This window comes from Sander vitreus, chromosome 5 (genome assembly GCF_031162955.1).
Source record: "Sander vitreus isolate 19-12246 chromosome 5, sanVit1, whole genome shotgun sequence".
NCBI classification, from domain to species: domain Eukaryota; kingdom Metazoa; phylum Chordata; class Actinopteri; order Perciformes; family Percidae; genus Sander; species Sander vitreus.
In genome coordinates, this window is record NC_135859.1 from 1302233 (window position 1) to 1426568 (window position 124336).

The window sequence follows — 124336 nt, forward strand, 5'->3', positions numbered from 1 at the left end:
GCTTGTTATGCACTCAAACATGCAGAAGATTAAAAATAAAAATATTACAATGTTAAATAGTATCATGGAGTTTTGGTGGCATAGTGCTCGTGCCATATACGATCAGCAGATCAGTTTCTTCTCCTGAAATTCTCTCCTTCCTGCTCAGCAAATCCTCCATCATAACAGCAATGCTCCAAGGTCCAAACGTGCCTGGCTTTTAAAGGGAATGGGAGATGATCTCTGATTGGTTCATTGCATGTTACGCCCAAAACACACCTATGATTAATGAAGACACTAATACAACCCTTTTGAACCATGCGCCCGGTGCACGGACCCTTTTTTCTGCCGTCAAACTAGCAAAAGTGGATTCATACACGCCCTAAACACACCAGCGCCAGGCGCTTCACGCAGTGTGCTTAAATTGTTAAAATAGGGCTCCTCCTGTCAGAGTGTGTTACTAATTCATAAATCAGAAGTCGCACAGCTCTAAGGCTGCACAATATGCAAAATCACATACTGAAATTGATGATGTCATTTGGTACTAGAGATGGTCCGATACCATTTTTTCCTTCCTGATACCAATTCCGATACCTGAACTTGTGTTTCGGCCGATACATGCGTTAAAAATTACATGTATTTTATTTTGTTTTAACAGCAGTATACTACCATCCCTTCATGGATGTGATATGGTTTCTATCTTTGTTGTAGGCTCAGGTTAAACTTTTTGTGAAACATGAACTTTCTTTTATTATCTAGTTTGACACTCAGTCATAATGGAAAAAGAACATAAATAAATTAAAGTAGATTTTCTTCAGGTCTAAATTATGTGGTATAAAAATCAGTACATGCACTCTAGTAGTTTCCGGTGCCGATACCAGCATTTTAAGCAGTATCGGAGAATTTTCCAATACTGGTATCAGTACCGGAACATCTTTATTTGGTACTAAATTTAATCTGGCAAGAGACGTGTTGGTAAGAATGTGCTTTACATTGTAAAAATACAACTAAAAACATCTGTTGCATAAATACTGTTGTGAAAACAAATACTCTACTGGAAAGTGTAGTACAGCACTTAACAGCTCAGATATGTTTTAAATAAATAAAAAATTTCAATAAATTTAATTGATGCAGCTTATATTTTCGCTTCGGGTTTGACAGTTGTTAACACTGTAAGACTGTCAGAACTGTATGCCGGCATAAATACACGTTCAGCCTAATTTCTAGACAGCAATAACAATGGGCTGATGTGAATATCTTCTAAAAGTTTTCAAGATTTATACAACAACATATATTTTGAGGAACTATTCATAAAAGACAATGAGATGTAAAGGAAACTGAATTGGGCATTATTGAGATAATATTCATGACTAAAAACTTCAATCTTTTCTTAACTTGACAAACTTGAAAAAGAAAAGAAGAATTCTGGATTTTGAACATTCAGAACATGTTTTCTGTTGTTGAAATAATGTTCTATTACATTCATTTAGCAGATGTTTTTGTCCAATGTGACTCATAAGGTACAAAGTTAGCATTGTCAATTTGTTTAATAGGCAGATGTACATAAGTGGAGAGATTTCACTACATGTTGACTTTGTACAAAAATCACCTCAGCACACTCAAACGTGCACATCCCGCTGCCACCAGCTGACAGCTTTCATGTAAACAACGCTTCTCTCCTCTCACACAAAACACTGTTTGCCCTTTTGGCAGGGAGCATGGACTTGATAATGAGAGCTATTTACACTCTTCTCAAAACTTCCTTTTTTATCTGTCGCAGCTTCTAAAGGGCTCTTGAGCTCTCACAGTATTTGCTGAGATGAAAAATGGCACAGAGTGCTCTGCCATGTTCGAGGCCTTCCTCAAGGTCTGCACTGGCTGTTGTCTCCATTTGTCAATCTTGGCATCTTTATACACTATCCGAGCCCAAAACGTCAAATGTTGCTTGAAAAGTTACTTCCTCTGTTTGACCGTCATAAATCGTGTACCTTTTAGAGGGGAAGCAACTCGAGCATAAAGGACAAGGACACCCCCCCCCCCAGCTTGTTTGAGGGGTTTAATTTATGCCTGCTTCCATGGTAACTATCTCCTTGGTCTTTGCGTAGGCAGTCACCTGACAGAGGTCCATTAATAAGTGTGTCTTCGGCCTGTTAAGGAAATGTGTATCAGTGCATACAGGCCGGTAGTCTAAACAGGGCATCTGTCAGATTGTCATTTTGCCACCTTTAAGTGATGACTTCAAGTTTCCTCAGGCAGAGGCTTAGTGCTCGTGAAGAATGGCTTCTCTTTAGGCTGGGGGAAACCCTGGAGTAAGTGATCACAAGTCTGTTTAGTGTCAAAACTAGATGGAGTCTTGAAAGCTAGGGTTAGGGTCTGCACATGGGCATTGTGGGATGTTTAAGGTTAGGGAAAGATTGTGGTTATGGCCAATACAGATTGCTGTAAATAAGCTTTGGTTGAGGTTAGGCAACTCAAAGAATATGTCTTGGTATAATATAGACTAAATGAAAAGTTACAGTTTTCAGTATTATAAATTACACTAAGGCTGTCATTAACAGCATAGTACTAATTAATATTACTATTATTACTAAAATGAATTACAGACTCTGGCTAAAGGTACGTGTCCACTGGCAGCTTCATTTCCACGCTTCCCATTCATTGTCGTGTAAGCAGCCAGGCAATGCATTCTGGTAGCATCGCAGCTCCTTTCAAGGGACGGGGTGTCAAGTTGCCCGGGCCTCATTTGCATGAAGTTGAAATCCAGGCTGGCTCAAACTGCCGTGACCTAACGCGACACACACACAGAACGTGGAAGGTGTGTTGTTTTTGATTCTCATCATGTTGCCACAGCCAGAAGACACATTTAGTTTCTAAAGAAGCTGGAGGCAGCAAAAAAAAACGCCGCTGGTTAAACTTTTTAAAAATGGTGGGTTTGTTCAGGACACCCCCGTCTGTCGCTAGCAACGATGACGCAGTGATTAGTGATGATTATCTCTGACCAATCAGTAGTCTGCAGGTCATGTCACCTTTTGGTATCGCCTCAGCTCGCTTGGAACCTCGACGGAGGTGATACTAAAAGAAGTACCTGTTAGCAGGTACCAGGGACTTTTTTCATAATGGAAAACCAAAAAAGGAGAGTAGAGTCGAGTCGAGCAGGTACCATGTAATGGAAAAAACGCCATAAGCTACTAACGTTACCATGGCAACTACCAGCAGTGGGCAGAGTCTCCACGCTGCCTCCTGTTTATGTCCAGTATACCAGAATGTTTATTTATTCGGCACATTATTATATATTATTATGCACAATAATGAACAATCTAACATTTCTGTACAGACTGTAAATGAGCCTGGTTATAGCACAAATGCTAATTTTCACCTGTAACAACATACAAGATAATACAACACAAAAGAATATGACAATATACAATATCAAGCAAGAAAAACATTAGCTCACATTCAGGCAGATTACGTTACATCAATAAAATTAGTCAAAATGATGACATAACTGGGAACTTTTAAGAAGTTGTTTAAGATGCTTTTTAAATGTGCAGTAAGTTGGACATTCTCTAATGTTTGTTGGGATGCTGTTCCAAAAATGTCTTAAAATGTCTCCTCTGATAGACAGAACAGTTTGTCCAAAGGTAGTTTTTCTATGTGGGATCTCTATATCTCCTCTAAATGAAGCTCTGTCTGGTTTAATGTATGTAGAACGTGAAGGTGGGGCCAGTCCATGAAAAACTTTATAAATTAAACAGCATTTTTAAAATTAATACAATTTTCAAAGTTGAGCATTTTCCCAAAATATTACACTGATGGAATGACAAAGGTTTTTGATCAAGTATTTTTATAGATGTTTTGAATAACATTTCTGAGGGTTTTAAAATTGTATTTCCAGTGAGTGACCAGGTTGTGATGCAGTAATCTATATGTGAAAATATCATTGAATGTAGGAACATTTTAGCAGAAGTAGTTGTCATTGATGGTCTGAGTCTAATTTGTTTAAAATTTTGTAAATTGAATTGGATTCTATTCGCTGTAAGTTTGATGTGTTTTTTAAATGAAAGTGTCGGGTCCAGTGTGACACCGAGGTACTTGAACTCCTCTACAATGTCAAGTTCCACTCCCCCACAGGAACACATTGGACCGCTCCAGTTTTATGGTTTTTTTGTGAAAGTCATAGCAACAGTTTTCTTTTTGTTCAATAATAGGCAGGATTTAAGCAGCCAGTGCTGTATATTCTCCAGTGCTGATGTAAGGATGGATGATGCTTCCTGTGTGCTTTTAGCAGGTGTAAAAATAACCGCGTCATCAGCATACATTTGAAAATGACTTTTTGACAAACATTTGGCAAATCATTTATATATACAGAGAACAATACTGGTCCCAAAATAGTGGGACCCCAGCTGAACATTCAAGGTAAGACGACTTAGTGCCACTAACACTCACAGATTGTCTTCTGTTGGACAAGTAAGATTGAACCCAAACTAGTACATCTTCTGCAAAGTTGAAGACCATACACATCTTTGGCCTTTGAGGGTTTCATAGAATTAATAATGTTAGCCACGTCCAGATCAGTTATTTGCTCTAACCTGAAAACCGGCTGTCCAGGATTAATAGGCTTACGAGCTATCTCTGAGGGACTAAAGATTTGTGTTATTTCATTGACAGAGTTAATAAAGAAATTATTGAATTCAGTTGCTAATTATTTGGGATTATTTATCAGGTCGTTGTTAACTTTTATTTCCAATCTATCATTGTCCATTTTATTTTGCTTTCCAATTAGTTTATTCATATTTTGCCATATTAGTTTGCCATTTCCATTTGCACTTGTAATGACATCCAAGAAAACATTTGCCTTGGCTTTACGTAGGGTTTGAGTTGTTTTATTTCTCATGGAAGTAAATCTTTGCCTATCAATGGTAAGACCAGATTTTAAAAACACTTAACAACATCAAGTAAGATGTCTCTTTCTTTCATAACTATTTTGCAGTGATTATTCAGCCAGGGTAGATGATTTCCCCTTTTTTTACCTTTTCCTCTTTTTATGAAAGGTTCCATAACATCTCTAATTTTAGCGTTAAGTATCTGGGAATTGGTTTCAATATCATTATCAGAAAACAATTCAGACCAATTTACTTCATTTAGAATAATATCAAGATGTTGATGTAGATGTTTTGGAATAAAATTGTAATGGTTATGAAATGTAGATGAATTAGATCGCTTTTTACTTAATTTTCGGGCAACAAATACAATATTATGATCAGAAAGCCCTGTAATGAGATTGTATGTTTTACCAATCCTTTCAGCATGGTTTGTGAATAACAAATCTATTAGAGTTTCCAAGTGGTTTGTTATTCTGGTTGGTGTTTTTATCATTTGTGTTAAATTAAAATAGTCAGTAATTTGTTTAAGAGTTGTTCGTTCCCTCTTCACATTCCAATTAATATTAAAATCACCCATTCAAATAATTAAGGAGAAGTTTAAGTTGTTCATAAAAATAATTTTTTGCAGTGGGCTTTCTATATATACACACTATAACAAAAGACATTGTTGCAGAAAGTGATATGTTAACACCTACACATTCCAACACAATTTCACTTGGCCATTCAATCATTGTGCACTTTAGAGTATTTCTAACATACATTATTACTCCCCCACCCCTCCCATTATTTCTGTCCCTTCTAAATACATTATACCCAGGCATATTTACAACAGCCTCAGAGGAAGAATGGGTTAACCACGTCTCTGAAAGTCCTAAAAAGTCAATATTGGAACTGCACAGTAGATGTTCCAATTGTTCACGTTTTGGTTTCATACTGCATATATTTAAGTGTCCGCCAAATAGTCCCTTTACTTTTGACCACGGATCCCAACTACCCTTGCCTGATTTAATGTGCGAAATGTTTTGTTGGTTCTGTGCCGTTTGAAAACTGGATTCCTGTGTTTTATTCGAAGAGTCTGTTGATTAGCATTGCAAAAGTCAGAAACAGTTGTTTGTGTTAGCGGAGTCAACCGCTCACCAGTGGACGCTCCCGTGTCCCTCCTGCAGTGCTGCCTCTCCGGTTGAGTGTGCCGCCACTGGCACGATCCCCGCCGAGTCCACAGAGAGTCCCAGTCCAACAAATCCAGCAAGGTGCTCCACACACGGCGAAACAGCCCCTCCAAGGCCGCCCACGTCCCCGCACGCCGCACCACCAGCCATCGACACGCCCGAGCCGAACCAGGGAGGAGCGCCGGCAGGGCCACAAGCACGCAACAGCCCAAGATGCGGCAGCCCCACAGGCCACAGCTCAGAATGCGGGAGCTCCACAGGGCCCACAGCCCCCAGAGGTGGGTCAAACAGGCGATTTGACAGTGACCAGATGGTAGTATATTGAGGGCCGCTATTCGTTGGCTCTGTCGTTTCTTCTGTAGCGCCAATAATGTTGTCCGCTGGCGGTGGGCCCGGATTAACTTCGATGTCTCCAGCCAGAAGTAGCACAATCACCAATTGAGTAGAGATCACATTAATGTTGTTTGATTGTGATCTCGCACACGCCTTAGATGAAGTTTTAGGAGGAACATTATTGAGGAATTTGGAATATAGAAGGTGATAGCTCTTGTCGGTTTGTGTGTACACGCAGTTTTGGTTCTCTTGCAGACAACAATGCTTGACAGACACAATTAATAGTGTCACAATATACAAAATTATTTATATTATATGCGTTATTATGCATTAGATGCTGATCCTGCCAAACTGTGCATGCCCCCAGCCGCCATCTTGATGAGATATGAGTTAGTTTAAACAGAGATTAGTTCTTCTACTGGAGATAAAAACACTTGGTGCACCGAGATCACTTTTGGCTCAAAACTCAAACGCTTAGAAACCAAAACGTAGCGGTGGAAATGTAGCCTTAGTTGTCTTAACCTGACCGAATGCTGACCATAGAGGTGGCAGATCAGAAAACAGCCATAGATCCTTCTTCTAACAGTTTTGGAAGGCACTGAAAACTGATTTCATCCTGTTGGAAGGAAATGTTAAACTACCTGTTTTGTCATTTAGTTTGGAGGACTTGTCTTCTTCAGACTAGCTGAGTAGTTTGCTACAGAGCCCCAATGTCATTTAAAACGTCATGAGATCAAACAAAATTCTTTCCATTCATTAACGGTATTCACATTATTCATGAAAGCCGAGTAGTGTCTGATTCATATCATGATGGATGACACACACTGACCAAATCAGACTGTGTCAATCTGAAAGGGCTATAAACCAATTGAGAAATTATGATTTTAACACATGTCCGCTGGGATTGATTCCAGTCCCGGGTGAAGCTAATGGATTAATGGATGCTAAATTTAAAAACAAAATGTAAAGTGTACATGAATATTCTTCATTGTTGTTCATTTGTGTAATCCCTACTTTGAACATTTTTCAATTCTATGGCGCAGTTTTAAAAAACGGTTTATATTCATTTTTTTCTTTGCTATCTAGATATTATTTACTGCTGCATTTCCCCACAAGTCATACATCTCTTTGAATAGCACTACATCTCTCACAGTGTTGCATTCAGTGCACCATGAATATTCTACAACGCAGTGCAGTGGTTGAAATGCTGCTGTTCCACAGGTAAGACCTGCTGTACCTGCTGAAGTCAGTTGTGTGATTTGTTTGTGTAGACAGAGTAATAACTGGTTTGCTTCATTAGAAGAACAACCAGCCAGACAGATTTCTGCCTGACAATGTTGATACAGTGTTAATTAACACCATGTTGATTCATTACCAAGACGAGAGACAATCTCTTAGTTTCCAACTGTCAGTGGAACTCCAACAAGCCAAATGAGTTCAACCCAACTGGTCCGCCCACTTCCACTGAAGCTGCTGACTTCAGTACTCCACTTCCTGCTGCAGAGTTCTGCGTAATAAAGAAATAAAACTCCATCAACTTAGATCTCAGCCCAATGAAAATTCAGCAGATGCCTCAGGTCACACTGTTGGTTAGTTTAGAAATCCAATGTTTATGGGACAGTACTGGCCTAGTCTATAATGACAACGTTTCATTTCCGGGATTGTTCAGGTGCCACCGGAACGTCCGCCGGATGTCCCTCCCCCACATCACACCATTCTCATTGATCTTTGATGGGAATGTGTGTTCCTACAGGTGGGAGACGTCTGGTGACCTGGTGCAGTCAGAACACCTTGGAGCTAAACACCCTGAAGAGAGTGGAGATGGTTCTCTTAGAGGTCAGTGAAACAAAGCTTTTCAGCTGAGTTTTGAGTGACTCTTTAACTGGTAACACATAGAGATTCATGGGAACTAGATTTTACACCCCGACCCTGTGCAGGTGCTCTGACCAACAACTTGGATACGTTCATTTACAGGGTTGCTCCGGTGCCACCCGAGGAAACACCGGATGTCCCTCATTTCGGCCGGATGTCCGTCACCTTCCTCTGTCTCTGTGTTGGCGTTCTAACCTCTGGTGGATTTGTGAGGACTATGGTTAACTGCTCCTCAGATCTCTGCAGGGTAGGGCTGTCAAAATAAGGCGTTAATTTCGATTAATTAATCTGAGAAAAAATAACATGTTAAAAAAAATAACACAGATTAATTCCATTTTTGACGTTTGACCCGGAGCCGTTCTAGCACCATTGGACTGTAAAATGAAGGAGGGAGACGAGAATGTTCTGTCTGGATCATTGATTGGAACATTTACTTGTAAAAATCTTCTTCCTGCCAACCCTGGCTACCGAAATCTGGTGCCACTGATATGTCTGCTCTTCTCTCTGATGCTCTGAAACAGACGTTACAGGAAACCCAAACACCGCTGCATGTGACGCTAGTTAACACTATACTCAACAGCAGCTAACGTTAGCCTACCGCTAGCTAGTTAACACTATACTCAACAGCAGCTAACGTTAGCCTACCGTTAGCTAGTAGCTGGATTAAACACGGTTAAAATGCTGACAGCTAACGCTAAACGGTGTAAAGTGTGACTGTTTTACTGTAGAGGATTCAACACCGGGATGTAACAATCTGCAGCTGCTGTTGGAGAAACAACACAGACGGGGCGTTCAATGAAACTGGTAAACTACAGCGTCGTGGTGCATTTGAAGTTATTGTAAATGTCCTTTTCCCATCTGGTTGTTGTTTTTGTCGTTCAACAGCAATTTACTAGTGAAATAAGTTATTGTTATTGTTATACATTATTATTAAATCATTTAATGTTGACCATATGGCCTTAGCAATAAACAAGCCGTTCTTTAATGTCACCAACTGTTGTTTAGTACCTTTTTTTTTCTTTTCTTTTTTTACTTTCTTAAAAAGTATCGGTTCAGGCACCGTTAATTATGTATGCAATTCATTTTGATTAATTAATCACAGAGTATGTAATTAATTAGATTACATTTTTTAATCGATTGACAGCCCTACTGCAGGGTAAATCCAGACAGCTAGCTAGACTATCTGTCCAATCGGAGTTTTCTGTTGCACGACTAAAACTACTTCTGAACGTCCACATGTTCCACCAAAACAAGTTCCTTCCCGAGACTATTTAGCAGAGGCACCGTGGCTCCGTCCGGCGCTTAGCACCGCCCAAGATGATTGTGATTGCAAGCTCCATCACTTTGTTTCTTCCTTCCCTGCCGGGGCTCAGCCTGCCAGCTGCTGTCAGTCAAACTCAGACACTGCCACGCCCCTCTGGCTGCTGAGAGGAAAATGAGCATTTCTCATATTTTCCCCAACACCTTTTTTCTTCACTTTAATAGTAAAATAATATTACCAATACATTTAAAATAGCACTGACATTATGTTTGACAGCAAATATGGGATGACTACTAAATATAAATGTGAGTTCAATTGGACAATAAACAAGAGATATTCTGATACCGATACCAGTATCAGAAAAACCTCAGATTCTGCCGTAAATGCTGGTATTGGTATCGGTGAGTACTGGCGTTTATGCACCGATTCCCATAACACGTATTTTAGACCTAAGGAAAATCTTCCTTAAAGTAGTTCATTTATGTTCTTTTCTGTTATGACTGAGTGTCAAACTGGATAATAAAATAAAGTTCTATGGTATTCATTGTTTCTGTTTATTCATGTTTCACAAAGAGTTTAATAGAAATCATATCACATCCATTCGGGGATAGTAGTATACAGCTGTTAAAACATAATAAATTACATGGATTTTTTAACAGGCTGGTATTGGATCGGTACTCAGTACGTGCCGATGCACGTTGAAGTTGAGGTATCGGAATCTGTATCATGAAGGAGAAAATTTTTATCTACTTTAAACCCAGTACATGTCCTAAACCATTGCAGCACTGGCATCAGTTTAGCATGGAGGAGATAAAACAAGTTAAGGATTATATCTCTCTACAAGGACAGATGCTCCATTTGTTCAGCACATGCGGGCCTTTCAGTGTTTCTGTCACCTCACACAGCACATCTGGCGTCAGCCTCTGTCACAAACGTGTTATCTTCTGATTTGTGATCCGAGCACTGTTATGTGGTCTGGTGGGAGGGCACCAAGTTTGAAAAGCATGTACCGTACATGTGGCCCACACTGCAAACAAATACCCATACAACAGCAATTAGTGCTCTATGAATATGAGTTAATGAGCCGCTCTGAGTGAAAGAGCACAGCCACACTTGAGAATAATGGCTGCTGCCTGCAGCCTGTTAGTCACCCTGTCTCTGTTACTGACCAAAAATGAAAGAAAACTATTGTTACATAATTGCTAAAATGACAGTGGCATTTGCAATAAAGAATAGTGTTATATACATCATTCTCTCTTATGAAACAGCAGCATGTTTGAGTTGGACATATACAGCGATGACATGTGGACATATTCTTCTTGCTGATACTGGAAAAGTCTTGTTTAGATCTAATGCAAGAAGTAAAACAGGCCAAAACATTGAGAAATATATAACCTACAAACCTAAAGAATGTAGAATTTCTTTGGTAAAAAATGTCACAGCTCGCACTGCTTCTATACTGTTATAACACTTTGAAACCTGCTGTGAATATGACAGTGTGTGTGTGTGTGTGTGTGTGTGTGTGTGTGTGTGTGTGTGTGTGTGTGTGTGTGTGTGTGTGTGTGTGTGTGTCGCCACTGAGCCCTGATCATAATGAGGAAGGTCCAATAATAATACAGAGCGACTACAACATGGTCAAATTACAAGACAAAAGAAAAATGGCTATGCAGAGAAATCCGCAGAGCAAATAACTGGCGAATTTTGAAAAAATGAAACGACGTCAGGGATGAATTGATGATTAGTTAAATAGGTTTGCATTAAATTCCACTCCTCCAAGAGCCATCTGAGGTATAATAAGGAGGATGAAAATAGTAAATAATAAACCATTATTATAAACTACTAAACATCATTTGGAGCTCCTGAACACAGTTCAGAAAGCTGACAGAGGCCTGACAAACACCAGTTTAGGCTTTATTCCATTCAGTGGGCGAAATGGATAAAATGAATACTAGGCCTACTAATAATTATCAATGCATTATCTCTCATAATCGATATTAAGCTCAAATACTCAGAATCATCAGGTAAACTCATATTTGGCTTAAATAGTCCAACAGTAGCCCATTTGTGTTTGACTAAAACAAAAAAAAGATCTTATCACACACTGACGAATCTGGTTAAATGGACTTCATTATTTATTTCCTACCCAGAAATAAATACATCTTATACATCTGCATGTAGGCCTATCCAAATGTTTAATGACTTCGTGATGATCTGTAGAGTCTTTATGGAGCACTCAACAGTTCAGCTGATTCTGCTTCTACATGGCGGAAATGAACAAGACAACTCCCACAATGAAATGTCTTCTCTTTTTTGTTAGACTTGATGTTTGTGATTTTAACAGAAAATCCTGGGCTTCGTGAACCTGACAGAGCTTAAAGTTAAAGCCTCAGCTGTTAACTGCATGTTTACATCCGACAGCTGTAATCTACAACTGACCTGAAAACCGAAAGAAAAGGAGAAAAAAATACCGAAGCTAGACAGAGGCCTTTCACGGGACAGCAGAGACACGCGCACGCGCTTCAGATCCGAGGATGATGATGTCTGACAGTGTCAACCAACAGCTGACAGAAAGGCCGGCAACCGCACTATAATTCAGCGCATTTGAATTCAAATTTGACTCAAATAAAATCAGATAAAAAATGGGTTCCCGCTCCTTAAATCGCGAGTGTGAAAAAGCGTCACACGCGCGGGTCTGCCCCGTTCTATGTGGCGCTATGGAGGCGGTGTTTCTGCTTCCATCTGACTTGTGGGATCAGATTATAAACTGGATTTAATCTCCGCTGCCCCGCTGCGCGTTTTCCAATATTACTAATGTAGGCCTATATTATTCTATTGGCTGATTTTCTGACAGATGTCTAACCCTCGTCCAGCCGAGCCGCCTGATACTTCCACTGCTGTTCAAGCTCACTATTAGCCAGGAAACGGGCTGATACACGGCGATAGATCCGTGTCATAGTCTCCGCCGGCTGGTAATGTAAAAAAATCTACAGTAGAACTCAATTCGACTACAATAAAAAAGGGTGAAATTCTGATTAATAAGCTGCATATTAAGACATTTTCCAAATGACATAATATTAATTTATTTCAATCCTATTTTATCATTGATTGTTGATTTTTTTTTAACAAATTACAAAGCCTTTTTATTTTAGCCTTTAATGTATTTAAATAGCCGACCCGTTGCTACAATAGTACCAGGCTCGCGCTCGTTTCTCACAGTAGGTCGAATAAAACAGTAAACCAACAGAGCATTATATAGCCTAGCATATGCAACAATTAACAAAGTGTATACAAAATAAAAATGTATTTCATGCACCACCTGTCTATATTTGATAGTCACATTGCACTTTTCTGATTTTTGCACTTCTGGTTAGATGAAAACTGCATTTCGTTGTCTTTGTACTTGTACTCTGCACAATAAAAAATACCGTTGAATCTAATCTAATCTAATTTCAATTTGCATAGGCTATTAATCTAAGAACTATAGGCTACTGTATTCTACACCAGATTGGCCAGTAGGCTACTGTCCAAAAATCTCAGACGACAGAACAGAAGCAGGCCTATATAAACAGCAGGAGATGCAAATTACAACAATTGTTGAGCCAACCATCTGTTAGGCTATATGATGATGGGATGGCTGTCCTATGTCCGTCTACATACTGTGCTGAGACCGGGACGCCCGAGAGTCTGTAGGCTACCGGCTGGGCTGAAACCGGGGAGGAAAGTCGCGGAGAGACAGCAACAGGAGTAGGCTACAGGAGCCAGCCAGCTCGCTCCCTGCAGGCCAGCACTATGTTCTGCCAGCTGAGAGCCGAATGAAGGAAAAGACGCTGCGTGACAATGAGCGAAGGCACAGTGTTTCCAAAGCCAGCTGTTGGTGTGTCGGGACGGACGGTCACGTGGTGGCTGTGGCGTCAGCGCGCCGCTGTGTGGAGCTGCACTGACATCTGCTGGACAAACACTGGCACTGCAACACGAGCGGGGATGCTGCATTCACGTGCCGCTCGGAATCAGAACCAGAAACTGAATACTTTATTGATCCCCTCAAGGGAAATTGTTCAGTTGCAGTCTCTCACAGCCAGATGTAAGGTAGAATCAATCAATCACATTTAATTTAAAGTGTAAAATCACCATTAAACATGGTCTCAGTGCACTTCACAATTAAAAGAACACAGAAATAACAGTGAGCAACAAACCAATTGAACAGCATTAAAGCAGTAATAATAAACATCACAAAACCAGCAACATAAGACAATAAGTGAAAAAGGTTTGTTTGTGAAGGACGCAGAAAGGATGTTGTGTTATGGTTGGGTGTAGTATAAGGAGTAGAGGTGGGTTTTCAGTCTAGATTTGAAAATGTCAACTGAGTGAGCGTCTTTAACATGTAGTGGGAGGCCAGAGAAAACTATAACAGAAAACCATAAGCATGACAGGGAGGAGTTGTGTAGTTTGATTGATCTCCTGTGGTGCTATGTGGTGCATCAGGGAATTTTCCCCTTTGCAGTTTTTCTTCTCAACATCTATACCACGTCCTGTGGCGTCATACGGATGATGCCGTTATAACCATTTAGAATACATTGCCATGACTGTTTAAGTTACAGTTTTTCTCAGTCGCTTTGGTACATTTCTCGAATCCTCCTCGACATTTGCAAAACAGTAAGTGCATTTCTCCAAACAATTCGTACAAATAGCAAAACACCATGGATTACCTGCAAAACCCCCATCTCTTGCTCAAAAGCCTTAGTTCATCTTTCAAAAGTAAATATCTGAGTCAATGAACATGTCAGTGCTTCAGAATGACAAGTCCTTGTCTCATTGTGTACGGATAAGACCGTCAAATTGCTTAGTCATGGTGTCAGTAGAACAGGGTACTCTGGAGGGATGTTTCTGATGGAAACTATGGCTAAAGTTTTGATGACAATTATTGTAAATTGTAGGTTACACCTTAGTGAATGTGGGAGTTTGATTGCAAGAGACTGGACAAGATTCACATTTACGCTTTTACTGTTTGTACTGTCATTAGTTGACAGACCATGTCATTGTGATACAGAAAGGAAAAGACAGCACTGCATAGCACAAAGAAACAAAACAAAAGAAATGTGAACATAGGACATCTCCTTAGGGAAAACTGTACATGTGCTGTAGGAAGTACAGTGCAGTCTTCCTACACCTCCTGACGTTCATTGTAACTTTGTGTTGTGCTCCGGCTATATATATATATATATATATATATATATATATATATATATATATATATATATATATATATATATATATATATATATACACTTGCCAGTTGATGAGTTAGTTAGAGAAAGTCAAGATTCACCTGGGAGCAATTTACTAATTCAGGACAGATTTAGAAAAAAAGTCTAATGGAAATGTATAGAAATATGCTTGACATATTATGACAACTTGTTCAACCATTTTGCATGTAAAGACTTGCATGATGCAATGCTATGAAGTAATGCCTAAAAGTTGTGGGGGTGAGACTATTCAACAGAGACTCATTTTTTATCAACATGACATAAGCAACTGATAATGTAGGAAACAGCAGATAATTGTACATAATCATTTGCAGGGATGTACCAAAGCATTTGCAACTTGTTCAAAGAAATGAGAAACTGCTTTTTTGATGTCCACAAGTGACTCAATGATGTGAAGATTCAACAGGTAGTTTTGAGAATTTCAATTCTGATCTGAGAAATGTACCAAAACGACTGAGAAAAACTGTAATGCAATTTGTGTCTTATAGACACAAGTTAAACATTCATTCTGAGAACTTTACTCCAGAATAATTGGCTATAAGAAAAATAGGTTTCAAGATAAGTAATGCTGTTTAAGCCAAATTCCTAACTACCTATGTTATGTAACTTAAAAAATAGTAATATCAGATAAGTTTGCCTCTCTTTAGGTGGCAGGAGTGAAAATAAGTCATCCTCAGCATTTGTTGTGGGGTTTCAGAATGATGAAGACACTTTTGGGTAGATATAAAACAATTACCGGTGGATATGAAAAAGGATGTAGGATGATTTTTTTCCTTGGCAACTATCATGTTTTTTCTGCAATGATGAAGGCCTAAAGGTATTTAGGCATTCTGTTATCTCAAACAGCTTGAAATAGTTTATATAGCTGCCGTAAATGGGAAATAAATCTCCCCGGGGGAGCATGCCCCCCAGTTTGAGCCTTGAAGGTAGAACATCTGGCTCCACACCTGGAGACAGGTCTGGCTATTTGAGACTAATATTTCTATAACAGCATTGGGATAGGCTATATGAATCTCATGCTTTTAAAACACCAAATGACAGACAGACAGACAGATAGATAGATAGATGGATGGATAGACGGATGGATGGATGGATAGATAGATGGATAGATGGACGGATAGATAGATAGATAGACAGACAGACAGACAGACAGACAGACAGACAGATAGACAGACAGACAGATAGACAGATAGATAGATATATAGATGGATGGATAGATAGATGGATAGATAGATAGATAGATAGATAGATAGATAGATAGATAGATAGATAGATAGATAGATAGATAGATAGATAGGTAGATAGATGGATAGATAGATGGATGGATAGATATATAGATGGATGGATAGATAGATGGATAGATAGATAGATAGATAGATAGATAGATAGATAGATAGATAGATAGATAGATAGATAGATAGGTAGATAGATGGATAGATAGATGGATGGATAGACGGATGGATGGATGGATAGATAGATGGATAGATGGACGGATAGATGGATGGATGGATAGATGGATAGATAGATAGATAGATAGATAGATAGATAGATAGATAGATAGGTGGATAGATAGATAGATAGATAGATAGATAGATAGATAGATAGATAGATAGATAGATAGATAGATAGATAGATAGATAGATAGATAGATGGATAGATAGATGGATGGATAGAGCCGGATGGATAGACGGATGGATAGACAGATGGATAGACAGATGGATGGATAGATGGATGGATGGATAGATAGATAGATAGATAGATAGATAGATAGATAGATAGATAGATAGATAGATAGATAGATAGATAGATGGATAGATAGATGGATGGATAGAGCGGATGGATAGACGGATGGATAGACAGATGGATAGACAGATGGATGGATAGATGGATGGATGGATAGATAGATAGATAGATAGATAGATAGATAGATAGATAGATAGATAGATAGATAGATAGATAGATAGATAGATGGATGGATAGACGGATGGATGGATGGATAGATAGATGGATAGATGGACGGATAGATAGATAGATAGACAGATAGATAGACAGACAGACAGATAGATAGACTTTATTGATCCCAAACCGAGAAATTGCTGCACCAAGGCACACAGCACCATACAGAACATACAAGAAACACCAATAAGTCATCACCAAGACCAGAGTGCATCGAGACTGAGACAAGACCAAGACTTTGAGGGGGGGTACACATTTCAAATTAGATATGAGTCAAGTTATTGGTTGTAGCAATTTAAATGCACAGGAGAATGGGAAACAACCGAAGTTCTCACATGCTTTAAACGCAGCACTGTTGACGTACGGGATGTGGGCGGGGCTGGAGCGGAGGAACTGTGACCACGTGGATGGGGCCGCAGCCATTACTGGTGTTGTCTACTCGGTCACCGACAGGGCTCGCTAACAGACAGCCGGAGAACACGGCAGACAACCTGAACGTGAAAGTGAAAGCAAAAAGCAGCCGCAGGTCAGCACTTTTCAGAGACAACACGGCGCTGCTACAGTTTCACAAGAGCTCTGCAACATGGAGGTAGGTCCCATATTTACATTTAGTTAGCTTAAGCAGGCTAAAGGGAGGTGAGATGTGAAAGCAGAAACAGATTTTATAGTGGGTGAAGGTTTGGTTGTACCCATGTTGTTTTTCTGAAAAAGACGTAGACATTTCCTGTCTCGCCCTTTTTTATTTCAGTCGAAAAACAAACCAACATGTTTGATTTTCTACCGGGAGAAGTGTTTTAAAAGTTGGCCAGAAAACTATGAAATAAGGTTAACCGTTCCTTGTTGTCGGCGTCTGACTTTCAAAATAAAAGCTCGCAAATTCAAATGAATACGTCAGTAACGTTAACCTTTACCCTCGCATGTTGCCCACTGCCCACAATGTTGTAAAATCAAGCTGTGCTATGCAAATAGGTCCTCATTTACTGTTATTGTTATTAATAATAAATGGTAAACCAACTGTCAGAGTTCTTCTCAGGTTGTTATGATATGATAGCTGTTCGAGGGAAAATTCTTGGTGGTAAAATTTTGACTTCATGAGATGACAAAACAAGACCCACTTGAACACATCATTGGTAATTGATCAATGTGAGACTAGACCGTCTACAGTCAATCAATCAATCACATTTATTCAAAGTGTAAAATCACCATAAGACATGGTCTCAGTACACTTTACAATTAAAGGAAGACTTAAATAACAGACAGGTGGAGAAGTTGGCCCCAGCTTCAAGGCACAGCAGTATCAAAGCTCTGATGCAGAGGGTTTGACTCTTCCTAAAAATATTTCTTATCATTCTTGAGTTGTTTCACCCTGTTTATAATGTAATGCTCCGTATCACATTGTTGCATCACCATCAGAGAAAAATGTCATCCAAATGTCTGAGTAGAACGATGCACACTGCATTCAGATGTATGTACACTCACCTAAAGGATTATTAGGAACACCTGTTAAATTTCTCGTTAATGAAATGATCTAATCAACCAATCACATGGCAGCTGCTTCAATGCATTTAGGGGTGTGGTCCTGGTCAAGACAATCTCCTGAACTCCAAACTGAATGTCAGAATGGGAATGAAAGGTGATCTAAGCAACTTTGAGCGTGGCGTGGTTGTTGGTGCCAGACGGGCTGATCTGAGTATTTCACTATCTGCTGAGTCACTGCAGCAAAGCATTTGTGAAGCCACAACACGAACAACCTTGAGGCGGATGGGCTACACCAGCAGAAGACCCCACCGGGTACCACTCATCTCTACTAAAAATAGGAAAATTAGGCTACAATTTGCACAAGCTCACCAAAATTGGACAGTTGAAGACTGGAAAAATGTTGCCTGGTCTGATGAGTCCTGATTTCTGTTGAGACATTCAGATGGTAGAATCAGAATTTAGGGTAAACAGAATGAGAAGATTGATCCGTCATTCCTGGTTACCACTGGGCAGGCTGGTGGTGGTGGTGGTGTAATGGTGTGGGGGATGCTATCCTATCAATATGGGCCAACCTTTCTAAAGGATGCTTCCAGCACCTTGTTAAATCAATGCTAGGCAAGGTAAGGCAGCTTTATTTGTAGAGCACATTTCAGCAACAGGGCAATTCAAAGTGCTTTACATGAAAACAGATAAAATACGAGAAAAAAAGTTACAGTGCAATATAAGAAATTAAACATTGAAGAGCAGTTAAAACAGTTAAATATATAAAAGCATACAAACACGGGGGTCAAACACGGTATTAGTATGGTGTTCCTAATAATCCTTTAGGTGATTGTATGTATGTGGCTAATGGCTTAATTCAGCTGTCTTTTTGCAGTTTATCACAGATATCCATCTCATCATTGATAAAACCGCTTATGAATACTCTGGAAGCTTAATGAGGATCCTTCAACCGTACAGTCTTGAGAAAAAAGCTTCCTGCTACATAGTGAGAGGAACCTATGAGGAGCTGGAGCAGCTGGCAACCAAACTGTCGCAGAGACATAGCTTCAGTCCCGTCACACACGGATCAACCCGTCAGCAGGATGAGCATGCTTCACCTCATGTCAAACCTGTGGAAGTATCGGGGGTTGTTATGGACTACATTGAGCTAAAATGTGCAAAAGAACTTGAGAAAATTCAAGGGAACAGCATTGCCATTCAAACACAGCCTGACCCCAGAACCGTACACAATAAACCCAGCGGCACAGTACGGGTGACTTTCAGATCACACCATGGCTCCTCACACCGTGTCCGTGCTGACTTTGTCAGACAGCGATTCATCACATTTTACCAGCGGACTGCCTCTGACCTGCAGGTCACATCTGTTCCTGTGGGTCCGCATGACCACAAAGAACTGCAGAGGAGATTTCCACGCCTCCTCTTGAAGCCCAGCTTCAGAAGATCTGAGGTAACTGTGACTGGGCCTTTTGTGCACATTGCTAACTTAAAAGAGTTCCTTTCACAAAACAGGCCGAGCTCCAGCAAGAGTCCAGTGAACAAAGGTCCAGCAGAGGCTCCAAGCAGCAGAACCTCGGGTCCTTCATCTACACGCAGCAAAGATCCCAAAGAAGAACCATGTCCGATCTGTATGGAACCGATAGCAACCGCCGAGAAAAAGACTCTGCGGTGCAAGCACTCGTTCTGCAGAAACTGTCTGAAAACAGCCTTCGACTACAAGCCTGTGTGCCCGACGTGTGGAGAGTTGTACGGCACTTTGACAGGGACACAACCTGATGGAGGCGAGATGAGGTCCACCACAAGCTCCGCATCTCTGCCTGGATATGAGAAATATGGAACAATAACCATCCATTATTACATTCCAAGTGGCATCCAAAAGGTAGGACTACCGAAAAACTTTTAATTAAAATGTTCACTTTTCACCAACAAAAACAAAAACAACATATCTTAACTCAAGGTACTTACTAGCTTTTCCAGGAGCTTTCAGCTCTTCTCACAGTGTTTGAGTGGAGTTGTCTCAGTCGTCATCACTGAACAAAGGAGCTTTGGTCTCAAAAGAACAGGACCACCAGAAGCATCCCAGTGAGACTCTTAGATCGTTGAACTGTCCGAGTATCAAGTAGGGCTAGGCAATATATCGATATTATATCAACATCAATATATGAGGCTAGATATCGTCTGACATTTTGGATATGGTAATATCGTGATATGACAAGTGTTAAGTGCTGTCTTTTCCTGGTTTTAAAGGCTGTATTACAGTAAAGTGATGTCATTTTCTGAACTTACCAGACTGTTCTATCTTTTCTATTATTTGCCTTTACCCACTTAGTCATTATATCCACTATTATTGGTGATTATTTATCAAAACTCTCATTGTGTAATATTTTGTGAAAGCACCAATAGTCAACCCTACAATATCACCGCAAATATCGACATCGATATGTTTTTTGATGTTATGTCTGTCTTTTAAAATCAAACCAACTGGTCCTAAAAAAAGCTGTGGACCCTTAGTCACTTGAAAACCAACTTCCATCGTTAAGCAGAGCGAGCTCTCCTGTGTGTCTGCAGGAGGAGCATCCTAACCCCGGGCAGCCATATGAAGGTGCGTCCCGTACAGCCTATCTCCCAGACTCCTCAGAGGGCCAACGGATCCTGAAACTGCTGAGGCGGGCCTTTGATCAAAGACTGGTCTTCACTGTGGGTCGCTCCACCACCAGCGGCAGGAACAACATGGTCACATGGAACGATATTCACCACAAAACCTCCACACATGGGGGGCCGACTCAGTAAGAACTCTTTTTGGGCAACATGACATTTTATTTATGTGCATTACATTAGGGCTGCACAATTAATCTTATATTATTAATCTATAATATATATATTTATATTTTACTATTGTTAATCGCAACTATTTCTGAGACAATGAATTGTGAAGCAACATTTGGAACAGCTCTAACTACTGCACACGACTAGTCCGTATGAGGTCACTGAGTTTCTGTTGTTGTGTTGGCAGCTATGGATACCCAGACCCTGATTATCTCAGCCGAGTGGGCGATGAACTCAGAGTCAAGGGAATTGAATGAGTCACTTTAAGGTTTGTCAACACACCCTGTACATGTAGAGCTAAGGTGACATATTACATTACACAGATTATGGCTCTGGGATAATGAATGCTATTTTAATGTACTTTGTTGTTCCCTAAATACTGATACCAACTTACCTTAGCCATAACTTCCACTGTCTTTTTTGACTGTTTTTATTTTTGTTTTATTTATGTTTAAAATGATCTTGTTTGAAGCACTAAATATGGAACAACTAATATTTGGAAACTAACAGTCAATTGTATTGTTCTGTTGGTCAATATGTGTAAGCAGTAGGGGTGCCATGATTTGATATCATCACGATGCTTTTGTAACGATACGATATTATTGCGATTTGAAACCTATTGCGATATTCTGCAATATATTGCAATTTATTACCTTGTTTCCAACTCCAAAGGAAAACGTTGTCAACATCTGTTTCATCTCAAAAACATACATTTCTCTGTTTATTCATCTCACTTCAATTTTCCATCTAGTGGGCTGAAAATGCAATTTATTTATTATTCTAGTAGCAAAACATTATTCTCTTGTGCAATTTATATAATAAAAGATCCATACTTGGCGTATGTGCATTGATACGGTATTGCCACGGAAAATATTGCGACACTATGCTGTATAGATTTCCCCCCCAGCCCTAGTCTAATTTGGTGGTGAGGCAAACTGTTATAGTATCGTATTTAGAGTTTTACATACCCAGTAGATAGCGTATCCGATTTTTCTTAATTCATCAGGATCATATTAGATAAGACTCACCTTTTTGAAGCATGGACAGTTTACAAACTTTTAGTTTTTAGTGTCATTGAAAAGTAATTCACGCCTTCATTACATTCAGACTCAGAAAACACACCGGAAGCCGCTAATAGCCGCAAAGCAGGCTGCAGAGCGACTCGTCTATTTCTTCTGCAAGCGAATGTGTCAATCCAGGCAGGTAATCACATACAGGAAGGCCTCAGCGCAGCCGGATACTTTACAAAATAAAACAAATTTCAAAATAAAACACAGAGGTTTATGGTGATTTTGTCTGTCTTGACTTCTCAGCTGGTCTACAGTGAGACACGCTATCACGCATCTACACTACTACGTTTTGGTTTGAAAAAGAATATCTTTTGCTACGTTTGCGCCCTAATACTGCTGTGTTTCCGAGCCCCTAATACAAGAGACATTTGGAAACTCTGCTGCTCCCGTTTTGGTTTGAAAACTCTGGGGTTGCTTTGTAGTCTGGATGACCACAAACGGAGACCTTTTGGAAACGAGGACGTACGTCGGTCAGTCTTATCAGTTAGGTAGCTTACAGACCTTTCAGTAACAGTTCCAACTCGTCGTCGCTCCAAGATAATATATCCCTGCTCTTACTTTTCACCATCATTGTTATTGCTCCAAAGGATTTTCTGTATTTTCAACTCATGCATCCATGATATTCAACTGCAGAGTAACGTCAGACAATCTGCTTTCTGTTTATACTGGCTCTTGCATGCCGGTCATGTGATATGTGTTGTCAGACGTGTTAATATGGACGCAGATTAGTTCTGCTACTGGAGCTAAAACTCCTGTGTGGACGGAGGTCATTTTGTCTCAAAACGCAGCTTAAAAATGAAAAACGTAGTCGTGTAGATGTAGCCTGAGGACAAATCTCTCCTGTATGTCCCACGATCATGACTCAAACTAAAAAAGGGTACCGAGCCTCTGCTTTTTCTAAACTGCACTTTCTGTCCTTGTAGACTCATAAAAAACAGCTCATACCTCAGGAATGGTACGACGGAAACTTGTAGTGGTTTTGAAACCGTGACTTTTTCAAACCGCAGTATACCTTGAAACCGGTAAACGGCCCATGTCTGTAGTCAACCCTACAACATCGATGTATTTGGTTAAAAAAATATCCTGATATTTGATTTTGTTTTTGTTTTTTTCAAACACAGACCGAGACAAGACCGACCCTTTGAGGTTTGAGACCACGTCAAGACCAAGACCAGATTTGTGTTAGACAGCCAGAGCTTCCTCTCCTGTCTCCTGTATTCACTTTCTTGGGAGTGTGTGTAAAGTGGGCAGGGAGAGGGGGGTTTACGGTAACACATTTCATATTAGATATGAGTCAAGTTATTGGTTGCATTGGCGAGTTTTAACACATAGGCGAAATCCCTGCAGGTGTGGTCTTGAAATAAAATCACGAATCCTCTTTATCTGAGACTGAGACAAGACCCAGTAAAAATGTGGTCCATTCTGAGACGAGACCTTCAAAAATTGGTCTTAAGATCGATCTTGAGTACTACAACACTGCTCCGGGCACGGACAATGTACTTCAATTTACTTAACGTCTGTTCGAGGAGGAGCTTTCAACTCTAATGTGATGCTGGATAAATGAACGAATAATAATGCATTGTATTTTAATTGGGATATTTTGTGAGTAAAACCTGAATCTGCAATGTAACCAGTAACATTTCTGTCAGGTAAATGTAGTAGTACAATGTTTTCCTCTCAAGTACAAGTACACAGTAAGTCAGTAGTGTAGTTGAGTTGCTTAAAGGGCCTTCTGTAAGTTATTTCCAGGTTCAATGAGTTAGAATATTAACATATTCAATAGTATTTTTCATATTTAAACATAATAAATCAGACAGTTGTATACCTTGGTAATGTGGTAAAGTAAATCTGCTCTTGGTGTTTTTGTTCCATGAACAGTGTATTCACCAGTGTTTCTGACCGGGTGTGTGACACAAGTCTGTCCTTTGCTCAGGACTTAAAGAACAGGGGTCTGTCTTAAATATATTTGAAAAATAAGGCCTTAAAATACACTTGTATTGTCCTTATATAAAATAACTGTTTTGTCACAAAGCATGTATGTATTGAGTACTACAATAACATTTTGTATTAAGTTGAAGTACTTGGTAAACAATTATTTTTACAGCCTAAAATTCTGATATTCCATACAAGTACTTGAGTAAATGTAATTTAGTTACATTCCACCACTGCTGGTCGAGGTCTAAGATGACCACGTTGGATAGGGGTTTACATAGGCACACACACAAGCCGTGATTGACAGTCCTGGGCTCTGATTGGTTGTTTTCCTCTAGGCGCGGTGGAAGTCGCAGAGCACATATATTTTTTTTAAGAGTTGTCTACCTGACCTTCAAAGGAACACGCCGACTTATTGGGACTTTGTCTTATTGACCGTATCCCCCAGAGTTAGACAAGTCCATACATACCCTTCTCATCTCTGTGAATTGTACACGCTGTGACTATACAAATCACAACATGTAAATAGGAACATGTTGGTGTTATTTTGTCACTTATTGGGAGCAGTAAGCTAGTTGGATCCGTGCTAGGCTAAGCTACCGGTGGAGCCGTCGGAAAGAGCTACAACAAGCAGGGAGATGAGAAGGGTATGTCTGGACTTCTCTAACTCTGGGGGATACGGTCAATAAGACAAAGTCCCAATAAGTCGGCGTGTTCCTTTAAGTGAACATTCAGAATAGTTTGGGATGTTTAGTTCACAAATCAGCTGTTAGACCTTCCACACACACAACTGTCTACTTAAAATGACTTGTCACAACTTAACATGAACTCCATTTAACTTAATATGTCACAGTCACATGGGCGGATATGCAATCACTTGTCTTGCTATATACCTGTAATATATGAATAAATGGTCAATTTGTAAAGATTTTTCGTAAATTTAAATTACATCTGCTGGATTCAATGGGTTATTAAAAAAAAAAAAAGATAAAGGAAGATTGTAGTGGCAGGAAACCCATGACATGTGGCAGAGTGAGCGTGGCTTCTTTCTCTCAGAGTAAAGCCTGGTTGATTTGCATTTCACAATGAAATAAATGTCCAACTGGTAAATATGTTGCCAAGAAAGAAAGACGGACAGATGAGCTAAACCAGAATCCTACCATGGGACAAAGAAGTGGTGTTCACAAGCTTCAAATAAAACTTAAAATCAGTTGTGTGATTAGGCACTTCCAAGCTCTTGGTTTATTATCTAGGGTGAAAGAAAGTACACAGACTACAGGTCCCTTTATTTAGATAACATATATAATCTCTCATATTCACTCTGCAGTTTGAGGTGTTTTCTGATGCATAAACCTCTTTCTTCTCCCAGCCCTTTGCTACATACGATACCAGAGGGAGGCTGTCCGTCTTAAAGCAATGTCTTTCACCAGATCCATGAGGCGGAGTAGCAAAAGTTGTGTTAAAACAGAACAGCTAAACAAGTGTGAAAACAAAATTCATAAAATTGAGGCAATATGAAAATAAGAGCAAGGTATGGTTCATGGTGAAAAGGCTTTGATGAATGTTTTAGAGCACGACCAGCATCTGAACCGTGAAAGATACTGTGACAAATACAATTGCGCACATCTGGAATGTGAACCCATCTTTTGAGTATTCGGATTAGACTTTGGTAAAGTTGTTAGATAATCCAGCAGATTGTTTTCAAAGTTAAGTGAGTACAATGGATTTATTTTACAAGTTGCTGCAACGTAAAGCAAACTGTCTGGACATTTAAGCATCGCTGACAAGTTTAAGAAGATGAGAAGATCAAGATCTATTTCAGCTCTTTGCATCCAAGACAACGATAGGTCTGGAATATGTTTAGCCAAGCTTAAAGTCCGGAGGCAGGGGGAAACTGCTAGCATAGCTCCATTAAGTGAAAAATACACCTTCCAACAACTCTAAAGCGGTCTGGTTTCCATATGATAGGTTGTGTGCTGGCTGGTCCACTAGTTGACTCAAAGATTGGATTTGTTATCTGCAGTAGACCGAGCTCTAACATCTACAATAGCTCCCAACTTCCCTAAAAACAGGTCTTGTTTTCTGTTTAAATACAGACAATATATCATGAAACCATGTACACGTACTAGACCTATCCATGTGCTGGAGAAAAGTTGAAATTCACATTTATCTTCACATTCATGAGCGTAGTTTTCACAAAATGTCTCAAGTGAATGGCTTGAAGGTGTTTTTTTTCTGAAATCAAGTCCGGGTAGCAAACACAAACCCAAAAGCTGAGGAGGAGATCATCATAAATGCATTTCTTCTGCATTAAGACCCGTGAATTATTTCATTTGTGATTATTATTATATTGGCATTCACTAATAAGTGAAAATGATGTCTATTTGAATTTAGCCACCAAAGGCAGCTGGCATTGATTGGGTCTGCTTTCCTGAGTTTCTGCCACTAAAATATTTCAATTTGATCCTCAACAGCCACTAATGCAAAAAGGTGTCTTACCCCGCTGTGTTAGCTGATACTAACAAATCCTATCAATTACACATTTTTAGAGCCATTTGTTTTTAATCAAGGAGATGATTTTGCACCTAGATGCATTTGCTTTCAACCGTTATTACATTACATACTGGAATTCTGAATGTAACCTGGGTTATCTTCGACATGCACACATTTCGACGGTGCATCTAGATGAGATACAAACCAAAAATCATGTTTCACTGCGAATAAAACACTACTGGCCAGAAGATATGTTTAAGAGCATCATCCATCATCACACACTGTACTTTTATCAGCCCCATCCATTCTACGTTAATTTTAGGATTTACAGTATATTATTTCAGCACTATTTTTACCAAATGCACTAAACAAGTCTGTCTAATGATGTTCTCCATATTTTTGATTTTCATTTGAAAGGTTTTTACCCAAAATATTCAACAGGGTAGAGGTCTAAGTAAACTGATAAGTCCCACTCCATATTGCAGGGAACGTACTGTATGCGTTCATGCATGTGCAGGCTTATTGTCCTGTTGTACATTAAAAAAAAAAAAAAAAAGATCTTCCGCACAACTTTAGGCCAGAAGGGATGGAATGTAAGCCAGCACGGTGGCTCAGCGGTTGGCGCTGTTGCCTCGCACCATGGAAATCTTCAATCCGAATCCAGCAGGCAGTTGTGTGGAGCTAGGATATTTTTATTCCCCCCCAAGTGCCTGCATGGGCTTTCCTCGCACAGTCCAAAGACATGCAGGTCAGGTGAACTGGAAACTGAATGGCCGTCGTCTCCGTGTCAGGCCTGTGATATACTGGCGATGTGTCCAGGGTGTACACCCTCCCCCCCTCCCCTGGCCAGTGAGAGCTGGGACAGTCTTCAGCCCCCTGGCATCCCTGCACAGGATAAGCAAGTATATATATATATATATATATATATATATATAAAAATGGATGGATTAAGAGGCATCAATCGACTCAGACTTTCAGATCTGATAGCATTAGTTTACCAGTACTTGATTTGAAGTCAAAGAATGCGGTGACACCATACACTTGAATCACAAGTGGTGGATGGGATCCTTGGACTTGAAGAGACTTGACATGAGCATCAGTTTACCTTTCATTCCTATACGGCATCACTGCCCTGTACATGGATCCGTACATGTACATCACGATTGGTTATTTTATTCTCTGGCGTGTCAGGATGCTACCTTGAGTAACCTGTGCCGTACATACCATACCGCTAAGAAAACAGTTCCATAGAAAGATATACCCGATAGAAAATAAAAGAGGATATGAACCAACGTCGTCATTTGGCCTCACCCATATCATCCCCAACTACTTAATTCCAAGTTCTATGAGAGTTATTTTTTTTTAGCAAAAGTTAACACAAACGACATATTTTGGGGGCGCAGTTATCTGGAAGGAAAAGAAAACGATGGGAGGGAGAGGGATGAGAAGAAAAGAGGGCAGCCCATTCCAAAAGTCCAGGCAGGGGGTAAACTGGAATTCAGTCAAGTCACCACGTTGGGGTCAGTACTACGGATTCCTGCACCAGAGCACAATGCCACTTGAATGCCACGACTGCTCGCTGTCCCCGCTGTGGCGGGCTTATTTGGTGAAGGCGGCCACCACGGCCCATAGCAGCTCGTTGGCGTTGGCCTTCAGGCTCTCCCCCTCGGGCTCCAGTTCCAGCAGCTGCCGCACTCTCTTCATGGCCAGGTCGTACTGGTCGTCCAGCAGCGGGGCGAAGGCGTTCTCCAGGACGTCCGAGGAGTGAGCCAGGAAGATGAGCGCCAGCAGACGCTTGTCCATACGCTGGGGGTCGTTCACCCACTTGTCCAGCACGGCCTCCTGCACCCTTTTGATGAGGCGCTGCTTGATGTTGTTGTTGGTGAGAGGATGCGTGGTCATGTCAAAAAGCAGGAAGTTCTGCTTCTCGGTGGTGAGGACGCCTTTCTCCACAAGGTTTTTGGCCAGCCGTTCGCGGACGTTCCGCAGCTGGTAATGGAGCTTCAGGGGGTTCCACGTCTCTCCTAAACACCAGCCGATAAAACATAGGACAGTTAATGCTCTGACAAAAAAGGGGACGTGCTAATCTACTAGGGCTGCACGATATGACGATGACAATATGACTTGCGATAAATAAACAGATATTAAAGAGTACTCAGTTCAGCTGATTTCAGTATTCTGCTAACACTTTCATTGAACAAATTGAACATTGAATTGAATATAAAAGGCATCACTAAAAAAAAGTGACAGTTACATTTAAAAAAAGTGCAGCTTTCTGCTGATATTTTCTTTTAACAAAAAATCTTTTGCGATATGTTTATTGCGCAAGTTGATATCGCAAGGACGATAAAAAAGCGATATATTGTGCAGCCCTATTATCTGTGACGAGGTGTCATGAAAACAAAAAGAACAGAAGCAGTACCGAAATCTCAGACACTGCACACACTAGGAAAGGCTTCGAGTTACAGGTTGTCTTCTATAGAGTACACACTAGGGCTGTTCCGAAAGTCAAATATGATTCTACAGTAGCAAACTCCTAGTGCATAGGCTCTGTGCAGAGCGAAGAGCCTTCTGTGAGTGAGTGAGTGAATATGACGTCAAGCATGAAGTTAGCAGTAAGGTTATAGCCGTGAATGTATCGGTGTGTGTGTCTTGCCATCTGCTGGTTAAAGTGAAGCGGGTTAGCCCCGAAGTTAGCGACAACTTTCGGCACAGGCTCACTTAAGGTGGACTGACTTTTAAGGTGGACCAGCTATTCTAATTTTAGTGACATGCCACTCCACTAAATTTTGCTTAGAACGACCGTAAAGAGCTCTCTTAAGGTGGGCTGACGTTTAAGGTGGACCAGCTATTTTCATTTAATGACAAGCAGCTCCTCTGAGTTTTTCATGGCAGCTAACCCACACCAGTGGCCAGTTATTTTAAGTCTTATTTTTAAATAGATTTGTTAGTTAGTACAAATGTAGCACAACGTGATTTCTTTACTTTAATTTGGGGTACATTGTCTTTTGGTACAATTGTATTTCTATGTTGCTTCTAGGAGATGCACTAAATTCAGGTGAAGAAGAATCTTATTTTAAGTCTTACTGCTTAAAGTCCTGTTAAGGACAAAAGCAGAAATAAATAACCATAAAAGACTCAGCAGATCATTTCTTTTCTCAGCATCTTCACGTCTTTGAAGTCTGAAGTCTGCTTTGTCGTGATTAAACGTAAGGGTTTTGAGCCTTTATCAGTGAGGTATTATTTAGCCACAGGAGGGTTTCATTGTTGTTGCCTCAAGTTGAAAATCGCCACAAAGTCCTACACCATTGTTGTAGATCTCTGTCCACGCATACAACCAGTGTGGTGCGGGGGGGCCAACGAAGCAGCTTAACTCACCGCTGAGCAGTTCGATCCAGCTCTGCACGCTCTCCGGCGGCTGGGTGTCTTTGATGTGTTTTAGGGCTTCATCCAGGAGCACGTCACCTGTTGGAGCGTCCGACTTACAAATCACCTGCAAAATCATTCAGAATGATGACAGCCAGTTACACGGTGTAGTTATCAGAGGACTTTTCTTTTAGTTCCTCAAGGCTCTGCGTATATCGCTGAGTGACGTTCACTTGTTGTCAATTGATCTATTGATAAGATGACTGGTTATGAAAATAAATTGAAAACAACACTACCGGTCAAAAGTTTGGGGTCCATCAAAAGCGCAGGTCTTTCCATTCATTTCGAATGGAGGTAGTGCGTTTAGGCTGCGGCGGGGGTTTCCGCGGGGGGGGCCTACGTGAAAAGTTGAGACTGACTCAACTTTTGGAGAAATGCAACCCTACGTCACGCTGCTGTGGCCAATCATGGAAATGGAGATCAGACTTGTCGTGTGTTTTGAGCTCTGGTTTGAGGCGGTGTGAGAGTCCCGTACAGGATACATCACTGCCTCCATCTCTGCCACAAGAACGTTTTTAAAACACCAAACAAGCACTGAACTGCCTGGGAGTTTGTGTAATAGCTGAATGTTTCCTGCAACAACAAAGCACTCGCTATGTCTCGCTCGTCTCTTTTCCTTCTCTCTCCCCTGTGAAATAAAGCTGCCTTCAAGTGCGGTCGGAAATGTCGAAATCTATAAACGATCTGACGGAAAACTGTAATTGAGAAATATAAAGTCTATTTATATTTACAACAGTTTCATTGACACCCCCGCCGCACCACCCTGCGCAAAATCACCGGATCACTTTTCTTGGTGTGAATGTCCACTTAGCCAATGTGTGGTAGAGAGAGAGGAAAACGAGAAATGGGGGTACGTTTGTCGGTGAGAATTAAGTCAGCAGGAACGTTATAGCTGTGAACGCAGCAGTGCAGTCTGTGTACAGTTTATCTGTCAGTGAATAAATGCTACAAGTCCTCAACACCAAGCCAACTTCCCGTGTCTTGCTTGCTACCTGATGGTTAGAGTGAAGTTATTTAGCCACGGAGCTAGCGACACCTTCAGCACAGGCTCACTAAATTAAGGTGGACTGACCTTTAAGATGGACCAGCTATTCTCATTTTATTGACAAGCCGATCCTTGTCAATAAACAATGATTAGCTTACAACGCTAGCATTAGTAGGGGCAGAGGGAAAGTAAAAACAATTTAGACCACTAAAAAGGCTCAAAATATCACCAAACTTCAACGGTAGCAGAATGAGGGTCCCTAAATGTTAACCGAAGCACATTGAGAACTTTGTAAGTGTACAGACAGTTTATTGAACGAAGAGCTGCGGGAGCTCCGTGAAAGGGCTACGAGAGAGAGAGAGAGAGCTACCGGTAGTCAATAATGCAACACAGCCTTGTACTTGGGGAAACTGGTGGTGATCCTGTGGACATTGTGAAGCTATGGCCACCCAACAGGAGTGTCTGTGTTGCATGGAGTGGGACCTGTTGCGTCGCGATGCCCAAGAGACGCAGTGTTTTGTACAGTCTGAAGATTTCCCCTCTCTGATAAACAGGGCTGGACTTGAAACTTTTTTCCATGTCCCGAAAATAAATTGGAGACGGCGAACCAGACCGGAGGGACCAGATGGATGGTTATCCACTGAGTAAGTACACTAGACAAGTTATGCAGAGTGCGATTATTTTAGATATATTGAGGAAATTACTTTTGATTTTAGTTTGCATCGCCAGCTTTAAGTCATGACTGGTTTCCAAGACGGCGGCGGCATGTAAACATGAATGCGAGTGTCTTTATAATCTATCTTTTCAATAAACTGTCTGTACACTTACAAAGTTCTCAATGCTTCTGTTAACATTTAGGGACCCTCATTATGCTACCGTTGAAGTTTGGTGATATTTTGAGTCTTTTTAGTGGTGTGTATGTATGTATATATATAGCGATTTGTTTTTACTTTCCCTGTGCCCCGAATACTAGCATTGTCAGCTAATCAGCGGTCCGTGCTAGCTTGTTTCAAGCTACAAACACATTGGATTAGCATGAAATCATGTCCCAGAGAGCAACAGGGTGGGTACACATCTGTTATTACCCTAGGTTTGTTTCACACCGGAATTGTCTTTTAACAAGTTGTAAACTATGTACTTTGCTTTCGGTTACTATCTGCTGGGTAACTGAAATATAAAAAATATAAAATGTGTTCGCTCCAGTAATATAATCAAAACCTCCCGGAGAGCATGTGTTCCTTTGGCTCAGACAGTGCAGTAGTGTGGGCTGCACATGTGATGGGAGAACGCACTGTGCATGCAGAGGGTTTGTAATCTTGCCAAATTCCTATTTAATGGGATGCTAAATGATCTATAAATGTGAGGGAGGAGTGCTGCTAAATGCAGGTTACAATTCATTTAAATGGGCAGACGTTTAACCAAAACACGCCTTAAGGCCTAGTATTGCTTTTTGCAATGCAAAATTCCCAGAGTAAACTTTCCTTGGAATTGGTCATGCCTTTTTACAAATAACTGTGCCGGTTGATGCTACACGCAAATCAGTTAAGACAAGGCAAAAAAGGGTACCTGCAGATCCATTTTTTGTAGTCAAAGTGCAGGCACGGACACATTTCCTACCTTTCTGGCCAGCAGACCTTTCCTCCGCATGCCACAAGCCTCTAGCTGAAGCCGTCCTCGCAGAGCCAGTTCTATCAGCATGCAGCCTCGCAGCCCCGATGAAATGCAGTCATTCCAGAACGAGGTGTAGCCCTACATCATGGAAACACACACCAGAGTACTGGTTAGTCGAAAGGTTACTATGCAATCACAACAGTCCAGTACAAAGGACAAGAGGGCTCACTCAGGGCAGTTCCTGGCTCCGAATAGGCCTGGGGGGGGGGGAGGGGGGGGAGAGACTATGCACGGCAGCAAGCATGATCAGTCCGTGTATTTGTATTTTCGGGTTTACATGACAGACAGTTGAATTCCTGAATAAAAACAATAAATAATTAATGGTATGGAGTTTTGAAATTCATGTCTCCCCCATGGTCACCCTATTTAACAATAAGATGCCGACTTTAGCCTGAGATTTATATTTTAGCCTCAGCATGTTCCTAACCTCCTAGCATCGATTTTACTGATAATCGATCACATTGCAGTTCAATAAAAAATTTATTAAGCATTGGTTGAATAAGTATCGCGACGCCGTTTTGTGAAAACTCGTATGTATAAATTTAGATTTATGGTTGTATGTATAGATAGATGGATAGATAGACAGTGGTTTTCACTGGACAAGAAGTAAGTGGTAACTTACTTATAGATGAATTAATAAAAGGCTTCACTGCTACAGCTCAGCTGTTTTTAATAGTATTTATACTGCACTGTATACTTGATAGAAAATATACCTATACCCTATTGTCCATAAATGTATCAAAAAAATTTTTTTGTATCTTTACAGGCAATCTTGCAGCTGAAGGCAAGGCGGAGGTCACCTGTAATGTGGGCATACCCACGATCTGACCACTGGTGGGACACAATTGTTCCGGATTTCACCCAGTTATAATTCATGCAGAATTTCCACGTATCCCCAGAATCGTTTGAGTACATCTGCTGTCACGTCAAGCATGCAATGGGGAGAAGGAACACAATCTACTGTTTGTGTGTCCCAATCCGAAAGCGTGTGGCAATTGCCATCTGGAAACTGGCCACGGGTGGTGAATACAGGACAATCAGCCATCTTTTTGGAGTAGGCCTCAGCACTGTATTTAATTGTGTTCAGGAATTCTGCAACACAGTCATCACAGTGCTCCTTCCCGTCCACATAAAATTTCCTGATGCTGAAAAGTTGTTAGAAATGGCCTTTCTTTAATAATCATTGGAGAGTTCCACAGTGTGTGGGTGAAATTGATGGCAGCCACTAGGGCTGAAACGATTCCTCGAATAATTTGATTACAAAAAATCCTAGATGCAAAATGATTTGCCTCGAAGCTTCGTTAAATCAATGTTACCAACGTTGTATTGCTGACGGACGGTGATCATTATTATTGTCGCACACCAGACGCTGCTCAGTCTGCTGGCGACACATGCCAGAGCGTAAATAGTGAGGGGCTAAGAGAAGAGACAGGCTGGAGGAAACCACAGGAAGTGTCCAAAGTTTGGAATCAGTTCAAACGTAGTTAAAACGAGAACTCTGTACAGTGGGTCTACTGAAAAACCAAACCAGCTTAGCAAAAATAATAGCACGACGTCAATGCTTCAGCATCTCAACAGAAAACATTTCTCATCCATTCCACGAAGAGGACCCGACTAAAGTAACTCACAGAGTCGTATGGACGACGAAACTACACCAAACACAACAACTAGCTAAAACAAAGACAAGAAAATACGTAGCAGTGACCACAGTTTGCTCTAAAGAGCCGACTTGTTGACTATCCTGTTGGAGAAACAGCTGACTGTTGAGCACAATTTTCTCTCTCTCTTCACGGAGAAACAGCTGATCAACGATCTACTAGCATAAGTGTAACAGAGCTCAATCTATCTATCTATCTATCTATCTATCTATCTATCCAACTTCTGAAGAGGACCATAGTGCAAGAAAGTAGCTTGTTTCCTCCTCTGACCACAGCTGTTTCTGTTTATTCGCGTCCATCGTGTCTGCAAAAATGGCAATCACAAGTTTGTGTTCGTCTTGTTGGTCACGGTAACCCGGCCCCCCAGCCACTGACCACTAGACCAGCAATGATTTGGTGCTACTTAAGAACCACTTTTACTGGTTCGGAGCTGGTGCTTTGGTGGTCGAAAAACAAAGAACCGATTTGAAACTAGGCTCTGGCTCCGAACCAGCTCCAGCTCTGCCTTGGTGGAAAAGGGGTACGATTGCTTCATAAGGCGGGTCTTGCCTGCAGTGGGTTCCATCATTGCGCGACTGAGACGCATATTCTGAATGCTTCTAAAACCCGAACAATACCGGCATTTCCCACGCCTTAATCGGAAAATGCTATATTAGAAAAAGGCCTATTTCGGAATATCAAAACAATCATCAAACTGTCATATTCACAATAATAGTGGAATATTAGTGTGCATGTAAACATACTCACTGTTGGTTTTAAGATTAAAATGTGTCAGTCAAAATGTTATACAGATGATGGATACATCACATTATTTCTACATCGATCAAAACATTTAAAATTTGCAGTTAACTTTTAACAGATTCTGAGTGTTTATTTATCTTCATGATGTAGTTGTTATTTTATTTTTACAGTTTTGGAAAGGAAGTGGACTAGCCACCTGTTGAAACCTCCAGACACATATCTTAAACTCACTTGGTTAGACACAGGTGATAAAGAACTGGGTGCACTCGTGATGATTAAGATGCGTTTTAGATGAATTTGTAAACGCTGGTTTTCACTTGGGCTTTAAAACTTTTTTTTCTGTTGATCAGTGTCAACACATTCTGGTTAACTCCACTGGGATACGACGTGGTAAAAAACAAGACCGGAAATAGTACAAGGGGATGCCAATACTTTTTAATTAGCACCGACTGTACCTCCTCCTCCTCCTCCTCCTCAGTAGTCTAACGTTACTGTTTAATCAGTGATAAAGTGGCATTACAGAATAACCCCATAGCAGTAGATTAATAGTTCTACTGTGCGACATTCAGCATTCCTGGAATATTTATATTGAAATATACCAACAGATCATTAACCCATCCGTTTAAATTCTAAGGAACTCTGTTAGTGATCTTGTAACGTTACTGTGTATCCCGTTAAGCTAACTCGCTAGCGTTAGTGTACCAATAGGCACAAACGTCACAACAAAGACTAGCTATCGGTCATAAGACAATGTCCAAATCACTAACCACCACTTTTGACTAAATGTAAAAGATCGCTTCTCGACATAACCGTGTTTTGCCAAATCCCATTGACCAGCTCTGTCGGCAACTCTGAGGCCCATTATTGTTGTTAGCTATAGCTAGCGTTAACTAAACTACGTCGGGTAGGAACATATAGCTAACGTTGGCTTCGTTTAACGTTAAGATTTACCTTCATTTTATAGCGTTAGAGACCAGGGTGTATCTGCTATTACCTCTCGGTCCTTCAGCCCTAACAACAGCACTTCTTCCATCAATGTGAGACGTGTTTCTTTGGAGTCTCCGGTATCGTCCTCGTCCTGCTCGTCTCCCCGTCGAGGCTCATGGTCCTCCTCGCCGGACGGACGGTCTTTGTCAGCGGCGTTGCGCGAGGCTTCGGTCCGCCTCTGCACGAGGCCCGAGCTCCGCTGAACCAAGGAAGTCATGTCTGCCCGGCAACTTAGCTAGCTAAACAACAACGAAAACAACACGCCTCGGACTACGCTGCCCGAGATGCTTGTCTCAATTACTCGTTGTCAACCATATAGCAGTTACCTCGAGTGTTTTGCGAATAGACTACTGCGGCCTGTGTACCCTTGTCATCTGGAGTACCGTTCCCTTTCCTTGGCTTGGTCCGTATTCCGCAGCAGTACAATGTCTGTCTAATATGGCGCCGTGTGGTGATGTGGTACCGAACTTATCCAGCAGGTAGAGGCCGAGATAACCTGAATCGCCCAACCAGGATCCAAGTAACTTTAAGTTAGGTTTGATGTCACGTCAGCTAAATTAGTAAATAAATACTACAAAAAAAACTACAGTCACATGACTGTAGTCGTTTGTACAATAAGTGTAACGTTACACTGTAGCCTAGTACTTTTATTCTGCATGTTACCCATCAGCACAGTCGCACTTTATCCTTACTAGATAGCCATTCCTTCTTCTCCTACTTCCTTCTTCCTACTTCAACAATAAACTCCATCTTAGAATTTTGCAATAGGCTACAGTCAAATAACTTGGTATTCACACTTCAACTATAGGCCAGCTGATCATGTCATTGGCTATTATCATTCCCTGCTTTATCCTAAAAAGTTTTTTGAGAATCTCTCTCTAAGAGTTTTGCCAACCATCACTCACCCCTGGAATTTCTTTCGGAATTTGAAAACTACATTTAAAATAAACATAGTCTCTTTAGAAATGTCCTGTAGTACTCTAAGAAGACCAATACTTGGCGCCCTTGCACCTTATGAGTGAGTGTAGGTTACATCTATTGTGCCATAACCAGATTGTGATTCTCTGAGACCACATAGGCAGGCCTGCCATCAGGCAGGTTCAAAGGGTACAGAAGACCCCCGCTTTTTATTAATCCCCATGGGGAAATTACATTTTACACTCTGTTGTAACACCTTACACACAGCCCTGAAATACACACACACATACACATTCACAAACAGGACCTATACATGGGCTAACTGGAGAGATGTCAGAGTGAGGGGGCTGCCCATTAAAGGAGCCTGAGCCATTGGGGGTTTGTTGCCTTTTTTAAGGGCACCTTTGCAGGGCCCAGGAGGTGAACTGGCACCTCTCCAGCTACCAGTCGACACTTTGTACTTCTGTCTATACGGGGACTTGAATCTGCGACCCTCTGGTTTCCAAGCCAAGTCCCTAAGGACTAAACTACTGCCAGCCCCCAAGGTCTATGGTGCTGGAGTGGGTTGGATGAGGGGCTCAATTTGGAAATGTGTGTCCCCCTGTCCATAATTCCTGACACCAGGCCTGCATATAGGGACTGGTAGGCTACTGCACAACCTGTTGGAAGGTCTAGGTCCTAGATCTCCGTATAATCCTAGCATCCTTGACTCTAGGACACGTGTCAAACTCAAGGCCCCCAGGCATAATCCAGCCCCTCGCAAATAGGGATCTGGCCCGCATGTTAATTTAGTTCACAATCAATTTAGGCCCGCTTTTTCAGCGTTTTGAATACATTTTGCAACGTTTTTTGTCGCTTTTTTCTATGATGGCTAAGGACCTTTTTTGCTGACTTTTTTAGGGCTTTATTGTCAACCAAACTTGAAGTGAGAAAGCTATATGGGACATGCAACAATACAGTCAAAGATATTTGACTTTTTTCACGAAATAAAAGCATGTCAATTATAAACTAAACATGTCTGGCCCTTGATGTGATTCTTTTTTTCCAACACCCCTGCTCTGTAACCAGCTAAACACGTTCTAAAGTGTTTTGAAGTGAGAAACTATCACCTTTGGATTTGTCTTCCTAGGCCCTCCAATGTCAGTATATCATCGGTTGGACTGCCAAATGCTTCTTCTCATCATCCGTCTGACTGTGGCCAGTCTAATTTCTATGTAAACTTAACTAGCTGATACATCCACAATACTGGGGACTGTGTATCTACAGGAGACATCCACTTCCACCTGCATCTTGTGAAACATTAGCTTGTACTTTTGGAAAAGTGCATTGCATTCACTAAAGAAGAAAAAAACTTCTGTTCTGTGACTTCTGTATGTCATAATTAACGAGATTTGGGTCAGGTTTTACTTCCATCTTAATAAATACTATTTAAGTAGTTGTACATTTCTATTCCCAACTTGTATATACATTTGTACATTCTTTCCTTTGAATTTTTTAATCTTTATTTTGGAATATTTGTTCTTGTATTCTATCCTATTTATTATTTCTTGTATATTCTGTATGTGTGCTGTGTGTCTGATATTTTGCTGCTGTAGCACTGAAATTTCCCAATCATGGGATCAATAAAAGTCTATCTATCTAGCTATCTATTTTTCTATCTATCTATTTTTCTATATATCTATTTTTCTATCTATCTATCTATAAATTACAAATGGTCTTAAACCTTCACAGTCTTATACACACACACACGCAACAGTTGCCTGCTTAGCAAGTAGTGAAGCAAAGTCTTAACTGAGCTTACTGTAAGACTACCAGACCTGATGGGCAATCCCCATATCCTTAACTGGATCCTAAACATATTTCCAGACTCTGTGGCTTCAGTGTCATTCGCACACTCCCGGCCAAAGGACCACCAAGTAAAACAGGTCAGAACACAATGTTCCCAGTGGAATCCAGATCTATTCTAGACCAGAGATCTTCAACTGGGGGTTAAAAACACTATTAAAAGGATATGAGGAGTAAGAGAGGTGATTGTGAGGGTGGGTTAGTATACTGACTGTACTGGGGGGGGGGGGCTAATGGGTTGTTTGGTGCAAAATGTAAATAAATGTTTTGGTAGGTGTTTAACATTATATATATGTTATGTATTTTTGTTATCTTGCTATGAATATATACTATAAAAATATATGATACATACATATACAAAATCTATAATATGTACTGGGAGTATTTACAGTTGAATGGGGGGGGGGATAACAAAATTCGGCTTCGCTCCTTTTTGGACAGATTGAACATATTGACATATAACACTTCATAGATATTGTTTTTCCGTTTGGTGTGTTGCTACGCACTTATTGTGTATTTTATTTTATTGTTATTTTTTGTTCGAAATAAAACAAAGAAAGATATTCTGATATTACGATATCCAAAATTGAAGATGATATTTAGCTTCATATATCGATATAATATCGATATATTGCCCAGCCCTTAAATATCTACTAGGGCTGAATGATCATTTTCAAATCCAAATGTGATTTGAAAGAATGTGATTAGCTAATGGTGAAGACCGCGATGAATCAAATGTTAATGTTTAGTTAAGTTTTTTGTCACTATTTGACATTTTTGTTGATTTCTTTCAGCAATTTTTTTTCTGTTTGTCGGTTTTTTCTCAGTTTCTTGGTCACTATTTCCAACATTTTTGTCACTTTTTTCAACGTTCTTTTGTCACTTGTTTTCCCAAATGCTATACAATTAAATAAATAAAATTCAATAACATTAGTGAACTAATCATTGATTTGACCTGTGAAGAGTAATGGTTGTATGGAACCATCCATGTTAGTTTCTTTGACAATTTGGTTAAAACAAACCCAAATTTCTGATATGGAAACTTTTAAATAATGGGTCAAATTTGACTCGAGGACAACAGGAGGGTTAAATGTGTAATGCTCATGAAATTGTCACCACTGTTAGGTTGTTGATGCCAGAGCGTGCATGTGTAGTGGACCAGAGTAAGTGGGGATGGGGATCCTCTCTGGTCCACTACAGCAGCATGCAGTGGCCTCCACTGTGGCAGGAAGTGGTGCCTGGGAGGCGGAGTTTTCAGGCCAAAACAGCCGTCTCAACAAAATGTGGACATTTAGACTCCGCCCTCCCGCCTGCATCCGAGACTGGGCGGCCGAATGAAAGCTCATCAATCCCCTAAAGCATATAATACCCATACCTGCTGAGAAAGAGAAACGCAGTGCGTTAATAACTGTTAGTCAACACATTTCATATTTTTCCCGCTTCTCGGATGGTTTTCCTACAGTGGATATCTGTTGAATGGAGTTTCGGACTCTGAAGCCACTTTTTTTTCCCTTATTTTTTTCAAGCTGAGCGCAGCTACTTTATTCTTGCTCGGATTTAACCGTTAAGACGCTTTTTTATACAAACTATGAACGTCTCATCGTCAGTGTTTGGACCGGGGATCGGGAGCCTTTGAAGTGCACGGCCATGTAGCCCGAAGGTACAGTGGACCCTGCTTCATATTTCAATAAATGTACTGATACTTTATTATGCGGGCTGACCATATTGGGTTAACAGTGAAGCTAGTGAAGCTTAGTTACTGTTCTTCCTACCAGAGTGTGTTAAAAGTGCGCGCCTTGCACAGAGAACACAGATATGGATAATAGAATATGAGTAGAAGAGCCGAACTATCGCAGCTATCAAGCCCGGGAGTTGTTCCATTCAGCTTTAGTAAACTACTGCTGGCTCCAAATCGTCTGGGTTCAAATGTGAATTAAAATGTATTTTGGGGGAGACTAGGCTATAGCCTATATATATTCCATATACTTTATAGCTTGAAATCCCTATTCGAACTAAAATAAGTTGCGTTGTATTAAGAGCTGCATAGATTAATCGATTCATTGATTAGTTGTCAACTAGCCTATTCATTAGATCGGTTTGAGGGATGAACGATAAACGATTAATGAACGATTAATCATTTTCAAATCGAGATTTGAAAGAATGTGATTAATCGTGAAGACCGCGATTAATCTAATGTGAATATTTAGTTGAATTTTTGGTGTAACATTTTTTTCTTCTTCTTTTTATTATTATATTTACAGTTTTTTCACAAGATGAATGCTGGAATAATGGTAGGCTACATTTCACAGATTGTTTCCAGAAACGTCCTATTATCAGTGGATTTATTTTGAATAACTTTATTTAACGTGATTGTAGAATTTGTAATATGTAGATGCTGCTGTTGAAATGAGTCATATCACACATTTCAGTTTACATACAGGATAGAACTGATATTTTTATTGGAATTGGTTTTTGTCATTATTATAACTTTAACTTTTGTGATAAATATTCTGTGTTATAATGCTCCACGGTATTCTTTATCTGTAACACAGGCAATATTGAACTTCAGCTAAACTTTTTAAATCACACATTGAATTATAATCGCAATATCTGGCAGAAAAATTTGATTTTTTCCGCCAAATTGATGTCAGCTTGTTAAATGTGAATATGTTCAAGTCTCTTCTCTCCTCTGTGACAGTAAACGGAATATCTTTGAGTTGTGGACAAAACAAAACATTTGAGGACGTCATCTTGGTCCTTTTGGGAAACACTGATCCACATTTTTCACCACTTTCTGACATTTTAGAGACCAAACAACTAATCCATTCATCCAGAAAATAATCGACAATGAAAATACTCATTAGATGCAGCCCTAGAGTTGTATTGTCAGCCTTCAGCCAGGAGCCACATCTGTGTTTCTCTTGTGTAATATACTCAAGATAAGCTGCTTTGTATTAATACATGAATTTAGATATTCCGATTATGGTGTAAGTAGATAGATAAAGGCAAATAACAGAAGGTAAAATGAGGTATAGCACATAACAACAACAACAACAATAAATGAAAAGGCTAAACTAAGTTGTGTGTGCTGTGCAGTGTTGGCATTGTTTTTTTTGTAGAAATGGAATAATTGTGCACCAATTTGTTAGACATTTAAAGATAGAAAAATAATTTCATTTTTCTCCCTCTTCTCTGGTGCCTACAAAGGTATGGTGCCCACTTCAGCAGTTTGATTTTCCCTCAGTGTCTGTGTCATGATTCAAATAGGTGAATATAGCTGTTAGGCCCTCTGCATTCCTGCTGAGGAAACTCTCTGCTCTCTCTAACTCCATTCATTGTTTTTCTCAAGCTCTTTTGGCTACGGCTTCAAAATGACTTCACTGTGAAATAATGTGATAGCTTTTACATCTAGAGGCTGCCATCCAGGCTGCACTGATCATTCCCAGCCTACCACCTTCAGGAAGCAGACAGTTTAACAGAACTTCTGGATATACGGTATGTCGCTTAACGTAGTGAATAGGGAATCACTGAGGCCTGGAGCACATTCATACATACAGTAGAGCTTTAAGCCTGTCTCTCATGTTTCCTGTCACCAGTTTGGGCAAATCATGGGCTCCAATAGGAAATAAAGAAAAGAAAAGATGTGCATACTGTTCGATCATTGTAGATCAGGGGTCTTCAAGGTTTTTTAAGCCAAGGATCCCATTAACTGAGCAAGATGGAGCAGGGACCCCCTACTGCGTATATTGTATAAAATGAACTTGCATAATAAACTGGGCCTACAATAACGTCCTAAAACCTTTATACATACCTTTTAGTGCATAGAATACTAAGCTATTCAAATAATTTTATAAATCAACTTTTTATATTAAACATATGGCACAGTGAATCCTCTGGAAGAAGTATATCAGTGGATGGCTACCTTAGTGACTACCTTACCTATAGGCCAGTCAGCCTATCATCACTGGGTTTTTTCTCAAATAGGCTGATTTATATTTGCTAACAATTTCTTGGATTCATGTTAAGAAATTTAAATTTTAGAATTTTTTTGTTTTAACAAAACTCCCTTCATTAATTTTGCCTGATGATACCAAAACGTTGTCTACTATTACATTTATTTTTTGCACGTTAGACAGCGTGTGGGAGTTTCTCTGCAACTTTTGTCTTTCTTAGCCCCCTCATAATTTGGTAAAAAACAGTAAATAAAATATCATCACGATTAGCTAATCGCAATCTTTCAAATCTTGATTTCCATTTGAAAATGATTCATCGTTCAGCCCTAATAGTTACTTTACAAAATAAAAAATTTTTCTGATGTTTTATTCTAAAGTAAACTAGCCAACAATATAACGTCCTACAAGTCCAGCTGAGATGATCAGACCATTAAACACACAACTGGTTGGTCCTTTACACTTTCTACAATGGGAGGAGAGTTCTTTACTTTTAATACTTTAAGTGTACTCTCCTGATGTTACTTACATACTTTTACTGAAGTAACATTTTCAATGCAGGACTTTTACTTTAACAGAGTATTTTTACAGTGTGGTATTAGTACTTTTACTGAAGTAAAGGATCTGAATACTTCTCCCACCCCTGGTTTGGTCTCCACCAATGCCAGAGAAAAATCTGTTTAGCTGCTAAATCAGTGTTTCCTCTATGTTGATATTACGCCACGGTAAAATTTCTGCTGCCACAGTATCAGAAATAGGGCAGACGCACAACAGTGTTTCCGCTATGTACACCGCGCATCGCTGCTCCTTCAGCTGTTTATGAAAAGTCATAAAGTCGTAATTACAGCCGTCTGCTCTACTGAACTCAAGCGAACTGTCATCCGCTCTCTTTCCCCTTTAGGGTGAGCAACTGGAACAGTGACAGGACGTCATCACTTGCGAAGTCATGGCAACCAAATAAACAACAGGGCGAGTACTACTTGTCACTCAATCTTAGGCAAAGTGACAAACAGCGACGAAAGCCGCGACATGAAATCTGCACTTACATGGGTCCCGTGAATTACAGCTAAAGTTGGAAAATAGCATTGTGGACACTGAATTTGATGAATTTACTGTTTATCAGACCCCAGATGAGACAAGAAGCTAATGTTAGCGAACGCTGCGGTGACGGTCCCTCTGCCTCTGCCTCCCCGCTGCAGGAGACACTGTATTCCTCCGACACGCTGTATTAATGTTACTGTTTTAAAACCGTTATCCAGGTTAGTGGGGTTCATACCGCTCAAAACCAACATGAAAAACGTAGTAATGTTCCCTCAACATTTTGTTTGTTGTTAAACTGTGTGTAACATGAGCAGTGACATTAAATCACCCTATGGTACCGTCTATTTGCTGGATGGTTTCAAGGTAACGGTCGGTAGCTAACATTAGCAAATAAGCCTGTACTTTTTGACGTTCAACAATAACAATTAATGTTCATACTGTTTCCTTTCAATTGAATTGAGAGAGAGAGAGAGGCTGGACCTAAATGACTTGGGCTGGTGGCTTAAAGGATTTTATGTATTTTATCATGTCTGTCTAAAACCAACAGTCAGGTGTCCTTTTACAGTAAACACTGAAAGTGGTTTTGCTTGCATGCTGTAGTCATCCCTCCTGTTCATGCTGATCATTAGGATATCCCTTCCTAATATGTTTCCATTGGAAGACATGGAGAACAATATCCACAGTCCTCATTTTGTGCAAAAATGCATTCTAAAGTTCAACTGAACTGAGTTTAGACAAATCCAGTGAGTATCTTTCAAAGTTACAGTTGCATTTGCTTTGCTTTACTTACACTGAAGCATCATATTGTCTTCAGAATAAACTTTGGAAAACATATTTTGCAAAGAACAACAACTCTTGATTTTGTCCCCCATTACCAACTCTGAAATTGCATTAGCAACCAGTGTGAACAACAAGAGGAATGATACAGCAAACAAAACCTGTTTCAACACGCATATCGCATGTGAGTGTTTTTTTAAGTCAGACGTGAGAAAATGTGAACCTATTCTTTAAGTCTGAGGCTTGTGCAGTACTCTTGTTCAGATAGGGACAGTAGGGCTTAGAGGGAGGGACACTGGTTCATGCTAGCTTACTGTCAGAATGCAAGTTCTTACAAGTACACAGTGATTTAAGGGTAATCATGTCTGAGCAGATTATATGTTTCACATCAACATGAGTACAGGCCCCAATCCTTTTCCCAGCAGATATTAGCATATTCTTTACATTATTCTTCATCAATTTATAAACAATGAATCATATTAGTTAGTATGGAGCATTCTGTTGTGTTAACACTAAAGAGGATCCTGCATTTCCAACTCTGGCCTCCAGGGTTTTCCCCCAGTGTATTGCAAGCCCGGTGGCCCACTGGGCCTAAGTTGCCCCCCACCAGGCCAAAGCCATTGGGGGAAAAATTTATTTTTAAGATGTTTTAAACTACAGTTACAGTGGGCGGCTCTGTTGGAAACTTAGATATAGTCATATTTTCAAATCTCCAGTTAGCGTTTAGCACTGACTTAATGTAGGGCTTTATGGAGTCTTATAGCTTTATTTAAATTCAGAATTTCGCGATTCCGTCCATTATTTGGTATCTTAGAAACTATGTGGCTCTACATTAATGCTGCCATCAGTCACCTTCCGCTTTCTTTGTGTTGGCGTTCTAAACTCCCGGTCGATTCGGGAAACATCCTCCGAGCTAAAACTGACAATCAAATTATATTTGTATTCTTTTTGAGTAAAATTCTCATCACACACTCGACAGCCATTTTAATTCCAGAGCTTTTGGTACACATGGTCCACCAAAACAAGTTCCTTCCTGAGGCTATTTTGCAGAGCCACTGCTGCTGGTTCCGCGCTTAGTGCTGCCCAAGACGATAGTTATTGGTTAAAAGAAATGCCAATAAACCAGAGCACGTTTTCCTCTTTTCCCGGAATTTTGTGTGGACTAGCCAGATGATTCAACTTGTTTCAACTCCCAAGCTGATGGACACCTTGGGCCTGTTGGACAAAAGTAGAATGAAGAAATCCAGGATAACTGAAAAAGCGCAGCTTGACTTAGTGTGGTCCGCTCATCGCGGCTTAATCGGTTGCACGTTTGCCGAGCCAGGATGAGAAGGTGAAGCTGTGTCAGCCAGGTGTAGATAGCTGGGATAAGTGCACGTTCACGGCTTTCTTAAACAGACCACGGTATCCATCACAGATTTACTGATGCAGAAATGGAGAAGACGCGTGCGGCATATCTTTAACCCGCTGAGCAGCAGCTGTTAATGGAAAATTACGAGGAGGTGAAACATATAATATGCAAAAAGGGAAATATGGCTGTTGTTATCAGACAGAGAGAAAAAGTCCAACAGACAAAACAATGCGTAAGGATTTAAAAAGATCTACTTAGGGCCTACTAGTCACTCCACATTTTTACAAAGTTTTAATTGCTTTTAATATGCTTGTTTTGTGTTGGTTGTATTGCTGTATCTGTTTTGATGTGCTAAATGTGCTGGTTTTACTGTAAAGTGTCTTTGAGTAGCCTGTAAAGCACTATATAAATAAAATGTTTTATTATTTAGCCTACTTTACCTTAAAAGTGAGCAGAGGGAATTAATGTTCCTCGGGACATTTACCCTAAGGACTAGGCTTAATTTCAAACCTTTATTCATAATGAGAGAATATGTTTTACAATCATATCCACCAATCTCTATAAGCTATAATTCTAAATATCTTTCTACAATTAATGTTCATACAGAACAAACATGACTGGACAAAAACTAGAAAAAGAAGTAAGTAACTTCAATACACACTGTAAGCATATCTGTAAAACAATATAGCCTATTATTCATGTTTTTTTTCTCACTCCCAAGCTCCAGATGCGTGACAGCACCTAAATTAAAAGATTAAGAAGCTTTGTGGCATTCCAACACATTCTCACTCCCATCTCGTACAATACGGACGTTTGGTCAGGTGCCATTGTCGTCGTTATTGACGCTAAAAGTCTCCTTTAGAGTCCGCTGCACAGTGTAGGAGGACCCCCCTGCCCCCCCCCGCCTCTCCACGTTGCACGGGGCATATTCACGGGGAGAGCAGCGGAGGAAAAGCCCCTTTCCTCCGCATTGTCCCACTTTATCTCCGGTGCCAGTGCAACAATTTCTTACCATCCAAACAACTGCAATAGTAGGATTTACATCAAACTTGTGACAGCAATAGTGACGAGTAATGCATGTTAATAAAAAATAAAGCAGAACACATTCAGAAGACAACGGAATAACTGTTAAACACGTTTATTTCGGATCAGAGCAGCAGCTGATTTAACACATTAGACTCCAGGATTAATCTTAGCCTGGCCGTTAGCCCGGCCGTTAGCCCTGCCGTTAGCCCGGCCGTTAGCCCGGCCGTTAGCCCGCTCTGGAGCAGGCTAGCTGCAAAGAATAAATCTCCATGGTTACTTGGCTGGGTTTAATTCAACCTGCTTTTGTGCAACCAAATCAAAGCTAAATTCATCCAGGATAACTTGAATATCCCGGCTTAATCCCTGATCCTGGTTTTGTGCAACAGGCCCCGGATGAACACAGTAGGGAGCAAAACAAGAAGGACTGGAGGAAAACAATGAAAACCTGGGCATGCTAGTTTTGAAATGATACTGTCTGCCTGACACCGATGTCGGAACCCATCGGCTACCAGTCTGGCAATGATTTAGCCTCTGGTGGCAAAGGAGAATATTTCGAGGGTTCTGGCGTAGTGTGTGTGTCTGGGTTAATAGTTGAACAGCTGCTTGTGGAACAAGACTCCGCACACACATGTAGCCTCAGACACACACACACACACACACACACACACACACACACACACACACACACATATACACATACATACATACATACATACACACACACTTAAGTCATTTTTGATTGAACATTTATTTAAACATCCACATCAATTAAAAACAACATAAATTCAAAGAAAACACATGCATTCACATAGGGTTGGTTGGCGATGGCCACAGCCATCGTGATGTCAAGACTGACATTGTGATGAACACACACACAGTTGGCGTGTGCAAGATGCACACTACAGAAAAACTGATGTGGTCATATTTACATGAATACAGCGAGGTCCACCCCAGTCCAAGACAGAATCAGCCTGCTCTGCTGTATCTGCACACCGCTCACATAAACTGCTGACAGCAGCTCACCACAGCCTGAAACAATAAATATCTCTAAGCCCTGGCATGTTCCAGTTCCCCTGTCCAGCCTCAGAGCCCTGAATCAGTTTCACCCCCAGACAAACCTATTGTACATGGTTTTTAACACAGTTGACAACTTGTTAAACAGAATAAAGGAATTGCTGATTAATGCATTTAAACAAACTAATTCAAACTAACTTCATCTTGCTGCATCTGACTTACTCCAGCCTGTTTGACCTGCAGGGCTGACTGCTCTTGTCTGCTTGTGTGTTCTCAGTCATTTGATTTTAATTGATTTGAGCTGTTACCTTCTTTTCTTATTAGTCCCTGACATTGCGATGTGCTGCCTTTTAATAATCCCATAAAGTGTACGTAAAATGTGATTGATCAATCGCTGTCACCTGTTGAGCTGATTCAGACAGATCCTGATGCGCCTCAGTAGTGATGGTAGTGTCTATTTCAGGAGAGGTAGAGAAAAGTGTGTTTTTTGAGGCAGACAGAGCGTATGAACTGTGAAGGGCTGGACAATGTGCATGTATTGTTGGATCACAGCTGCTTGGTAATTGATGGAGCATCATGCTGTGAAAGGAAACAGCAGCTTCCTTTCTGTTTTGGTCTGTTCAGGTCCACTACATTTGGATCACTACCATGGGTATATTCGAATTAAGTCTGACTGTCATTGTGTCTAGTTTGTATCGAGCATGTTAGATTTGTGTAGGTATTACACAGGTCCATTTTGGATCAGTTCCACAGTTATGATTGTGTGCCTGGTAAAACTGTGGTGGTGCACCACAGATGGCTCTTTGTAGAGGTTCATAGAATGAACCAACCATCAGCCATCATCAGGTGGTTGGCATTGATATGGTCCCAATAGTTAGGGCAGTATTGTAAGGCCTGACTAAGGTACTTCCTAATCTTTGTTTATAGTCTTCTCTCTTCTCATCTAATCAAAATTACTTCCATTTACTAGTTGGGTCTATAGCCCTTGGACGTGTGAATTCAAATTAGCCATTTTTATTTCATCTATTGGTAACCTAGCCTATTCACAAGCACCTCAGAATCATCCAACGTCCTGGTTGTCAACTGAACTGACTGCTCACCAACAAATAAACAAACTATTCTGTGCTAAAACTAAATGATATATAGTGATTTATGCAGTCAATTATCTTTTACTTAATAGCAATTTTTGGGAATTACCACATTTTATTGCAAAATAACCCAATCAAAGCCTGATTACTTTACATTTTGGACAGACTATAGTGCAAAGTCTTTGTGTTAGTAAAGGGTTTCTAACATTTCATAAGGCAGCTAGAGAGTCTTTCAATACCAATTTAGTCTTTAGTTAAGAAGTTAAGATAAACAACTGTTTGATATCATAAAAAATGTGTTACGGGGCCAACTATTGTTGGTTTTGCCCAGATTTTGGATGGAAAAACTGGGGGACATACCAATAGAATGGATAGACCAGTGTTTGGTAGCACTAATAAGCCATTAATGAGCCTAATGCATTGCAACAATTTGATTTATGGCCTCAAATGAAACACTACCTTCATTTACATCTAACTTCCTGGCTATCACCTGGACAGACTGTCCATCTATCTGTTTTCCGCAGCTTATCCAGGGCTGGGTCACGGTGGCAGCAGGCTAAGCAAGGTAGTCCAGACATCCCTCTCCCCAGCAATGTTTTCCAGCTCCTTCTGGGCGATCGTGAGGCGTTACCAAGACAGATGAGATCTATGTATCTCCAGCATGTTCTGGGTCTACCCCAGGGTCTCCTACTGGTTGGACCCACCTGAACAAACATTCCAAAGGAAAGCGCCCATAAGGCATCCTGTTCAGATGCCTGAACCACCTGAAATGGCTCATTTTGACACAAAGGAGAAGCCCCTCTACTGGGCCCAGAAGTGATACTCCCCACAAGACTGCTTGGGAGACTCTGTCGTAAGCCTTCTCCAAGTCCACAAAACACATTTAGACTGGATGGGCGAACTCCCATGACCCCTCTAATATCACTGCAAGGGTAAAGAGCTGGTCCAGTGCTCCTCCTAGAGCTGAGGTTTGACAATCCGTTAGAGCCTTCTTTCCAGCACCCTAGCATAGGCTTTTCCCAGGGAGTCTGAGCAGTGTCATACCCTGATGATTTGAGCACACCCTCTGGTCCCTCTTTTTCTAAATGGTAACCACCACCCAGATCTGCCATTCCACAGGTACTGTCCTAGACCTCCACACGACAATGAAGAGTTGTGTCAGTCAAGACAGCCCAACAATGTCCAGAGCCTTTAGCATCTCAGGGCGAATCTCCTTCACACTTGTTGCCTTGCTGCCCAGGAGCTTCTTAACTACCTCAGAGACCTCTGCTGGGAATATGGGCAAGCCCTCCCCAGATATTTCAAACTTTGCCTTCTCCTCGGAGCATGTGTTGGTTATATTCAGGATTTTCTCAAAGTGACAACATCCCCAGTCCGGGTCAACAGTTCTCCTCCCCTGCTGAACACAGCATGAGCCTAACCCTGCTTTCTCCTTCTGAATTGTGAAGCGGTTTGCCAAAACCTCCTCGAGGTCAACTGAAAGTCCTTCTCCATAGGCTCCATGTGGACCACCCACACCCGGGTTTTTGCTTCTTTGACTGCCACATTTCCTTCGTAGACCCTACCAGGAGCTGTTGCCCCCAACAACCCCCGACTACTGAATATTAAAGAAGTGCCAACCTACTGCTCACATTTACTTAATAAGTATTTGTTATTTTACTTGCATGGTAAAACTAAAATAAGGTCAATTTATTGGAAAATAACACAAAACAGCTCCGGAAAGAAGAGCCGCTAAATCAGTCATTCATTGCAATAATTACAGGAAAAACAGTCTTTGAAGGAAATTATGATTTATTTATTTTTTATAAAGGAGACAATCCTGTTATGGTGGGTTTATGATGGTTCAAAACATGTTTTGAAAGTCAGTTTTACCAGCTGATTGAAGCGTCTGGACTATAGTTGTTTCCTTTATTCTGGAACAATGTGACATTTCGGATATCCTGAAAATGGGCTTTTTGTAATCCTTGGCCATATGGCCCCTTGGAGAAGAGCAGGGTAGGGGGAGGGGTGGGATGAGACATTTAGGTCAGCCTAAAACACAGAACAATAAGTAGGGAACTAATCCTTGTTGTCAAACTGTAAAGTAGAGGAATTTGTTTACCAAACAGTAAAACACTGTGTGCACACCCTGGGAAACACACAGTGAGACTCCGTAGATGGCTTTCCATTAGTGAATATATAGAGGTGCAGCATGGTGTAAGAAATGTAGGGAGTTCTGGTGGTGAATGTTATTGTGATTAGATAAAACTCTAGTGCTGCTCTGTTTAGCCACTGTCATCGCCGCATGCCGCTCACTTTTTCTGGCTAAACTCCACTACCACGGCCCCTGAAAGGAGCGTCATCTAACGGTGCCTGTAGCCGGCTCACAGTCACCTGTTGGCAGCTAAACACCTGCCGCTTGTAGCCGGTGTCCCGGCACTCTGTAGCAGCTAATTACAACCAGCAACTGCTGCTCACATTTTATTGTTCTATGGCACTATAGACTGCTCACATTACAGTGCTTTACTTTGTTTAAAATTCTTCTATTGTAGGTATATAATGGTGTATTGGTGAAGTAGCATTGATCACTTTGAGGGGGGGAGGAGATACATTTTGTCCCCACCGTGGATAAAAATTATTCAGCAGATGCAGGGATATGTAGACCAGAAAGGGGGGAAATCCCACGCATCCCCCCTGAAAATCGCACCCTGGATAGATGAATAACACTATCGGCGATGAGAAGAGACCTGCTGCTGTAAACCTGTATCACTGTAGCCTGTAGGTCTTTAATTCTGCTGGAAGTGTTGAGCAATGGGCTGGAGATTACGTGCAGAGGGGGTAGTGCTCCATTTCGAGGGATTTAGGTCATTACTGGAAATGTTATGTTAATACTGTTGTTATTTAGCTGATGTGTGTCAACAGTTGAACTGATTCTACTTCTGTCTGTCTGTCTGTCTGTCTGTCTGTGTAAAGATTACAATTTAAAGCCTTTATGAAAAGGCCTCATTTACACACTTTGATTTCAAGTGTGTCATATCTTGACAGAATTCCAGATGTGATTTAAGACACTTTCATTCACACTTAGCCACAAATATACACCTCTCTTGGCCAGATCTCACATCTGATTGCCTCAGTCTTGGTTGTCCCAGGCCTTATCTAAACCAGGGTCCACTCTACTTGAGTCTGTTTCGGTTACTGCCAAAAACCCTAAACCTTGTGCAATTTAGCAGTTTAGTTACAGCAATAACAGTTTTGTTAGCTAGCTATCAACTATTTAGTTAACAAAAACACAAGAATGACTCACATGAATGGACTATGAGTGAGAGAAAGAGAACGATTGGCTTGTCTTCACAGGCTCTCACTCCCGCTGTTCCCTTACCCCTACAGATTGCTGCTCATCATTAAGTTATGTCTTCTATATGACTGAATGTGTTGTTGATCTTCCCGTTTGTAGGGAGAAATATAATTACTTTCAATGTAATTTAGCTGCCATTATCAGAGGAGACAGACCGGAGGCTGTTTCCACAGACCACTTACTGGTGGTTACAAACAGGATGAGCAAAGCTCACGTTTGCCTCTTGTGTTTACAATTCTTCGAAAGAATGTGTCTCATTCAGTGCACTCAAATTTCAGTATGTCCCAAATGTGTCCTGGTTGCAGTAACACTTGGACTTTTTGGTGTGGCTGTGCTCATGTGATGCTGAGCAAGCATGACACAGACTGGCCCTCACAAACCTCCTTTTTTATCCCTGTTGGGGACAAAATGCATCCCCCTTAAAAGTAATCAATGCTACTTCAACAATAGACCATATATCATACACCTAAAATGGAAGTATTTAAAACTAAGTAACACGCTGTAACGTGAACAGTCTATTCTGTGAAAGAACGTTAAAATCCTTGCAGCAGTTGCTAGATGTGTTTATGGTGTTAAGCCGCTACAGAGCTCGGTCGTATCAGCGGCTGTTTGTAGTTGTGTTTAGCCGCCAACAGGTGACTGTGAGCCGGCTACAGGCGCCGCCAGGTGACGGTCCTTTCAGGGGCCATGGTAGTTGAATTTTGCAGACAAAAAGTGAGCGTCATGTGGCTATGACAGTTAAGTTTAGGCACCAAAACGATTAGATAAGTTTAGAAATAAAAGATCTGGGTTTGGATTAAAACAACTCTGCTCTCCGGCTTGAAAGCGCTGTGTTTTATGTTGACACCGCGTTGTGCTATTTCATTTTGATCTTTTCCATTGAATATTGAAGTCTGAGTGGTTGAATGGATTACATTCTTGCATGTTTTTTTGTGCATGATCAAAACACATCCCACAAATCGCATCCTGACTGTAGTAATGAAACTAATCTAAATGGAGTGCTAGTCGAGAGGACTAGAGCAAACCATAACCCTATGAAATTCTAATGAGAAACATGTTGCATGAGCTCATCAGTCGCTCAACTGACTTGAAATGGACATCAGGCAAGATGCACTGCTGTTGAACCGTGATACCAATGGATTTAAATTAGAGACTATAAGTGAATTTGCAGTAAGTAGGAGTGGAAATTATGAGTGGCGATTAGGGCTGAATATCGCTCAAAAATGGTGATACCAGTACCGATGCCAATACCCTGACTACAATAGACGTTCCTGAACGATTCCTTTTTTCACTACCAATTTTTAAAAAAATCCCTTTTGACAAATAGAAATTACGACATTAAACATTACAGCACAAATGTTACTATTTATGTACGACATGTAACGTTAGACAGCCAATCACAGACATTATTAGATCTTGGTAGAAGCATGCTGCGTGCTGACTGTCTCACTGACGCTGATGAGATTTACTCCTTAGGTATTGAAATTTGGTTTTGAATGACGAGCCATTTTTTCGATACTCATACTAAGGAGGTAATTCGGTAGGTTGCTTTCTTTGCAAGCTTGCATGACTTTCACATCTGGACTCGGAGAGATTAGCAGGCATGCTGAATGCAGCCAAAGGAACATCTGGCAAGATACTCAGTGTGCTTGCAGTATCTTGATATGAAGGAATTATACTATGTGAGATATAAGACTTTGTGTAGAGATTACCATGTCACATTTCCTATGAATTCATGCAAGCATTGTCTTTTCATCAGGAAAGATTTAGATGCCGAATCCTGATTCAAAGGAAATATACTGCCTTAATGGGAGTTAATGGTGAGAACATATACTCCTGAAACAGTGGTCAAAAAGATTTAGAGGTTCTTGAATGAACAACCCTGGGTTTTTCAGCTGAATATTTGCATCGTTGTTACTATCACAGAAGCAGTAGGCCTTTAAGCAGAAAACAACAACCAATTCAAAAGAATAGTTTTATTGTGCTTCGACAGAAACAATAATGATTGTATATTTGGCATTAATGTTGAATTTAAATGTTTAAATGTATTTATTTCCAAGTCCAACGTTTGCTTTGTATTCTAGAGGATCCTTCTACTTGGTGAGAAAAGAGAAGTACATTTGCAAAGCTGAGCTGTTGAATGGAGTGTGTTTGCTGATTCAATTGTTGAGTAAATGTAACAGTCCTCTAACAGTTGGAGTCAAAGTTTAGTGCACCAAACTACAGTAGATAACATTTCTAGTGAGATTTGAGATTTATTTATTTAAAATAGGGACAGTATTATTTGAAGAGAGAAGGGGAATGACATCAAACGAACCCGCAACCGCTGCGTTGACTAGTAAACCTCTATATATGTGCGCCTGCTCTACCAACTGAGCTAACCCAGCCACACGCTGTTTTGAATTGAAGTTACCAAAACCAATAACCTGAACCAACACGTCCGCATCAAGATTTCCGTAGCTCAGAAAGGGGGATTTATATTCAATGTCCCAGAGGGAGATTTGTTTTCACAGCCAGTACAACATTAAAAAAGATACAGATATAGACACAGAAACATGCAAAGACAGCACATCAAATCTTAAAGTGTACATTCAGTAACTAGGCAGACCAATGCAAGATGGCCAAAGCAGGCCCATCACTCAGATGTAATATAACGTAATGTTGAATGAAAGAAGTGAAAGCATGCAGCTTTAAAAACGACCAACAACAGCCAAATTAACTGCACAGTAACGCCTAAATTAAAAAATGACTAGAGAAAACAGACTGCCTTGCTATAGAAGAGAAGTTGCAATAGCAAGGCCAAGACAGTGATGAGCTAGACTACTTGACAAAATCTATTAGAGATGACATTAGTGACAGTGCACATTGACACAGATGTAAACATAATTGGTCACAGCGCACATTGAAAACATTATTCATGTCTGCACATTTCTGCCTCATAAGCACAACACACAAATGTGTAGGTTGATAATTAGTCAAATAAATAATAAATCAGTTCTACTTACATCATAGGTGCACTCTCTGGTGATGTTGTCCATGGTTGCAATGACAGGCTAAGCTAAACGCTAAAGAGGGTAGGTTGATGATTTTTCAACCCAGTTTATGGTGTTTAAGTTGGCTAGTATAACAGCCATGTTGTGTCAACACATTCTCACTCCCATCGTGCCAAAAAGCGACGCTTGGTCTTGAGCCTTTGGTGTTGTTATTGACGCTACAAGTCTCCTTTAGCATCAAACGCGCTTTATCTAAACGCACTTGGTTGGGACTATTGGCGCCACTTTTGACGCAGTTGGGTTAAGGAAAAAATCGTGGGTGGTCTTATAAAAGGTACGTTTCCGTGACACGCAGTACAAGAACAGGAAAAGAAGAACGGGACAGTTGGGTTTAGGAAAAGTGACACGCAGGTCACGAACCCCGGTCTCTGGGGTGAAGTCTTGGATGTAGTCTCCCATTGCCAGACCTTCCTCCACAGCGGAGGAAGGTCTTGCTAGTTCACACAGCATTCCTGGATGGGAGAAAAAACGTGCTCTGATTTATTGGCATTTCTTTAAACCAATCATAATCGTCTTGGGCGGTGCTAAGCGCCGGAGGGAGCCACGGTGCCTCTGCTAAATAGTCTCAGGAAGGAACTTGTTTTGGTGGAACATGTGTACGTTCAAAAGTAGTTTTAGTCGTGCAACAGAAAACTCAGATTGGACAGATAGTCCAGATAGCTGTCTGGATTTACCCTGCAGAGATCTGAGGAGCAGTTAACCATAGTCCTCACAAATCAGCCGGAGGTTAGAACGCCAACACAGAGAAAGAGGAAGGTGACGGACATCCGGCCGAAAATTAGAGATTTGGGTAGAATTTCTGGCAGAACCTGAAAAATCCCGGAAATGAAACCTCGACAACGTTATTAACAACCAATTATGCAACTGCTTTCTTTGCCTCCTGATATCACATTTTGAAAGCTTCATCTCCTTGAGGTTCTACGATACTGTCAGCTCCACTACTTCCTTGTAAATGTACACCTCCTATTCCAGTCGGTGGTTCAGCTCAGGCCAGAAAAGGGCAGGCCCTGTTTGCCTTCAGTTGGAGTGTACAGGAATAGTAGAGGCAGATGGTACCACAAAGCCCAACAGTTTATTTGAAGCCCGAGCTCTGCATAGTCATTAAAGTGTGGTCTCATGGTAGCCTGCGTTTTTGTCTATATCTGCCACAGATGTGGCTGCACTCAGCTCTCTGTCTGTAGTTAAGCGTGTAGATGGAGGGTCAACCCAGATTCCTCACTTCACATAGGAGCCCTGCGTTGTGAATGGGGCCCCTGAAGGACTCTGCTGGTTTAGTGTGTTTCAGACCATTTACAACAAACTTAACGTCACTGTCAGCCATTTACAAAAGCATAACTTTAGAAGTTATAGAAGTGACGCATATATTTATAGATAGGTTTTTATCATCCAGGCAGTTGTTGGTTTTCATTTATTTCAGTAGAGGAAATGGGGTGAGACTTTGTTTTATACTCTCTATGGGTGAGACTAGCCATTTTTTAGTTTTTGGGAGACAAACAGTTTAAAAAATAACAATTAAAAAGTTGTGTCATGGCTCATCCTTCCTCAGATAAAGTTAACATCCATCTAGGATACTCAGTGTTAAAATGTTTTCAGAAAGCCAGCTGAACCTAGAAAAATAAGCAGCAAGAGGTGTTCACTGGCACTCAACCAAAGAGAACGGTTTTGTCATAGGCATCCAATTAGTTACACTTAGTAACACTAAAAGTTCTACAAAATGTAAATTGTAAGATATGCTGTGTGTAAATAAACATACTGGAAAATTATGGCTGACATTTATTATTGTGAATCATTATTTGGCTTTACATTATAGTATGGGATTTATTCTACAAAATCTAGTTTTTCTATTTGTTTTATTCTATGCTGTTATTATGAGGCGCCAAAACAAGGTTTGACTATACTTAATTTGGACTTAATTTCTTGTTTGCGCAACATCAGTTTCTAAGGTGCCATACTTATTGATGTCTTAGTATTATTTGTGTTTGAATGAGGAAATACATTATAAGCCCTTCATAAAAAACTTTATGTAGTGAACATATTGCTGACTGCATCATTCCTTATCATTCTAATTATGCAGGATAACAGTAACCCCAAACTGCCCAATAAATCAACGTATTGTCATGAATGGGTTTGTGTGATATTGTACGAAAACTTATGAAGAAAAATGTGTATGATATCTAACGAAATTCTGTGCCTACGTGACAGATAAGTTTAGCCACCAAAAGGTGACTGTGAAACAGAGACTTGACAGTTAAGTTTGATAAAAGGTTAGTCTTTTTGGGGTTAAAACACCGCTCCCCTTACTGGCAAGCCTGGCCATGACATTATCAAAAGTGCTCAGGGCACACCTTTCGCACTAAACGGAGCCCTTTAAACCCTTAAGCAGCTCAAATATACTCCCAAGAGCAGATTATGCCTCTTTTATTTCAGTTGAGTTCACTTTTTTGGAGATGTTGAAGATCCTGCTGTCAACATGTTCTCTGTGCGTAATAGTACATGATTCTATCTATCCCCATAGTGCCATCTATAAATGAAATAATTTAAAATGTGGTCAAATCTTTTGAAATGTGAATTGGTTCCATGAATCTTTTAATCTTTTAAATTAAACTTAGCCTTAGTTCATACAGGGCACAGAAGTCATTTGCCTGCTGATTGAGTTATCATTCCTATCAGACACACACCAATCACAGCCATTCTCACATCAAGGCGGTCCTTTTAAATATGACCCCCTCCTCACTGATCCCTGCTACACTGACGCTGCTTCACTCACTGCTGCTGCTGCTGGCAACGCTTTGCCTCCATCTCCCCAGCCTCCACCTTCCTAGTTCAGAGTCCTAACATGAATCAAAGTTTAAAATGGTTTTCAATGTCTTTCTTTTGGCTCACTCTTGTATACAGGGGGGTTTCTGCATAGCGCTCCCTGTTTCAGCTTAGCATGCTACTTGGCTGGTTCAGGGAGCATTATCAAGAGTGGAGCCATCAGCTCAAAGCATAACTATTTCCATGTGTTGCAATCAATGGTTAAATATGACGAGAGTGTTCCTGACTGAATTTACATTTTATCTACAATGTGACATGTTATTGTTTTCTCTTTAGGACATGGCCTGATGCTGCAGACACCACAGCGGACATATCCTGCCAGTAATCCAATACTTTCCACCTGGCTCGTCTAGAAATCTCTGTCTAGAGTTTGATCAGTTTTTCTGCAGCCCCCCTCTCTCAGAGATGGATTTTGGGCTGTCAGCCCACACTGGTTCCTGTGCCTGCACTAACTGTTGGAAGCATCAGAGTGGCGGTTGGTGAGGGACCCCCAACAGGCCCAGGATGCCAGGATGCCCATCACTCAGGACAACGCCCTCAGCATCCTCCCACTGCTGGAGAACTGGCACGGGGCTCAGACCACAAGATCACAGCAGGACCACAACCTGAATCAAGACAATTCTGGCTACAAGGTACTTCATGCCCTTGTCCCATGCCCCCCCCCCCCCCTCCATGTCTTTACATAAATATGGAATATCAAATACAACATTACTGCAACGTATATTGCTGGAGTCAACTCATAGCCTTTAGAAAATGAGAGAGAAAGAGAGGTAGAGAAGGTGCACCATCACACTGGTCCTAGTTAAATCTATAATGATTCATTTTGTATCTAAAATCTTATTCTGTACATGTAGTATAAGTAGAAATATAAAGTACTGTAAAAGTAAAATGTTCAAGTAAAGTATAAGAACCCCAATCAGTTACTTTTCACTGGCTGTTCCTGTTCATATCATGAAGAAGAAGGAAAAACTCAGGTTATACCGGCCTTAGTCTTGCATTGCCAGACCTTCCTTCACGGCGCTGTGGAGGAGGGTCTGTCTAGTCCACACAGCATTCCGGGATGAGAGAAAAACGTGCTCTGGTTTATTGCCATTTCTTTAAACCAATCACAAAACGTTCAAAAGTAGTTTTAGTCGTGCAACAGAAAACTCCGATTGGACAGATAGTCTAGCTAGCTGTCTGGATTTACCCTGCAGAGATCTGAGGAGCAGTTAACCATAGTCCTCACAAATCCACTGGCGTTTATAATTCCATCACAAAGAAAGAGGAAGGTAACGGACATCCAGCCGAAAAAGAGGGACATCCGATGGAATTTCCGGCAGCACCTGAACGATCCCGGAAATAAAACGTCGCCGATATAGACTAACAGCCTTGACAGTCAGCAGCAACAGTGGTGGAAAGTAATTTAAGGTACATTCAAGTAATATGCTTAATTACAGTTATGAGGTGCATATTACTATATGTACACTTCTACTGGGAGGGATTCAGTCCCTTCTGTGCTAGAGGAAAACATTGTACCACATGTATCTGACTGCATGCTACTGGTTACTGTGCAGTCTGATTTACCTACACAACATACCATCAATAAATACATATTATATATTAAACATGTAGGGTTCGTTGTTGATAATACTAATGTACTTTTAAGTAAATTTTTTAAATGCATGACTTTTAACCAATTATTTTAACAGTGCGGTATCAATTTTACTAAATCAAAAGATATGTTTCTTCCACTGCCACTATCACCATTCTGTTAAAGAAAGGGTGAAATATGGCCAGATGAAGGCCCCATATCTAAGTGTACTTAGGGCCCCCACATCATTAAATCCGCCGCTATATAGAGCTCAGAAGTGTAAACAGGAAGTGTCATTGTCCATGAGTTCTATTTATGGAAAACTGACCTGCGGACAAATGCTGTCGGAAACAGGTGTCAGCCGATGTGTCAGTGGTGATGGCTACGTGGTTGTCTGAAGGACAGTTTCTACACTCTACCGCATTAGAAAAAATATTTGCCTTACTTCATAAAAGTATGCTTATCCTCTAGTCAGTAGTTTTGAGTGTTGAAATACTGTAAACCTAGTCTCACATTGCCAGACCTTCTTCTACAGTCCTGTGGAGGAGGGTCTGTTAGTCCACACAGCATTCCAGGATAGGAGAAAAACGTGCTCTGGTTTATTGGCATTTATTTAAACCAATCACAGTCGTCTTGGGCGGTGCTAAGCGCCAGATGGAGCCACGGTGCCTCTGCTAAATAGCTTCGGGAAGGAACTTGTTTTGGTGGAACATGTGCACGTAGGGAGGCAAGCTCTTGAAAAAAAATGGCTTTTACTCAGTAAAAAGATGAATATAATTTGATTGTTGGTTCTAGAGGAGTTTAAAATGCACACAAACCATCGCTGACGGCCAAAAGTGAGGGACATCTGGCAGAACCTCCAGCGGCACTGGAAAACCCCATAAATGAAACGTCATCGATATGTACTACTGTGTACAAAATTAATTCTCCACAACAATACTACTACTACTGCCACTAAAATCTGTTTTTAGGTATCAGACACTCCTGTAGACAAGAACTGTAGGCTTGAAGGGGCTCAAGCTGTAGTTAGCTTGGATGCCTAGCAGTTATGGATTCCAAAGGCCACTGTATCTATACTTTTTATGGTACTTTTGGTGGAGAAGGAATACATGATGACTGTGGGAAAGTGGCACAGTGAAATTCATTTGTGTGTCCTGGTGAAGTAAGTGTTGCTGGAAGCTTGGTGACGTAATGAGATCTGACAGGGCAGTAAGTCAACACAGTTAATTCAAGCGAATGTATTTGTGCCACCCATTCCCGTCTGATGACTGATTGCAGATCAAATTGCAGTTGATCCATCAGCAGAGCAGGGTTATATAAAGCTACTAATGTGATAGCTTCCGCCCCGTTGGACTCTGTGGCTCTCCACCCCCTCAACACTGCTTAGATGGTTTGTTGTAGCTTGCAAATTCGCATATGAAAGTTCACAGAATATGAACTCAAAGCGAAAGAAAGAAACCCTTTCTTGGTGAACTTGGTGTAACTGGGCTCCAAGACATTTGTGTAAATGTAAATGTAATCTTTGTTCAATTGTATATGTATATTGTGAGCTGTTTCTAAAGATGTAGGAACCAACGGGCTTGGGGCTGAGAACCACATAGTAGGGAAAACAGGAAGTATCGTGAGATGAACACTGGTTTTGGTCTTTTCTTAGGATTTTGATGATAAGAGAAATATAGAATATCACCAGCCTTATCCTTTAAGTTAAAGCATATCAATGCTGTCAGGCAAAAACCTTGTATGTCCAAAACCATTGCTTTTCAGAAAATAAAAATCATTTGAAAGACATTTTAATGAGGTATTTTTCTCAGACATAAAGGGAGACCAAAAACATTGATTTAAGGAGAAAATATGAAGATAATATGGAGATACAAGGTTTCTGCCTGACAGCGATGATATGTTTTTTTATCCCTTCACTCAGCTGTGTCGAATATAATTTGTTGGTGACAACTTGTTTTGTCAGATTGTGTTGTGTGCCGGTGTGCAAGTAAACAGTTTTTCTGGTCATATATAACCATGCAGCGTTTCAGCGTTAAAGGCTTTTCCTCAGATGTTGTCATCCAGCTTCATTCACTGATTGGTTTCTCGTCTTCTTCCTCCAGCAGGTGGATCAGGACTCCTACCAGAATGGGGAAGGGGATAGTGTGTGCAGTAGCAGCAGTGTTAACAGTGTTAATGTGGAGGACATGTCCCTGTGTCTGGCTGCCATTCACAAGTTGATGGAGTACATTAGGTTCAACTTCATGGAGGGTGACACAGCTCCGTCAGCCAGCCCTTCCTCCTGCAGGGAGGGGCTAGACGTCGAGGTTCATGCCGTTTCTCTCAGTAAGGACGAGGGGGATAGTACCGAGTTTGGCCTCAGCTTCGGGAACATCCCTATTTTCGGGGACCCTGATGGGAGAAAGAAGGGAGGCCCGAGGAGAAGGAGGGATCAGGGCCCCATCATGGATGTGGGCTGCATCTGGGTGACAGAGGTGAGGAAGAAGAGCCCAGCAGCCCGCTGTGGGGGGATCAAACTGAGAGACGAACTGCTGTCACTGAACGGACAGCTGATGGTGGGAGTAGACGTCAGTGGAGCCAGGTAAGACAATTTCTTTTTTTTTCTCCATTTTTTTTAAATGTTATTGATTTTTCATTGCTATTATAACTTTTAACAACCCAATGCAATGTAACCCTGTGGGGCAAATGTGAATCGTCAATTCCACTAAAGGTGCTGTCTTTGCCCCTGACAGGCTCAGATAATTATTCTAAGTATCTGACAACATTATGGAATAGATCTCTACATAGAAACGCCTTTCAAAACCTCCACCAGACTCCATTTAAAAAACAATACTTTTAGCGTGTATAGAGCCAACAGTAATGTAAATCGGTAAACTGTGTTTAATACACATTACACATTAAATAGACATAGGAAAAATATACCAAAAGTATTATAAGAAATATAATAGATAGACGGATGGTTCATCCAATCCAATCAGGCATTGTAGCCAACCTTGTAAAAACATCCACACCTGTTGTTTTCTGTGTAAAATCTAACACACCAGCGGCATCTTGACATACATCAACTCTACAGAGAAGCACCACTTTTATCATATTCGCTTGCCGGATCGACAAACGATGGCTACTTTACTACTTTTTCTGTCTGTACCGTGCACCCATGCGTGGGAACATATTTTATAAATGTTCCGGCAGGACTGTATGTGCACGCCCTTACACACTTTCATCAGCAAGGCCAATCACCGTTTCCTAAACGACCTGTGTCCTCTGGTGCTCCAAAACGGACATTACAGGCAACAGCAGCGTCACTGCACATGACGCTAGATAACATTACATTTGGCAGCAGGTAACGTTAGCCTACCGTTAGCTAGTAGTGTGCTTTAACAAGAGAGTTGTCGGAGAAACAACACCTACGGGACTTCTTGGTGCGTTCAATTGCACCTGGCATGCTCATGGTGCATTCATCAGCTGTTGTTGTAAAGTACCCTTCTTGCATCTAGTGGTTCTTCTCTTTGTAGTTTGTTGTTAGAGCAACTGACTGGTGAAATAAGTAGTATCAGTTCAGGCACCTTTTGGGCACCGGCACTGTTTTGCACCGGTATCGGAAAGAACCCAAACGATACCCAACCCTATGTATAATACATCCATGGTGAGATTTGTGCTGCTGTTCCGAGAGATGCCACACCCTTTCGAAGGATGCTACTGTAAAATACTGACCTAAATGACTGTGACATGTTGCCTATTTTTGGCACTTCTGGTGGCATTTTGGTTATTTGAAATTCATAAATTTTGAAATATTATACAACATCATAAAACTCGTACCATAATGCTCCACTTCAATGGCTATGCCCCTGCAGCTGAAGTCCTTTGTGTAGAAGGAATTGTATGGCTCCAAAACCTTCGCAATGAAGAAACAGATGAGGAAATTTCTAGGAGCAGATTGTTGAGCCAACAACTCATTAAGTTACACATTTCTGATTTTCATGTATCACCCAAGTCCACTTTCCACTTCTTTTTTAAACAAAATGGAATTTAGTAGAAAGGTGGAAATATATGACATTTTTCCTTATGATATTTGAACCTGGATCCCGTCAATGCTTTTTTACAGTTACCTGGCTGACCAGTGCTGGAATGGAGGCTATATCTACCTGATCATGCTGCGGCGAGTAAAGCGAAAGGCTCCTCCCCCTCCCGGTAACGTGAATGGCAGCGGCAGCACCCCTGTCAGCAGTGACAGCTGTGAAGACCAGCAGCAGGCCAGAGCTACTTCTGAGTCCTCTGACAACTCTGACAACTCTGCAAACTGCAAACGCACACGCAAGTTTGGTGTCATATCCCGATCGTCCTTTAACCGAGACAAAATGGACACTACTGACTCAGGACTCCAGAGCTGTTACAATGGCTACAATGGCTCTTCTCTCCCCACTGATGCAGCTGTCAGTCCTCCGGGAGAGGACTCCGGCTGCATCCTGTCCACATCCACATCCACAGAGGAAAGCCCAGACGCCTTTCCTAAGGCCAGAACTCTTCCCCAGTGTCTACACGGTGGAGGCACTGCCACCCTGCCTGCAAGGTGTCACAGTCAGCTGTTAGAATGCAAAATGGATTCGTTCAGCAGTGAACCTTCAAGCCAGGTAAGACACGCTGCTGACATACAGAGCTCTGATTTAATGCTCAGTCACAGGGCACGCTCACACCTCACTCACAGACAGCGGATTTTATTCTGAATTTGTTATTCTATACTAAAATAAAAATGTTGAATCAAGTTGATCAATAAAATACACTCGGTTAGGGAAGGTAATGTTTAACCGTTTACTGCCAGTAACAGTTTTGACCGATTAATACTATCAGTTTAACAGTTAAACAATATTATTAAAACAATAGTTAAAAAAGTGTTTTGCGTTTATTTGGACTTTGAACTTTATTTGGAAGTCATGCAAGGTAATTAACAGACTTTACTTGGTCATTGCCACCTTTTTTTTTAACAAAAAAGTTACATCCAGTCCCTAGATTTATGCTGACGGCAGGGGAACCATTCACAGAGGTTTTTGGTCAGGAAAATTAGTAATGTTTCCAGGGGTGGCTGGCTGGACTGAGAGGCTGAACTGAATGTTCATGTAGCGCACCATCATTCCTTTTGTCTGGGCCACGTTCAGCCCTGACAAAACGTAGCAAACCATTTTTTTTTAAACTGAAAAAACTGGGTGCGTTGAAAACCCTGCTGTGTGCGCAGGCGTACTGCCTTTTTATTGTTTATAGTTTAATGAACATGGTTCAAGATAGGTTGATATGTTAGAGTCTTTGGCGATGATACTCCATCGCAATGTTAAATAATAATGGGTATAGAGGCCGTAGATGTATAGGAACATCCCCCCGCTGGTTGAGGTGATGAAGGGATAAAGGAAGCGGGGAATGATAAGACCTGGAGGTGAATGGGGGTGCAGGAGGGTCACATCGATTTTGCCTGAAATGACAACTGACAGCAGCAAAGAGTAGAACAGATTTAAAGTTTGAATGCAACAACACGATAGCTCACAGAGATTGTTGGTTTAACTGAAAGAGTAAACGCCCACATTCAGCTGATGACAATGTTTGGTTAGGTTGGGAGAGAGAGAAATGTGAAGCATGGTAGTCTTCCTGAATGAACTTACGACTTTTAAAATGAATGTGGTTGACCACATTTTGGCATTCTGGAGGCATTTCTGTTTGTAAATGAGTCTGTACGTCCACGAGATGGAACAGGTGAGATCTTTGGCCACTGTGTGAAGGTGTGTGAATGTTCTTGTTTGTGCGGACGAGTTTTACACAGGCTTTCATTAATGAAGCCTTATGAATTATTTTCATAGAGTAATAAAACAAAATTAGTAACTCAAAACCTCAACCTGAAGTAGTTTTTAGGGGAATGGTTAGTCTATATCAATGATGTTTCATTTACAGCATTGCTCCGTTGCCGCCGGAAGATTAGCCAGATGTCCCTCATTTTCGGCCGGATGTCCGTCCCCTTCCTCTTTCTTTGTGTTGGCGTTCTAACCTCCGGTGGATTTGTGAGGACTATGGTTAACTGCTCCTCAGATCTCTGCAGGGTAAATCCAGACAGCTAGCTAGACTATCTGTCCAATCGGAGTTTTCTGTTGCACGACTAAAACTACTTTTGAACGTCCACATGTTCCACCAAAACAAGTTCCTTCCCGAGACAATTGTGATTGGTTGCCAATAAACCACAGCACGTTTTTCTCCCATCCCAGAATGCTGTGTGGACTAGCCAGACCTTCCCCCGCAGTGCTGTAGAGGAAGGTCTGGCTATGCGAGACTAGGAGTTGGTATAACAATGAGGAGTGTTTGTTGTCTTTTCAGCATTATCAGAGGGGCATACAGGTCACGTCTAGTGGTGAACCAAACAATTGTTGTGTATTTCTACTGCTCTGTCGAGCCTTTTTTGCCTCTCAGAATAATATTTTCACCAATCCAGGAGGCGAGTCCAGCTTCTCGCATGCAGTTATATTTGGGCTACTAAAACACTTGATTAAGTTTAAGGGGTAAAGATGGTGTTGTTGGGTCTTGGCTTGTCCAAACAGAACACTGAAAGCATTAATTATACTTTAGTTGTCAGGGGCAGAGTTAGTTAGTTGTGTATGAATATAATTTTCAGGAGACAATAAATTGAATGTTTTTCTGCCCCATAGTGGCCAAAAATATTCAATACAGTTCTAAACAAATTTACAATATTTTATTGAAAAGAAATCTAACATTGTGTTCTTTTAACATCTTCTCATGTTATACTATCTCCACTACCTTCAAGGCAAATTGGTAATGAAGCTGATCGAGAGAGAATGAGACAAGGCATCAAAGCTTTCTCAGTCTTGTTTGACACTTGGAATTGATTAGCATCAGAAAAGAGTGTTGCTCTTTGGTTTCTTTTAAGGACGAACAGTTGTGTGCTGAGTGGCCAGTAGCATTGTGGATGTAGGCGTGCAGTAGGAGGTGGAGTGGGATTATTAGTATGACTATATTTGCAGCGAGACTCACAGGGACAGACACTAGTCATGGACTGTTTACCACACTGAAAACAACTTCCTGTTGTGGTACCAAGATCCACATAATCAATAACAATGGATTTATTTTAAGACACATTTGAAACCATGTTTTTTTTGGAACATTTTATGTATTGAGTGTGGTCAGTCTTTTAGTAAACTGACTGGAACGCAACACTTCATATATCACATCTAATGCCAAGAAAAATAAAATGAGCTTCACAGAAAAGAAAGAACATAAAAGGTATGCACAGTGCTACAACAAGCAATTACCATGCAACTGCCACTAAACTGCAAATAAGAACCAAACCACAAAACAAAGCTAATCAAATAAAAAGATTCAAACATTTTGCATCAATGGGAATGTTGGAGTACATCCAATATGACCTGGCAGACTAATAATGCGTTCCATTTGTACTCGGAAGTCGGATTTTCCGAGGTCAAAGTGGGAAACACTGACCTCTGACCTCGGACTTCCGATCTCGGAACTTGGGCAACCACAGAGCACCCAGAGCTCAAAATCCAACATGGCTGCCGCGTGCACCAACAGTTGTGAGAGCTGTAGTAATATACAGTTATAAGCACTTCTGTCTTATTGTGTCTCACTAAATCAGTCGTACACCCAGTCCTGTCCACATGTTGTTACGCTGTTTGTATGCCCAAAAAACAGCGTAATGCGTTGTTATAAACTGGCATTGCTAACAATGGCTAACCTGGCTAGAGCTAAGGAAAGCAATGAAAATCTGACTTGTAACTGGAACGCATTCAACTCGTGACGTCATTCCCAGTTTCGGCTTCTGAGTTCCGAGGTAAATGGAACGCACTATAATGGCGGATTTATGGTTGTACGGTTGCTCTACACAGAGTGTGGCCTGCGCCTCTGTAAAGGTTTTATACTTATAATGCGTCGATCTCTTTAAAAGAATAGCAGAGCCGGTATGTGTGTATGCTGGGGAGTGTGTGGTAGAGTGAGTGAGAGAGTGATGGCGTCATGGGCGGCGCTAAGCGCTGCAAAATAGTCATGTGAGAGAAAACTCCGATTGGACAGATAGTCTAGCTAGCTGTCTGGATTTACCCTGCAGAGATCTGAGGAGCAGTTAACCATAGTCCTCACAAATCCACCGGATTTAAAATTCCAACACAAAGAAAGTGGAAGGAAACGGTAAATACCTCCACCAGAGCAATCCCAGAAGTGGAACGCAAAGGATATAGACAAGCCCGACCTTAACCTTGCTTACCTTATCCCTTATCCCTTCTTTCTTACCTCTTCAGCTGCAGAACCCTGACTAACAGTTGAACTCTTTTGCGTCCACATATTGATTTTCTATTCATGGAGCTGTGCGCCCCACTCTCGCTCTCTGGTAGTAAATAGTCACTATAGTTAGAGCGCACTCTGTCACAAACTGGACCGATAATTTGGAGCGTTGTTGGAATATATTGTTATTCACCTCACTCTCGGAGTCCAAAGCGTACTCTGAGCGGCAAGCACAGTGAAAGTGGTACGTTCATTAATTGTCAGGCGGCCCACTGGGAAAACTCCCGGTGGCCAGTCCATCGTTGCCATAGAGCAAACACTTTAAGATGAAGGAACACACTTAAATATAGCTTCTAGGCCCTGGGAATGTTGTACAATTATTAAATTGCCATGGTTTAAAATAATTGCAATAACATGAGGAAACCCTTTTTTATATCCTCGTCTTTTATAAAGTCGATCCTTGACTGGTCACAACGTATCCAGCTCAGTTAATACATGTATGGTATAGAAGAAGAAACTCAACTTTTATTTGGTCATTATTGAATGTACAAAGTAATTCAGAATGGCAGATTGGAGTCTCTGCCAACAATGCCAACCAGTGATTAACCTGAGACAGCTGTTTGAACACACGACTGTTTTGTAAAAGGGGTAGTAGTTTTAGTTGTGGTATGTCAAGCTTGCATGAGTTGCAAAACAGCAATCCAATCAGTGTCGTGAATGATGAATATTGTGTTGATGAACCCAAAACAACCCGTTTCAGTCCTGAGATCAGATCGCTGTAGAGCTCTGGAAACCAAATGACTTCTGGTGGGGGAAAAAATCATCCCTAATGGTCACAGTTGTCATACCACTTTGTCACAAAAATAGGAAATGCTCGCAATTTTTTCCCAAAATAATGAGTTTTCAAACTTGGGGTCCGTAGTGCAGGTCCAGCAGCCAGGTGTTCAGTGGTCCACACATCTGTGTACAGATGTCTGAGAGAATAAATAGGATCACCACCCTGCACCATCTGGTTAGAGGAAACCAGAGTGATGGGAGAGTGGTTTACCATACATCAGTGGATTGAGATGGACAGATGGCGTATCATCCCACCACATCAGGGGGATTGTAAATGAAGTATAATGTACATGTGTTTGCCCTAGATGCATGTGACCTCTTTTATATAAATCCTTTTAGGTCCACATGTCGTGTAAATGGCTGATTAAGCCGGGAACAGTGGCAGTGCAGAGGTTAAGCAAGACTATGGGCCATATTTCAATCGTGCAAGCGCAATGACTATCGCAACATGGTAGGTCGAGGGTGAAAAGACTGTGTGGGCATCTCCAAGCACAGCTGCTATATTGTAGAAATGGTTCCATACCATTTTTTCTGTCGTGATACCGATTCCGATACCTGAACTTGCGTATCGGCTGATACCGAGTACTGATCTGATACAATTCAATTCTACTTTATTTATAGTCTGAAATCATCACAAGAGTTATCTCAAGACACTTTACAGATAGAGTAGGTGTAGACCCCACTCTATAATTTACAAAGACCCAACAATTCCAGTAATTCCCCCGGGAGCAAGCATTTAATGCAACAGTGGCGAGGAAAAACTTCCTTTTAACAGGCAGAAACCTCGGACAGACCCAGGCTCTTGGTGGGCGGTGTCTGCTGCTGCTGGTTGGGACACAGAGACACATATACAGAAACAGGATTTATAATATTTATAGCAGTTGGTATGATGAACAGTGGCAATTATAGTAACAGTAAAGATAATGGAACTATGACTAGAAATTGTAGTTGTAGTAGTTTATGGTGTAGCAGGGCATCGAGCAGGACCACGGCAGCAGCTGCGACCATGATTTAGGTGCCACCCCAATCCAAGTGTGTCGTATATTTTATTTATTATGTTTTAACAGCTGTATACTACTATCCCTGTATGGATGTGATATGATTGCTATCATTGTTGTACGGCCTGGCTCAGGTTAAACTCTTTGTGAAACATGAAGAAACAGAAACAGTGAACACCATAGAACTTTCTTTTATTATCCAGTTTGACAGTCAGTCATAACAGAAAAGAACATAAATGAACTACTTTAAAGAAGATTTTCTTCTGGGCTAAATTACGTGGTATCGGATTGGAGCATAAACTCCAGTACTCACCGATACTGATACCAGCATTTCAGGCAGAATCAGAGGTTTTTCTGATACTGGTATCGATACTGGAACATCTCTACTATATTGCAGGAGGCAGTGTGAAAAAGTGCTGTCTGAAGTGGAACATAAATTGGGTATGGTGATTAATAAATGCACATGATAACGTGTGTATTAAGGGTCAGCCTTGTGGTGGAGGTGAAAGGAAAGTCGGGGGATACCAGAGTTAGTAGGATTAATCCTGTGGGGACCATAAATAACAAAATGTTGCAAATGTAGTTATTGAGATGAGGATGGACCGACCAACATTTGCAAAATACAGAGTAAGCCAAGGTTCAGTAGTTATAAAGTGATACAGGCATTAGGGCTGCAGGATTATGCAAAATGATAATCACGATTATTTTGATCAATATTGAGATCACGATTAATTATCACGATTATTTGTTGATTTTAACCAAAACAAATTTTATTGTCATTTGTTGTGTTATAACTGCTTTCACATCCATATTGTGCTACATTCCTCCTTTTGTTGAAGGATACTATGAAGGAGCCATTTCAGCTGTTTTGCAGCCGCTTTCCACACATGCACGTCTGCCATGAAAAGACACAGGCAACGCAATTTTCTGTTCACGTTAGCGGCGCATGGTATCTACCGGACGAAATAGCAAGATTACGGTGCCACTTAAATGTCTGCGTTGCGCTCTGATGTTCCAAAACAGACATTAGAGGCAACAGAAACATCGCTGCATGTCACGCTAGTTAACACTAATAACACGTTACACAGCAGCTAACGTTAGCCTACCATTAGCTACAGTAGTAACTGGATTAAAATGCTGACAGTTACAGCGTAAAAGTGTGACTGTATTCACTGTAGAGGATTCCAACAGCGCGACGTACAACAGTCTGCTGCTAAAGCTGTGAGCTAAAAGACTCTAACTAGCTCTGGTCACTGCTGTTGTCTGAGAAACAACACAGACGGGACTAAATGTTGCGTTTACTGGTAAACTGGTAAACCTCGTGACGATTTATGACTGTCTGCTATCTGTTGTGGAGTTTTCCTCACGTTACTCTGTCCTCTGAGACTGTCTACATCTAAACTAAGCTGGCGGTGCAGGGAACCACTCTGATTGGCTCATGGAGGCACGTGATCAGAGAGTGGTTTACGGAGCTTTGGAGAAAAAAACTTTGATAGAGAGCGTTCTATGAACGGAATGACGCATTTTAAATATCGCTCGAACACGTGAGTTTGATCGTGGTAAGCCAAAATCGTGATTAAAATTTGATTAATTGTGCAGCCCTAACAGGCATTTTCTGTTTCATAAGTATTTCATAGGTACCACATAAGAAGATTTAAGCACATTTATAAACAATAATATGATAATAATAATCTTTATTTATAGAGCACTTTTTTTTTAAAGTCCACGGTACAAAGTGGTTCACAAAGCAGCAAAAATATAACAGGCAAGTCATACAATCATCAGGTTTTTAAAAGACAAAAAAACTACTTGGTGTATGAAAACCTGTAACAAGTAGGAAAAGGTAAGAATAAGAAAACATTTTTTAAGGAAATACAAGACAGTTCAAAGGAGGTTAAAACTCAAATAAAATCAGGGAAGGCTGTTTAAAGAAGGGACTTAAAGGAGAACATGACTCAGCTGACCTGATTTTTTCGGACGGACCGTCCCAGAGCCTCGGGGCTCTGACTGCAAATGCTGTCAAATTCAGTTTTCCACATGAGGATCTCAAAGTACGTACCGGCATCAGAAAGGAGGTCAGAGTCATGTAAGGGTGCAAGGCCATGAAGAGCCTACAAAGTGATCAGTCAAATCCTAAAATCTATTCTAAAACATACAGGGTGCATACTTATAATTAAACATTAATATGAAATAGACAAACAATAAATACAGAAACAACTATATACATATAACTGTTTAACATAAGAGAAAAGAGGCTGTATGGATTAGTGCAGCATGTGCAAAAAGGTTGAGGGATGTGCAACAGTTGAGGATATGTAGAATATAGGTATATAGTCCAGGATGTAGGATTAGAGTCTGTCAGTGGGGGTCCGGGGCCTTGTTAATGAGGCTGACTGCAGAGGGGAAGAAGGGAGGGGTTCAAACTGTTTGAGTCCAGGGTAGAGCTTAGATCGGGGCCAAAAAATCAAGCCCGACCCTACCTGAGCCCGTACACGTTGTGTCCGAGCGGCCCGGCCCGACACTAACTGTAATTATGAGCCCGAGCCCGATTTAAAACCGACATTTTTATTAATACGTGGCCGTTATAACTGACGTTCTCAACTACAATTCAGAGTTGTTTGAACTACAGAAATCTGTTTAGAATTATCTTAATAAATACCGGTAATGCAACAAGGACGAAGCATGTAAATTGTTTGTTAATTCAGAATGGAACGGATCGCAACATAATCAAAGCCCAGGAACCATATAGGAGACTTTCTTGTCTCGATCACCTAATTAATACTGTCCCTCACCACGGTCTGCATGCTGACGCACTGGCCGACAACAGTGCTGCAGAGGGGGGACACACGATGTAGCACAGTTTACCTCACACTCAAGTCAGTGCAGGACACCCAGAGCTACGGGAGAAGCTGGAGAGGCAGAGCTTTCTCCACCACCGAATAAGGCTAATAAAGTAATGATTAAAAAAACACAAATGCTTGATCAAGGCCCGGCCCGAGGATAGTGGCGGAAAATATCGGCCCGGCCCATGGGTTGGGTCAGGTCTGGTTCGGGCTCGGGCTCGAGCAGAGAATCTAAACTAGTCCAGGGTGAGAGGGCTTGGCTACAATATTTCCTGCCTGCCTCAGCGCCCTGGAGGCGTACAGGTCCTGGAGCAACCTGATATCATGACTTTGCATAAACATACACGCCACTTTCCTAAAGCCAAGTGGCGTGTTATCTGTACGCATTCTGAGCTATCCGTGTGTATGTCTACGCTGTATACAGCGGATAGCAGTCTGCAACGTCACAGCATAAACATACATGCTACGTGGCACTTTCTAAAGCCACTTGGCGTGTTATCGCGAGGCTACGTGTCATCGCGAGACTACGTCACACATGGGTTTAAGGAAAACAAGAAACGGACAAATAATTGGGATTAGGAAAAGAAGAAAGCGACGGTTGAGTTTAGGAAAAGAAGACCAGGGTTGACTTTAGACACACCACACACGGGACATGAACCCCGCTCTGCTGGGTGAAAGTCTTGTGTTTTATCAATCCACCACCCCAACCAATGTTCCTGCACGGCGATTCGCCCTTTCATACTACTCCCTACGGCGTCAATACACACGCAATCGCAAGGTAATGTAAGTCAATGGAGTTGGAGTTGATAAACACGCTAAAAAGCGAGTATGCATTTTGATAACACGCCAATAATGGCATACGGATTGGCGTGTCATACATACGCCACTTCATGAGATCAGTCTGCCTGGAGAGACGGCAGATTGAGTTCTGTACACCCTGAAGTCTATCAAGAGCCATAATTACAGCCCTCTGAATCAAATCAAATCGTGAGGTACCTAGACATTCACTACCTAATCATATTCACATATTAACATATTCACAGAAAGAGTCCTGCTCAAAGCCTCTTGCCTGCTCTCAAATGCCATAATCACATAAAAAAACTTGAAATTTGCACATGATTTTGATTTCAAGTTTTCTAACAATCTATCGGTTCTTTTCAGCTTCATGATCCACGTATCTTATTTGTATCTCTACTCTGAAGTGATACATCGTTTGATGTGTGTTTGTTTTGTGCTCCTTTGCAGCCCAGAGAGGGCAGCCACATCTGGAAGATGCACATGGTGAAGGGCGAGGAGGGCCTGGGCATACAGATAACAGGGGGGCGTGGCTCCAAGCGCTCTCCGCATGGCATCATCATAACTCATGTAGAGAAGGCGGGCGCCATTCACAGGTACAGCTACTACTAACGTAGGCAGGGGAAATGTTCTTGCTCTGGCATTTTTTTGTAGGTGTAGCTCATATTCCAGCGTCTCTATCTGAACTCCCCAATGAATCTTTAGTACTATACTATACTATCGAGGTTTACATTTTATGAGGACCTCCCTACAGCACAATAATAATAATCTGTGCTATTGGTTTAGTTATGAAGTGTTTTAAAATTTGCTATGATGTTTTTTTTTTCTCAAAGCTTTTATAATGTCAAACCTTTATCCCAACCCCTCACCAAGTAGCTTATGTGTTCAGTCAGGTTATTAAGTTTGTTTTTTGGATAGCCGAATTTCTCAAAATGTGTTAACAGACATTTGGTCATTTTGTGTCAGTTTTGGATGTTTTTTTGCAATATTTGTAGTACTACACAACAAATCTGGAATATGTATCCCATGATTGTCTCTCACTATGTATTTGGTTTTTAATGCTAGTCCAGATCCAGATGCAGGTACCATTTTTTTATTTGGGAATTTTGAAAGAAGTGCCGGATACAATATGTGATATCTCACATGACTGAAGTGGTGAAGAATAGTTGTCTGTGTGTGTGTTGTGTGTGTGTGTGTGTGTGTGTGTGTGTGTGTGTGTGTGTGTGTGTGTGTGTGTGTGTGTGTGTGTGTGTATACAGTATGAGTAAATCTTAATGTGTATGTGTGTGTTGCAGGGACGGTCGTCTTCAGGCTGGGGATGAGTTGCTGATGATTAACGGTCAGTCTCTGGTGGGTCTCACTCATCAGGAGGCTGTTAATATCCTCCGCTCCACTTCTGGTCTGGTCCAGCTGGTGGTGGCCAGCAGGGTCAGTACACACACACACACACACACACACACACACACACACACACACACACACACACACACACACACACACACACACACAGCTGCCTTTTGAAAACAAATGTGGCTTCTTCAAACTAAATATTACCATAGCCCTAAGGTGCAAAGTTCAGAACAGTGGACACAACACATACAGGGGGGTTTCAGTGGTACACTCCAGACAGCTCCAGAATCAGCACCCTGGACAGCAGTCAGGACGACACAAACACATATCCTTATCTCTTAAAGGTGCAGTAAGTGATTTTGGGCAAAGATTGTTGATATTTGAACTCAACTGCCACTGACACTTTCAAATGCTGACTCCATTTGTTTTCCATTTACACAGCTGTGTATTATTAACACCGGATTTTGTTCTCAGTGCACACAGAGAGCTAGGTGACCGTGAGGAGATATTCACTGAATCACTTACTATACCTGTAAAATCATACTCATCAATCATTTGACTTTCGCATTCTACAAAGTGTTGCATGTCTTCCTGCTACACAAGGCTTAAAACTCTATAAAAAAGTTTTTTTGTCCTCACTGTGGGATGAAATCTGAGTCACAATTTTCATTCTTCTCCCCCCCCCCCCCCCAATGCATGTGGGAAGCCAACAAAAGTATGAACATATAGAGGCTCCTGCTGTAACATGATGCAGTGTAAATGCTAACCATGTCTTTTTACAGAACATCACATACCAAATACACATAACTGAAAATAACGTCCACACACTAATTCACAGTAACTCTCTGTCTGTACCCTGCAGGAGGAGTCAGATGTGGGTTTTGAGCGCTTCCCATCCACCAGTTTGCCGGACCTGGTCAGCACCTGCAACTCCTTGTCCTCCCTATCCCAGGCCCCCTCTCGCTCCCCCCAGACCTCCAACTGCAGCAACCCCTACCTGGTACACACAGATAATATGGTAACACTTTATAATAATGGTACATGAATGCATGCATGAAAAAGCATGAAATAATTCATGTACTACTTCATGAACTATCAGTAATGTAGACATGGACATCATTAATAAATCAGAAATCATGATTATTCAAATACCTTAATTGATGCATTAATTAACATATTGTTCCTGCATTAAGTCATGCATGAGATACTATTAACCCTTGTACATTACAGATGAATTCATGCTTTTTCATGCATGAATGATAACTCATGTACCATTATAATAAAGTGTTACCGATGATATATACTATATGCTTGTGTGTGTGTGTGTGTGTGTGTGTGTGTGTGTGTGTGTGTGTGTCTTGGTATCACTTCAGTTAGTCTGCTCCCTATAGCAGCATGTCTCACAAAGCAGAGTTAGTGGCCAACTGGAGGGCAGTTAGTTATTTGGTCAAAGGTTTCAGCTCCTCCTGCTAGAGTCTGAGGTGTTCCCGGGCCAGATGGGATGTATAATCCCTCCAGTGTGTTGGCTCTAGCCTGGGCTCTTCTCCCATTTACAGTACGGCAGAGCACCGACAGAGTGCTCATTTGACATTGGTACAGGATAGGTCTATACAGTATACATATATTCAGTGTGTACACCACAGAAGTAGAATGGCATTAAACAAAGGTAATGTATTCATGAAAATGCTTTACGAACTGAAAAATAAAATAAATATTGTGGTGTGGTTTAAATGTGGAAGTACAGATATCAGACAGTCGATAGGTGTTTAGAGAGTGATGAACTGAACATCCCTGTATGTTTTCGTCCTTACAGTTGACTAACTTGGAGAAACTAGAAGGACAAAGTCCGGGAGAGGCCCCCAAAGGATCCTGCTCCAGCCCCTCGCCTATGAAGAACTGCAGTCGATCCCAGGGTTGGTATTACATTAACAGAAGATTTTTTATTTGCAGACTTTTTAGAACAAGCTTGGGCTAAAAAGAAAGATGGCTTGATTGTTGTTGAACTTGATTGTTGTTGAATTTGATGTAGGACTGCAGCTATCGATTATTTTAGTAATCGAGTATTCTACCGATTATTCCATTGATTAATCGAGTAATCGGATAAGAAATACTTAGTAAACAGCAATAGTAAATATTTATTATTGCTGTGTACTAAAAAAAAGGAAACCTGTCTTTTGTATATATAACAAATAAAAACATTTTTTATTGCCAAATTCCAAGTACATTTTTGGTGGCCCAAATGTTAATATTTTTCACCCCCTTCCCCTTCTTGCCTCTGGCTCTTTGCACTGGATATGTAAAGAGCTGTTCACTAACCAGAGGGTAGATGTGACGGTACAAAGCTTACAGCAGGGCTGTTCAACTACACTGTTCTGGGGGACACATTTTCAGAAGCCTAATACACAGTGAGGAGAAAGAATAAAGAATGCAGATCACCGGCATGATGACGTCATTCACGTGCATATTAAGTGGCCATGCTGGGGGGGGGGGAGCCGGTTTGTCTCCAGCAGCAGCTAAGTTTCCAAAGATTAGTAGCAAACTAATCTAACTAGTCAGACTACAAACCGACAGCTCTCATTTTAGCTTGTTGGTAAAACATGGCTATTAGCAGAGTAGCATGCTGTAGGCTAGTTGTGTAAAACATCACTATTAGCAGAGTAGCATGCTGGAGGCTAGTTGTGTAAAACATGGCTATTAGCAGAGTAGCATGCTGTAGGCTAGTTGTGTAAAACATCACTATTAGCAGAGTAGCATGCTGGAGGCTAGTTGTGTAAAACATGGCTATTAGCAGAGTAGCATGCTGTAGGCTAGTTGTGTAAAACATGGCTATTAGCAGAGTAGCATGCTGTAGGCTAGTTGTGTAAAACATCACTATTAGCAGAGTAGCATGCTGGAGGCTAGTTGTGTAAAACATGACTATTAGCAGAGTAGCATGCTGTAGGCTAGTTGTGTAAAACATCACTATTAGCAGAGTAGCATGCTGGAGGATAGTTGTGTAAAACATCACTATTAGCAGAGTAGCATGCTGGAGGCTAGTTGTGTAAAACATCACTACTAGCAGAGTAGCATGCTGTAGGCTAGTTGTGTAAAACATGGCTATTAGCAGAGTAGCATGCTGTAGGATAGTTGTGTAAAACATGGCTGTTAGCAGAGTAGCATGCTGGAGGCTAGTTGTGTAAAACATGGCTGTTAGCAGAGTAGCATGCTGGAGGCTAGTTGTGTAAAACAGCGCGGTGGACGAGAGCAGCAGACGTTAGTTAGCTACCTGGTGTCAGGTTCTCTCCGTGGAATAGATGAGTAGACTGGATGTTTTCTACTGAGATGATGGAGCAGCATGTTTGCAGCTTAAAATGATCCCAAACTTTCTGTTGTTTTCTCTCGCCTGTCTCTTCTCTCAGACCCTCGCTGTTTTCGTCTTCATTCATTTGTAATCTGGGCCGTCAGTCTCGTGCAGAGACAGCATATAAACGGTCTTGTGTCCACAGAAGCGTCAACCTGTTGTGTGCGCTAGTAATTATCCTCCGTGTGGAAACACAGTGAGCCGTCCAACCTTAATTACGTTGATTTAACGAAGCTTCGAGGCAAAGAATTTTGCTTCAAGGATTTTTTGTAATCGAATTATTGGAGTTATTTGAGAAATTGTTTCAACCCTAATTTGATGATTCTCTGTCTGGAAGTGACATCCATCCATCCATCCATCCGTCTTCATCCGCTTATCCGGGGTCGGGTCGCGGAAGTGACATTCCCTGCTTATTTATTTATTTCTTTTTCTGTGGCTGTAGTTTGTAGTTTTATGTATGAAATGTTTAGTTCAAGTTGGACAACTTATGGGTTGTAATATGTTTTCTTTTATTCTTTATTTCGTGCAGAGTAGAGTATGTCGTGTGGGGACATTGGGACCAGAAGCTGTGGATGAAATGTCTTGTATTGGTGTCATGTACAGTCAGGTCCATAAATATTGGGACATCGACACAATTCTAATCTTTTTGGCTCTATACACCACCACAATGGAGTTGAAATGAAACGAACAAGATGTGCTTTAACTGCAGACTTTCAGCTTTAATTTGAGGGTATTTACATCCAAATCAGGTGAACGGTGTAGGAATTACAACAGTTTGTATATGTGCCTCCCACTTTTTAAGGGACCAAAAGTAATGGGACAACTGGCTGCTCAGCTGTTCCATGGCCAGGTGTGTGTTATTCCCTCATTATCCCATTTACAAGGAGCAGATAAAAGGTCCAGAGTTCATTTCAAGTGTGCTATTTACATTTGGAATCTGTTGCTGTCAACTCTCAATATGAGATCCAAAGAGCTGTCACTATCAGTGAAGCAAGCCATCATTAGGCTGAAAAATCTAAACAAAACCCATCAGAGAGATAGCAAAAACATTAGGTGTGGCCAAATCAACTGTTTGGAACATTCTTAAAAAGAAAGAACGCACCGGTGAGCTCAGCAACACCAAAAGACCCGGAAGACCACGGAAAACAACTGTGGTGGATGACCGAAGAATACTTTCCCTGGTGAAGAAAAACACCCTTCACAACAGTTGGCCAGATCAAGAACACTCTCCAGGAGGTAGGTGTATGTGTGTCAAAGTCAACAATCAAGAGAAGACTTCACCAGAGTGAATACAGAGGGTTCACTACAAGATGTAAAACCATTGGTGAGCCTCAAAAACAGGAAGGCCAGATTAGAGTTTGCCAAACAACATCTAAAAAAAGCCTTCACATTTCTGGAACAACATCCTATGGACAGATGAGACAAAGATCAACTTGTACCAGAGTGATGGGAAGAGAAGAGTATGGAGAAGGAAAGGAACTGCTCATGATCCAAAGCATACCACCTCATCAGTGAAGTATGGTGGTGGTAGTGTCATGGCGTGGGCATGTATGGCTGCCAATGGAACTGGTTCTCTTGTATTTATTGATGATGTGACTGCTGACAAAAGCAGCAGGATGAATTCTGAAGTGTTTCGGGCAATATTATCTGCTCATATTCAGCCAAATGCTTCAGAACTCATTGGACGGCGCTCACAGTGCAGATGGACAATGACCCAAGCATACTGCGAAAGCAACCAAAGAGTTTTTTAAGGGAAATAAGTGGAATGTTATGCAATGGCCAAGTCAATCACCTGACCTGAATCCGATTGAGCATGCATTTCACTTGCTGAAGACAAAACTGAAGGGAAAATGCCCCAAGAACAAGCAGGAACTGAAGACAGTTGCAGTAGAGGCCTGGCAGAGCATCACCAGGGATGAAACCCAGCGTCTGGTCGATGTCTATGCCTTCCAGACTTCAGGCTGGAATTGAATGCAAAGGATTTGCAACCAAGTATTAAAAAAGTGAAAGTTTGATTTATGATTGTTAATCTGTCCCATTACTTTTGGTCCCTTAAAAAGTGGGAGGCACATATACAAACTGTTGTAATTCCTACACCGCTCACCTGATTTGGATGTAAATACCCTCAAATTAAAGCTGAAAGTCTGCAGTTAAAGCACATCTTGTTCGTTTCATTTCAACTCCATTGTGGTGGTGTATAGAGCCAAAAAGATTAGAATTGTGTCGATGTCCCAATATTTATGGACCTGACTGTAATTCCGTGTGGGGTGGGCCACTTCGTGGCATACACGTTAATTAAATATCATATCATATCATATAACACCGAAATGGTTGAAACAATGCAGCATCAGCTTTTTTAACAGTATAATCATAATCACATTGGTATTATATTTGTGTTGATAGATAGAATCAATAAATAAGGTGATACGGCGATATTTCCACAATGGAGCTCCAACCAGTGCACCTAGTGTTCGCAAGTGTTTTCTTTTTTCTTTGCCAGTAATTGTGTTCTTGTAAATGTAAATGGACTGTATTTATACAGCGCTTTTCTAGTCTTAACGACTCCTCAAAGCGCTTTTACATAGTACAGGAACCATTCACACACATTCACACACATTCACACACTGTGGCTGAGGCTGCCGTACGAGGTGCCACCTGCTCATCAGATAAACATTCACACACATTTACACTCTGATGGCGCAGCATTGGGAGTTATTCAGGGTTCAGTGTCTTGCCCAAGGACACTTCAGCATGGGACTTCCCATTGGTAGGCGACTGCTCTACCACCTGAGCCACAGCTGCCCCATTTAGCAATGAAAATCCTGCACACTGTCTAACTTGCAAAGAGTAATTCATTTAATAGTAGGCAAAAAAAAAATTCTCTATTTATCTATTAATAGATAAGGTACCAGCAGGTTTTGGAAATATGTCTGTCTATGAATGCTTTATATCATGTTTTGTGTGCATTCCTCATTTGGAAATCGACATCCATCTACTATAAATTTCTCTGGTATAATTTATAGTATTATGGTTACTATAGAGGGGTTGTATTTAAGTTTAACTCTATATATAGTAATGGAAATGTATTTATGACTGATTCCATATTGAAGTTGGTGATTGGTGCAGAAAAACAGTCCCCTCCTACAAAAGATGGCTTCTCAGGATGGAACACCATTTGCCTGAAGATGGTCTAGTACCAAAACGTTGCCTATTATTAAATGAATTACTTTTTGCAAGTTAAACAGTAGGGCTCGACCGATACTGTTTTTTCAGGGCCGATAACGATACCAATTATTAGGCTTTAATTAAACCGATAACCGATATTTGGAACTGATATGCATTGACAGTGAAAATGAAAATCTTTTTTGGAAAAAATTAAGATTTGGAATATTAAAAACTCCAACACAAGTAGCAATGCCACATCTTGCATAAAAATACGTAAGTAAATGTTATTGTAACAAACTAAAAATACTAAATTTAACTACAGTAAATGTCCATTTCAAGTGTTGACTGAAACCGGAGCAGAGGGAGAGACACAGAGCTGCAGCGGAGCCAAAGTAACACACTTTTTAATTCATTAACTTTATCTGTAATTATCATATTAGGTATTATCTGTAAAAATAAACACTGATACAGATAATCTGCATGTTGCCAAATATCGTCGATCCCTATTAGATAGTGTGCGAGAGTTTCTTTACAACTTTTGACCTGCTTGTCCCCCTGCGACGCACCTGTCTCAACGTTGTAGATAGGCAAAGTATTTTTCTGTACTAAGGCTACATTTTCACCGCTACGTTTTGGTTTTTAAGCATTTGAGTTTTGAGCCAAAAGTGATCTCGGTGTACCAAGTGTTTTTATCTCCAGTAGAAGAACTAATGTCTGTTCAAACTAACACGCCCAAACCATTGCCATGGTAACGTTAGTACCATCTCAGAGAAGTCTCAGAGAACGAGACATTCGATAAGATCGATAAGACCCAATCAGGGGGAGAAACGTTGGTGTCAGTGTCGGTGTTGCCAAAGGTCTCTGTTTGTGGCCGTTGAGACTGAAACACAACCCCACAGATTCCAAACCAAAACGGGTCAGACGTGTTTCCAAATGTCTCTGGTTTAGGGGCTCAGAAACACCAGAGCAGGGGGAATGAGGGGGGGAACACCAGAGCAGGGGGAATGAGAGGGGGAAACACCAGAGCAGGGGGAATGAGGGGGGAACACCAGAGCAGGGGGAATGAGAGGGGGGAACACCAGAGCAGGGGGAATGAGAGGGGGGAAACACCAGAGCAGGGGGAATGAGGGGGGGAACACCAGAGCAGGGGGAATGAGAGGGGGAAACACCAGAGCAGGAGGAATGAGAGGGGGGAAACGTTGCAAAAGATATTCGTTTTAAACCAAAACATAGCAATGTAAATGTAAAAGTGATTGAGCATAAAATAGACAATGAAAAAGTGGAATCGCTGCTTCTGTGCAGAGGAATGAAATGATTTCTTTCCTGGCTCAGGGGGAAACAGTCGCTTGGAGTCAGTGGGCGAGGATGATGAGCTGTTTGTGGAGAATGGTGTGAGCAGCGGTGAAGTGGTGGAGAAGCCTCCCCCCGGCCGACGTAAACACTCCTTACCTCAACAACTAGATACTGCTGGAGTGAGACAGGTCAGTGAATGCCTCAGCCCATTCTTCCTGTGTTAAGATGTACATAAAGAGCAGATATCCCGTACCCTGAATTACATATTTTTATCATGACTTAATATGGAAGAAAGATGAGTTGGGCTAGGTCGATTTTAGTATTTTATAACCTGGACCCTATTTTCCCATGCATTGATGTTGAAGTTACTAATGTGAATAACATTCTTTAAAATTGGTCCAGTATTGAGCTAGAGGCTGTAACTGTCAGCCGCAAACCGGGCTGCAATCTAACCCTACTGGACAAATCCTCAAAAACGTAACTTTCAAGCACCGAGCAGGTCATCAACTTTAGTGAATAGGAGTTTTCTGTATCCTTTTCTGTCTCTTCTTTTCATTCGTACATCATGTAAATACAAGAACAACTGGATGACTCTGTGTCATAATTTGTCTTATCTTGACGGCTCTACAGATGAGATGTAAAAACAAACAGGGGTGTTCAAAAGAGACTTTTTGTTCCCGACTTTAGTTCTTGTGACTTCATAGTCACTGGAATTACTGGAAGGGTAACTTCAATTATTTTTCAAACAAGGGCCCTATTTTAGTTTTTGTGTCTGATAGGAACAAACATTTTTAAATTAGTCCAGTATTAAGCAAGAAACAAGCTGCAATGAAACGTTAATGGCCAAATGTGGATCTTCAATTTGCGTCCACTAAAAGTTCTGTTGTTGCCGCTGACAGGCTCAGATTATTATTCTAAGTGTCTGACAACATTATGGGATGGATCCCTACAGAGATAGACCTTTTAGTTAAAGAGTAAGATATTAATATATAAGTGCATATATGCTGGCTCTTTACACATTTAAATAAAAGTGTTGTTTATTTACATGGAGTCTGGTGGGTTTGGCGATGGGGATTTCGTAAAACACCCTTCATTCAAAGTGGACAGAAACTAAATCAAACTATCAAAAGCCGTCTTGCACTGTCCAACTGTTCCAACAATCACCACTCTGGTTTAGTGGAAATAAACCCTTAATTCACACATTTACATGTGGAGATATGCTGGCGCTATACACGCTAAAAATCCTGATTATTTACATGGAGTCTGGTGAGTTTGGTGATGGGGATTTCGGGGCTGTTTCATGTTAAACAAAAAGGATCTTACTCTTTAACTAAAAGTTCCACCTTTGTAGGGATCCTTTCATAATGTTGTCAGACTCTTAGAATAATAATCTGAGTCTGTCAGCGGCAACAACAGAACTTTTAGTTGTAGGTTGTTTCGCTGCTGACTGCAGCGGTCTTGCTTAATACTGGACTAATTTAAAAAAATGTTGTTCAGTCACTTAGACACAAAAACATAGGAAAACAAACAAATTATGACACAGAGTCATCCAGTTCTTGTATTAAGTGCGGCATAATGAACGGATAAAAAGATAGAGGCAGATGGATATACATGCAAGCGGTGTGGTAGGTACTGTATTTCAATGATTCCCCCCCCCCAAAACACACACTTACACAGATCCAGATCAAAGCCTGGTCGCTTACTATGCCCTGACTGCCATGACAACAATGACACAGAGAGCTGCACTCACTGCTGTGTTAATGAGAGCTTCATTGAGAAAATCTGAATAAGAAAAGATGTATTACCAGCTAGGGTGGACAACATTTAGAACCACAGCCTCTCACTGGCTGTGGTTATTCAATTCAATTCAATTTTATTATAGTATCAAATCATAACAAGAGTTATCACTTTACACTTTACAGATAGAGTAGGTCTAGACCACACTCTATAATATACAAAGCCCCAACAATTCCAATAACCCCCCCCCCCCCAAGAGCAAGCATTTAGTGTGAGCGACAGTGGCGAGGAAAAACTTCCTTTTAGGGATAAACCTGGGACAGACCCAGGCTCTTGGTGGGCGGTGTCTGACGGTGCCGGTTGTGGCAATTATAGTAACAGTAAAGATAATGGAACTATGACTAGAAATAGTAGTTGTAGTAGTTTATAGCGTAGCAGGGCACTGCAGGGCATAGCAGGCCGTAGCAGGGCACTGCAGGGCGTAGCAGGGCACTGCAGGGCACTGCAGGGCGTAGCAGGGCACTGCAGGGCGTAGCAGGGCACTGCAGGGCATAGCAGGCTGTAGCAGGGCACTGCAGGGCACTGCAGGGCGTAGCAGGCTGTAGCAGGGCAATGCAGGGCGTAGCAGGGCACTGCAGGGCGTAGCAGGGCACTGCAGGGCATAGCAGGCTGTAGCAGGGCACTGCAGGGCACTGCAGGGCGTAGCAGGCTGTAGCAGGGCAATGCAGGGCGTAGCAGGGCACTGCAGGGCATAGCAGGGCGTAGCAGGGCACTGCAGGGAGCCGAGCAGGACCACGGTGACAGCTGCAACCATGATTTAGGTGCCACCCTAATCCAAGGGAAAAAACATAAAGACTCCGGGGAATAAGCTCCCCGCAGATAACTTAGTGACAAGCATTTCTGGGACATGGATGCACACATTTGGAAAGAAAGAGGCGAGAGGAGCTCAGTGTGTCAAAGGAAGTCCCCCAGCAGTCTAAAACTATATCCCTACAGACCCTGCAGAGCGAAGTTAAGTCATCGATTAACACAGTTTGTACCGGAGGCTACAGCATCAGCACTACAGGGGAAAACACACAGCTGTCCTGAAGTATGAGGGAATAATCCAAAAAAGAGTAAACAGGAACTCAGCGAAGAGAGAGGAACAATCTCATCACTGTATAAATAACTACATTGTTTCTCCCAGATTAATTTGTGTGACTGTTTTTGCTTTTTGTATTAATATCCCTTTTTAGGAATATCAGATAATTAAGAAATCAGCCCGCTCCCTGAGCACCATTCAAGTGGAGTCTCCATGGCGACTGGCACAGCCGTCCATTATCTCCAGTATAGTGCTGATGAAAGGCCAGGGCAAGGTGAGTGCACTCCTCTGACATTTACAGTACAGTATGCATGAATAAAGCTCAGAGAATCTACTCCAAGTACTACATGTATATCTGTGCAACAAAGGTTAGTGCACCTTGTGCATGTGTGTGTGTGCTTTTATTTTTTGCCAAACTGCTATTTATACGTTAGGAATGAACTTTTACCTGTAACACTTGAGATTTGAATACCCTCCATTCATCAGAATTCACATCGTTACAAAAGGGCTCATTCAGCATTTTAACCTCATAGTAATTTATTTTTTATTTTAAATCCAATATGTGATGCTGCACATATTACATATATTATTGTATTTCTGCACTGTATTTCTCAAACTGTGCATTTGTGCAAAGGAAGAAACAGGAGTGTGTGTGTGTGTGTGTGTGTGTGTGTGTGTGTGTGTGCGTGTGTGCGTGTGTGTGCGTGTGTGCATGCGTGCTGGTACAACCACAGTCTGGTTCTAATGTATACTGACACATGATCTAATAACTTCTGCTATAATCATGTGTTTGCTTTGTAATCACATATTGGTGAAATGCTTTACTTACCAAATGTAACCTGCACCATCATACTATTGCTAAATAAGGTTCATATTGTCATGCATTTAATTTTGCACACTTATGAACAAAACGGTTGGTAACATACTTTTGTGGCATTTTTGCTTTGTGGTATGCGCCTTACCATTCAGCTGTCAGCATCTATTCTTTGTTAATCCTTCTCTCTCGTGTCACCACTATAAAACAAAATGCCAAAAACAATATTCTTACAAAATCATTGAACACTGACAACTGTGTCTTTGTAAGTCATTTCTGACATTCATGGAGATCTAACTGTTACAGGGCCTAGGATTCAGTATTGTTGGTGGGCAGGACTCTGCACGTGGTCAGATGGGGATTTTTGTCAAAACCATTTTCCCTCATGGAGCTGCAGCAGCCGATGGACGGCTGAAAGAGGGTAAGCATTCCTTTTCATTCTGTGGTACTGAATCGAGAGTTTAGAGGAAAGTAAAGTGTATGGTATGAGCGAAACAGTGATTTACTTTTACACCCATCTCAGTCTAATTGTATGCTTCTCTGTGTAGGAGATGAGATTCTGGAAGTGAATGGAGAGTCTCTCCAAGGACTCACACACCAACAGGCCATCCAGACCTTCAAGGTACACTGCATGATTACAACGGCATGATTACAATCTAACAGTGTTAAATCAGACATGAAAAGTTAAAGAAAAGGGAAACCTTTACATTTTCTAAAATGTTTGTGAAGAAAGGTTTCCCTTCAGACAAAAGAATGTATTTGAATCATTTATTTTACTAAGGGGCTACTGGAGGAGTTTTGGGATCTTTAGTCAAAATAGACCTGACCCTCCCTTCACCAGCAATACATTTTTTTATGACCCTCCAAAATTATTGGGAAAAAAGGAATGACCCTCCCCAACAACTTATTGATGCCTTCTGTACTGGTTTGCGCTTAGCAAAGATATACAGATAACCACTTTTTTTTTATACAACCATGACATACACGACTTAACCTCTACTTTCTCATCTTATACACCACACTCCACTATTGTGGTGGCCATTTCAGTAGATTTACTGAGTAAGCCCTGCCTGCAGTACGCAGATCAAGGAGTGGCTCAACGTGGATGGAGTTAAACGTTTGACTCCGCACACTTGCCCAATAGCAACTGGAAGAGGAAGAATGTGTGTGTGAGAGAAAAACACAGGACTTTCAGACTGGAGACCGGGGGCTCGTTTCCTGCGAGTCACGTTTGCTTTCCCCGTTGTTCTTTTCCTAAACCCAACCGGTTCTCCTTCTCTGTGTACTGCAGTCAGGTGCAATTGGATTTACTCACTAACGTTGTTGTGGAAACACAATAAGCATGGGAACTAAATGCACACTTTCTGCATTACTGCATTACTTCAAATACTAAGTTACTCCTCTAGTAAACTAATATTCATATGAAATAAAACATTGAGACCATTCAACAAAGCACACTGGGTAATAACCCATATTGACAGCTGGCCCGTCCAATCAGAAATCCAAACACTAGAGAACTTTTCCCGCTTCGGTCCACAATTGCACCTGACTGCAGTACGCAGATCGGGGTTGGGCTAAATGTGGGCGGAGCTAAACGTTTGGCACCTACAGTCAGAGTGGCGTAAAACCCACGTTGTAGAATGTAGAATAACGATTATAATATAATATATATCATATATAGATATATATAGATTATAATAAATAATGATATTTTAATTATATAGGGTTCAGGTTGAAAATCAGAAGTTACCTTTTGAAGAGCATTCTTTTAGTTGTATTTTGGAAAAATCATATTTTTTTGTAGTTGTCTGAAGCTCAGTCAGAAAGTAAAAGCTAAATCAAGTTTCCCCGCTACTTCCATAATGCTGATCCTCATTTATATTCTTCCAACAGCAACTGAAAAAAGGTGTAGTGACACTGACAATACGAACCCGTCTGCGTAGTCCCAGCCTGACGCCCTGCCCAACCCCCACCCTGCTCAGCCGCTCCAGCTCACCCAACTCCAACTCCAACACCAGCGGGGGAACACCCATCCCCTCAGGGTTGGAAGAGGCTGACAGCCACAGGGGCCCCGGGCCGGGTCCAAAAGACTGCATCATCATGGAGGTCACACTTAACAAAGGTTGGCTGACTTGATGGAGAACCCCGAGACACATTTAGATACCATCCCTTGGTTTTCATTTCCTGATAGGAGATGTCCTGATGGTGTCTTTTTCATAGAAGCATATTAAATTTATTGTTGTAAATTATTATTGTTTTCCATATATACTTTATTCACAGGTCAAAGTGACAAACTTTATCACCAAGGACACACAGAATCTGCAGACGCCGAATTACATCGATTTTCCACAGATTTTTCACAGATTTTACACAGATTTTAAATGAATTTCCACCCCAGAGCAGAAAAACAATCTGCTAAATTCTGCAGATTTATCATTCTGGATTACTGCTGAAACCTGTAAAATCAGCAGATTCCGTTTGAGTCTGAGTATCACAAGGCTCACTGATGCAAATACCTAAAATGGATTATAGATGTAAAGACAGGGGAGCTGTGAAAAACACTGAGGCTGGGTGATCAGGTCTGGCTCAGAGTCAGCGTTCCAGTTCATCCTGAAGGTGTCGGACGTTGTGCAGTCAAGTTCTTCTACACCAAACTGAGAAATCATTTGTGCAGTGATGGCTAACTTATTTTCTGATAGTGAATGTTGATTTTCTTTAGAGCCTGGCGTTGGTCTTGGGATTGGAGTTTGCTGTCTGACCCTGGAGAACTCTGCTCCTGGCATCTACATCCACAGCCTGGCACTGGGATCTGTGGCCAAGATGGACAGCAGGCTCAGGTAAAAACCTCAGGGTCATCTTTGAGTTGGACTGATGGACGCAGGTGAAGCTAATCTGTAGTAGGGTTGCACAATATATTGTTTATTATTATATTTCATCGCAATATCAACTGGCGCTATATACACATCGCGAAAGGCTGCAACATATCGCGATAGACACAAAACAGATTTTTTTGTGTTAGTTGAAAGAAAATATCAGTAGAAAACTGCACTTTAAAATCTGCACTTTTAAAACTGTCATTCTTTTTTTTTTTTTAGTGGAGCCTTTTATATTCAATATAATGTTCAATTTGTCCATAAAAGAAAGTTAGAAACAAGCAGTTTGTTGTATTGTAGAAGAATACTGAAAGCAGCAGAAAGGCAGAACTGAGTACACTTTAATCTCTGTTTATGTATCACGAGTAATATCGTTATTGCGATATTCAACAACATTATCACGTGTCGCATATTTTCCTCATACCCTGCAGCCCTGATGCAAATACACCAAATGAGCAGCACACTTTCATATGAGCTCATTGATTGAAAAGTTTGTGTTCATGAATCATTTATTGTTCATATAATGTTAACATACATGTTTGTTTGCACATCCTGCTCTAATCCATACAGCCTCTTTTTTTTCTTTCTGAATGTTATATAGTAATATGTATGTGTTATTTGTTTCTTTATTGTTTGTTTATTTCATATTCATTTTAAATATAAATGTTTATAATAAAAAATAAATGTTTTTTATGCATGCACCTAACCAAAGCAAATTCCTAGTGAGTGCTTCTTACCTGGCAATACATTTGTTCTGATTTCTGATTCATACTGTATGCATGTAAATGTGTGTGTTTAAGTGTGCACAAAGAGAGGTATTTGAATGTGTGTTGTGCTCCTCCATGCAGCCGTGGAGATCAGATCCTGGAGGTGGACTCGGTCAGTCTGCGTCATGCTGCTCTCAGCGAGGCCTACGCCATCCTCAGTGAATGTGGCCCTGGACCGGTCAGTCTCATCATCAGCAGGCATCCTAACCCCAAGGTGAGAGCAAGTCTGTCTCTGGGTATATAGATTGATCTATGGCTGGGCAACATATCCATACTATATGGACATCGACATATGAGGCTAGATATCGTCTTAGATAGGCTAGATAGGCGGCATTACAGTAAAGTGATGTCATTTTCTGAACTTACCAGACTGTTCTAGCTTTTCTATTATTTGCCTTTACCCACTTAGTCATTGTATCCACATGATTGGTGATTATTTATCAAAACTCTCATTGTGTAATATTTTGTTATAGCATCAGTAGTCAACCCTACATTATCACCGCAATATCGACATTGATATATTTGGTCAAAAATATCGTGAAAGTAGATGCTTTTTAATTATTTTCTTTTATTGGTTTACACATATACAAATTATAGAGATGAATATACACATAATCAATAAAAGATGTGATGAGAGATGCAAAAAACCCTCAGAGGGGCTTGATCTGGCACTCTCCAATGCATAATCCAATTAAAATAGAAAGATAAACTGAAATACTGAAAAAAAGAAAACTACAATAACACCCAATATCAAATCAACAGAGTCTGAATGCAAAAAAGTAAAATAATATTAGGAATTACATGGGTTGTTTATTGAGACATTCCATAGGGACATTGCACAGACAAAAGCAAACATTTAACAGCTTTCTTAAAAATATGAAATCAAATGGCAAAGCATTCCATACCACTCTGGTGTTGTTCCCCTTGTGATAAAACTCTTGCATCTCCTTGTCTTCCTCAGGTATCAGAACAGGAAATGGATCACATGATAGCTCGATCCACACACAGGGACAAAATGAGCAAAAACAGACAATCATCTCATTTCCAAGGTCTGATACCTTTACCTACATTGACATTTGTCTTTTCCTCTTCTTGTATCTACTCCTGCACTGCGATCATTTTACAGGTTACCTTAGGGCGCTTTCACACCTGCCTCGTTTAGTTCGGTTGAATCACACTAGAGTTGGTTTCCCCCTTGGTGTGGTTCGTTTGGGCAGGCGGGAATGCAGCAATCAAACTCGATGTGCACTAAAAGTCCAGGGCCACGTTCAGACCCGACAAAACGTAGCAACACGTTTATTAAAACTGAAACGGGGGTGCGTTGGTGGAACGTGTACGTTCAAAAGTAGTTTTAGTCGTGCAACAGAAAACTCCGATTGGACAGATAGTATAGCTAGCTGTCTGGATTTACCCTGCAGAGATCTGAGGAGCAGTTAACCATAGTCCTCACAAATCCACCAGAGGTTAGAACGCCAACACAGAGAAAGAGGAAGGGGACGGGCATCCGGGCGAAAAGAGGGACATCTGGCGGAATTTCCGGCGGCACCGGAGCAATCCTGGAAGAGGAACGTCGTGGATATAGATTACCTGTGACACAGCCAATAAACCAGATACACACCTGCCAAATGGGAGAAAACATAACTCAAAGCCGTTGCACACCATTCACACCGTTCCGAGGAAACATGTCGTTCAACCAGGAAACCGAAACAAAACAGTGCACACCGTTTTGAGATTGAACATGCCCCAGAACACAGGACCTTCTTCCTGTATTTCCTGTCTTGCTCCCGCCCCAGACACATCTGACCAATAAGCGGAGTGAGCGATCTGGCGTGGTTTGAAATGATGGATTTTGGTACGCTTGGATTTTTGTGTGAAACAAAACCAAACCGAGGGGAAATTGCTCCAAGTTTAAAAACTAATCAGCTGATTCGGAGCAGAGCTATACTGTATATAGCTATATACTATAGTGTGAAAACACCCTTAGACGTTTTACAGGTACAGTTTAACATCTAAGGGTTAAAGGAAGTTCAGCAGCATGGCTCAGATGCTCTGGGTAGCTTATCCCATCTGTGATCATTGTAACCTGTAGGTGTGTCCTGTAAGAGCCCCTCCCCAGCGATGAAGGACAGGCAGGGAGACGGCTCCCCCACTCTCAGCTGGACCATGAAGAGATTCCTCGAGCCTGCCAGTAGAGTACGTTTTCATTCAATATTCATGTATTAGTTTGTACACACACATTGCTAGGTTCAGTTTCATTCTTCTCAGACCTACAGTTGGTTACTTTTAAAAAAAATAACATTTTGTCATATTTGCCCAAAACTATAATCTGTGAAAGTCTGTGAAACCTTCCTGTTCCTCTGGCTCCTCCTGGTGCTGCTAATGGCATAATGAAAACAGCCAATCAGAGCCAAGGAGTCTCTAACGCAGTGTCAATAGTTTCAATCCACGTGTCAATCCAATTATCTGAAGTTCAAAAAAACATTCATGTAATAAAGCTGGTGAAAGTGTGTTTCCATCCAACGGCTTTAAAGCGATTGCAAACCTGTGCATTATGACGTCACATGCTGTTTTGTATGGAGGGAATATTTATTCATAATTCAAATTGAAAGTCCAAAGAGAAAACGAAGCGAGATCAAATTAAAAATAGTATTATTTTACTACACTAGTAGGAAAAATCATGTCATAATTAAATGTGAAATGTAAAAGCTTAAATGGAAATACTTAAATTAAAATCTCAAATAGAAAAAAGAAATCATTTTATTTTAGCCTTTCCCCTTTATAATTTTCAATTTGTCATTTTATCTTTTGAATGTTATGTTTTACATTTGACATTTTAAGATTCACCTTTTAGATTTCGATTTAACATTAAGCTTTTCATTTAGAAGTGACAGGTGTCATTTTAAATGAGGAGGCGTGGCCCAGCAGCTGGTGGGGGGGTCTGAAACCACTTCCAGCTGACAGGGGGGGCTGTGAGTATTACTGACCGACCAGTAAGCAAGCGATCCCGGCCCCCGCCAGCTGGCTGTCACCTAAGACTGGAGCTTCCAAACAACATATCTGAGCAAATGTGCAATTGGCCATCAATGTTTGTCAAACTTTCCATATTCAAACTGTACACAGTTAATTTCTCGCATAAAACAGTCACATAAATGAATTTAGTTGTGAAATAGCAGACAAAAAAAACAATCAATTCTAGAATCTCCCGGCTCGGCTGCGGCTCATAGAGATTCGGCGTGTCCCCTTTTTTTCGTCTAGCCGTCACACATCCAGGTAGCGATGTGTCCCGGCCCCAGGCAAGGGAAGGGAGGGAGGGAGCCCGGTTCAGCCTGCTGGAGAAGCCTGTCTCCTTCCCTTGCCCGGGGCCGGGGCACATCGCTATGCGCTGTAGCGGCGATGATGCTGAATCTCTAGATGAACCGCGCTTATAGTTAGATAAAGTTGTGGGGAAATGAGTGGTGAAATAGCAGACGGAAATTGTAAAAGGTTTCCAGTTGTTCCTCTTAACTGTGAAATAAGCATGTGACCCGTTTCCATAGATATATACACTGTGTATATATCTATGACCCGTTTCATCTCCACCCCTCAAAGAATTGGAATCAAGAATCGATAAGAACTGGAATCGAAAGGAAGAATGGGAATTGGAATCAGAATTGTTAAAATCAAAACAATGCCCAACCCTAATCGTCACGTTCAATAAAAAAGAGTAATATCTGTGCGTGTGAAATGACATCATTTGCTCGTGGGATGCTCCTGCCTTTTGATGGTGCAATGCAGTGTTGCTTGCTGTTTTACCATCGACAACTGTTGATCAGTATAATACAGTAACACCCAGGGACAGGGTCAGATACCTTAGCTGCAGAGGTGTGGACTCGAGTCACATGACTTGGACTCGAGTCCGACTCAAGTTACAAATTTGATGACTTTAAACTCTACTTGAGAAAACTGTTTATGCAAACGGTTAGGTTCTCTCTCACACACATGCACACACAGATCATTTATCCAAAAAGTCAGTTTTTTTTCTTTTACATTTATCTTTTTAATTTATTTAGGCATAAAACATTATAAAAGTATGACAGTGCAGTGTCAGTGTTATTAGAATTCAGTATCATTTGATATATAAATATACATTTGAGGCATTCATGATTTGTGTAAACTTGATGTATTACTCTGTTGTTTAGATTTGGTGAATATTGCATTATGACTTGTGTAGGACTCGAAATACAGAGTTTAGGACTTTGGACTTGACTTTGGTCTTGTTAGTCTTGACTTGGGACTTGAATTGGGACTTCATTGCAAAGACTTGAGACTTGCAAAACGGTGACTTGGTCCCACCTCTGCTTAGCTGCATATTTTAAGTTCGGAAGTTTATTTTCATTGGCTGTTTGTCCACAAATGTACGTTTCCATGGCTTATTGGGGAGAACTACTGCACTTAAAAAAAATGTGTGTGGTGTGGTTGTGTTTTTCATCTTCCTTTCCCTTGATTTGCTCTTCTTTCATGTTCCCACCTCTGTAGCAGGGGTCTCTGAGCTCAGAGACGGAGTTATCTCAGTACTTCTCCCAGGACTCTTCCAGCCACTCCTTCTTGTCTGAATCCATTCTGATGGGCTCCAACAGTGAAGAGGCGCTCCACCAGCAGAGCTACAGTACTTCCATGGATGACAACTCATCACAGCCACATGGTAACAACTTCACCCATTTAATGCCATGGAAAGGTATGATAGATAGATAGATAGATAGATAGATAGATAGATAGCGCATGTAATATTGCTATTGCTGTATTTATTGTACCATTATCGCATATTTTCCTCATATAGTGCAGCTCTATATTTGACCATGTTTCTCTCATGCTTGTTAACGTTTGTATGGTAAATCTCAAAATGGGCACCGATCCAAATTGAATGTGTTTCAGAAAGCTGTCCAATTTTAAGACTGGGTTAACTGTCCTAGACTAGGACCTACTCTTGATGTAATAGGGATAATTTAAAAAAGCTTTAATGCTTTGTGGCACCGTGTCGTCTTTGTATGTTTTATTTGGCAATGTTAATTTGTTAACCTGTTCATTTGTGTAACCTGCACCTTATTTTCAGCATTCACCTCTGTAACAGAAGTGGCAAGTGACCCTGTGTACAACACATCGCAAGACAAGACCCCAGTTCCTCTCAGTCACCATGCAGAGGCAGTTTGCCAGGCCATCACTGTCTCCAGCCCCACCTCTGTGCGAAGCCCACTGCTTCGTCAGCGGCGCCTCATGTGCTTCGAGGATGAGCTCAGCGATGGCGAGAACTCCGACAACACTAGGAACACCGGGCTCTTCCACAGCCCAACAAAATCTGACTCTGTCAACTTCAGTGATGCCCAAGCATCCGAAATGTCCAAAAGTGGTTCAGCAGTTGTAAGTGCTGCATCGTCGTTAGATATAAATGGAAACCGTGACGATGGTAGAGATTTGCAGAGGTGTGGAAGCGATGATATGACAACACCACCCTATGGTAGTTTCTCACAGTGTGAGGAAGGTAAGTCTGAGTCACCTGGTTCGAAGTCACCCTTCATGCCTATTCGCAATGCAGGAGGGGCAAGCATTATGGGCTCCGGGCCCAGTAATTTGACCATCAATAGTGAGAACTATACAAATCAAGATGATGGACAGTTGGAGTCAAAGCGCTCCCCCAAGCTTGAGCATAAAGCAGTGACACGGGTCAAAAGTATGATGAGCATTGAAGCACCAAACTTGCCCCAGCAGCAAAAGCCCAAAGTGGATGAGCCCTCTCCAGGCTCGGGCCCATCACAGCCCCCTTCCCATGTCACACCGTGTGGGAGAAACCCCAAGCCTGCGGGTGGGTTGGTACCCCATCAGCACTGTAAGAAGGGAGATGCCAGTGAGCTTGTGGGTGTTTGTACCATCGACACTGTGACCCTGAAGAGAAGCGAGGATGAGTCCTTTGGTCTCGACCTGGAGATTATGTCATCCCCTCTGAAAGTTGTCGTTGCTGGGCTAAAGCCTGGAGGTGCAGCAGAAAAGGTATGTCTGATCGGTTTCATCCTCATATCAGCCTAATATCAATTCAATTCAAATGTATTTATAATGTCAAATCACAACAGGAGCTTTCTCAGGACACTTTACAGATAGAGTAGGTCTGGAACACACTCTAATTTACAAAGACCCAAAAATTCCCACAGTGAATGGATACTTCAGAACTGATGGCAAACCTCTCTGTTTGAGTTATATAAAGAAAGAACAAAATAATTTGGCATTTTATGGTATTTGTGGCTTGTGATTCTGTCAGGGAAAAGCTCAATTTGATCTCTTCTTTGTTTAATTGAACATCCAGGAATCTACCGGCAAGCTGTGTCGTGGAGATGAGATTGTAAAAATTGGAGAAAAGTCGGTGCGCTCGTCTTCTTACCAGGAAATCTGTGAGCTCATGCACAACCTTCCCATTACATTGTCCTTGGAAATCAAGAGACCAGTTTCAGGTAGGACCTTGTCTTAGAATGATGTCTTATTATTCTGGAGGTATAGGTCATTCAGCATCAGTGTGATCCCGTTGTTCATTAACCTTAGGACTACAAGTTTGATCTTTTTAAGTAGCAGGGTTCCTGATGCAGAGACAGAGGCCCTGTTCACACCTGTCATAGTCTTGCATTGCCAGACCTTCCTTCACAGCACTGCGGAGGAAGGTCTGGCTGGTCCACACAGCATTCCGGGAAGGGAGAAAAACGTGCTCCGGTTTATTGGCATTCTAATCACAATCGTCTTGGGCGGCGCTGAGCTCCGTACAGAGCCGTGGTGCCTCTGCTAAATAGTCTCAGGAAGGAACTTGTTTTGGTGGAACATGTGTACGTTCAAAAGTAGTTTTAGTCGTGCAACAGAAAACTCCGATTGGACAGATAGTCTAGCTAGCTGTCTGGATTTACCCTGCAGAGATCTGAGGAGCAGTTAACCATAGTCCTCACAAATCCACCAGAGGTTAGAACGCCAACACAAAGACAGAGGAAGGAGACGGATATCCAGCCGAAAAGAGGAACATGCGGCGGAATTTCCAGCGGCACCTGAACAATCCCGGAAATGAAACATCGTCGATATAGACTACACCTTGCATAACATCCATCCTGAGTGATCCCATCATAAGTGGACAGCTCCAAGTACAGGTGTGAACACACTCACATTAAGTTCCGATCGCTCAGACCACATTTGGAGGTTGTTTAGTCCACATTCTTATAGCAGTGTGGACACGTATGTGTCCTGGGCCACATTAAGGACCGCCTACTTAACTCTGAGCGGAACTACGTACTCATTTGCTGTCTTCGTCCTCAACATCCCAGCTTTACGTAGCTCTGTGTATTTTGGCGTTTTTTGTATTTTTAAACATTAGTATTTTGAAAGTATTTCTCATGTCACAGAAACTACTGCGAGTGAATCTTGTGTGTTGGACTTTGAAACAATACGTTTGTTTTTAGGTTCATAAAATGGAAAATACCGGGCAGAGAAAAGTACGGCCATCGGCACTCAGACAAAGACTGTAGGCAGCGCTTTTTCATTAGTCAACGCAGGTTTGTGATTTATGTGAGTGTAACAACTGACATTTATACACACACAACGGCGGGGAAATGAAACCTGATCACAAGTGGATCGCATGTGGAGACGCATGTTAATGCCAGGTAAGAACAGGGCCAGAGAGAGAAAAAAATGCAGGGAGGTCCATCAAAAAATAGAGTTGAATCTGGCTTAAGTTTTGACGCAATGTAATGTAATTTCGTCCGGCAATGCACTTCATTAGCCAATCAGTAGTGACTGCACACTCAGCAGATATTTCCCATAAATGTGACTAATGTGACTCAATGGCTTGTGCCAGTTTTGTACACTCAACCTCCAGTGTAGAGATTCCACACGTGATGTGTTGGTGTATTTATTAAAGGTGTATTATGCTTCTTCTAATTAGTGTTTACAAGCCATTAGTACCAGAATGCTACTCAGTTTGCCTTTAAATAGAGCGCCATTTCTTTCCCTTTTGTGCCAACCAAAGATGTAGGATCAAACCTCCCCCATGTACTTCCCCAAAGCAACCTGCAAGCATCTGGCTTTCTATCCATGGTGACTATCTTATACAGTATATTTAACCTTTTGTTACCAATACCATATCTATCCCGTAGCTTAACTCCCTGTATGCTTTCTGTGTCTTAGTTTGAGAATTGAGAATGTTATAGTAGAGTAGTGTAAATCTTAATTTAGTGTAGCATAGACATTGCTGTGGATCGCGGTTTCTTGGTCACCAAAAGAGTGTTTAATTTATTAAATTATCTTCAAACGGCGGTTATTATTTATCATTTATTATTAGCATTTTCAACATCTACCCATCAATTACCAAGTTGTTGGATTGCTGTTGAAGGGATAGGGATCAATTTACAGATTTATATGCTAAAAGAAAAAAAAAGTCCTTTAACATTTTTTTCAAACTGAAGATTTAGGACTCCTGTAAATTCTTTATTTTATGATTAGCTAATGTATTAGAAGGAGAACTACTCAGGTGAGATCCTGGAGCAACCACAGCAATGTCTCTAGTACCTAAGTGTTGTGAACTAATTACAATTAATTAATTTCTGTCAACCCAAACATAGACATATACTGTACACACCAACTTTGAGTCTTGGCTGACACAATCTAACATCTCTGATGTAGAGTAGTTACTGTGTTCTACTATGTGCCTGCATGAATAGCCTCTCTTTATTTTATGAATCCCCAAATTTTATAATTTGATCCATCATTTATTATTTATAATAACCATTTAAATAATATAATAATTATAAATAACTTTTTTGTCACATTTAGTCTTAGCTTAACTATAGTTACATTGCTACATATGTTATGCCACAGCTGCCATTCAACCTGAGGTATTTCTAGCTCTGAGTTGAATTGTGCAGATGTTATTTGCTGGTCTAGAAATATTAAATCTCTTTAGAGTTGGAAATGTGCAATCAACCCTCTCTTTGATCCTTCTGTTGCTTCCATTAAAGAGGTTTTGAGTTTGCCTCTGTTTATTTGGTTTATTATCCAGATATCTCACAGACCTTGTGAGGTTTTCATGGCCTTTGGTAAACCGATACATTTAAATGAAATTACAATTAAAACTGTAATTAATTAAATGTTGTGACTGACCATGAGGTAAACCACATCTACACAACTATAGTATAAAGCAGTGGTTCCCAACCTTTTTTCCTTGGCGCCCCCCCTACTCATGTCTAAGAAAAGCTGAGCCCCCCCCTGAAACCCAAAGTTGAGGTAACTCTTGAGATAGAGCCTTACTTTCTTTTTTGATACAGAGGAGTTATCAGCACTTTTACGTTTCTCCGCCATGCTTCATTCATAAAATAGTGATGCCGTGGCGGCAGGACAAACGAGGATGCTAGCAGCTAGCAGCTGACCTGATGACAGCAAGGGTCCCAGGTTAAGAGGTCCTGGAGGTTTGGCCTACTACAACTTACAACTTTAAGCGAGAACAAAAATATATAGTTTTTATACAGATTTTTGTATTCATTATATAGTCTAGTGTATTATCCTAATTTGTTTAACATGTTTGTTTTTTACCTCAACCTCAATCCAGATAAAGACTTGCGCACCCCCTGTGATCTTTGCCGCCCCCCTAAGGGGTGCCCGAACCCCAGGTTGGGAACCACTGGTATAGAGAACAACCAGATTTGGGGATTCTTAATGCTCTGGGTATTGCAGGGTGTAAACTCAGGCTACATTTCCATCACTACGTTTTGGATTTTAAGCGTTTGAGTTTTGAGCCAAAAGTGATCTCCGTTCACACAAGTGTTTGTATCTCCAGTAGAAGAACTAATCTTTGTTCAAACTAACATGCCCAAACCTCATATCTCATCAATATTCTGGTATACTGGGCATAAACAGGAGGCAGCGTGGACACTCCGCCCGCTGCTGGTAGTTACCATGGTAACGTTAGTAGCTTAGTCTCAGAGAACAAGACGTCATGACTGATAAGACCCAATCAGGGGGAGAAACGTAGGTGTCAGTGTCGGTGTTGCCAAAGGTCTCTGTTTGTGGCCGTTGAGACTGAAACACAACCCCACAGATTCCAAACCAAAACGGGTCAGAAGTGTTTCCAAATGTCTCTGGTTTAGGGGCTCGGAAACACCAGAGCAGGGGGAATGAGGGGGGGAACACCAGAGCAGGGGGAATGAGAGGGGGAAACACCAGAAAAGGGGCGAATGAGAGGGGGAAACGTAGCAAAAGATGATCGTTTTAAACCAAAACGTAGCAATGTAAATGTAGCCTAAGAATGATTCAGTGGAGAATGGCTCAATGCTATGGTCCCTAAGGACCTTCTAGATGAAGATCACATTAACATAGCATTATTGAAAAACCATCTCCCTGGACATTCTTCTTGAATAATTTTGTTCTATTGCATGACATGTATGTAACCTCACTATCCTGCAACATAAAAAAGCGTTTTTAGAGTGTTTTTTTTTGTAGGGGTGTCTGTGTGTGAATGGGTGAATAACCCTAAGTGTAAAGCACTTTGTCCGTTAAGGTACAAAAGCGCCTTATATAAGTTCAGTCCATTTACCATTTTGGTAAAACATGCATACGTTATGTCAAATGATTAACGCTTATCTCTCATTCATTCCTAACTAAAGAGCTTACTTTTTATTTCTGGTCCCAGCTGTAGATCGACTTTCCAGTTTGATATTGTCATCAGGGAGCAGTGATGGAGCCACTAGACTGAACCCAGCCTATTCTGTTCAGGGGACTTCTAATGAAGGACAAGTTACAAATTCTGGGAATTCCAACCACACAAGCCAAACAGTTCACAACTTCCAAATACCCATCACCAATATAGATGACCTTTTATCAGAAGTGAGCTGTGATAAAAACACACACACCAAATCCCCCTTCACAACATTATCGAATGAGCCTGCATCCTCCTGTTCAAGCCAACAGACAGTAACCCTGTCTGAAAAAGCCTGCATTCAGGTTCCAATACAGTCCGGTCCCCTGGACAGTTCCATCTTGGATGCAGGAAGTGAAAAAGGTGCCATGTCTCCTGTGGAGACAACACATGCGAACCAACTAAAGGAAACCAGCTCAGCTGTTTTCAATGAATCACGTCCCAAAAGGCTTGATGATGCTGGTTCTAAGTATATGTACCCCATAGAAGATGACAGTGATGATGACAGTAACTCCACCACTGACAGCAGTGTAATGGTCAATACGATGGCCAGTGGTGGTAATCTTCATGAGCCCTCCTCAGATGAGGAGGAAGTGGAGCTTTTATTTGATGCCCAGCAATCTGATGCTGGTGGACTCTCACATTTAAGCCAGTCACCAAAAGGGTCTTCATCTTTTCAGCATGCTAGCAGTCCGAACACAAACCTGGACCAGAGCTTTGATGTGTTGCATGTCTCTGCTGATGTCGCACTGACAAACAAAGAAAACTTTGTTACCACTACCCAATCGCAGCTCTCTCAGTTGTTAGCGCTCTCCTCTACAGAGCAACTATGCCAATCTTTCGACATTGCAATACCTGTGTCTTCTATGAAGTGCCACAATAATAGTGCCACTGAATCCTGTGACCAAGTTCAAGCTTGTGTGGCATCCAGTCCTGGAAGTCTAAGCACTTACAGCAGCCCCTCTCCTCCAGTTAGCCACAGTGCCAAACAAGGGACTACTGAAAACGTGCATGCCTCACTGACCTCAGCTTTATTGAAGCACTTGGATATACAAACACCCCATTTACCTTCAATGGAATCAGAGTCCTTGGGTTCAAACATCAACAGATTGGATAAAAGAGTGTCAGCATCAATGACAAACAAAGAGAAAGTATTGGAGTGTAGAACAAATTTAAACCCACATGCTATATCTGTGCTTAAGAAGACCTCTGGGCTAAAACTCCTTGATAATTTAGACCACCCCGTGTGGAGTAGTAACTTTAAACTCCAGGTTGAAACTCAAATCAGACCAAACACTAGTGCTCCCAAATTAAAGGGTCTAAGTATTAAGAGTAAGAAGAAACCACAGGAGGAGCCTCTCCAAAAAACTACAAGGAGTGAAAGTCCACTTCCTTTAAACATCAATGCTTCCTCGAACCCGTCAACAAAATTACCACCAACGGCAACTATGTCCAGCTTTTTGAAGACCAATAACCAGCCTGATATCAACAGCAGTCTTGATATGCACAAAGAAGGTGACAGATGGCAAGTTACAGCTGAGCCGTTCCCTTCAGGTAGCACATTACAAACTGTACAACTGGCCAAAGAGAAGGACATCCATTTGGGCTCCAAAGCACCAGCCAAATCACAGAGCCAATCCCACCCCCCTGCTACTCAGAGAACATTTATAGAAGTTCGACTGTCTTCGTTATCTGGTTCATCACTGCCAGTTATGGCACACAATGAAACAGTGAATTCAAAAGACTCTAAATCCCCTCAAAGAGGCACATATGCAAGATTAGCACCCATGCTTTCTCCTGCCAACCCCACAGTAGAAAAAACTAATGGCATGGTCAGTACCACAGTATTTAATTCACTGCGTTCTACTAAATATGAAACTAATTCAACTACAAAACCAAGTAGTATTGTGGAGACAAGTGAGACCGTAAAGTCCAGCACATCCAGACTGTACATTAAGACAATGGAAAGGCAAAGCTTCTCCATGGACACTGCCTTGTCTGCAGACTACAATCCCTTCTCTGTACGACATAAGATAAAGTCCTTTGAAAACCTGGCTCACTTTGATAAGCCGGTGGCTAAAAGCAGTGACATTCAGTCTTATGCTCTGGCGTATAGAGCCTCACTTAACCAAAGGATTGCTGGTTATATGGGGTTGGTTAATTCTATTGACTGCCGGGCACGGCAAAAGAGTTTCAGTTCTTATATGGAGAATCTACTCCCTACCACACCCTGCTCACCTCTTCTTGGTAAATCTCCATCTAGCATTACACTGATAAACCTTGAGCTTCCACATTCAAGCTGTGACACAGCTCCCCTGACTGAAGACAATAGGGAGGCTCAAGTTCAGAAAGCTCTAGATGGGACAGCACCACAGACCCCTCAGGTGCTGCGGAGGAAACACGGCAAACTTCCCCGCTGCAGGTTGCGGCAGCTCAGGGCTCTCAGTATGCCTGAATTGGAAAAACTATGCACAGAGGACTTTACCAGAGGCCATGGTACAGCCGTAGATACAACTGAGCCTGGCAGCTATCCCGATATACTCACGGAAACCACAGTGACTAAGAGCTGTCCACCTGCTGCAACCCTGGATGTGACAACAGTTGGTGTGAACAGGGTGAGCCGAGGTGATCCTGGATCCACTGAAAAGACTCCTCAAGGAACCGCAGAGAGCCATGGACAACAGCCTGGCTGGTCGATCAGGTGGGGAGTTCGATTAAAACTTGCTCATTTAAAAACTGTTATGTTCAAAGCACATTGAAGCCATTATGTGTAGGAATTGAAATGTTTGACTTCGGTGCCCCCAGTGGTTGTATAAAGACACTGTAGCAGACTGCCATCAGACTATGAGAGATTATAGTAACCAAAAAAAAATCCAATAACTAATTCATGATATGCTAAAAATGTTGTGGTTTTACAAGACTAAGAATATTGTAATTTTTTAAGAAAAAGATAGTGAGAATGGAGGCATCACATTTTGAGAAAAAGGTTTCTATTATTAGAACTGATAGTGATTAAAACTCATTTACATTTATTCATTTTCTCATTTAGCTTCTTACTATGTCCTACATAGGACACACAAGTACACAGTTATTTACCACACCTAAAACAGTTGTTATTTCACATGACAGATTTCTGAATTTGTGTTTTCTCTGCGCTCTTCTTACTAGTTTATAATGGGCAGAGCTCAGTTGGAAGAAACTTGAGATATTGTACCTCCATGCACCAACCAGAAATTAGCTACATTTAGAATTTAGAATCTGATGACAGTTGTGGGGTTGCTTAAGTTGCCCGGGCACTGTAAATCAAAGCGTTTTTTTTTTTTTTCAAGTCTATTCTAAAATAAGTCCTACCCGGCAATATGTACAGTAAAATAAGTAATGATCTAGGTCAGACTTTTGAAGACTCTGTTGAACTTTGGAATACGTCTCTTACATTGAAATCACTTTAGGAAGGGATCATCTCCAACGATTACAGTCCCCAGTAACTAAAAATGTTCACATGGCCATGTGAAAAATATCAACCTTACGTTTGAAGTAAGCTAAACCTTGTCACTTATATTACACAGAAGAGTTTGTACCACTATTTAAGGATGTTGTGCGTGTGTTTCTCTTTGCTGGCAGTTTGGTAACACTATCTAAAACCCACGAGGTAGCTTTTATGAATGTCTGAGTCAGAGTGCCAGGTTGTGGCTATTTCCTGGGGCTGCACAAATGAGTGCAGAACATGTATACAGTACATTGGTATCAGTAGAAAATATTTGTTTGTTAATTTTTGCCAGCACTACGTGACATACTGTACATATGTACTCTAATGTATGGAATGTGTTGCTCCGCTGCTGATACACAAATCACAATACGTCAGCTCTACATTCACCATGATGTAGTACCTTCACCACTTTGCATTGCTTAAGTTGCTGCAATGGATAATACTGACTGGGTGATAAGCAGGCTTTTGGTTTCTGCAGCTGACTACACAATCTTTGGCCACTGTTATGATATCGTTAGCATACATGCAATAGTGTGTGTTCATTTTTTAGAATGTTAAGTTGTCTTTTCATCAATGCTGAGGACTCGGCTTGATCTCATGATGTAGCATTTGTAAGAAATAAATTATTGTAGAAACATTGGTGAAAAATGATATTCCCTTGGCCAATATTAGCTGTACCTGACAACATTTTGTCTGATAAAACTCAAGATTGATAGATTATTTTCTTGGGGCATGTATAAGACAAGACAACCAATAGCATAAATGCATCTTTTAATTTCATTGTGTTCCTTTCTATTACAATATTGTTTGATGTAAAAGGCTAGTGTTCTTTGAAATGGTAATTAGTGGAGAAAATACATTGACTCCTTTTGTGCACAGTTTAAAGGAGCTGGCTGCATCTCCTGTGGCTCAGCATAAGCTGCAAACACTGCTGTCCTTCCCGACAGTGAAATCCTACGTGTCGGCCCTGCTGCAGGAGGCCCAGGCCCTCACAGAGGTAACGCTATACTGCTGATGAACAGACATTTGCAAGACCTATTTCATATGTAGTTTAATATCTAATGCATTCCGTAGCACAGGGCTCGGCAACCTTTCAAATATGAAGTGCCTGCCATCACATATCGAGCCCACCAGTGGTGGAAGAAGTGTTCAGATCCTTTACTTATGTAAAAGTACTAATACCACACTGTAAAAGTACTCTGTTACAAGGAAAAGTCCTGCAACTGAAAATGTTACTTAAGTAAAAGTATGTAAGTATCATCAGGAAAATGTAGTTGTTGTATTAAAACCTTGTAGAAAGAGTAAAGGACCAACCAGTTGTGTGTTTAATGGTCTGATCATCTCAGCTGGACTTGTAGCCGTTATATTGTTGGTAGTTTACTTTAGAATAAAACATCAGATTTTATAAACTACATGTGTTTAGTGTGCAGAAATCTTAATGTGTAAAGTAACTAGTAACTAAAGCTGGAACAGATGAATGTAGTGGAGTAACTAAAGTAACTAGTAACTAAAGCTGGAACAGATGAATGTAGTGGAGTAACTAAAGTAACTAGTAACTAAAGCTGGAACAGATGAATGTAGTGGAGTAACTAAAGTAACTAGTAACTAAAGCTGTAACAGATGAATGTAGTGGAGTAACTAAAGTAACTAGTAACTAAAGCTGTAACAGATGCATGTAGTGGAGTAAAAAGTACAATATTTCTCTCTGAAATGTAGCGGAGTAGAAGTAGAAAGTGACATGAAAAGAGAAGACTCAAGTACCTCAAATTTGTCCTTAGGTACAGTACTTACATACATGTACTTAGTTACATTGAAGAATGATACAAACAAATGGAAGATAACAAAGACATGGGATTCTGAGTTGTGATTATCTTTAATTCAGAGTATGATTAGCTGACTCTTTTTTGTTTTATACTTTATCTCTTGCCATGAATTACCTAATTTGAATTTGGGTGAATCTGATTTCTAATGTAAATATAAACATGTTGTATATTTATGTATGCATGTACAATATGTTTCTATGTATGTATGTATGTATGTATGTATGTATATGTGTGTTATGTCATGTTTATAAAAAAAAGTGTGCTTAAGGTTGCTGACTCCTGCTGTAGACTATATTATTTCAGCCCTGCTGTCTGTGTGATTTTTTTTGTCACATTGACACATTGTTTCTGCACTCTCTGCAGGTTAACGATAACACTCAGCTTGTGTTCCTTAACAAAGAAGAAGGCTCGGGCTTGGTTTCAGTATTGCTGGTGGAGTCGACCTGGAGCAGAAGGCAATCACTGTAAGTACCGTATGTAGAGGCTCAGGGACTTGCTGTTCAAATGCAGTGCTGGGCATCATTCAGAGTTGAATCATGATGTGCATTACAAATTGCCACCGTCTTATTTGATACTACCACCGGGGGGAACGAAGTCAGGGATTTTCAAATCCTAGACACACTGTAGGATCTTTAACTCATAACACACAAGCTATATATACGTATATCTATATGTGTGTGAATTGTTAGTTTGGTCCACTAAAAGTGCTGTTTTGCAGCTGACAGATTCAGATTAATATTCTAACATTATGGAAAGGATCCCTTCAGAGATAGACCTTCTTAAAACCTCTTTGAGACCTTTCTGTTTAACCAGAAACAGCTCTGAAGTCGCTAGCGCTAAACCCACCAGACTCCATTTAAAAAAACAATACTTTTAGCGTGTATAGAGCCAGCATATTTTCACATGTATATCAGTAAATTATATGTTTATTTCAACCAAAACTAGATTTGTGATGGTTGGAAAAGTGGAACGACGACCCAAAATGGCTTTTTCTAGTTTTATTTAGTTTCTGTCGACTTTGAAGTGTATTTTACAATGCTAAAATTACTGTTTATTTCCATGAAGTCTGGTGGCTTTCGCAGATGTTTTTATGTTTAAAAAAAAAGATCTTACTCTTTAACAGAAAGGTCGACCTCCTTAGAAACCCTTCCCATAATGTTGTCAGACACTTAGAATAATAATCTGAGTCTGTCAGCGGCAAAACGAGCACTTTTGAAGGTAAATACAAGCTGGACAATTACCCTATTAATTTACATTGTAGCTTGTTTTGCTGACTGTTGACTGCAGCGATCTTGCTTAATACTGGACCAATGTCAAAGATTGTTGTTCCCAGTCACTTAGACACAAAAACATAGGAAAATAGGGTTGTTACCTTGTAATACCTCAGGACATTCACATAGGCCTACATAGGCCTACTTGAAAAAAGAATGTACTGGATGTGGGATGGAGGGGAGACAGTATGGGCTTGATTTAATAGCCCAGTTCTTGCCAATATCTCTGGGCAGCAGATGGTAGTACAGTAACACATACCTTTTCTTTTCAGGTTCATCGGGTCTTCACCAAAGGAACAGCTAGCCTCGAAGGCACAATCCAGAGAGGTGACAACATTTTATCCATAAATGGCACAAGTCTGGGAGGTAAAACCCATGGAGAGGCTGTGTCTTGCCTTCATCAAGCCAGGCTGTCCAATCAAGCCTTAGTCGTCATTTGGAGAGACAAGGACAGTGGAACGAGTGTCTCTGATATGTATGACTCGGCTGGCCAGCCAATGAGGATGTCTTCTGCCAGACAGAAGTCTGTGGAAGCTGGAGCAGGTAAGGTTCCTCGTCTTCATGGCGGTCAAGTAGTGTGGTGGAAAAAGTACACTCTTATTTTTTAATATTTTATTAGATACTGTTTTGTTAAGTTTAGTCTTATAATGTCTGTCATATTTTTATTTTGTTGACATTTATTTATACAGGGAAAGATCAGACTGAGGCGTAGGTCTCTTTAACAGCTGAGCCCTGTGTACAGCATCATTTAAAGAAATACACAAATTACACAATTACAAATAACAATTACATTCAACAGCAATTTGTTCATTAAGCATGGCTTGACATTGCCAATTGGAAACCAATACATCTAGCTTCAGTTCCTTTTGAAACTCATTCCAAGTAAAAGAGGAATTGTATACAAACACATTTTTGTCCAACTCTGAATGAGCCCGAGGAACCTCCAGTACCAACGCATCTTTGGAACGAGTTTGCTATCCCCCAATTTTCCAATTTAATTCTCCGCTAAGGTAGTCAGGAAGCTTATGCATTATAGCCTTATAGACCAACATCAACAATGCCTGGTCCTCCTAGAGACCAACGAGTCCCAGCCAAATAGAGTGCATAGAACACAATGGCGTGTGCGAAAATTGGCACCAGTAATAAAACACAATGATGATGATAGACTGCATCCAAATGTTTTAACACAGAGGCTGGTGCATGCCTACACAGTAAATCACCGTAGTCCTGCACTGACCTAAAAGTACTTTACTTGTTGTTTTTTTTTACATGTTTTAGGCCTTTATTTCTATAGGACAGCTTAGACTTGAAAGGGGAGCGAGAGAGGGGGAATGACATGCAGAAAAGGGCCGCAGGTCAGAGTTGAACCCGCGGCCGCTGTTTCGAGGAGTAAACCTCTATATATGGGCGCCTGCTCTACCAGGGGAGCTAACCAGGCGCCCGACATAAAAGTACTTTTAACAATGTCAATTCTATGCTGGTAAGACAGACATGATTTGTTTCTATAAAAGAAACCAATTTTAATTCTTAGCCTCTTTACCAAGTCAGCAATATGTGTTTTGAAGGAAAGATTAGGTAACACTTTACTTGAAGGTATCTACATAAGAGTGACATGACACTGTCATGAACGTGTCATAAACATTATAAACAAGTTATAAATGTTTATGACATAACGCTTCTTTTAGTAAGTGTCATTTGGTTTTTTGTCATGACAAGTTATGGTTATGGTTATAGTTATTGTTAGGGTTAGGGATGAAAATCTTTGGTAACACTTTACTTGAAGGTATCTATATAAGAGTGTTATGACACAGTCATGACAGTGTCATGTGTTCATGACAGTGTCATATCACTCTTATGTAGATACCTTCAAGTAAAGTGTAACCTAATCTTTCCTTCAAAACACATATTGCTGACTTGGTAAAGAGGCTAAGAATTAAAATTGGTTTCTTTTATAGAAACAAATCATGTCTGTCTTACCAGCATAGAATTGACATTGTTAAAAGTACTTTTATGTCGGGCGCCTGGTTAGCTCCCCTGGTAGAGCAGGCGCCCATATATAGAGGTTTACTCCTCGAAACAGCAGCCTTCAAGTAAAGTGTTACCAAAGATTTTCATCTAACCAGATTTCATGTTTTTTTTTTCATTTCATGTTTATTTGAATAGGGACAGATGCTTAGACATAGACATTTTTGCAACAAATCTCCAATATACAGCATCACAGCATGTATAGCTATTGCTAATTTCCAATGCCCTAGAAGGTCATGAAAACAAACTTTAAAGATAATCAATTATAATCAAGAAGTCAGACAGATGTTCTCACTATGTAACTGTAACAGATTTTTTGTACAGGTCCCACTCATGTATTCACTTTTCCTTCTAAGTAACGTAGGTTTAGCTGAGATAGACAAATTATGATAGGTATACAATTATAAAAACTCTTGTGCATTGGTATGTTCCAAGGTAATATGATCAGTGACAGAGAAATGTATTTCGACATGTATAGTGCCTTCCACTACACTAATTAGGCAACTAATAACTTAGTTGCCTAATTAGGCTTCTTCTTTCAACTTCTTTAATGTGAATATGTTCTAGTTCCTTCTCTCCTCTGTGACAGTAAACTGAGTATCTTTGAGTTCTGGACAAAATAAGACATTTGAGGACGTCATCTTGGGCTTTGGGAAACACTGATCCACATTTATCACCATTTTCTGACCTTTTATCGATTAATCAAGAAAATAATCAACATATTAATCCACAATGAAAATAATCATTAGTTACAGCCCTACTTTTAACCTTATTCAGCTCTACCTCACCTGTCTTTCAACATGAACCTGTGTATACTTGTCACTTGTCGCAACTCAAAGCTATCTGATGTACTTGTCCCGTTAGTCCGCCGGTCCAGCTCCTTTAGACCAGTTCACTGTTTCAAACACAAGCATTAACCCTACAGCATCAACAGCCCTGGCTGTTGCAGTGTTAGCTGTCATCAACTGGCTGCAAGTTAACTTTGTAATTCTGGGTGTTGGCTATTTCACAGTGGTGGATGTGGGTCCAGACGGGGCTGTAAAGGTGGAGCTTCACAAGTCTTCTGCTGGCCTGGGGTTCAGTCTGGAAGGGGGGAAGTCCTCAAGCCACGGAGACAGGCCTCTCATTGTCAAACGCGTCTTTAAAGGTGAACTTTTATCTATAAGTCTCTCAGAAAGTATAAAAGTGTTAAAGCTGAGTATTCATCTAGAATCTAATCCAATCTAAAGTGACATTGTAGTGGTGTATGCCTACTCACAGTGGACTGCAATGTAAAGTCTGTTCGTGTAAACTTTGTGCAAATCTGCCAGGTCTTTAATCTGTAAACATGTGATAATAGTTTAATGGTACAGGTAGTCCTAGTAAAATGATTTGCAATCTAGTCCAGGGGATTAATCACCTCTTAAGGCCAATATATGCTTCTGCGTTAAATCGACGCCGTGGGTATGTACATAGGTACGTGGAGATATGGACCCTACACCGTAGACGTGCCCCTTTTAAAAAAAATTCATAAATAAATAAATGTAACTACACGACCGCAACATCTGTGGTCACAATTGGTCCACTCGGCCGTGGCTTGGTAGTGTTGCATTTCCCCCAACTCATTTCCTGTATCTCCTTCTCCATAAACACATGAAATCAAGGAGAGGGTTAACTTTTCCTGCTACAGACTTCTGACTGTGGTCAGAAAGAACAGGGGAGACACTTTGTTTCTCTCACTATGACTCTAGAGTCGGTACTCGCTCCGAAGCTAATCACCGTCACTCTCTCACTGACTCTACCACACACTCCCCACGCACACACACACATGCCGGCCCTGCTATTCTCTTAAAGAGATTGACGCACACACCAATGCACAAGTATACACTTCAGGCCACTGACGTAGGCTACGGAGAAAGCTCTGAATGGAGCCTCAACAGAACCATAAATCACGCTTAAGCCTTGCGGCTGTACCAGCTGCTAACAGGCTGCCACATCAACATAAAAGAAAGGATGCACCTGAAACACAGTGACAGAAACTAAACCAAACCTCTCCACTCTTCTTCCTCCTCTGGTAGGCTCATACTAGGTAACACCCGCCATCTTGAGATTGACAACCAATCCAAAATGACAATGAGTAACCAGTCCCATGTAAATTGGCCATGTCAGTATTTTCGGGTGCCCTCTTTTTTTCTTTTTGGGAAGATTCTTTGGTTCTTTGCTCTCTGGGTCGAGAACTGTGGATGCTGATGTGAAAATAATTACAGTTTTTCTCAATCGCTTTGGCACAATCGTCCAATTAATATTCAACTTTTGTCAAACTATATGACTTCTTTATATGAACTTTAGTACAGTGTACACAGTAAAATGTCATGTCATTTGACAAGATGTCTTTGCATTTTGACTGTCTTGGTCTAAGCAATGATAGGACATTTTTTTTTGGATTTATTTACATTTGAAACATGAGTTCATTCTTTTGATTGAGTAATCACCTTTTGCAGGTCACATAGAGGCTTCATTTACACTGCTACGTTTTGGTTTAAAAAATAAATATCTTCTGCTAAGTTTCCCCCTCTCATTCCCCCTGCTCTGGTGTTTCCCCCTCTCATTCCTCCTGCTCTGGTGTTTCCCCCTCTCATTCCCCCTGCTCTGGTGTTTCCCCCTCTCGTTCCCCCTGCTCTGGTGTTTCCCCCCTTTCATTCCCCCTGCTCTGGTGTTTCCCCCCTTTCATTCCCCCTGCTCTGGTGTTTCCCCCTCTCATTCCCCCTGCTCTGGTGTTTCCCCCTCTCATTCCCCCTGCTCTGGTGTTTCCCCCTCTCATTCCCCCTGCTCAGGCATTTCCCCCTTTCATTCCCCCTGCTCTGGTGTTTCCCCCTCTCATTCCCCCTGCTTTGGAGTTTCCCCTCTCATTCCCCCTGCTCTGGTGTTTCCCCCTCTCATTCCCCCTGCTCTGGTGTTAGACCTTTGGCAACACCGACACTGACACCAACGTTTCTCCCCCTGATTGGGTCTTATCGGCCACGACGTCTCATTCTCTGAGACTAAGTTACTAACGTTACCATGGTAACTACCAGCAGTGGGCGGAGTCTCCACGCTGCCTCCTGTTTATGCCCAGTATACCAGAATGTTGATGAGATATGAGGTTTGGGCGTGTTAGTTTGAACAGAGATTAGTTCTTCTACTGGAGATACAAACACTTGGTACACTGAGATCACTTTTGGCTCAAAACTCAAACGCTTAAAAACCAAAACGTAGCGGTGGAAATGTAGCAAGAGTGGTGTGCGGAATGTACCACGCGGTGTGAGGATTGTACTTTAAGTTTTGACAATTGTAAGTTTGTTTCAGTAAATGTGTCAAATCTTTTGAGAAAAACTGTAATAAGAGTTTTTATAACTTAGTAATAAGAGTTTTTATAACTTAGTATGATAGGGCAACATGTTCATCTGAACACTCTTACAGAGGTGCATTCTTCTGTAGCTCAAAGCAGTATGTGTGTTATCAAGCATCAACAGTGACCTGGAGGAGATCAGGCAGTAGCTATGTTTCCATCCACTCAATGGGATTATCTAAAGTTCGCTAAAAACATTCATGTGAATAAAGCTGGTGAAAGTGTGTTTCCATCCTACGGCTTTTATGCAAATAAAAACCTGTGCGTAATGACGTCACATGCTGTTTTGCAGTCAGATTGTTATTTGGAATAGATTTTAGACATTTTAAGGTGTTTCCATTCATTTTCGCACTGAATCACACAACATTCAAGATAACATTTGTGGACAAAGTTTTGTGGACAAAATGGATGCCGCCATCTACCAACAAATGATCAATACTGCACAAGTTGTAATAGTGCTTATGTGCCAGCTGATAGCGACATATCAAGCTATAATAAGAAAACAACGACCCTATCACAACATCGCTATGATGATGCAGATGCACATAAATGCCAGATCACAACTATCTAAATTAGCCGTTATATTTTGCTCGTAAATTTAATTTTAAAAGTCTGTCGTCTCCTCGTTCGTCTACTTCTGTCTTTGTTGACATCCGCCATGTCTGCAAAGAAAACGGAACTTACCTTAAACTTCTTCTTTTTCGTTTCATGGCGGGTTACAATCATAAAATTACCTAAAACTTAATTGCAAATCATTATTTATTCGGTTTCCATCAGCTTTTAATATAAGCTGTTTACCGATTAAGAGAAAATCTGATGAGATCGAACGTAAAAACTTTGTGTCGATATTCAATCAAATTTTACTGTTTCCATAGGCATTTTTCATTCGATACTACTTAATTTGCATTAAAATATTTGGATGGAAACATGGCTAGTGTATCTTTAACTTGAATTGCGTACAACAGGAGGAGCAGCAGAGCTGTCCGGCAGTGTCCACGTTGGCGATGAAGTTCTGTCTATCAACGGCTGTTCTCTGGAGGGCCTCATGCACCACGATGCCTGGAAAATCATCAAAGCCACTAACGAGGGGCCCAACCAACTCCTCATCCGCAAGCCCAGGACCTAACTGTAACGAACCAGGAAAAAGAAACCTCCTGACAAGGATCAATGTGAAACAGCCCTCTGAAACAGGATGGGGACAAACAGTGGAAACGAGGATTTTCTGACAGACTTCATTTGAGTTTTTTGTGTTTTGTCTGGTTACATGTGTTTGTACTTAGAAATAGGTCAGATTGGATGGACCACTAACTATTGTGGTGTACATTGCTGTATTATGATTTATTTCAGATGGGAAGTGCAGTTTGTTTACAATAGATTAACTTTAGAACACTAAATAAAACTGTTTTTTAAATAAAGTCTGGCTGGTTGTGGTTATACAGTATCATTCATGCTGACTTGTGAGATGACAATTGTGATTGGCTGTAGGGTGTCCATAAAAAAGTGTTATAGGACACCTACTGAAGGAATTTTGGTAAAACTGACTGTTTACTGTAAAACAACTGAAGCTGTTATTTCCAACACTGTGTGGTGCTTCAGTGCCTCGTCTGAACACCACAGGATGGCGCCAACACACAAGCTGCAGGAAGTAGGCTAAGTTACACTGAACTGACTGTTTCACAGCAAATAATGTAATCTCACATCCTGTTCACTGTTCAGGTCGCTTCTTCAGGCTGCGGCCGACAGTTCACATGGCGGATAATTGTTCATGAAAATCGTTACATTGTTTTGGGGACAATGTACACAATGTTATTGGCTTTGAATCTGGCTAGCATAGCGTTAGCTTCCTGGCTCGTAGATGAGTTCTATGAGCAGATTGGACTATATAAATATCTTCCGTTGCTATGCGTGGCAAGTAATATCTAAGGTCCGTCCTATTTACTGGAGCAGTGAACAACGTTTGCATTGCATAAGAACCTTATGGAATGGGAATGACCGTTCCAGGTATTTGTCAAACCCTCAGGCGTAACCAGGGAAACGAGGGCGGTTCGTGCCTCGCCGTCGTCCATTAATACCTGACAATGGACACCTCGTCGGGCATTAACCCTTACTTAATAACCACAATGTTGGAATTGAGTTAACTGCATTCATTTGATGATTTTCAACTTCATTTGGAGATCTTCATGGGTCCACTTAGCTTCTGGCAACTTGCCCAGGGTCCAAGTCAGTTCTGGTCTCTGGTCTGTGATAAGATAAAAGAATATTCAACTTCATTGTCATTGCACAGTATGTGTTTTAAAACAACGAAATGCAGTTTAGCATCAAACCAGAAGTGCAAAAAGCCATAAAGTCTAGAGTAATGTACTGAATTCACAGAATTAAATATAGAATAAATAGAATGTGGAATAAACAATAAGGGGTATGAATACGTTAACGTATATACGGTAGAACATAGTGTGCCGGTAAGTGTACAAGTACAGATTGTGCAAATAGTCTGACAACATTATGGGAAGATGGAGACGTTGCTGTGATCCTGCCAGGCTATTCTCTATAACTTACTGATGCCAGGTCAACATGGTAACTTTAGCTAGCATTAGCGGTAGACCTTCCTCCACAGCGCTGCGATGGAGGGTCTGGCTAGTTCACACAGCATTCTGAGATGGGTTTATTGGCATTTCTTTAAACCAATCACAATCGTAATCCTTTATTTATTTTGTTCTGTAGGCTATTTATTCATTTATTTATAGCTTTATTTATTAATACGTTTTCTCATTTATTTATTTTTTTATTCCTGTATTTATTTATGCTTTGGTTTTGTTGAGACTTGTTATTTTTAGTCTTCTGTAAATGTGCATCCTCCATACTGTTTGCTTGTCTCCACTACAGAAGGAGCAGCGCCCTCTGCTGATGAGATTAAAAAGCTTACAGCACCGGGTATTCCCAGGGGGTCTCCCACCCAAGTACTGACCCGGCTTAGCTCGGACGAGATCGGGCGTGTTTAGGGTGGTATAAAGCTTGAGACTTACAAAGTGTTAACACTAGTGCATGGTTTGCACCAGTTTTTTTCTTAAGAAGTCACTTTTGTTGATTAAATGTTCACATAAAAGTAAAATACATAACGCAAAATTTTGCAGCAATGACTCACACATTTCTCAGCAAGATGGTGTGAAAAATTGGAATACAGTTATAATAATAAAATAACAATGGATGATTCGTTAATCTGACAGTGGCTGACACACACACACACACACACACACACACACACACACACACCAATATAGATAAGGGGAGTACTGGCCCTTTTTTCCCACTGTAAGCGCTGTGCAAGATTCACTTAAGAGTTTGACACAGATCGATAAATGAACCAATTTCTGCACCTGATCAAGCCAGTCCTTACAGCGCAGGATACTGGTTTCATTCCGATAGATACTTTCGGGGTACACCACCTGAGATCCCATCATTTTATCAATCTCACTCCAAACCTGAATTTGCATTGATGGGAATTGCACATTAATTCTCTGTCTTTACTGTTCCCATAGGAAGCTTCTAACTATACAATCACAATAACTGGTTCGACCCGTATCAAACATGTTAGAGCAGACAAAAATTGAAAATGACAGTGTCCAAGTGTAAGAAATGACCACCAGATGTCAGTAAAAGCACACAGACGGCTGAGGAACCACTCCAACTTATGGATGTCAGTTTGGTACTGTTACTGCAGTGGTACTTTGGCTCCCACTATTGAATGTCACAGTTTTCTACAATTGGTGACGTGCATCACTATATCAATAAGTAAGTAAATAATAAAGCTCATGTATTCAAAAGTTCACTCAGTCAACACAACAGATGTCAACGTGGACTAAACCACTTTTCATTGCTTTGAGACAAAATGCATTTAATGACCCCATCTTTTAAAATTCATCATCAACCACCACCAAACCTCTTTTTGCTTATAGTCCAGTATGCACATGATTACATACTATTGTATAGATAGATAGACAGATAGATAGATAGATAGATAGATAGAGAGATAGATAGATAGATAGATAGATTCACAGCGCTGCTCTGGCACCGAAGTAACATCTACTTGGAAATAGAAATAGTTTTTGAAAAGCATCAACTCTTAATTGGGACATACAACACTGAGCACCTACTTTTTCATTCATTGATGACCTCTATATGAAACACTTGCACCAGGTGAGGAAAGGGGACATTTTATGGGACGATGTGGCATTTCAGCATTTCTTCCAGTCACAGAGTGGTTTACAGCCCATCCCAGGATGGTGTCACTTTACCTTCCACCTTACTCTCCCTTCCTCAACCCCACAGAGGAATTGTTCATCTTGTGGATGGGGACGGTTTCTGACCACCAGCCACAAAATCAGATGTCACTCTTGAATGCAATGAATATATATACTTTATTTTATCAGCAAATCAGATTGAGATCAAGATCTCATTTGCAAGTGAGACCTGAGTACAAAGTGAAAAATCAAACAAAAATACAATCAAATGAAAATAAGAAAATATTTAAATATCAAGACAAGTATACATGCAGGCATAATTGGAAAAAAATGTATACAATTATTTCATACAAATAACTTATGAATTTAAAAATTTAAAACAAAAAACAAATGCTGGCTGTTTGGACATATCTGCAGAAGATTGCCAGGAATCTCACATTTTTCAGACAAATGTTGGGTATTTTTATTTGATTGATGAGCAAAATATCAATGTTTAAATTGAAATATCAATGATCAGAATTAAAGTAGTTCATCATCTTGTACCAGCTCAATAAGTTGTTTAGATTCTTACAAAGCAAAGGATGACCACAACTATACTACATGGCTGAAAATATGTGGACATTCCAGCCATGTGAACATGTGATTCCAAAACCATGGGTATAAGGGCTGAACGATGAATCGTTCAAATCCAAATGGAGATTTGAAAGAATGTGATTAGCTAATCGTGAATCAAATATGAATGTTTAGTTAAATGTTTGGTGTAACCATTGGTTTAACATTTTTTATTCCTCTTTTTATTATTATATTTACTGTTTAATCATGAGATAACTGCTGGAATAATGGTACATTTCACAGATTGTTTCCAGAAACGTCCTATTATCAGTGGATGTTTCATGTAATTTGTATAACTTTATTTAACATGATGGTAGAAGGTGCCAGATGTAGATGCTGCTGTTGAACTGAGTCAGATCACACATTTCAGTTTACAGGAAAGTCCTGATATCTTTTATTGGAATTGTTTTATTATTATTATAACTTTAGCTTTTGTGATACATGTTCTGTTTGACTGTTCAATGTTCTACGCTTATTAAAAGAAAAACTTATTACTGGCAGTTCATATCCATGTTCTCATCCTAGTAGAAGAATATAGAGCAGTTTAGATGGTGTCTCATACAGAGGTGAGAAGAGTACAAAAATATTCTACTTAAGTAAAAGTATGATTACTTTAATGAACACAAGTACAAATAAAGTACAAATAAAATGACCATCATAAAAATCTACTCAAGTAAAACTAAAAAGTAGCTCATTTTAAATGTACTCAGAGTAAAAGTTACTTAGTTACTTTTTCACATCAGGATATACTTTTTTATATTTATACTTATTTAATAACTTATTTATATGCAGTCTTTTGCGATTTGATAAGGGCACAAAGTCAAACAAGCAAAAAAACTCCAAACAAAGCGACAAAAAACATTTTAAAGTAAAGTAAAATTACAGATTTTAAAAACTACTCTAAAAAGTAAAAGTACACAAAAAAACTACTCAATTACAGTAACGCAAGTTATTGTAATTTGTTACTTTCCACCTCTGGTCTCATGTTATATTGCTCCATGACATGTTTTATTTGTTACAAGGTGAATATTAAACGTTGGCTAAACTTTTAAAGTTCTCATATTATGTTCATTTTCAGGTTCATACTTGTATTTAGAGGTTGTACAAGAATAGGTTTATGTGGTTTAATTTTCAGAAAACACCATATATTTGTTGTACTTGTTGAAGAATAATAGTGTGTAAGAATAAAATGTCCTGTAGCCTGGGATGGCCTCGCTCTCTCCTCTTGTCTGGCAATCTTTAGGCCAGGAGAGGAGGAGAGAGCGAGAGCAATTCCGGGGCTGACGCGCAGTTTGCTATCTTCTCGGGAGACAGAACGTCTGAGCTATGTCCACTGATCAGTGGCGACAGACAACATGGGGGAAGGAGGAACCTGGAGAGAATAAAGAGAGAGGACAGAGAGTAGGACGGGACCAGATTCCCGGACAGACTGTTCAATATCATTTACTAAGGCTTTGTTAAAATTTAACTGATTGATTGAATTGAAGTATTGATTCCCTGGTCTGCTAGTCAAGAACACAGAATTTAAAGGGGTAGCTTGAGAAGTGACCAAGTGGAGTCAGATAGACTCTGGCCTTTTGAGCCAGAGCAGAATCGGTCAAAGTTATTCCTTCATGGTGAACCCTGACGTCTGGTCAAGACCGGAACCTATCAACCTGAAGCCGTCCAGAACTTTTTGGCGGTCTTTGAAAACCCAGGCTCTGCTCTCTCGATCCAAAATGGTGCACCGAAAAACTAAGAGGTAAGGGAAACCTGTTGTCTTCTATGACCGAAATTCCCACATTTGGATTTATAAAAACTAAATTTCTTTTGGATCTGGGTGAGTGTACATCTGAGTGGAATTAAAATTGGGCAGACATTCACTGCACATTGCTGCAGCTCCTCTTTTCACCCTGTGTGTTGAGCTCTCTGTTTTAGCTACAGAGTGAGGCATCGCACTTCTGTTCCATCTTTTTTGGGAGTCGCACATGTGCAGTAGCTAGGTAGGACTACTAGCCAGTCAGAAGCAGAGTATGAGGGCGTGTCCTGACAGTACCTAGGTAAGGACTACTAGCCAATCAGAAGCAGAGTATGAGGGAGTGTCCTGACAGTACCTAGGTAAGGACTACTAGCCAGTCAGAAGCAGAGTATGAGGGCGTGCCTGACAGTACCTAGGTAAGGACTACTAGCCAGTCAGAAGCAGAGTATGAGGGCGTGCCCTGACAGTACCTAGGTAAGGACTACTAGCCAGTCAGAAGCAGAGTATGAGGGCGTGCCCTGACAGTACCTAGGTAGGACTACTAGCCAGTCAGAAGCAGAGTATGAGGGCGTGTCCTGACAGTACCTAGGTAAGGACTACTAGCCAGTCAGAAGCAGAGTATGAGGGCGTGCCCTGACAGTACCTAGGTAAGGACTACTAGCCAGTCAGAAGCAGAGTATGAGGGCGTGCCCTGACAGTAGCTAGGTAAGGACTACTAGCCAGTCAGAAGCAGAGTATGAGGGCGTGCCCTGACAGTAGCTAGGTAAGGACTACTAGCCAGTCAGAAGCAGAGTATGAGGGCGTGCCCTGACAGTAGCTAGGTAAGGACTACTAGCCAGTCAGAAGCAGAGTATGAGGGCGTGCCCTGACAGTACCTAGGTAAGGACTACTAGCCAGTCAGAAGCAGAGTATGAGGCGTGCCTGACAGTACCTAGGTAAGGACTACTAGCCAGTCAGAAGCAGAGTATGAGGGCGTGCCCTGACAGTACCTAGGTAAGGACTACTAGCCAGTCAGAAGCAGAGTATGAGGGCGTGCCATGCTAGCAGCTAGGCGAGCATTATAACGTGTGTTCCAAAGTGACCACGTTTGTCTCTGAAGTAAAGGCTGGACTACAATAGAGCTGTTTGGAGCAGTTTGTGAACAGTGTTTTCTGTTGGAGATGGTAAGTCCCTTTGGGGGGACTTTGGGCTTTTTCACTTTGTAAACCTATAACATGCACAAAAAATATATATAACACAATAAAGGAAAGGGAAAAAGCCCAAAAAGCATAATATGAGCACTTTAAGTAAAAAATTGCAGAACATAATCGCAATATGTGGCAGAAAAATCGCAATTTGATTTTTTTTCCCCAAATCGTTCAGCGCTAATGGGTATCAATCTGCTGCTTTTAACATTAGATGTTGGATGCTGGCTGCAGGGACTATCTCCCATCCAGACACCAGAGCATTAGTGAGGTCCAACACTGATGCTGAGTGATGCTTTGGTGCCACACCAAAGTGGAAAAACCATTTCACGTGGCAATATACTTTTGGCCATATGTGTACATGCAAACTGCACTTAATATTAAAATGGTGTAGTCATTATGCCAAAAAAGAAAAAGAAAACAACATTAGTGGCCAGAGAAACATGACAGTGTACACAAATAGAGCAGATCCTGCAGGTATTTGTGCAGCCGGTTGTCGTCTCATATCCTGGAAAATTCTTCCACAGCCTGAGCTAAAAGATGTCATTACATGACAAGGTGTTTCAGCCTAATTACCATAATTGCGGAATATGTGCTAGTTGCGCTCATTGGTGTAATTTGGACATTTCAGATGAGATAGCACAGAATTGTGCTTTACATTCAGTATAATACTTTACCTTTTCATGTAATGATTTAATGATTTAAGTGTAATGAGAGCTGTGGAAACCATTGGCATGTACGTCAGCAAATTCCACTCCACTTGCCAGCAAACAAAATGTGTCTTCTGAGTCGTGGTTGGTGAGTCATTAGTGACATGTGCTAATGAGCCACGATAACTGCAAGGCTGCTGCTTGAGCGGAGGATTTGAGCTGAAGTGCATGTTATTTTTTCATTGTAGAACTGCACACAAGTCAGTCACTCTGTAGGGTTGATCCTCTGTGCTGTAAAGAACAAGTACTGTTGGTGCAAGACATAGAGAGAGACCAGGTGTAATGTAACTAAGTAGGCCACATTTACTCAAGTACTGCACATGAGTACAGTTCTTTACTTTAGCATTTCCATTTGATGCTACTTTATACTTCTACTCTACTCTTACTTTTTACTGCACTACCCTTATTTGACAGCTGTGGTTTCTAGCTACTTTGAAGATTCAGCTCTTACACTCAAAACAACATATGAAATATAACGTTATAGATTAAACTACTCAACTGCAATTTACAAAGTAGTGCAAATTAGCTCCCCTCTACACTGAATCAGAATCAGAAAAGGATGTACTGCTAAGTAAGTAACACTTACAAAGAATTTGCCTTGGTGGATGGTGCATTCAAAACCATATTGAAAGGAAATAAAAAACAATAATAAGGAAACGATAATTGAAAAAAAAAAATGCTAACGTGAAAGAAACGATAACATAAATAAACAAATATGTACAATATAACAGCACGTACACTTTGTTGAAAAGACTCAAGGCTGCGTTAATTGTTTTTCCGGCCACTTGGGGGCAGCATGACAAGCTGTTGTTATGGCAAACGGTAGCCTATGAACACATCAGTACCATAACATCGGTTGTGTTTGTGTCCACCCGAGGGATGCACTCTGTTTTAGCTCTGTTTTTGGTCTCCACCAACGCCAGAGAAAAATATCTGTCTGTTTAGCTGCTAAATGCTCCACTATGTTCTCCAGCTCGTCTCTAACTGTGTGTCTGCTGTTTGCTGCTGAGCAGGTAGTGTTCAGTCACTGAATTATAGGAGCCTAAAAAACTCCATAGAGCTGAGAAGAACCACTGAGTTAATGATCATTCTCTGTGGGTTGTTCTCTAGCAACCCCTTTCACATTACACACAGGCATTTGAGGCATTGTCAGTTTAGAAGAATAATTACTGCATCTTTGCTTAAGGTATATTTTAACACGGTTGTACACGGTGCTACTTTTAGAAGCAAGTAAATTATCTGAATACATCCTCCAAACTGAAAGAGATAATTATGTAAGTGTCAAACTAAACCACAGGCTGTCTATATGACATGTTAATAATCTAACTGCAGCAACAATCACTGTAATGGATGTGATTTCATCCTGGGTGAATTGGTTTAGATTTCACACAGATTCTCCTTACAGTACATCCTCATTCACACAGTCCAAATACAGACATGTTGTATTGAGATAACAATGAAGAATACTGAATCTTACATAGCAAAAGAGAGAGAGATAATAGTAGGTAGCAAACATTTGGATCCAGATTCAATTCCTCTTTGGCAGAGATGACACATAATCCTAGCTTGCATGTTCTTAAATGATGAGGTCGGTGTTAATCTATATTTTGGTTATTGCCAACAAATCTTATGAAAAGACTAACACAAACAATGTTTGTCTCTCAGTACTGTCTGACTTCCCTAACCTTTCGGCTCACAAATATAAACTCTCTTTTAGTTTTAAGCCTCAGTAACTTCCTAAAACAGCTTGTCACTGTAATTTTTAGCAAACATTTCTCAGTAACAGTGCATTTGTCATTGACCACTTTTCAGCAGCACATTAAACCACATTTAGTGTTCCAGTGAGGATTTGTGGCAGCAGGACGTACACCAGTGTGGCTCATTGATGTGTTTTTGACAGTTTTTGGACCAGAATGGATCTCTATGGCACAGAGGAAAAAGATATCTCAGGCTTTGATACACACACTATATATATATATATATTTATTTATTTATTTATTTTTTATTTTTTTTAAGTTGATTAGGACAAAAATTAATCAACATTTTGGTAAATGCACCAGTGTTAGCCAGATGGCCAATTTTCAACTGTAGAAAAGGCTGCCATATATGAAAAAACTTGCCAGTGTTTCCTCTCATCGTGTACTTCATTTTATATTTTAAGACCACTGTAAAAGAATTCGATGTCTGGCTAGTAAAGATGTGAAACAAAAAAAGTGAGTTAAATTGACTCGTCCAGGGTCCCAAAAATAGCAATTAAGGGGCATGGTTAAAAATGTATTCCTGTTATAATTGAAATTGTGTTGAAATAAGCAGACCAGTCACCATATTCTTGAGAAAATACTTTGATGTTGATATTGCTGCGGTATTGTTAAGGTTGACAATTGGTGCTTTAATAAATAGAATGGTATTATAAATAATAGCAAATAATAGAACAGCTAGAACACTCTGGGTTCAGAAAATTATATCACTCTACTGTAACGCAGCCTTTAAAACCAGGAAAAGCCAACCCTTAAGCCATAAAACGATATTATGACATCCAAAATCTAAGACGATAACTAGTCTCATATCATGATAGTCATATTTGCTTGACTGGAAGAAGAAAAACTGCTTAGAAAAATATCAGATAGTGTCCCGTGGCCAGGAAAAGAAGCTATGGAGCATTTGACGTTTTTCACCTCTGAATTAAATGTGAAGCTGGTCCGAGAATTGATTTCTTTAACAATATCTTGATTGACATATGATTTGACATTTCCTCTGTATTAATATTTTACACTTTTCACGGAGCAAACTGTAGATATCGACATGAATAACTTACAGGTACTGTACACTGAAATACGGATGCTTGGTCAGGTGCCTTTGTCGTTGTTATTGATGCTAAAAGTCTCCTTTAGCGTCATATAATGTGCTTTAACTAAACACGCTTGGTTGGGACTATTGGCGTCCCTTTTGACGCAATTAGGTTAAGGAAAAGGTCCTGGGTGGGCTTACATTTCCCTGACACGCAGGAAGAACGGGACAGTTGTGTTTAGGAAAAGAAGAACGGGACAGTTGTGTTTAGGAAAAGAAGAACGGGACGGTTGTGTTTAGGAACAGAAAAAGGCCTCAGTTGGGTTTAGGAAACGTGACACACGGGACACGATCCCTGTTCTCTGGGGTGAAAGTCCTGCATTGTTTGACCCATCCACCACCCCAACCAACCTCCCTACGCGGAATTTTGGCCTTTCATTCTACTCTCTACCGTAGTCG

At 40.9% G+C, this 124336-nt stretch overlaps 3 protein-coding genes and 1 long non-coding RNA gene across 5 annotated transcripts; 2 read left to right on the forward strand and 2 right to left on the reverse strand.

Annotated features, from left to right (window-relative positions):
- The first annotated feature begins 17167 nt into the window (after nt 1-17167).
- Nucleotides 17168-23921, forward strand: LOC144517812 (uncharacterized). 2 transcript variants are annotated; one of them, XM_078249979.1, is made up of 5 exons: nt 17168-17306; nt 19074-20075; nt 20765-20982; nt 21210-21290; nt 23214-23921. In XM_078249979.1, exons 1-4 carry the CDS (start codon nt 17301-17303, stop codon nt 21277-21279), a joined length of 1296 nt encoding a protein of 431 aa, XP_078106105.1. In that variant the 5' UTR covers nt 17168-17300; the 3' UTR covers nt 21280-21290; nt 23214-23921. The 2 variants fall into 2 exon arrangements, with proteins under 2 accessions (XP_078106105.1, XP_078106106.1); XM_078249980.1 differs by lacking the exon at nt 23214-23921 and adding an exon at nt 22130-23162.
- Nucleotides 23922-25235: 1314 nt separating this feature from the next.
- LOC144517814 (uncharacterized) lies at nt 25236-27914 on the reverse strand. The gene is made up of 2 exons (XR_013501966.1): nt 26138-27914; nt 25236-26098 (listed from the first exon to the last, which is right to left on the reverse strand). It is a non-coding gene; the product is annotated as an uncharacterized LOC144517814 (long non-coding RNA).
- Nucleotide 27915: 1 nt separating this feature from the next.
- Nucleotides 27916-36884, reverse strand: golph3a (golgi phosphoprotein 3a). The gene is made up of 4 exons (XM_078249981.1): nt 35993-36884; nt 32546-32677; nt 29896-30010; nt 27916-28541 (listed from the first exon to the last, which is right to left on the reverse strand). Exons 1-4 carry the CDS (start codon nt 36200-36202, stop codon nt 28117-28119), a joined length of 882 nt encoding a protein of 293 aa, XP_078106107.1. The 5' UTR covers nt 36203-36884; the 3' UTR covers nt 27916-28116.
- A 3176-nt stretch (nt 36885-40060) lies between these two features.
- On the forward strand, nt 40061-114023 carry pdzd2 (PDZ domain containing 2). Its single transcript, XM_078249982.1, is given in 29 exon segments — nt 40061-40408; nt 41010-41039; nt 58476-58831; nt 61875-62353; nt 63878-64403; nt 73979-74124; nt 74824-74956; nt 75741-75878; nt 76692-76791; nt 82716-82864; nt 85649-85768; nt 86615-86729; nt 86857-86930; nt 88202-88430; nt 89028-89145; nt 90030-90162; nt 90910-90997; nt 92038-92141; nt 94464-94629; nt 95038-95969; nt 96280-96424; nt 100630-103336; nt 105002-105119; nt 106309-106351; nt 106354-106409; nt 107489-107759; nt 110254-110388; nt 113574-113720; nt 113723-114023. Coding segments are annotated over 27 exon segments (7536 nt in total). The 5' UTR covers nt 40061-40408; nt 41010-41039; nt 58476-58711; the 3' UTR covers nt 113767-114023.
- The last annotated feature ends 10313 nt before the right edge of the window (nt 114024-124336 follow it).

Excerpts from the sequence above, each read along its gene's own strand:
- LOC144517812 (XM_078249979.1), top strand. Across the intron at positions 20,076-20,764 it reads TTCCAAGTGGCATCCAAAAG|GAGGAGCATCCTAACCCCGG; the intron begins GTAGGACTACCG and ends GTGTGTCTGCAG. Across the intron at positions 20,983-21,209 it reads ACACATGGGGGGCCGACTCA|CTATGGATACCCAGACCCTG; the intron begins GTAAGAACTCTT and ends TTGTGTTGGCAG.
- golph3a (XM_078249981.1), bottom strand. The coding sequence starts at position 36,202 with ATGACTTCCTTGGTTCAGCGGAGCTCGGGCCTCGTGCAGAGGCGGACC. Across the intron at positions 32,678-35,992 it reads TAGGGCTGAAGGACCGAGAG|GGCTACACCTCGTTCTGGAA; the intron begins GTAATAGCAGAT and ends TCCATGATGTAG. Across the intron at positions 30,011-32,545 it reads AAGGTCTGCTGGCCAGAAAG|GTGATTTGTAAGTCGGACGC; the intron begins GTAGGAAATGTG and ends ATGATTTTGCAG.